Source organism: Phaenicophaeus curvirostris, chromosome 3, assembly GCF_032191515.1.
Source record: "Phaenicophaeus curvirostris isolate KB17595 chromosome 3, BPBGC_Pcur_1.0, whole genome shotgun sequence".
Taxonomy (NCBI): Eukaryota; Metazoa; Chordata; class Aves; order Cuculiformes; family Cuculidae; genus Phaenicophaeus; species Phaenicophaeus curvirostris.
Genome location: NC_091394.1, coordinates 97,931,000 through 98,075,178, shown reverse-complemented (window position 1 = coordinate 98,075,178; position 144,179 = coordinate 97,931,000).

Below are 144,179 nucleotides of genomic sequence, written 5' to 3'. Positions count from 1 at the left end.
AAGTTGGACCTCATATGAGCTTGGGTCCCCTTTTCCACCTCAGCTCTCTTACTTGCTCTTGGTGCTTTTGGCTGTAGGATGAAGGCAGAAGTGATGGGCAGAAGCAAGAAGGTGCCATTTAGGCTTGCTGCCTGCCTGTCTTTTGTGCCTCCTCTTGTTCTTTATCACTTTCATCCTCTATCCCTTCCTCCCTCAAGTTTCTCACAGACCTTCCAGCTGCATTTCCCTGCTGGTGGGCAGCCCTGGCTGGATTAGGTCAGGGGACTGCAGAGACAACAAGAAGGATGGGAAACCATGCCAATTTGTCCCGCTTGTCCCCGTCTCCCTATCTGTCATCCCCAGTCCAGATCCGCTTCCCCTCCTTAAACAAGATCTCAACTGACCGTAAGGCTTCTGTCACTCTGGCTACCAAAATCAAACCCCTTCCCTCATCAAATCCCTAATCAGCCGGAACGGCACTGTAAGCCGTGCTAAATTGACTGCTCTTCGCTCCTTCTGCTGACCGCTGCCCTTCAACGAGACGGCCCCATCTCTGACTCCGAGGGCAACATCACGACTAATTATATTTCCCCTGCCTTTCCAAATCCTCTCAGGCACCCAGACAAGCACAGGTATTGAGGAGGGCAGGAGGATTAGCGGAGAACCCAGTCACGTATTGCAGCGGGAAACATCTTGCAGCTGTGCGCGCTTGCAATGCTTGGGGGGGATGTTTGTGGGGGTAGGCATGGGAGGGCTGCTTGTGGGGACCATGCGGCAGGCAAGGGTCCTGGTGGAGGTGGTGGTATGGTGAGAATGGCAATGCACACTCACAGCCCAGAAGACCAAGCATATCCTGGGCTGTGTCAAAAGCATCGTGGACAGAAGGTTGAGGGAGGTTATTCTGACCCTCTACTATGCTCTTGTGAGACCCCACCTGGAGTATTGTGTCCTCTTCTGGAATCCCCACATAAGAAGGATATGGAACTGTTGGAATGGGTCCAGAAATGTGATATGACTAGAGGAAATGGCCTCAAGTTTCCTCACTGAAAGGGTTCTCAGGCACTGGAAGAGGCTGTCTGGGGAGGTGGTTAAGTCACTATCTTTGGAGGTGTAGAAGAGGTTCTCAGGGGTGGTTTAGTAGTGACAGGTATGGTTGAACTTGATGATCTCAAGGGTCTTTTCCAACAAAATGATTCTACGATTCTGTTGGGGGAGGACAGGAAAAGTTTTGTACTCTGGTGGCACTCACATCTTATCCTTCAGTTTGTTTTCCAGGAGAAAAGAAATATTCTTATGTATCCACATCCAGGCACTGAAAACATACTTGCAAATAATTTTGCGTTAATTGTCCTAGGAATCTGAGAACATATCCAGAGGAGGTATTGAGATATCTTACAAAGGTACAACCATGAGCAGTGGTTTAGAAATGCTGTAAAGTTCTTGCCTCCCTAGAGAACCGACTTGCTGGAGTGTCATCTGCTGCTGGGTCAGACTGACCAAGTGAAGCCAGAGCTTCTGGGTCCATGGGAAGACATGGGAGGATGGGCAAAAATCACAGGCTGGAGATGGTACAATATTCAGATTTATACTGATGTCCTCAGCCTGTTCCAGTGCTCCACCACTCTCTGGGTGAAGAAACTTTTCTTAATACCCAAACTAACCCTCCCCTAGCACATCTTTCTGGCATTCCTTCGGGTCCTATCATTAGTCACCAGAGAGAAGAGATGAGCGCCTACTCCTCCTCTTGTGAGGAACCTGTAAACTGTGATGAGGTCTCCCCTCAATCTCCTCTCCTCTAGGCTGAACAGATCAACTGATTTTAGCTCCTCCTTGGACGGCTTGCCCTCTAAATCCTTCACCAAATTTGTGGCCTTCTTTTGTGGCAATGCCCAGCTTAGCTAGCCATGAAAACCTACCTCAAAAGCACCTGGAGTCAGGATGAGAGGAAGGTTGTGATTTATTCCGTTCCCCCCATTCCACGGGTTTTTCCCTGAAACCATAGAATCATTGAATGCTTTGGATTGGAAGGGACCTTAAAGATCATCCAGTTCCATCACTGGATCAGGTTGCTTAAAGACCCATCCAACCTAGGCTTGACCACCTCAACAGATGGGACAGGCATGATTTCTCTATGCAACCTGGGCCAGTGCCTCACCACCCTCATCATGATTTTATTCCTAATATCTATTCTAAATCTTCCCCCTCCTCTGATTTAAAGCCATTCCTCCTTGTCCTACTGCCCCAGGCCCTTGTAAAAAGTCCCTCCTGATTTTTCCTGGAGCTCCTTTCAGCTACTAGAAGGCACTCTAAGGTCTCCCTGGAGCATTCTCTTCTCCAGGATGAACAACCTCAACTCTCTCAGCCTGTCCTCACAGCAGAGGGGCTCCAGTCCTCAGATCATCTTCATAGCCTTCCTTTGGACCTGTTCCAACTGTTTCATAACTTCTTGTGTTGGGGATTCCAGAACTAGACACAGGACTCCAGGTGAGGTCTCACAAGAGCAGAGTAGAGGGGTAGAATCAACCTGCTGGCCACAAACCCATGCTCTTGCCAGGAATATCTCAGTGTCAAAACTTGGGGCTGCTCTTTCTTTCTGGAGATGTGAATGGATTATTGAGTCAGAGAATGTAATTAATTTGATTATGCATAAATAAACTTGGGCTTTGGAAGTGGAATTAGCATGGGATGTTTTAATCAAAGGAAAAGATGAATAGGCAGTCAGATAATGCCCAGACTCTGGTCACAATAACCACAATTTATAGCTTGTGTTGCCACATAGTCAATTTGGGTTTAATTTCATTCCATTGCTCAAGCACTCATTTATGGCAGCTCTCTACGATGTAAGGTTGGTGATGAGAGATGCCTCTTTCTTTCCTGTTTAGGAGTTGAAAGTTATGCTTGCCTGAGGTATTAAAGATCACAGTCTTTTTCCTGCTGCCTTTGCGTGACTGTTTATAGTGCTCAGAGGTGACCTTCTCCCCTGCTTCTTACAGCATCTCCTAGGACCAGGGTGTTGCTCCTTCTGGTGAGGCACTGGACCAGGTTTCCCAGAGAAGACATGGATGCCCTATCCCTGGAGGTGTTCAAGACCAGGCCACGTGGGGCCTTGCGCAACATGATTGAGTGGAAGTTGTCCCTGCCCATGGATGGGGAGTTAGAACTGGATGATCTTTGAGGTCCCTTCCAACCCAAATCATTCTATGATTTAAGATCTGAGGAGCACAAAGCACAGGCTTAAAGATCACCCATTTTCACACCCTCCCTGCCCCGCCATAGGATGGGACACCTCCCACTGAATCAGGCTGCTCAAAGCCCCATCCAACCTGGCCTTGAACGCTTCCGGAGAGGGAGCATCCACAGCTTCCTTGGGAAACCTGTGTCAGTGCCTCACCACCCTCATCATGAAGAATTTCTTCCTAATATCTCATTTAAATCTTCCCCCTTCCAATTTAAAGCCATTCCCCCTCATCCTATCATTCTATGCCCTTGGAAAAAGTCCCTCTCTAGCTTTCCTGTAGCCCCTTCAGGTACTGGAAGGCCACTCTAAGGTCTTCCCAGAGCCTTCTCTTCTCCAGGCTGAACAATCTCTCAGCCTGTCCCCATAGCAGAGGTGCTCCAACCCTCTTGTCATCTTTGTAGCTCTCCCTCTAGGTCTCAGGGACACCTGTATGCACACACACAGTGACCCACAAAGTCAAATTTGCTTCTATATCTTCTCTGGGAGCTTGACATAACAGAGCAACTCACTTACAGATGTTTAAGAGAGGAGGGTTTCTTCTTTTCCTTTCCCTTCTGACCTTTCCTGCACTGGTGCCCAGCTCCCTGGAGAAGAAGACGATTCAGGCTCCTGCATTTATTAGTTGTTCTGATAGTGACTGGATATTTGCAGTAATAATAACAATAATAATAAGACACCTCTTCCTTTCACTATGTGGAACAAAAATAGCAAGTTCCAACCCATAAAATTTTATGAACAACAATAAACCAAAAATGTTGTCCTCTCTATTGAGCTGTTTAAGAGACTGCTATGGGATTTGTCATTCATGCACTCCACTATGGGGAAATAAATTATGTGAAACAAGTGTAAGACTCGAGCTCACACACACATGCATACATACCTGCACAGGAAGGAAAAGGAAGAGGGTAATACATGGTAGATTAAACAACTCTGGCTTGTGCATCTGTTTATTTTACAGTGAATAAAGGATCATTGTCAAAAAACAACACTACGCTGAACCTACTTGGCTGCTCCCCATCCTTCACCTGTGGACCACTTACTCATGATGTTGACCCTACAAGCACTACGTCCTTGCTCACATTAATTCTGATCAAGGACTTCAGCAAGGGTCTCCAGGAGCAGAAGGGGATGCTGTAAACACCATGCTGGTCAGGTGTGATCTTTGCCTTCACTAACTGAAATTTTCTGACAAAATATCACATCATTAGAGAAAAAAAGCCCCAAACCTTTCTTGACAAGCCCTGCTCATAACTTTCTAATAGTTTTAACCTTCTGCTCTGAAATTTCCAGCTCTGCTCCTAGCCTGATAGAAATGCTCCATAGAGCAAAGAAAAAAATATATTTTCAATACAATAACAAAAATCAAATATTAACTTTGTGACATTCAACAAAGCCAAGTGCAAGGTCCTGCACCTGGTTTGGGGCAATCCTAAGCGCATATACAAGCTGGGCAGAGAATGGATTTGGGGCAGCTGTGGGGAGGATTTGGGGGTGCTGGTGGATGAGTAGCTCATCATGAGCCTGCAACGTGTGCTCACAGCTTAGTAAGCCGACTGTATCCTAGGGTGCATCCAAACAAGTGTGACCAGCACGGTGAGGGAGAGGATTTCCCCCTCTACTCTGTTCCAGTGAGACCTCACCTGAAGTCCTGCATTCAGTTCTGGAGTCCTCAGCACAGGAAGGATGACATGGCTCTGCTGGAGCGAGTCCAGAAGAGGTCACGGAGATGATTCAAGGGCTGGAACCCCTCCCATATGAAGACAGACTGGGAGAGTTGGGATTGTACTGTGTGGAGAAGAGAAGGCTCTGGGGAGTCCTTATAGAGTGCCTCCAGTACTGAGAGGATGCATCAGAAAGCCTGGGAAGAGGCTCTTTGTTAGGAATTGCAGGGATAGGATGAAGTGGAATGGTTTTAAGCTGAAAGAGGCGAGATTTAAATTAGATATTAGGAAGAAATTCTTTCCTATGAGTGTGCACAAGTTTCCCAGGGAATTTGTGGATGCCTCATTCCTGGAGGTGTTGAAGGGTAGGCTGGATAGGGCTTTGAGCAATCTTATCCAGTGGGAGGTGTCCCTTCCCATGACAGGGGGTTTGGAATTAGATGGTCTTTAGTGTCCCTTCCAACCCAAACCATTCTACGATTCCAGTTTCCATCTGTTTCTCAAATTCATGTGGACATTTTCTCTGGGAGGCTGTAGAATAATACTGGATATTGGAAGCTCTTGTTCTGGGACATCAAAACAATAGATAAGCATTATAGGGGAAGACTTAAATCAATAAGCTTCGAGCCTGGAAATGTAGGATATTCATTGGATATGCATACAGCCAGCACACGTTTTTTTTCCTTTGCGATGTTTTGCATATGAGAAGCAATTCTTTCATCTGGATTATTCCCTCATGGAAACTAAGGGCTGTCAGATTTGCTGCCAGGATGAGGGCTAGGCTCCCTAAAGTGCCTGTATGGCTAGTGCCTCATTTCTGAGGGCTTAAAGGACGTCTGTGCTGAGATCTGTGACATTAGGGGAACACCCCACATTTTTCATGGGGATTTGGAGACTGTTTAGGAAGTGCTTCCTCCCAACATGCTTGAGATAGAGTGAACCAGAGCTCCTTTCCATGAGCACCCTCGTATCTTCCGGAAGAAAAACAGTCATTTCATCTCCATCCCTATCCCTTGGGTTTTACAAAGAGTAGCAAACCACCCCGAAGATCTGACCATTAAAGAGAATATTGACATGAAGGCACTTGAAAATTTCTGAACTGTCTGAATTTCACTATTTCTGAAACTCAAAACTCTTGCAATTAACTTTGTCTTCAAAAATGTGCTTTGCTTTGCAGCTGTTGTCCATCAAGATGTCAAGTCCTCCAGTCAAGGAGGTTGTAGCGAAGTGAGTGTTGTTCTCTTCTCCCAAGTAAGCAATAGGACAAGAGGAAATCATCTCAAGTTGCACCAGGAAAGGTTTGGGTCGTGTGTTAGGAAAAATGTATTCACTGTAAAGCTTGTCAAGAATTAGAACAGGCTGCCCAGGGAAGTGGTGGAATCTCCATTCCTGGAGGTTTTGAAAAAGTGTGTAGATGTGGTGCTTAGGGACATGGTTTAGTGGTGGACTTGGTAGTGTTAGGTTTACAGTTGCATTTGATGATCTTAAAGGTCTTTTCCATCCTAAATGACTCTATAATTCTATGCTGTGATCACCAGTGAAACGGGCAGGATGAGTCCACTTGACAGGTTATGTGAAGAAAGACACTGGCAGATCATTGATGATGGATTCATAGCGGAAACTTATGCTGCTGCTTCCAGATCCCACCCTCAGACCTGTACCTCTCATCCCTGCCTGTATCATAGAATCATAGAATGGTTTGATTTGGAATGCACCTTAAATATCATCCATTTCCAGCCCCCCTGCCATGGGCAGGGACACCTCCTGCTCGGTCAGGCTGCTCAAGGCCCCATCAAACCTATCCTTGAAGATTCCTAGGGAGGGGACACCCACATCTTCTCTGGATGACCTGTGCCACTGTCTCACCACTCTTATTGTGAAGAATTTCTTTATCCCGGACACTGATTCCCAGAGATAATTAATAAATCCCACATCCCTTAAGAATGGGGACAGGACTCAGGAGCCCTGAATGACTTGACCCTGCTTCAAATGACCATTTTATTATTTGCTGCTTTTCCCCAGATCTGCAATGGGAATCCCCAGATTTTGCACCCTCCACCAGGACCAGCTGCTAAAGGATGTGGTAGGGGGATGAACTTGCACCCCATGTCCCATCACTGCTCACAGCCCTCAAGCCAGAGTAATTCCATTTGCCCTGTGCTAAACTCTTTTCCAACTAATCTGAGCTGCTGGCAGATTTTGTGTGTCTAATGGGCTGTGGACAGCACGGGTAGTTAACCATTCACAAACTGCCTGGTGATACCAATCGCATTATCATAGCCGTTCAGAGATTAAGTCTCCAATTAAAAAGAGACAGGGCAGTGACCAACCATGAGCAGCTTGGGTTCCTGAAGAGCCAATTTAGGGACTGATTGAAACTGTAATGGGGTGGGAGCAAGTCAGGAGCTGAAGGGTCCCTGGGAGGTAGCACATGTTCCTAAAATTAGGGTGGTGGTGTCCCCCCAAGGCTGCTTTATCTTTCTGGACAAAGGGAAGGAAGAAAAATTGTTTCAAACATATTTGTTTTGCCTATATCAGATCCTTGCAGAACCAGGATGGCTCTTAATATCATACAATCATAGACTGGTTTAGGTTGGAAGGTACCTTAAAGAACATCCACTTCCAACTCCCCTGCCATGGGCAGGGACACCTCCCACAGGATCTGGTTGCTCAAAACCCCATCCAACCTGGCCTTGAACATCTCCAGGAATGGGGCATCTGTGGCACCTCTGGGCAACCTGGTCCAGTGCCTCACCACCCTCACAGGAAAGAATGTCTTTCTAATATCTGATCTAAATCTCCCCTCTTTCAGCTCCTACTAGGAGAAAGGGAGAGGGAGGGGGAAAAGGAATGAAAGCAGAGGGGAGAGCCCTGAAAAGCAGGTACTGATGCTGCTTGAATGAGAGAGGTTGTTTTTCAAGAGCAATCCAAGATCCTGGAGCAGCAGGTCATGCCCAACACATCTTACCCCTTCTACAGTTGGAGGGGCTGACAATTATGGTTGTTCAATCTGGAGAAGAGAAGGCTCTAGGGAGTCCTTAAAGCAGCCTTCTAGTACTAAAAGTGGGCTACAGGAAAGCTGGGGAGGGGCATTTTATTGGGAAATGAAGGGATAGGATGAGGGGGAATGACTTTAAACTGAAAGAGGGGAGATTTATATGGGATAGTAGGAAGAAATGTTTTTCTTTGAGGGTAGTGAGGCACTGGCACAGGTTGCCCAGAGAAGTCATGGATTCTCCATCCCTGGAGGTGTTCAAGACCAGGCTGGATGAGACTTCGAGTACTGTGATCCAGTGGAAGATGTCCCTGCCCATGCAGAGCGGTTGGAAATGGATGATCTTTAAGGTCTCTTCCAACCTAAACCATCCTATGATTCTATGATTCTTCACTGGCTTTGTAGAAGGGTATGTAAATCATGTGTGGACTCTTCTCCTTGTCTTTATATCTGTCACAAGTGCAACCTCTCACACTATGTCTCCTCTCCTCCTTCATCTTCGTTCCTTGCCCATAACACTCATGTTCAACCTTGCCAGGTGCCAATCTTCTCCGCGTTGTTCCAGTTTGCGCCTTTCTCTCTAACCTCTCTTCTCAACTTTCCTCTCAGTGTTATCGAGCACTTCTAGAATCCGCATTTCTACCGGTGTGTGGGCTCCTTTCTGAGGGCAGAATATCACCCTGGGAACATGATCCTGGTCGATAACTATTGACTGATAAACCAACAATGCATTTCAGTGCTAGCCTGTCGATCAGCAGGATTGATTTATCTGCCCCTTTTTTTCCAAAGGTTCAACTCCTGTGACAGGTCCCTGATTTACAGTCAGGGATGGGAGGGACAAGACAGCCAGGCTGCTACTCTCCATCACTCATGGATTCAGCTGCTGATGCTCTTTGCTTTTCAGAGAGGGATGGCAGCGGTGTTTGTGGCTGGAGTGAATCCACAGGAGGGGATGGGCTCAGAGGTGTATATCCTACATCTGATGTGATTAAGTGCTTAGGGATATGGTTTAGTAGTGGACAGATAGATTTGGGCTTGATTGTCTCAGAGGTCTTTTCCAACCTAGTGATTCTATGATTCCATGATTCTACGATTCTATGATCAAGGTCTTCAGTTAGGTCTCTGGTAGCCCCTTGTTATTTTTCATCTTCTGGCCTGTGATGAGGGCTGGAGCTTCCAAACAAGTTACATCTCCAGAGAACTACTCACCCATCTTGATGGTTGCCTTGTGTTTTCATCATTTCCACCATCCCTGGAGGGTGAAGAATGGATGCTATTCCTGGTGGTGGGAGCTACCCTTCTCTCTCTCCAGTGGTGGACGTGAGGACAGATATGTCACAGCCCTCTAGGTCTGACAGGGTAGGAAACCCCTTGCTCTCTTCCCTAACCCAGGGCGGGACCAATCCTCATAAGAATGTCAGATCTTGGAAGATACCTATAAGGACAAGTTGTCTGTTTCTTAGAACCCCCTTGGAGAATTGTTGTCATCTCTAGTTCTGTCACAGAAGATGCTTCACATTCCTCTCCTGCATGGCCATCATCTCTAGGTTTTTTGGTTGTAAATCTCTTTTACAGGGGCTTGTGCCTCCAAAAGCACACCTACTTTGTGCCATGAAACTTCTCCCTTCCTACTACAAAACACTTTTTGACCTGACTATGATATCGTCTAGTGGGAGGTGTCCCTGCCCATGGCTAGGGATTGGAACTAGATGATCTTTAACGTCCCTTCCAATCCAGACCATGCTATGATTCTATCATTCTATGATCTTCACCCTTTGAAGCCAGATGATGAAAGTATCTCCTCAGGCAGTCGTTTTGGCACACACAGAAAGACCTGCAGCTTTTAGACCTGAATTTCAGGTCTGAACAGATTCAAATACCCAGTGTTGTTTTTCTCTGACCAATTCTCTTCTCAGTGTTAATTGTCTGGGCTTGAGATTACAAAGCCAGGAATGGTATCCATTTCATAGAATCATAGAGTAAAATGGTTTGGGTTGGAAGGGCCATTAAAGGTCATCCAGTTCCAACCTCACTGCCATGGGCAGGGATGCCTCCAACTGGACCAGGTTGCTCAAAGCCCCATCCAACCTGGTTTTGAACACCTCCTGGGATGGGGCGTCCCTGGCTTTGCTGCCTTGGAGGATTGGGTGTTTGGGATTCAATATGCAATTGTCTTTCTAGAATATGCCTCTTTGCACTTCTCAGTCTGACAACCACACGTGTTACCAACCTTCTCTTCAAGCAACTTTCCTCAATTTAGGATGCAATGTAGCACAGACAGATCAGGTAATTTACAGCAGGAACACACCCAGGAGAAGACACCTGCATTCCCTCTTTCCGTCATCTGCACTATCCAGGTCTGTCAAAGCTCCCGAATGATCCCACCACAGATTTGATCCCTTCACGCTCTGTCTCACAAGATCCATGTATTTCACCTCCCCCTCCAGTCAGGCAGCACCAATACTGGTTTTGTGAAACCATTTGGTTCAGAAGGAAATAAACGCAACCTCACAGTCTTGATAGTAAAAAGGAATTCAAATAAGCGTATTCCTGTGTTTTGATACAGAGATACTCAGACTCATATTCCCATTCACACAGCATACAAGCTGGTCAGACTGCCTGACAAGGGAATGCAATCCTATCTTAGGAACTGCTCCAGGATTTTCTGTGAGCAGGTGATGCTTCAATGTTAAATATCCACAATGCTGTGTAAGTGAATTGCAGGTCTTTCAGAGTTGCATAGGATTAACTTTGAACTAAATCCCTGAAAAAACACATGGCTGATGACATTTCAGTTGATCCCTGTTCTTCAGGCAGGGCACGCTAAGGTTGCTTCTTCCATGTTCCATGCTTGGTTGGTCACGGCAGTGGTTGAGCAGCTGGGGAGATTTCTGTTAAGCATCATCTTTATCAAGAATGATTTCCCTTTTGAGCCTTACCACCTTTCTTCCTTCCTTCCCTTAGAAACATCTCTTTAAATTGCTACAGCCCAGAAGTATTCATATTGCCTGTCCAGAACACTGACCTTTTCCTTTTCTTCTGGTCTTGTGTAACAACAAAAGGCACAATAATTCCTGATGCAGGTTCATGTGGAGTAACTTGACCATCAGATAGAGTTGAAAAGGTTCAGGTGCACATTAGAAAATCATGAAAGTGACTGAATTATTCCGTTCATAATATCATGGTATCATAAAATAGTTTGGGTTGGAAGAGACCTTAAATCCCATTCAGATCCAACCTTCCTACAATGCGCAGGGGCACCTCCTGCTAGATCATGTTGCTCAAAGCCACATCTAACCTAGCCTTGACCAGTTCCAGGGAGGGGGAATCATAAAGTGATCCTGATCCTCTGACTCATCAGTTGGTGTATTGTAATTAGAATCACAGAATCATAGAATGGTTTGAGCTGGAGGGACCTTAAAGATCATACAGTTCCAAACCCTCAGCCATGGGCAGGGGCACCTCCCACTGGACCAGGCTGCTCAAGGCCTCATCCAACCTGTCCTTGAACACCTCCAGGGATGGGGCATCCATGACTTCCCTGGGCAACCTGTTCCAGTTCCTCACCACCCTAATTGTGAAGAATTTCCTCCTTATGTGTAGTCTAAATCTTCCTCCTCTCCATTTATAGTCGTCATAGTTAATGTGATCATGACCTGCATCTGAGAAGTCCCTCGCCCAGAGCTATTCAGGGCAGAATGGACCTGTTATGCAAACTGGTGAGATTGCTTGGTTGATGCCCCAGGATCTGTAGTATCCACCTTCTAGAAAGCATTCAAGTATGTTTTGAAGATACGTAGGTGATCTATTCTTCCACTGCTTTAGGATATAAGTTCTGATTGTTAACTACCCCATCAAGAAAGTGAATCTTCCTTTTACTCTATTTGAACATATGAAGGAGCTATGTATATGCATATATTGTTTAAAATACATGGAAAGCATTACTTATTTATTCATTTAAACAATTCCTTCTGCCCAGAGAAGTTACGGATGCCCCATCCCTGGAAGTGTTCAAGGCCAGGTTGAATGAGGCTTTGAGCAACCTGATCCAGTGGGAGATGTCCCTGCCCATGGCAGGGGGTTGGAACTGGATGGGCTTTAAGGTCATTTCCAATCTACACCATTCTATGATTCTATGATTTAAGCATTCAACCTTTGGGGACTGTTTTCAGTTTTTTATGTTCCTTCCTCATCTTTACCCACAGATTGAACATGACAAGTTTTATTTCTTTTCTCGCTTGGATTCTGTGTAGGAACCAGTGACCTTACAATTTATATGAGCAATAAATCCCAAATGCACCTAATTGACTTTGAAATCTCTTTTTTTTTCCTGGTCAGCTACGTTTGCCAGGTTCTTTGAAATTAAACTTAAGGGTTGTTCTGTTCTATTGCACTAGATAAAGCTCTGGTATGGACAGCTGTGTTTCATCATTTGCCATGGGAATCATAGGATTACAGAATGGTTTGGGCTGGGAGAGACCTTAAAAATCATCCAGTTCAAACCCCCCTGACATGGGCAGGGACACCTTCCACAGGATCCGGTTGCTCAAAGCTTCATCCAACATGACCTAAAGTACCTCCAGGGAAGGGGCAGCCGTGGTTTCTCTGCACAACCTGTGCCAGTGCCACACCACGCTCACAGGGAAGAATTTCTTCGTAATATTTCACCTAAATCTCCCATCTTTCAGCTTAAAACCATCCCCTTTCATCCTATCCCTACATTCCCTGATAAAGAGCCCCTCCCCATCTTTTCTATAGGCCCTGTTTCAGTACCGGAAGCCTACTAGACGGTCTCCCTGTAACCTTCTCTTCTCCAGGGTGAACAATCCCAACTCTCTTAGCCTGTCATTGTATGGGAAGTGTTCAAGTGCTCTGGTCATCTTTGTGATCCTCCTCTGGACTTGTTCCGACAGACATATGTCTTTCCTGTTTTGAGGATAGATAACAGTGCAGTCACACTCTAGCCATTCTTTTGCCCCAGGCTTTGCTAATTTTCTCTTGTTTCCTACTGACTTGGCCAACAATTTCAGCCCAAGATTTAAAAATACATTGAATTTAGAATTGCTATTAGTCTGATCATAACTGTATGACACTAAATCCTGTGCATGGGCTATGAAAAGACTTTTCCTGGATTACTGAGAGTTATTGCACTTCTGTATTGGAATTATCTTTGATTTTGGTGTTCTGGTACAGATGGCTTTTCAGAAGCTTTTGGTCAGGCTTTGCATGTAGAGCATAGTAGATTTATAATGTGGTGTGGGAGAAATAGAAAACTGGACTGTAAATTCTGGATATGATGAACACCAAAGGCATGCCCAAACCAAGGAGTTCCAGTACAGAGTGAGGACTTATATTTTTCTTCGGGATGTAATGGCAGAATGAGGAAACTGTGTGTTTGGAGAGGGTGGAGAGGGAAAGGGAGGAAAAAGTAGTAGAGATGGGAGTCTGGGAATTGATAGCTAACATTTCAAGGGCTGTAATTCAACTTTCTTGTGTGGACTGCAACTTGGCTGTTGCAGTCCAGTCAGTTGGGTTGGTAGGTAAAGCTTATCTGGAGAATTCCCCTTCTTCAGAGTCAGCCACAAGAGCAGCTCTTCTAGGAATCATTTTTCCCTCTCCTTCAGGAGATTTTGTGTCATGTGGAGCTGTGAGGTATAGTAAAAAAGTAGTAAGTAGTCAAGATGAAGGTGACTGATCATTCTTTCAGCCATTGGCAGAGACCCTTCACTTCAGCTGAAGAGGCAACTCGTTACTCTGGCCGTTGTTACAGTTCCATCTTCTCATCCTCCATGCCTTTATTAGCCATTTCAACCTGAAAATGTCATGGAGTCTCACTGGACAAGAACAATATGGAGCCCTTAAAGACCTAGAAATGAAGATAAGGGTGAAGCTGAAGTCTTCTACAGCTGAAACATGGTGGTCTTCTCATGGTAAACCATCCATTGGGATTCTCAAAACTATACCTATTTTTGCTCAGGTATCTGCTGGATAAATGTCACAGAAGATCTGGAGATGCCCCAAACCTTGCAAGAGACCTTCAAGAAAAGCTTCACCTAGGTCCTTTTGTCTCTAGTCTGTTTTCAGTGAGGGAGTGTGAAGCAGAGGGCAAGAAGACATGTCTCTCTGACAAGTTTTATTTAAGGACATGTCATACTGTGACCATGTAAGCCCTTCGTGCTCATCACTCCAGACTTTGCTTTTTAAGGAGGGAGCAGCGGCTCATTCATTGCTGCTGAGCTTGCCCAACACAATAGTTACATGATGGAGAATTGGGAAACTTAACCCAAAGGCCAACTATTAGCTTTTGTGTTTATCATCTTATCTTGCTGGGGAGGGCAGCTCTCAGGCCTGAATCTTTTCTCATTGTCCATGTCTTCCGAAGTCCCTCTTTTCAACAGGGACTCAATGCTGGCCAACAGCAGATACCCTCTAGGACTGATAACATTTCCAAGGCCAACAGGGTCATTTTAATCCCACAGAAAATTGTTGGTATTGCTAGGGCAGAAGTTGCTGCCCTGTCCCGTTTCCATCCTGGTTGGGAATGGAAGATAACCCAGTTTTAAATGAACTTCCTGCCATAGAGCAGAAGTGATGAATGAAGTCCCTGGACTAATGTTGTATTGTTTCCTCCCTCCCCTCTTTCTCTTCAAAGTTAAAAAAAAATAAGAAAGAGGGATGAGAGTCTGTCAAGTTGTTTGATCTAACATCCACACGCCATGTTCACCTTGACAGATGGCAGGAGAGATGATTGCTTAGCGCTGCATGTTTGACATCTCACAGAAATAGCAAGAAATAGCAAGGCTGGCGTGGTAGGCCTGTAGCCATTGGCAGCTGCTATGGTACCTGCACTGGGAGAGGGAGGTGGAGGCTTCATTTCACACCTCCCAATGCAAAAAAATGCTTTTGAGGAGCAGCTCTTGGTACATCTGCTTACCCCTGCCACCCCCTCTTCCTCGCCCCCGTTGGCTCGTGGTAGTGGTTGACGGGTTGTGTGTTGTTGCTTGCCTTGTCACCAGCTTGTGTGACAGGTGAGGTGACGCAGAGTCTGCAGAGTTGTAAAAGAGGTTGCTCCGGGGCTTTCCCACACTGGGGAGGTGAGCTCGCTCCAGCGCGGGGGGGTGTGGAGGAGCTAGGTGGGAAAGCAGACAAACATCTGTTCACTTCTCCACTTTGCAAAGAACAGGAAGGCGTATGAGGAGGAGATGTCTGGAGATGGGTGTATCTGTGGCCTGTAAACTGGGCAAGGTAGTACTGTCCAGGCTTCCAAGGGTCAAGGTTCACCCAAGCCGAGGATGACCTCTCCATCTCCTCTACAAGTGTGGAATGAAGAATGACCCAAGAACTTCCTTTACTCAGGAAGTTTGGGCATCCTAGTGCTGCAATTGTATGTGCTTCTGCAAGAATTGAGCTTTCACGTGACGACATCTAGGCACATGTCCTGCCCTTTCTCAGAGCTGTGACTGCTTGTGCAAAGTCTCTTGCCCCGAGACTCTGGTAGTAAAGCTCCTGCTAGATTCCTGGCCCTGCTTAATTTGGTGCTGTGGTGGGTGAACTGCCATGTATGCTGGAAAGCACATATGAAAGAAAGTCAGAAATGTGGGAGAAAAGTGAAGATGGCTCAGACAGCACCATCAGGCCATGGGCTACTCTCCCCACCACACAAAACTTCCTCACCTCACCTGTTGCTGCAAGAAAAGCTCAAGGAAAATGTCAGATCCAGAGTCATAAGCTACAAGGGTCTGTGCTGCAATCACGTCTGACTCTGTAAGGGAGTTTATACCTGAAATGTTTATGGAAGTTGGAGAGTAAGGAACTTAACTGCTATCATCATGGTCTCTCCTGATAGCTACAGCCATGAAGTTTCTGACTTCTTAAAGGCCACAGCTGCAACAGTTATGAAAAAACAAATGTTTTGGACTGAGAACTATGGAAAAAGCTCATATCAAAGACGTCAAGTGAGAGCTCCCCATCTCCAAACCAAATCAGTCCCAAGCAAGAGATCTTCAGCTTGAGTACCTCAACTGGGGAGCAAGCATTCAAAAATCTGGAGATTGTTTCTCTGACTCATTGTAGCTGTTGCCTAAATCATTCCATTTTGTAGGTTAAAATAATGCTTAGAATTGCAGGAAGAAGTGACTGGAAACATGACAATAAGCAAGAGAAGAAAGCAAGGCAGTGTGATGCTGGATGAAACAGTGATAAAGCATTGGGTGGCCATGGTGTTCAATCAGCCAGAGAATGAAAATAGTCTTCAAATGTCAGCTTTGATAAACTGCTTGGGAATTATCCATTTCTCAGGGGCTTCATAGAACTGGATAAAGGTGGTGTCTACTGACACCTAAGGTATCCAATAGAAAGATGGTGCCTACCGATATTTGAGGTATCCAATAGCATGTAACTTGTTTGCATGGTATTAGGAAATTTCACAAAGGATCTGTAGGACATCTTGGGCCCTTTCAGACTGGCAGCTGGAAGTCAACCAGGGTACCTTAATGTACTTGTGTGGAACACTGGAGTGAGTTGCTGGAAATAAAAGGCACGGATGCTCAGCAGATTGTATGGGCACAATGAGAACCTTTTCTCTTGTAATGTGGCTCCGGGCTAGGAGATTTAAATCAATCCACTGTGGTTGAAACGGTTGCAGTCTGATGGCTGGATGTGAAAACTGTTAGGGCTCACCTAAGCAGTCACCAATATGCCATGACTTAATTGTCCCCGGTGATGGCAATTTCTGTGTAATGACTCTGTCATTAGCGCTTCCTGAGACAGGAACTGGGCATGTGACAGGACTGCATGGCTGGTAATTCAATACTTCTTAATAACATGTGAAGAAGAGGAGAACAGCCTTGAAGAGAAGGACTTGGAGGTGTTTGTGGATGAGGAGGTCAACATCACCCAGCAATTTGCATTTGTAGTTCAGAAAGCCAACAGTATACTGATCTGTGTGGAAAGGAGTGTGACCAGCAGGTCAACAGAGGGGTTTCTGCCCCTCTACTCTGCTCTGGTGAGACCTCACCTTGAGCCCTGTCATAGAATCATAGAATAACCAGGTTGGAAGAGACCCACTGGATCATCGAGTCCAACTGTGTTCAGTTCTTGAGCCCTCAGCACAGGAAGGACATGGATCTGTTAGCATGAGTCCAGAGGAGGCCACAAAGATGATCAGAGGGATGGATCACCTCATATACAAGAACAGGCTGAGATAGTTGTGCTTGTTCAGCCTGGAGAAGAGAAGGCTCTGGGGAGAGCTTAGAGCAGCTTCCAGTACAGAAAGGGGCTCCAGGAAAGCTGAGGAGGTGGTCTTGATCAGGGAGTGCAGGGATAGGATGAGAAGAGACGGTTTTAAGCTGAAAGAAGAGAGATTTAGATGAGACATTAGGAAGAAATTCTTCCCTGTGAGAGTGGTGAGGCACTGACCCAGGTTGTCCAGGGAAGTCGTGGCTGCCCTGTCCCTAGAGGTGTTGAAGGCCAAGTTGGATGAGGCTTTGAGCAACCTGATCTAGTGGGAGGTGCTCCTGCCCGTGACAGGGGTTTGGGACTGGCTGATCTTTAAGATCTTCTTTGAAGACCTATGAAAAGAGTGATTTGCAAAGTGCGTTATGTTGCCTCTTTGTCTGGATGCGACATCTGGAAAATTCCCTTTAAGGTATCTGCTTCTGTCTGTGATCCAGTTATTGCAGAGCCCTTTTCTACACCATGCCTTCTGAACAGTTCGCACTTTCAAAAGCCTTTAGTTTAGTGAAAATCGCTGTGACACGAAGGCCCCCAAAAGCAGTCCTGACTAGCTAACACCTGGGAGAACATCATGGAGAGGGCAGATGGGAGAAAGACAGCGCTGGAGGGAGGTGGTGTCTTTCACAGCTGGTAGGCTGCGTGCTCTGTCTCTCCAAATGTGAGCCTGGCTGCCACTAATGTTTGTCCTGGTGCTTGGTGGCACTGCTGGCCAATGTCTGCTTGGAGACTACTCTGCAAAGGAGCTGAGGTCACTGAGCAGCACATGACTCCCAGAGCAGCTGTCAATGTTATTTTGTTTGGCAGCCTCTTCTTCTCACAGCCGGAAAAAATGAAACCTAACCCCTCAATGCACACTTTGTTTCAGAATAAGCTGCTGGAATTGGTGGTTTCTGGGTCCAGCGTGGGATATAAGCTCCTGTCCATCAGGATGATGGGGCTTGGTGACAGCTTGCCTCTCTCACTTGCACAGGTTGGCAAGGGCTAGAATACTGTTAGCCAAGCACTTTGCTACCTGTGTGTGAGAGGAAGGATGCTCCCGTGACTGAGATCCTAGGTATGGTCACCAGAGGTCTAGAGCAGATGCAAAGTAATGCAGAAGACTTAATCACCATGGCTTTCTGGAAGGGACCTACCTTTTCCTTTCTGTACAGACTTTTTTTTTCACAGAAAAAAAAGAGTTTGTGAAAAGCCAGCAAAATAAGGTCTGGCCATCAGCAATCCATGGTCAGTTAACTAATAAACTGCTCAATGACCTTGTGTACCTCATTGTAAATAATATTCTTCTGTAGCTCTCCATTCCAGAATCTAGACCATGGTTGGAGGACTTTGCTTTTCTCATGCTTTGTGATCACACTGTGTGTCACAACTCCATTCCTAGATACAATAGTGTTGCGATATAGAAAAGCTTGACACATATGGCAAGAATCTGCTTCTCTCTTCCTATATGGTGATCCTAGAAAGCTTCCTAGTCTCAGGTTCCTCGGTGCCCAAGAAGGAAAGTAACGCTCTTTCTGAGTTTGCCACTTGCATAATCAGCATAAGTCATAGAATCAAAGAATGATCTGTGTTTGAAGGGACCTCCAGTTCTAACAGTCCTGCCATGGGTGGGGACACTTCCCACTGGATCAGTTTGCTCAAAGCCCCATCCAACTTGAGCTTGAACACCTCCAGGGACGTGGCATCCATGACTTTTCTGTACAACCCGTGCGTGTGCCCCTCCACCCTCACAGGGAAGAGTTTCTTTCTGATATCTCACCTAAATCTCCCCTCTTTCAGCTTAAAACCTTCCCCCCTCATCCTATCCCTGCACTCCCTGATCAAAAGCCCCTCCCCAGGTTTCCTGGAGCTCCCTTTCAGTACTGGAAGCTGCTCTAAGATCTCCCCGGAACCTTCTTTTCTCCAGGTTGACTGCAACTCTCTCAGCCTGTTCTTGTATATAAGGTGTTTCATCCTTCTGATCATCTTAGTTGTCTCTTCTGGACTCGATGTAACAACTCCGTATCCTTTCTGTGCTGAGGTGCCCAGAACAGAAAACCATACTTCTGGTGATCAATCTGTAGATAATGCTTTTGGGTTCCTCTGACATCAGTAATTTTTTTCTCTAGTCTTTAAATGAAATATCACTTGGTTAATACTATTGATTCTTTGAACATGGGGCAATAGGATAACAAAGTATTGACCAGCAAGCACCAGATTTCCCAGATATTGTGGTGGCTTTCTCCAAAAGGAGCTTTTGTGTGGGATAGATGTGTATGAGAAATTTCACAGTTTATCCAACTGTTTCTCCTCTTGTCCACCAGTGCCTGGAGCAGGTCCTCTGACAGCATTCATTTCTGCATACTAATTTTCTGCCTTCAGTGTTTCAGAGGTTTCATCTAAATGATTTTAATTTATCCACTAGTATTGCAATTTATTGAAACCTTTCTTTTACCTCTCCCATGGTGGTCAGGACCAGAGATTTAAAAGCTGAGATGTGATCTGCATGGGACTTGTCAAACACTTATTCAGGAAGCATTGGAAAGCTCCAAGTGCATTTGTCGGACTAAAAGGAATATTGGTCCCAGGAGAGTTCTTATTACTCAGCCCGAGGTGGTAAATTTTGCAGTTCAGTAAACCATTGATTTCCCCTGCACAACTTCCCTGCACTCTTTGTAGCAGGAACTTGACTTCTTTAGTGTTATGTCTTGATTTCCTGCAGCTGCACTGTAGTGACAGCCTCTCCTCTCCTCTCCTCTCCTCTCCTCTCCTCTCCTCTCCTCTCCTCTCCTCTCCTCTCCTCTCCTCTCCTCTCCTCTCCTCTCCTCTCCTCTCCTCTCCTCTCCTCTCCTCTCCTCTCCTCTCCTCTCCTCTCCTCTCCTCTCCTCTCCTCTCCTCTCCTCTCCTCTCCTCTCCTCTCCTCTCCTCTCCTCTCCTCTCCTCTCCTCTCCTCTCCTCTCCTCTCCTCTCCTCTCCTCTCCTCTCCTCTCCTCTCCTCTCCTCTCCTCTCCTCTCCTCTCCTCTCCTCTCCTCTCCTCTCCTCTCCTCTCCTCTCCTCTCCTCTCCTCTCCTCTCCTCTCCTCTCCTCTCCTCTCCTCTCCTCTCCTCTCCTCTCCTCTCCTCTCCTCTCCTCTCCTCTCCATAATTATGGATGCTCTGAGCTCTGGGGAAGGAGTTGGAGGCATATGGATGGCAGCATCTTGTGCTTTCTCTGTTCTTCTCCCCATAGCCCTCATTTCTTGTTCATGCTTAGTTAAAGCCTCACACCATGTGTGTTTGGACAGCTGCTCTCTGCATGGCTCAGCCATTCACCCCAATGGCCCAAGGAATTCCTGGGAAATTACTGGAATCTCTAACTCTCTTTTTTTATTTTATTTTTTTTTTGCTGAACATCAGTCTCAAGTAACTTTTGTGTCCAATCTGATATTCCCACTGAAGAAATCTGTACAGCCTGCAACACACCTGGGTCCTGCTGTACATGGGAATGGTTGCTTGTACCATCCCTGGGTTTGGTCCACCCTCTGCTAATGAATTAATGTGAGAGGACACTAAGTTAAAACCTTCAGACTGTTCTGTGCATGGAGAGTGATGGATGAGATCCAGCTTCTTCCACATTCCGGAATGAAGAGAGTCTTCTATAGATTCATAGACTGGTTTGAGTTGGAAGGGGCCTTAAAGATCACCCAGTTCCAACCCCCGTGCCATGAACAGGAACACCTTCCACTGGGTCAGGTTGCTCAAAGACTCATCCAAACTGTCCTTGAACACCTCCAGGGTTGGGGCATCCACCACTTCCCCTCACCAGCCTCACAGGACAACATTTCTTCCTCAAATCTCATCTCAATCTCCCCTCTTGCAGATTAAAACCATTACTCCTTGTCCTATCCCTGCACTCCCAGATAAAAAGCCCCTCCCCAGCTTTCCCATAGTCCCCTTTCAGTACTGTAAGGCTGCTCTAAAGTCTCCCCACAGCCTTTTCTTCTCTAGGCTGAACAATCCCAACTCTCTCAGCCTGTCCTCATATGCGAAGTGTTCTAACTCTCTGATTATCTTTGTGGCCTCCTCTGGGCTTGCTCTAACAGATCCATGTTTTTCCTGTGTTGAGGACTCCAGAACTGAATGCAGGTCTCCAGGCTGGGTCTCATGAAAGCAGAGCAGATAGGGAGAATCCCCTCCCTCACCCTGCTGATCACACTTCTTTTAATACAACCCAGGACACGGTTGGCTTTCTTGGCTGCAAGCACACATTGCCGTCTCATGTTGAGCTTCTTATCCACCAGCACCTCCAAGTCCTTCTCTTCAGGTCTGGTCTCAATCAAATATCACATTAAACACAACCTCAGACCTCTCTTCAGCTGAGAGGGCACTGCAGCTTCACCAGACGTCTTGGGTATGACACGGATAGATACCCTGTTGAACAACACAACTCCAACTTCTCTTCAAGGAACACATCTATCTCTACACTCACTGCATGCAGAGTATATAGAGTGGTTATGAATTTAAGTGTCTGCACCATAGACATCTACACCTACAGGATTCATCTCTGCTTGTGGCCCTCTCTATTGCCAGCCATTGTTTTCTTCTATGTCTCACTTCATTTAACAGGCTCTTTCCATTTCTCCCTGTCTCTGTACCTTCCTTCCCTTGATGGGTGAGGTTTATTCACTTAGTCAGGAGATCTTAGCTCAGATCTTTTCCTGATTTCGGCCAAGATCTGATTGCATCTTCACCTTGAAAGAAATAGCTGTGTGTGATACGTTAGACCAACATTCACTCAGCCCAAGACTATTGCAGACCTCGCAGGATATTGAGATGTTCTTCATGACTGAAAGGTTTGGGTTGGAAGGGACCTTAAAGATCATGAATTTCTAATCCATCCGGTGACTTCTTTTGGGACAACAGGATAGAGCTTGACCTTAGCCTGGTGGGATCTGCTAAGCGAGTTGCAAAATATTCAGCCCAGAGAAGAGAAGGCTCAGGGAAGATCTTATAGTAGATTTCCAGTACTTAAAAGGGGATTACAGAAAAGCTAGAGAGGACTCTTTGTCAGTGTGTGCAGGGATAGGACATGGGGGAATGGTTTTAAGCTGAAAGAAGGCAAATTTATCTTAGGAAGATATTTGTTACTGGGAGGGTGGTGAGGCCCTGGCCCAGGCTGTCCAGAGAATTCTTGGCTGTCCCATCCCTGAAGGTGTTGAAGGCTGGGTTGGATGAGGCTTTGAACAACTTGATCCAGTGGAAGGTATCCCTGCCTATGACAGGGGGGTTGGGACTGGATGGTATTTAAGGGTCCTACAACCCAACACAAGCCATTCCATGACTCTATGATTCAAACCAGAGTCATGGAATGATTTAGCATCAATGAGAGTGTTGGCCTCCTGAGTTCAACCCCTTGCTAAAAGCAAGGTCAGCCTTAAAGTTATATGAGGCTACTCAGGATCTTGTCTAGCTGAGGATGGAGATTTCACAGCCTTGGCGGCCCTCTTCCACCACCCTTTGGTGGAAATTTTCCCTTTCTGCAGCCTGTGATTGCCTCACAGAATCATAGAATGGTTTGAGTCAGAAATGACCTCAAAGCTCATCCAGTTCCAACCACTTGCCATGGGCAGGGACGCCTTCCACTAGATGAGGTTGCCCATAGCCTCATCTAGCCTGGCCTTAAACCCCTCCAGGGACTAGGCATCCATGACTTCTCTGTGCAATCTATGCCAGTGCCTCACCACCCTTACAGTAAAAAATGCTTCCAAATACCTCATGTATATCTCCGCTTTTTCAGCTTAAGTCTCCACTTGTCTTTTTGCTGTGCACCTCTGAGAAGAATCTGACTTCATCTTCTTAATGAATATCTGTTGTGTAGTGAAGGCTCAGCTAGGTTCTCTTTTCACCTTCCTGTTTCCAGCTGAGCCAACTGAGTATGTTCAGGTTCTCCCTGTACAACACTCGAACACAACTTGGTGTCCCCTGTTGAACTTGCTCTAGTTTGGCAGCCTGTGGCTTGTACCAGCTCCCTGAAGCTGAACACACAACTTCAGTTCTCCTAAGTGCCACACCGAGGGGATTAATCACTTGCCTTGTCCTGCTGTGTATGGCTTCTTAGCTCCTTGAATGAAGAGCCATAGAAACAGATGGGCAAGGGAAGTTCTTATTGTGGGGATGACCCTAAGGTATGTTTGGAGCCACTGGGGAGGGAACAGTACTTGTCATACTCATCCAGTCATTTAAGGGCTGGTAAGAATCATAGAATCATAGAATAACCAGGTTGGAAGAGACCCACCGGATCATCGAGTCCAACCATTCCTATCAAACACTAAACCATGCCCCTTAGCACCTTGTCCACCCGTGCCTTCAACACCTCCTGGGAAGGTGACTCAACCACTGCGGTCTCTTGTCTGTTGTGCTGCTAGGTGATGCTTGTCTCTTCCATAAGCCTCATCCTCAAAAGGAGAGGAGGGAGGTATTTTTAAATCACATTTACTAACTTGAGGGAAATCCTGAGTTCAGGGCAGATAGCAATTCAACACCTTTAGTGTTGTGATGGGAAAGTCTAGAGGTAAGATGTAAGTTAACACAACCTGCATTTCTGTTTGTATTTTGGGTTTGTTATTTTTTTTTTTTACATAATCACAGATTCAGTTATGTTGGAAAAGATGATTGAGATCATCAAGTCAAAACATAAATCTGGTACTGTCAAGTCCACCACTAAACCATGTCCCTAAGTGCCACCTTTGCAAGTCTTCAATATGACTCAACCACTTCCCTGAGTAGCCTCTTCCATTGCTCGACAGCACTTTTGGTGAAGTCATATTTCCTAGTATCTAGTTTAAGTCTCCCCTGGCACAACTTGAGGCCATTTCTTCTCCTACTATCTCTTGCTACCTGGGAGATGAAAAAAACAACAACCTCTCTACAAACTCCTTTCAAGGAGCTGTAAAGAGCAATAAGGCTTCCCCTCAGCCTCTTTTTCTCCAGACTAAACAACCCCAGCTCCCTCGCCCACTCCTCACAATCCCTGTGCTCTAGACCCAGCACCAGCTCTGTTGCCCTTCTCTGAATGTGCTCCAGCCCCTCAATGTATTCCTTGTATTGAAGGGCCCAAAACTGAACCTAGGATTCGAGGTGCAGCCTTACCAGCAACAAGTACAGGGGGACAATCCCACCCTACTCCTGGCCACATCGTTTCTGATCCAAGCCAGGATGTTATTGGCGTTCTTGCCCCGCTGGGCCACTTCTAGCTGATATTCAGCTGTTGTTGACTAACATTCCCAGATCCTTTTCTGCTGGCAGCATTCCAGCCATTCATGTGTCTTGGCAAATTCATGATCACAGTATCATCACCTCTATTATAAGGACTGGACCCTGAAGTTCTAAGGCTGGAGCTGGAAGGATGGAAAAAAGATGGATAGTTGTTTCAGGCAGCCTAAAGTGCATATTTTCCTGTGCATCTCTTTAACTTATTTGTGGGAGTCTTCCACTCAGAGGATAACACATGTGGCTACAGTCAACATGGCACAGGCCAGTGCCACAAAATATGATGCACAGATCTAGGGGTACAACTGCAAAGGAAAAGGAATAGTGTGGATCCTGCTGCCCCCTCCTGAAGCACGTGCACAGGGTCATCTGCAATGTCAAGGTCCGTAGGAAAAATACTGTCACCTGATGGTGATGCCTGGAGAGAGCAGGGATGGTGGCTGTGATGCAGGTAAGCCTTGACTGGGACCTTGGGCAACCCAGGACTGTGCACCTTGCTGGAGAAACTCTTTGAGATGTGTTAGATTCTGTTTCTGTCTCTCCCCTGCTCTGACTCCTGCACTGCAGCCCTGTTTGAAAGTCACAAAATGATAGAATCCCTAGGCTGGAAAAGACCTTTGAGATCATCAAATCCAACCACACCTGTCTACTACTAAATCATATCCCTAAGTGCTTCATCTACCTGTCTTTTAAAAACCTCCAGGGAGTAGCTAGAGGTCCACATAACTGAGGCACAGCAGCTTTTAAACTGAGGGAGGACAAAAGAGCTTATAACTGAGGGGTAACTGTTTTAAGCTGAAAGAGAGGAGATTTAGATGAGATATTATGAAGAAACTCTTCACTGTAAGGGTGGCTAGGCAATACGCTATGCTCGGGGCTTAGACTTGAGGAAGGTAGATGATGAGAGTCTACAACAACCTGTTCCCACATCTGAGATCCTCACAGCTGACTTTGGAGGAGATTTCTTGGCCTTCCTGCTGTTGCCATGCTGCCCCCAGGTCACTTGCTCTCTGAATTCATTGGTGCAGGTGAAGCTGGGCCAGCTCCAGGATGGGGAGAAGAGTGCTCTGCACATAGACCCTCATTGTCTGCAGCATCATGGGTGACCTCTTCTTCTTTTCCATCATCCTTTTGACTGTACTCATTGGTCTGTCTCCATGCAGATGCCCACTCACTCTTCCACCAAAGTGATTGAGTCCCCTTTGGCTCAGCACTGTCCTTCCACCTCACGTGGAACCCCAACAAGCTTCTAGAGCCATGTACAAGGGCTCCAGTTCCCACAGCCTTTTCTCTTTAATCTTTCTGCCTTCTTTCCATCTTGGATCTGTTGCCAATTAAAAGTGAGCCATTTGATCATGTCATAACCCCGATGCCATCAGGCAGACCCATTTGAGCACAGAAAGGGAGAGAGAAGAGAGAGAAATTAATAATAATAATAATAATAATAATAATAATAATAATGTTGGAGAGGAAAGGAAAAGAACAAAAAGACAGCCTTTCCTTCCCTCTCTCCTCTCACAAGGTAAAGAATCAAAAAGTCATTTGATGCATAATTGATTGCTTTGGAGTGACTCGTAAATTGGTAAGGAGCCTTGATTCTCTGGGTAATAAGCACATGGAAAACACAGAAGCGTTTTGACCGCAGGGTTGTGTAGCAGGGGGGGTCTGGGGAGGAGAGAAAAATAAACACAAAAAGTGCGTAGCAGCAACAAACTGAGCCTGTGTGAGCCGAAAATATTTTAATGAGCATCAACAACAAGGGGTTTCAAGAAGCACGAGCTCAGGACAAAACAATAAATTAGCAAACAAAGAAAGGAAACAAAACAAAAAAGGGGCTTTTTAGTCTTTTTTTTTGTTTTTTCCCCCGACAAGAAAAGCAACAAGAAAAGCACAAAAGTGCTGAGCTGGCGGGGCTGGGGCTGCAGGTCTCTTTCCCTCTTACTGCTTCTCTGGAGTATGTGGATGGGCAGGAGAGAGATGCTGTCTTGAAGGTTTGCTATGGTGTATCCCCTCACTATGCCTGCTCCATCCCAGGTGATCCCACCACTGGTGGCCACTGACTTCCAAAATGGGTTAACAGGAGCTTTGGCTCATTGCAAATGTCTCTGTGACCCATTAACAAGCAGGGGTGTTAGGGCACTTGGATTTGGTAACCCTGCTGATTTACCTCCAGAAAAGGAGTGTGGAGAGGGGCTGGACTCCCTCTGATCTCCTGACCTGCTCTTTTTTGGAGAGGGAGTTTTACTGGCTTAAAGATGCTGGACTTAATTAGCAGTGGGTGGAATCCACAGTCACACTGCATCTTCAGCCCCCAGAGCTTCCAGGCAGCAACACTGACTGTGTAACAAGCCGTGGCATCCCACTTTCCTCCCTTAATGTTTCAATGTCCTACAGCTTCGAGCAGAATTAGAAGGTCCTCAGATTCTGAATCCCTTACCTTGGCTCAGAAGGTGGGAACTGATGACAGCAGCACCATGGTCCAATTTGGATTAAAGAGTCTATGATGGGCTGTCTGGCCCTTGGAGCTATGCACACTTTATAACAGCCTTCCAGTACTTAAAGTAGGCCTACAAGAAAGGTAGGGAGGGGCTCTTGATCAGGGAGTGCAGGATGATGGGTAACAGTTTTAAGTTGAAAGAGTGGAGATTTAGATTAGGTATTCAGAAGAAATTCTTTACTTTGAGGGTGGTGAGGCACTGGCACACGGTTGCCCAGAGAAGCTGTGGATTCCACATTCCTGGAGATGTTGAAGGCCAGGTTGGATGGAGCCTGGAGCAATCTGATTCAGCAGGAGGTGTCCCTGCCCATGGCAGGGAGGTTGGAACTGGATGATTTTTTAAGGTCCCTTCCAACCCAAACCATTTTATGATTCTATGATTCTGGGGACCCTGCTCATTCTGAAAGGACGTTGTAGAGAGGAGGGTGCTGGCCTCTTCTTCCAAGTGACAGGGGACAGGACAAGAGGGAATGGCCTCAAGCTCCGCCAGGGGAGGTTTAGGCTAGACGTTAAGAAAAAATTCTTTACAGAAAGGGTCATTGGGCACTGGAACAGGCTGCCCAGGGAGGTGGTTGAGTCACCTTCCCTGGAGGTGTTTAAGGCACGGGTGGATGAGGTGCTGAGGGATATGCTTTAGTGTTTGATAGGAACGGTTGGACTCGATGATCCGGTGGGTCTCTTCCAACCTGGTGATTCTGTGATTCTCACATGATCGCAGAATCATAGAATCACTTGGTTGGAAAAGACCTTTGAGATCATCAAGTCCAACTGTACCTATCCACTACTAAGCCACATCCCTAAGCACTTCAACACCTCCAGGGATGGGGACTCTAGCATTACCCTGAGCAGCCTCTGCCAGTGCCTGAGAACCCTTTCAGTGAAGGAATTTTTCCTGATGTCCAATCTGAACCTGCCTTAGTGCAATCTCAGGATTTTCCCTCTTGTCCTACCACCTGCCATTTGGGAGAGGAGACCAACACCCACCTTGCTACAGCCTCTTTTCAGGGACTTGTACAGAGTGATAAGGTCTCACTCCAGCCTCCTTTTCTCTAGGCTAAAAAACCTCAATACCCTCAGCCGCTCCTCATAAGACTTTTTCTCTAGCCTCTTCATGGCTCCCTGTGTGTGCTTTTGCCATGCAATTTGGGGCCAGATGTTGTCATCCTGAGATATCCAGAGGAGCATCAAACCATGGGGCCCTCAAAGGGTACTTTTGCATGACTGGTGCACACTGACACCTCAAATTGCCTGTTGGTTTGCAACCTCCTTCCCTTCCCCTTCCTTGGGCTGCAGATACACGCAAGCTCTGTTTTCCCCAAGATGTGACTCATTTTATGCCTCCATGCACCAAGGAGTTTGCAATCCTTTAGGGGAAAAGCCTGTTTCCCAACATGCATGGAGAGGACTGGTCTCCCTGCAGGAATTGGTGGGGTGAATCCATCTCTGATGTGTAGATAAGTGCCTTTTCCTGCTTCCTTGCAGTCTTTCATGTTGGCAGGCAGTTGCTAAATACCATTAGACCAGCTGGAGGTTGGCTTTCAGCCTCTGTGCAGAGCTCTGACAGTGTGGGGAGGGGACTGCCCCATGGATTTAGGAGCTTGCTTGATGTCTGTGCCCAACACAATGCACCCTCAGGGGTGTTCATTACCTGGAGCCAACCACCACATCTTTGCTGTGATGAAGGATGCCTCATGCTTGGGCAGCTCAGAAGGCCTTTCAGGTGGCAAATGCCTATGTGGTAGACATTCATCCCTGATCTTTTCTTGTGAAATCCATCAGATGAGGTGAAGCAGATCCTCTGAGCCAAGCAGAGAAGTTGAGTGCTCCCGGTGGAAAATTCAGATGGGCTTGCAGAAGTCTGGCTGAGTTTAACGGGGGTGACGTGATGGGGCAGGAGAAATAGCTTCTGAAGAGACTGCTATTACAGGCTCATAGTGCAGGAGACAACATCCCTTCTGTATCAATTTTTTGGCTGCTATTATTAGCTATTATCTCATAATAATAGAAGAACTAATAAAGACACTACAATTTTGTCTTTTTGAACTCTTAGGTCTTTCTTGTTTGATTTTGGGACCATATTACTCTCATCTTCCCACCCCTCCCATTCCATGCCTTCCCCTCTCCATCCCATTCCTTCCCATTCCACCATGGGAACTACTCCATTGCAAGGGATGATGTGGATCCTCAACAGCTCTTGCAGCAGCTGCTGCAAGCTGAGTAAGAACTCTTGTAGGAGCACATGTGCTCGTGGAAGCCTACCATCCCCAGGATAAATAATAATTTTTCATACTCTATGGAACTCCTTAGTAACAAGTCGTGGGATGAGAGGAAATGGCTTCTGGTTGTGCCAGTGGAGGTTTGGATATGATATTAGGAAAAAAATCTTTACTGGAAAACCAGTGAAATATTGAAAGAGGCTGGCCAGGGAAGTGGCGAAGTCCTCATCCCTGGAGGGGTTCCAAAAAATATGTATATGTGGTGCTTTGGGACATGGTTTAGTAGGCATGTTGGTGTTGTGTTGATGGTTGGACTTGATGATCTTAGAGGTCTTTTCCAACCTTAATGATTCTATGAGTCTATGATTCTGTTCAATGAAAGGTAAAAAGTGTCAAAACCTCCAGCCTCCAGCAGCTCAACTTCCAGCTCAGAGGCTGCACCCATCCAAGGATGCAACATAGAGTCCCCAAAATAATTTTTTGGATGTCCTCGTTGAAACAAACCTGGTGAGACCAGGTGATTGTCATTGACCAGAGCTGTGGTGCCTGATAAGCTCCCAGGAAGGAAATACTTGCCGACAGCCTCTGACCTCTTGGTCTTGATTCTCCAGGCAGACCTGTTAAACACCTTTGTCACAGAGCAGCCTGGTCCAGCGGGAGGTGTCCCTGCCTATGGCAGCGGGGGTTGGAACTGGACGGGCTTTAAGGTCCATTCCAATCAAAACCATTCTATGATTCTAATTCAGGATTCAGAACCGTTCCAGGCATTATGGATTTATGAGTAACACAGGTTTAATGCTGTGCTGCAACTTTTCCCTCACCTCCTTGAGTTCTAACTCTGTAGGGATCCATGGTGTCTGTGTTCACTTTGTTCCTACCTCTTTCCCAAGGAATTAATATCCCCTCTGGTCTGCAAGTACAGCAGCCTTTTCCTCTCAGACTGTCCAGCTGATCAACATAAATCCATTGAGCTTAATGCAATTTTTCACCAACCTGACAGTTCCTTCCTCTGCTGGAGATCTGAAGAAGGGCTCATGTGCTGACAATCCACCTCTTTTCTGTGCTGAAGGTCTGATAAAAGTGTTATCTCTCTCACCATACCTTGCCAGTCTGGGTATGCCTGGCTATTAAATTCTGCTGCAGTGCACTTATAAGTCTTAGGAACTTCCAGCCCTTGGGGCCCCAGTGCTCCGTGGACTTCCTTGATTCTTCTCATTGGATTTTACTTCTCCTTGTTGCTGAGGGGATTTTCATGTTACTTTTAGGCATGTGTGTTATTATCATAGAATCATATAATGGTTTGGGTTGGAAGGGACCTCAAAGATCACCTAGTTCCAACCCTCCTACCATGGACAGGAACACCTCCTGCTAGATCAGATTTCTCAAAGCCTCATTCAGCCTAGCCTTGGACACTTCCAGGAATGGGGCATCCACAACTCCTCTGGGCAACCTCTTCCAGTGCCTCACCAGCCTAACTAGAAAAGGTTTCTCATCTAAATCTGCCCTCTTTCAATTTAATCTGCTCCCCGTCATCCTTTCTCTGCACTCCCTGATAAAGAGCCCCTCCCCAGCTTTCCTGTAGGCCCCCTTTCAGTACTGGAAGATTTCTATAAGGTCTCACCAGAGCCTTCTCTTCTAAAGGCTGAACGGCCCCAACTCTCTCAGCCTTTCCTCATAGCAGAGGTCCTCCAGCCCTTGGATCATCTTTGTAGCCTCCTCTGGAGTCACTCTAACACATCCATGTCCTTCCTGTGCTGAGGAGTCTAGAACTGGTCACAATGCCCCAGGTGAGGTCTCATGAGAGAGGAGTAAAGGAACAGAATCCTCTCCTTCATCCTGCCAGTCCCGTTTCTTTTGATGCATTCCAGGATGCAGATAAATGGATACTTGCTTCTCTGGATCTCTGTGTTTGTGTAGATACTCAGACATCTGTGTGCATTTGCTTGTTGGGGCTGTAACTGCGTGTGCAGGAACATGAGTACCTACTTAGGCATGTGCTGGCTTGACTATGGTGGTGGACATGCCTGACATCTGGATGTCAGGCATGTGTTGACAAACCATAGAATCATAGAATAACTAGGTTGGAAGAGACCCACTGGATCATCGAGTCCAACCGTTCCTATCAAACACTAAACCATGCCCCTTAGCACCGCGTCCACCCGTGCCTTAAACACCTCCTGGGAAGGTGAATCAACCACCTCCCTGGGCAGCCTGTTCCAGTGCCCAATGACCCTTTCTGTGAAAAATATTTTCCTAATGTCCAGCCTAAACCTCCCCTGGCGGAGCTTGAGGCCTGGTTGCTTCTACTCACTCTCCTTTGGCCCCATGTATTTGCCAACATGGTTGTGTTGTAAGTGGGCACCCATACGTCACTCCAAGGAACAATGGAGACCTTTCCAGTCCTGTATATTGTCTCATTTCTCTTTGAGGATTTGATTGCCTTTGCGGCAAATCTTTGTCATCACCCACATGAATGCTGGATGAACGCCAGTCATGGGAGACCACACAACCACTTTGCTGCTGATTGTCCAAAAAAATCAAAGACTCATAGAATCATTAAAGCTGGAAAGGACCCCTAAGATCATCAAGTCCAACTGTCAGCCCAATGCCGCCGTGCTTCTAATCCCACAGCCTGAAGTGCCACATGTACCTCCAGAGATCCACTCCTTGCAGCAAGGATGAGGAAATGTGGTGGGACCGTGACTCTATGCCATCCAGTGCCACCCAGGGGACAGGTTTTGAGGCCTCCTTTCACAGGTGGTAATATAACCGCTCTTGCCTACTCTAACCTTAAGACCATGCTGCCTCCCCATGTTTGGGTAATGCCTGGTGAAAGGAGGGCCACAAAAATGCTCAGAGGCTTGGAGCACCTCCCCTGTGAGGACAGGCTGAGAGAGTTGGGCTTGTTCAGCTTGAAGAAGAGGAGGCCCTGAGGAAACCTTAGAGCAGCCTTCCCATAGTGAAAGGGGGCTACGGAAAGCTGGGATGGGGCTCTTTTCAGGGAATGCAGGGATAGGATGAGAGGGAATGGTTTCAATCTGAGATAAGATATTGGGAAGAAATATTTATTGTGGGGGTGGTGAGACACTGGCCCTGGTTGCCCAGAGAAGTCATAGCTACCCCTTTCCTGGAGGTGCTCAAGGTCAGATTGGATGAGGCTTTGAGCAACCTGATGCAGTGGGAGGTGTTCCTGTCCCTGGCAGAGGGGTTGGAACCAGATGATCTTTAAGGTCGCTTCCAACCTAAACCATTCTTGGATCATATGATCCAAGGGGCCTGCCACCACCCCCACTACAAACCTACCCAGGGTGGCTGGGATAAGCTGGTTTAGCCAACACCATGCCTAGCACACAGGTGATGCGCCACCATCTTTCAGGACAGAGGGCCAACCCTACCCTGGGCTGCATCAAAAGGATCATCGCCAGCAGGACATGGGAGAAGATTCTGCCACTCTGCTCTGCTCTTATGAGAATTGAATGATCTTTAAGGTCCCTTCCAACCCAAACCATTCCATAATTCTATGATCTCCAGCCCTGGAAGCTCTTCCCCAGGATATCAACCTGGTCTGATGCCTGCACTCCTCCACCCCACACTCCTCCCTGGTGCCAGCATGTGGCCCCTCCACACCGCTGCTGGATGCCGCGCCGCCTCAAGAGCTCGTTAATATTCTGACAGCTCCAATCTCACTCTCTAAATGAAGGCCGATCTTAAAGAGGTGTTTATAATTGGGCCCCGGCTCCGCTGCACGTGGCCTTGTCAAGTCATGGCACAGCTGCACCTCAGCGTTGCACCTCAGAGAGGAAGAAAAATTGGGGAAAGAAATGGAGGAAGGTAAAAGGAAGGGAGGAAGGAAGGGACCCCTAACCCCCCTTTGAAAGGGAAGCAAAGAGAAGAGACCTGTCAATAGGATCAAGCTGGCTGTGGCCGTGAAAACCTGGCAGCTCTGCGCACAGAGATGATGGGGAGGGGAAGCAGTGGGAAACCACGGGTGGATCCGTTGAGATGAAGGCGAAATGACAGCCCCTGAGGCTGGCAGGGTTTGAAAGGAGAACACACAGGAGCCAAAACCTGCAGAGAGACACTTGCAACTTTTCACTTATTCCCTTTGACAAGACAATGGAGTTTTCTTTCCTTCTCCCCCTGGCCCCCCCTCCCCTTGTTTTTTAAAGTGGGTCCCACAGGGAGAAGCAGAGAGTTCTCAGAGGATGAAACAACTGGCTTGATGGAGAGGAGGGGGAGAGGAAAGAGGAGGGAAAGAGAGAGGATTGGAGCTTCTTTCTGCATGGGACTCTGTTTTACTGAGGAGGAAGGAGTGAGCAGAGAGGGTCATTGCCCTCCCCTCACCACAGGATCATAGAATGGGTTGGGTTGGAAGGGATGTTAAAGCCCATCCAGTTCCAACCCCCCTACCATGGGTAGGGACACCTCCCACTCGATCAGGTTGCTGTTTTCTCCCTGCCCAAAATCATTTCTTTCTTTAACCTCAGCTGTTTATACAGCTGAACAGCTTTGAGGTTGGGCCATTGACCCCTTCACCAACAAAGTGTTAAAGTTGATGCTTAAGGTCTTCCCAGGACCCAGAGCCTTCCAACCTTTTCTTTGCATGAAAGCCCTGCAGTTAAAAAAAAGATTCATGCCCCAACACAAGGGAGAGCAAGCCCTGGTGTTTATCTAGATGCAAAGCCCTCATCGAGCATCACAGGAGCTTTGGGGGACAAGGAGGACCTTGTGCCCTCAGAAAAGTGCTACAGGGAGGGACACTACAAAATCTCTGCAGTGATCCAGTCCCATCTCAACAACCTCTAGAAACTTGCAGAGAGGACTCCAATGCCTGAAACATGGAATCATAGAACGGTTTAGGTTGGAAAAGACTTTAACAATCACCCAGTTCCAAATCCCCTGCATGGGCTGGGACATCTCCAGCTGGATCAGGTTGCTCAAAGTCGCATCCAGCCGGGCCCTGAACCCTTCCTGCAAGGGGGCATCCACAACTTCTCCAGGCAACCTGCGCCAGTGCCTCACCACCCTCATCATGAAGAGTTCCTTCCTAATATCTAGTCTAAGTCTCCCCACTTCCAATTCTAAATCCTTGTCCTATCACTCCAGGCCCTCAGAAAAAGTCCCTCCTCAGCTTTCTTCAGGTACTGGAAGGCCTCTAGAAGGTCTCTGTGGAGTCTTGTCTTCTCCAGGCTGGAGAAGCTCTCTTCTGAGAGAGCTCTCTTGGCCTGTCCTCATAGCAGAGGAGCTCCAGTCCTCAAATCATCTTTGTTGCCCTCCTCTGGATCATTCCAACAGTTCCATATCCTTCTTCTGTTAAGGATTCCAGAACTGGACACAGGACTCGAGGTGGGGTCTCACAGCAGAGTAGAGGGACCAAATCTCCTCCCTCGCCCGGCTGGCCGTGCACAGGGCTGCCCAGAAGCAACCTTCCCTTCCTGCACCCCACCAGAATGGTAGCACAAGGGCAGACCACAGACTAGGGGGAGGGGGACACCAAGGTGAGATGCAGTCATATTGCTGAGTCTGTGGCAATGGGGAGTTTTCTTGATTCCTCTGTGGTGGGGTGGGAGCAAGGATGGTGGTGGTGGAGACACGTGAGAAGAGCAGAGGGACAACATCCGAAAGAGCTCCTTCACTTTGCATGTGTGACTAGACAAGAGGAAGGACAGTCAATGGCAGATTGGGAAGATTTGTCTGAGCAAGGTCCACTTTAGGATGAGGTGAACTACCCTTCTCTCCTTGAAAACTGTGTTCAGTTCTGGGCCCCTCACCACAAGAAGGATGTTGAGGCTCTGGAGCGAGTCCAGAGAAGAGCAATAAAGCTGGTGAAGGGGCTGGAGAACAGGCCTTATGAGGAACGGCTGAGAGAGCTGGGGTTGTTTAGCCTGGAGAAGAGGAGGCTGAGGGGAGACCTCATTGCTCTCTATAACTACCTGAAAGGAGGTTGTAGAGAGAAGGGTGATGGCCTCTTCTCCCAAGTGACAGGGGACAGGACAAGAGGGAATGGCCTCAAGCTCCACCAGGGGAGATTTAGGCTGGACATTAGGAAAAAATTTTTCACAGAAAGGGTCATTGGGCACTGGAACAGGCTGCCCAGGCAGGTGGTTGATTCACCTTCCCTGGAGGTGTTTAAGGCACAGGTGGGCAAGGTGCTAAGGGTCATGGTTTAGTGTTTGATAGGAATGGTTGGACTCGATGATCCGGTGGGTCTCTTCCAACCTGGTTGTTCTATGATTCTATGACCCCTAACTTCACATTTTGGCCTAGTGATGAGGCCAAAGGGGACCCCAGTATGCCTGGCTTGAATGAAGATACTACAGAAGCAACACTCACATGATGGGCGTGACATAAATCCCATGAAAAAAGTTTGGTCTTTCTGGTGGCTTCAGAAGGGACATGTCCTCTGCCCTAAGGTGTCCCCAAGTGCTGCTTTCCCAGTGTTCTGTGATCTGATCTGCTCTATACTCCTTTCTCATTACTCAGTGCAGAAAGACTAAATGATTGAAACAAAATGAAGGGACTGACCCTATAACTGGGAGCTGTAAACTGTTTTCTCTGCATTATCGCCATTCCTACAGTGTTGCCCAGCCATTCAGGAAAACATTCAGCTTGCACCATGCCATCAGCTTGTGCTCACCAGCACATAGCTCCAAATCCCACCACTGTTCTCGCTTTGACTTAATCCTCAAACCCCTTGTTTCTTGTTCCTTACAGGTGTCCATCCTGCTTCTAAACCTCCTCTTCTGTTCACAGAATCACAGAATCACAGAATAACCAGGTTGGAAGAGACCCACCGGATCATCGAGTCCAACCGTTCCTATCAAACACTAAACCATATCCCTTAGCACCTCGTCCACCCGTGCCTTAAACACCTCCAGGGAAGGTGAATCAACCACCTGCCTGGGCAGCCTGTTCCAGTGCCCAATGACCCTTTCTGTAAAGAATTTTTTCCTAATGTCCAGCCTAAACCTCCCCTGGCGGAGCTTGAGACCATTCCCTCTTGTCCTGTCCCCTGTCACTTGGGAGAAAGGCCAGCACCCTCCTCTCTACAACCACTTGGTTGGAGAAGACCTTTGAGATCATCAAGCCAAAATGTACCTGTCCAATGCTAAATCATATACCTAAGCACTTCATCTCCCTGTCTTTTAAATATCTGCAGGGATAGTGACACCACCACCTCCCTGGGCAGCCTGTTCCTCCAGTACCCCATCTCATCACTGTGTGCTTGTGGTCTTGTTTTACAGCCACGCATCTCTTCTCATGACTTTCCATAAAAATCTCCTCCATCTATCATCCCAAGTGAGATGTAGCACCAACAGGAATGGAGAGGAGAATGGAGGGAGGATGTTCTCCTTGGATAGATGACATACCAGTCATCATCCTGGCCTCCACAGCAGCTGGGAGGCTACCCTTGGGTCTTGTCTTTATCTGTAGAGCATCTCAGCTGTCCCAACATCGGAGGCCATCAGCCGTGTCAGCTTGCATGTTGTGCATGATGTTGCCATGACACGTCTTGCCAGACGCTGACACAAAGAAAGGCAAGCATGCAATCCCACAGGACAAGCAAGCTGCTCATCGGAAGAGACAGGCAGCATAGTCAGGCTGGCCGGAGGGTGCTTCTCCCAGGGAAGGGAGTCACAGCAACGCAGGCTGCTAGGAAGAGATGGGCTGGTGGCTCCCACAAGGAAGCCACAAAGTGGGGGTGCATGACAATCACAGGGCTGTAGCACCTCACATACGAGGACAGGCTGAGAGAGTTGGGGTTGGTCAGCCTGGGGAAGAGGAGGCTCTGGGGATACTGTAGAGCAGCTTCCAGTACTGAAAGGGGCTCCAGGAAAGCTGGGGAGGAACTCTTTATCAGGGAGTGCAGGGACAGGGTGAGGGGGAATGGCTTTAAACTGAAAGAGGGGAGATTTAGATGAGATATTAGAGAGAAATTATTTTCTGTGAGGGTGGGGAGGCACTGCAAGAAGTTGCCCAGAGAAGTCACGGGTGCCCCATCCCTGGAGGTGTTGAGGGCCAGGTTGGATGGCAGTTGTAGCAACCTGACGCAGTGGGAGATGTCCCTGCCCATGGCAGGGCTGTTTCAACTGGGTGACCCTAAGGTCCTTTCCAATCCAGACCATTCTATGATTAGATGAATCCCACCTCCCAGATGCCCAGATACTCCTGCTACCTCCTTGGGTGAGCCTGTGGGAGCCCCATATGGGAGTCCAGCAGTGAGCAGGATCGCATGGGAAGCATTCTCCACCCTACCTTACACCTTCAAGCACTGAAATAGGCTGCTAAAGTGTTTAAGTCCCCACCCCTGGACATATTTAAAAGACAGGTAGATGAAGTGCTTAGGGATCTGTTTTAGTAGTGGACAGATACAGTTGGACTTGATAATCTCAAAAGTTTTTTCCAACCTAGGGATTCTATGATTCATTTTGTCTCTCTTCTCTTTCAGATTCCCTCCCTCCCTCTTTGTCTTTGCTTTCTCTCCACCCCCACCCCCTTTGCCCCCATTTTGGCTCTTTTCTTTCTCCCTCTTTTTTCTTCCCTCCTCCCACTTTTATCTGTCCCTCTTGCACACCAATACACACACACCAACTCACACACATCCCCGTGCCAGCAAGCCTGGGAGCAGCAGATGCTTTGGAGCGGCTTTCGGCTCCGCATTACCATAGGCAGTGGGTTAATGGGAGTCGACTGAAGAACTTTTTGTGTTATTTTTCCCTGTGTGAATACCTGGCCCCCAGCGCCACCACGGAAGATTGGAAATTCTCCTGCCATGGACCTTTACATGGCACATTTTAGGATCCCCGCTGTGTTTTCTTTCCAATAAGAAGAAAGACCTGTCAGCATTAAGCAAATCAGCCGTACGTCTCACCTCCCTGAGCTGTGTCACACATGAATATCTGAGGGCTTTTTTTTCTCCCCCCACCTTCTCTTTCCTTTCTCTCCTCTCCTTTCCCATTCCTGTCCTCTTGCTTTTTAACGAAGAAAAGTTTAATGTGCTCACAAAGGAGAGAGAGAAATATCCATAAAACTCCAATTTAAACCCCTTTAACCCATTCCTCTGCTTTCCCTTTCAACCTAGTAGCAAAGCCTTTTTTCTTCCTAATAGGAAGAAGGTTTGAATTTCTCAAGCAGCCGGAGGGGGAGAGAGAGGAGGAGGAGAGTGGAGGCGAAGGAAGAGTTTCTGCATGAGCACGGCTGGTATAAGCAGGGTTTGTGGAAGTTTAAGGAAATGGAAAAGCACAGATGAAGCAGACATAGACACAGGAGCTGTCAAGAGAAGGGCAGGGATTTTATTCCATTGCATTGCATTGTCTTGCCTGCCCAAGCTGCAGATTCTCAGCGCCCCGGTGCCCCTAAACAGGGAGATGTGTGCCAAATGCAATAAATAAACCCACAAAATATTAAACATTAGGGACCTTTGACGTCCCCTGTATTTTCGGAACAAATCTGGGACCAAATTTGGACCTTCCATAGAGAAATCATACAATCATGGAATGACCTGAGTTGGGAGGGACCCACAAGGTTCATCAACTCCAACTTCTGTCCCTGCATAAGAGAACCCCGACATTCACACCGTCTGTCTGAGGGTATTAGCCAAATGCTTCTTAAATATTGTCAGGTTTGGCACCATGACTGCTTCCCTAGGGGGCTGTTCCAGTGTTCCATCACCCTCTGGGTGAAGAACTGTTTCCTAATAACCAACCTAAGCATCCCCCAGCACATCTTCTTGCCATTCCCTCAGATGGCAAGATGTGAAGCTGCTCCAGCTCAGGAGTGGGTGATACCTGACACCCAAAAGGGTCCCTGACAAGGACACTTTGTTGAAAGTGATGCAGATCAGTTATAGGTTCACAAGAGCTATAGGCTTCAGGAGATAATGTTCCTGTCCTGCTGTGAGCTTGGGGCTCTGTGTCTACACAGGCACAGAGGAGTGATTGAGTGCCCCACAACTGTATAGAAAGGGATGATCCAGGAGACACAATGTGGGAAAAGGTAGCTGAGCACAGAGATTTTTACAAGAGCATGTAGTGATAGGACTAGGGGGAATGGCTATAAATTGGAGTGGGTCAGATTTAGACTAGACATAAGGAGGAATTTCTTCACAATGAGGGTGGTGAGACACTGGAACAGGTTGCCCAGGGAAGATATGGATGCCCCATCCCCGGAGGTGTTCAAGGCTAGATTGGATGGGGCCTTGGGCAGCCTGATCTAGTGGGAGGTGTCCCTGCCCATTGCAGTGGGGTTAGAATTAGAAGATCTTTAAGGTCCCTTTCCACCCAAACCATTCTATGATTCTGTACTAAAGGAATGCAAATCCAAGTGTGCAAACAGACTCCAGCCAGGTCAGGACTGGTGATATCCACATGCAAATACACCCAAGGACACCCATACTCCATCTGGGCTTCCATTGGCAAGAGGCAGTGTGGATGCACGTATTCAAACACTTGCCTTCTGGGGTAGGAAAAGCAAATGAGCTCCGCATCTTTTCATTTTGCAAAGGATTTCCCAAGCCAAAAAGCTGCTGGGAACATATTGGTGAGGAAGAATCATAGGATAATTGAGGTTGCAAAAGACCTCAAAGACCATCAAGTCCATACCAACATGTCTACTAACCCACATCCCAAAGTGCCATATCTACGCATTTTTTGAGCACCTCCAGAGGTGGAGACTCCACCACTTCCCTGGGAAGCCTCTTCCAATGCTTTACCACTATTACTGTAAAAAAATTTTTCCTAATATCCAATCCAAATCTCCTCTGGTACCACTTGAGGCCATTTCCTCTTGTCCTATCTCTTGTTCCTTGGGAGAAGAAATAGGAAGGAGGGGAAGAGGAAGAAGGAACCAAGCTCTATGTGACTGGGCCTCCCCATGCAAAGTAACTGCAACATCTAATGAGAAAACTAACCCCACCACAGACTGTATGGCACCTCATACCTGTGCGAGGCTTTGTGCTGAGAGCTGAAGAAACATCTGATCAGGCCTGAAAATGAGGAGAATCCACATGAGTCAACACCAGGGAATTTTCCCTTCCAGACTGCAGGATTGCCCTCTTGAGTTATTTATCTTCCTTTCTTGTTAATGCTTAATTGATCCACGGCTCTAACTGACTAAGCTTGAGGTGAGCCATGCAGAAAGAGCCAGAGAAAGAGTCAGGATCCAAGGAAATGTTCTTTTTAGCTATGCTGTGGGGAGCTTTGCTGGGGATATGGGATGCAGGCACACATGTGGGACAGCCAAGGTGGTTTCTAGGGGCTGGGGATTTTCATCCACCAATATAACAAGAGCTCTTATGCTTTCATACACTTGGATCTGTGCTGGTGATTCACTATGACCCGCCCCAAGCCAGACCTGTTCTCCAGCTCTCAGATCAATCCATCCTCAATCAGCTCTGCTTCCTCATACTCTCTATGGCTCCTGGGGGTTCTCCAGCCCCCAAAAATGAGCCCAGCTCTGGTGTAGGACCTTCTTCCTGGTGCTGACCTGGTGTCCTCCCTGTGCCTTCCTTCTCTGCCAAGAAGAGGATAATGGCAACTAGAAAGAAGATGACCCTCCCTGCTTGGCTGCTTAAAACGTGGGAAAGAGGAAAAGCATCTACTGAGCAGTTAGAAGGGTTCATCTTGAATTCTTGATTTTTGATTTTTTAATCCATTCTGACTGGGTGTCTTGATTTTTCAGATTAGAAAAAGGTGATTCCATGGAATTTGTCACCGAGAAATGATCATTAGTCTTTTTCTCCTGTAGCAACAGACAATGGTTCCTAAGTGTGAGATGTTTATTTAGAAGAATAGCTTCATAGAATCGCAGAACCATAGAATGGTTTAGCTTGGAACCGACCCTAAAGATCACACAGATTCAACCCCTCTGCCACGGATAGGGGCACATTCCACCAGATCAGGTTACCCAAAGCTTCATCCAGCCTGGCCTTTGACACCTCCAGAAAAGGGGCAGCCATGACTTCTCTGGGCAACCTGTGCCAGTGCCTCACCATCCTAACAATCAAAAATGCCTTTCTAATATCTCATATAAATCTCCCCTCTTTCAGCTCAAAACCATTCCTCCTCATCCTACCCCTGATAATGAGCCCCCCAGCATTTCAGTAGCCCCCCTGAAGGTTGCTATGAGACCTTCCCAGAGCCTTTCCTTCATCTTTGTGGCCTCTTCTGGACTCCCTTAAAAAGATGCATGTCCTTTCTGTGCTTAGGACTGAACAATCAAATGCTGGGTTCCAAGTGAGGTTTCACAAGAGCAGAGTAGGGGGGCAGAATTACTTCCCTCGACTTTCTAGTTACCCTTCTTTTGATGCATTCACCAACACCCCTAAACCCTTCTCTTAGGGGCTACAGGGGTATTGTCAATATATATTCGCCTCATTAAATCTCTTACAGTCCTCAACAGCATGGTAATACCTAATGATCTATTGGGAATGGCCTTTTAGCCCATGATGATTACAGAACCATCCTTGTGACTCATTTGGGAGGCAGCTAATTGGACTGGTCATTGGATGCCCAGGGACTGCACTAATAATTTAACAGCAATCGGATTCCAGGACCTGACCATGTGCCCTACCACCGCCTGATTTCTAATACAGTCATAGCCTCAGTGACATAGGAATATCGGTGAAATTGCTTTCTAATGGGGGAGCCTTGGGTATGCCCAGGATCTTGCATGAAGTCATAAGGTTCAAAAAGGCCAAGTGCAAGGTCCTACAACTGGGACAGGGCAATCTGTGGTTTCTATACAGGATGGGGAATGATGTGATTTAGAGCAGCCCTGAGGAGAAGAATTTGGGGTTGCTGATTGATGAGAAGCTCGACATGAGCCGGTGATGTGCACTCACAGCCCAGAAGGCCAAACGTGTCCTGGGCTGCATCAAAAGCAGCATGGTCAGCAGGATGAGGGAGGAATCCTGCTGTAGAGGATTCTGCCCCTCTACTCCACTTTTGTGAGACCCCAGCTGGAGGTGTCCAGTTCTGGAATCCTCAACACAAGAATGATATAGAATGGTTGGAACAGGTCCAGAGGAGGGCTACGAAGATGATCCGAGGACTGAAGAACCTCCCATACGAGCACAATCTGAGAGAGAAGGCTCCAAGGAGACCTTAGAGTGACCTTCCAGTACCCGAAGGGGCTCCAGAAAGCTAGGGGAAGAACTTTCTACCAGAGCATGTAGTGATAGGACAAAGGGGAATGGCCTTAAATTGGAGGGGGGAAGATTTGGATTAGACATTAGGAAGAAATTCTTCCTGATGAAGGTAGGGAGGCACTGGCACAGTTTGCCTGGGGTAGTTGAAGCTGCCCCCTCCCTGGAGATGTTCAAGGCCAGGTTGGATGGGACCTTGTGCAGACTGATCTACTGGGAGGTGTCCCTGCTTATGGCAGGGGCCCTGGGACTGGATGATCTTTAAGGTTTCTTCCAACCCAAACCATTCTATGATAAGTCAAGTGAGTGAGTTGTGCAGTCAGTCACAACCCTCCAAATGGCTCTAGCTTCATCATGCAATCACAGCTTCCCACTGTGCCCTTCCTGACTCCTGGTGACTTGCTGCCTCTTGGTTCTGGTTCATCCACGCTCCAGCTCATGCCGGCTGCCTACAGCTCTCAGCACACCCATCTGGCCCTGGCAGCCCGCTGACTTCATCCCTATGTTGCCTGGGACATGTGCCAGGGCATGGGAATAACCCATCTCACCTTCCCCAGGGTGCACTTCTGTGAATGCAACCAAATTGCTGAGTTGAACAGAACCCTACTGGGCTATCAACCTTTTACCTTGCAACCCCAAATTTGGTGAAATGAAGTGAAACAGTGTGAAAGCTGGGCTGTCGTTGAGTCATGCCAGAGCTGCCTGCATCCCGTGATGCAGGGAGCTAGGGTTCAGGGGCTGAACCAACACACAATGTCTGAAGCGAGTGAATGTATAGTGCGATAGAGATGACTTTAATGGTTTAGGAACACGATGCTGCCTTCAAATGCAACAGGTCCTGATGGATGCCTTGATGAACCCTGCAGCAAAACAAAATTCTCTAAACCAACAGACAAGCTTATTTATTATTAATAGTATTGCACACTTCATTCATCAGCTCTTTACCAGTGAACAGCATAGCTCTGCAGCCACTTAGGGTGGGAAAGAGCATGCTGGCTCCCTTGAGGAAGGAGCAGAGGGTTCAGGATAGAGTGGGGATGGGCCAGCTGTCTGGAAGCCCTAGATTTACACCCCGGACACAGAGACACCATGCTGCATGGTTCACATCCCATCCAAGAGGGTGCTGCCTTTTTCTTGCTGGTCACAGGGTGGAGAACAAAGCACTTAAAGAGCCAAAACCCAGAGAAGAGAGGAGCTTGGAAGTGCATTGCTTTGTGACACTCCGTGGTTGCCATCTGAGTCTACTTTCCTTGCACACAAGGGTGGCAAGAAGGTCTGGTTTGGGGTTAGCTACCAAGAATATCTTTATTAAAGAGATAAAGGCCTAACAGAGTGGAAATACAGCCTCAATACCTACAAATCAAAGAGGGTGCAAGGGTGGAGGGAATGAACCAAACCACCCGGGTACTCCTGAGAGCATCTCCCAAATAGCTTGGTCCCCACAGGGGGAGCAGGGAGGGTGAGGTGCAGAGAGGTGAGGGGTCAAGTGAAGGAGGTGAGTGGAGCACTTCTGAGTGCTCCCAGGAAAGGGCTTTAATGCATCTCAAAGTGGAAGGTTTCACGTCTGATTCTTGTCACGGGTGGCAGGGCTAATCATCTGGATGCCATTTGCAGGGGGAAAGAAGTGCCCTGGCAGCGGGCAAGCCACTTTGCTCAGAGGGGCTGCTGGCCTTAAGAGGCTTTTATTGTTGCAGTTCGTCGGCTTGGCAGAGAGGTGTGCTGTCATTAGAGTGACACTAAAAGTATCCAAAGATTAGCAGTGACGGACTGACTGACCTGTCCCTGTCAAGTACGGAGCAGATGAAGGAGAGGTATGGGAAGAAAAGAAGATGGAGAAATAGCCTTCCTCCCTGAAAAGGATTATTTGGGGCAGGGAATGAAAACCAGGCAGTGCTGGTATCTAACTGGACCTAGATACTTTCCAATTATCACGTCCAATCAGTTCTTATATCCTCAAAGGAGATTTGTAAACTATTGTCCTTGGTCCAGTGGAGGTGTCCCTGCCTGTGGCAGGGGGGTTGGAAGATGATCTTTAAGGTCTCTTCCCATTCTACGATAAGTCAGGGAAAAAAAAAAAGTGGCACAAGAGATAGTTGCTGTTTTCCCTGCCTTCAGCAGGGCTGAATGAAGAACGCTTCCAGCATTGAAGATGTTGCCAATCTATCTCTTCGCCAGGGTTTTGCAAGGGGACACGAGGAAAGGCATGGATTTGAAGTGACATTGGTGTCTCCGAGTCCCATCAGTAGAGAATTCCCCTCCTGATCCAGAGTCCCAGTCCATGGAAGGAGGGTTGGAACTAGATGATTTTTAAGGTCCTTATCAACCCAAACCACTCTATGATTCTATGATTTCTCAGCTATAAAACTCTGAATTTCGTAGAATCATAGAATGGTTTGGGTTGGAAAGGACATTAAAGATCATGCAGTTCCAACTCCCCTGCCATGGACAAGGACACCTCCCACTGGATCAGGTTGCGCAATGCCCCATCCATCCTGGCCCATCTCCAGGAATGGGGCAGCCATGACTTCCCTGGGCGACCCATTCCAGTTCCTCACCACCCTCATTGTGAAGAATTTCTTCCTAATGTGTACTCTATACCTTTCAGCTCCAATTTAAACCAATAAGGGGTTTCTGCTGTTGTTCGTCTCTGGAGAGAGCCAGAAGTGCCTCCTTCAGTGACAAGAAGAGTCGCACTAAAGGAAAACAACCAGTTTGGAAAAAATCCTGTCTCTTCCTCCCACCATTTCACAGAAACCTGGTGTCCTGATTTTGAAACAGGACTAGCCCTCATCGCAGGTCTAGTTCATGATCCCTACCTTGGGAGGAGCCCATTCTGCACTCCAGCTGCACATGCAGTGGGAAAGCTCAGGAAAAAGGGCTTTTAAGATTTCTTATTGCTGTGTTTAAACCCTCCCATGTTTCTGCACTCCACCTGTCAGGAAGCCCCATCAAAGACTCCTCCTTGGATGCTCACTTTTGACCTTAGCCAGTGCTGACCTGAGCACGATGCTCAATTTGCTGCTGCTGGTGATGCTCCTGGAGCTATCCCACTGCCAGCCTATCTGCTCCCCGTGGTTACCTCTCCTCATTGCTCCTTTCACCATGGGCATTTCCCAGATACAGCTCCATTATTCCACTGCCGAGTTGAATTTCTCCTTTTAATTCTTCTTCTCACAGAAAATGTAGCTAATATATTTTCCTTTCCTTCTCCCCTCCTCCTCCTAAGCCCCACTCCTGACTGCTTCCAAAGAGAGGCTTCGAGACCAATTTCAAGGTGGATTCAGCGCTGGGAGATTGGGGAATTTAACATCAAGAAGTTGTTTGAGGCTGCGGAGCGGTCTGTGCTCCCTCCTGAGCTGGAGTCATCCAACAAAGCCCTCAGAAATGCAGCTCCAGCTAATCAAGTCTGTAGAGAGCCAGAAGGACTCCTGGGGGTGGTTTCTATTTCTCTTTAAAACACAGCTCTCCAGAAAAGACAAGGCTGCTCATGGGACAGGATACAAGGGAATGACTGTAGAGGATATGGGACATGACAGTCCCCATGCTGGTTCTACTGCTGGAGTCCCTGGTCAAATTGCTTCCCATCCTTGAACCCCAGTTCAGTTCAATGACACTGGAAATGGTGAACTCTTCCGTAGAGACCAGTAGGAACTTAGTGCAAATGACCTGGAGGAACAACATGTTGTCATTAAGGACTGGCTGGCAAACAGAGAAAATGGAAAAGTTGATGGAGATCAATGGAACCTCACAGGCTCCGTCCTCTGTTCAGGGAATCTATACAGGCTGGGTGGATGGGCTAAGACCAACAGGGTGAGGTTTAACAAGTTCAAGCCCCTAGTCCTGCACTTGGGACACAACAACCCCGTGCAATGCTCCAGGCTTGGAGAAGAGAGGCTGGACAGTTGCCTGGTGGAGAAGGACCTGGGGGTGTTGGTCAACAGCCAGCTGAATATGAGTCAGTAGTGGCCCAGGTGGCCAGGAAGGCCAATGGCCTGTTGGCCTGTATCAGAAACAGTGTGGCCAGCAGGTGCAGGGAAGTGATTGTGCCCCTGTACTCAGCAGTGGTGAGGCCACGCCTTGAATCCTGAATTCAGTTTTGGGCAGCTCATTCCAAAAAAGACATTGAGGTCTTGGAGTGCATCCAGAGAATAGCCATGAAGCTGGTGAAGGTGCTGAAGCACAAGTCTTATGAGGAGTGGCTGAAGAAACTGCGGTTGCTTAGGCTGGAGAAGAGGAGGCTGAGGGGAGACCTTGTCACAGTCCACAACTGCCTGAAAGGAGGTTGTAGTGAGGTGGGTGTTGGTCTCTTCTCACCCTTGCTGGGTGGCCTCCAAAGGAATGACAGAGCAAAGCCCTGGTATAATCTAATCCCTCCATTTGCTGGGATCCCACTTCCCTGGCCAAGCTTCAGGGCTTGTCATAGAATCATAGAATGGTTTGGGTTGGAAGGAACTTTAAGATGGTTTGGGCTAGGACCTAAGGATGGTCCCTAATAGTTTGGGACCTTAGAGACGATCTAATTCCAACTCCTCTGCCATGGGCAGGGACACCTCCCAGTACATCAGGCTGCTCAAAGACCCGTCCAACCTGGCCTTGAACAATTCCAGGGAAGGGGCAACCACAACTTTCCTGGGCAACCTGTGCCAGTGCCTCACCACCCTCATCAGGAAGAATTTCTTCCTAGTGTCTAGTCTAAATCTTCCCCCTTCCAATTTAAAGCCACTTCCCCTCATCCTATCACCCCACACCCTTGTAAAAAGTCTCTCTCCAGCTTTGCTGCAGCCCCTTCAGGTACTGGAAGGCTGCTCTAAGATCTCCCCAGAGCCTTCTCTTCTCCAGGTTGAACAACCCCAACTCTCTCAGCCTGTCCTCATACCAGAGATGCTCCAGTCAGCCGATCATCTTTGCAGCCTTCCACTGGAACTGTTCCAACAGTTCCATATCACCTCCTGTCTTCTTGACACTGTCAAGATGAATGAAGCTTGCAGCTCCATCCACATGGCTCATCCAATTATGGATGGACAAACACCCACCACAGGAACATGAATTATAGGGTGTTGAATTTGCTGCTGTGCCAAAGCTCCTTTCTGGTCAGGGTTTCATCAGTATTTCACAGCTCGTGAAATATAAAGCAGTTCTCTCTGTGTCATGGGGAGGAGAGCTGTGATGTGTTGCTGACTGGGGTGGACTGCAGAACTGTGTCTGGTTGTGTGCTTTCAAGGGAATCTTCTTGGGAGCTGAGCCTTAGTCCCTGCTATGGGATGTTGTGGAGCATCTTTTCCATGCAGTGAATCCCAGACTGGTGCATGAGCTTGAGGCAGAAGAGAAAGGCTGCAATGCTGCAGGTCCATGAAGTCCAGACCAGGCAGTGAGTAGTAAGACTCAGTGGTGATTAAGATTTGGGTGACCAGTGCAATTCTAGAGGAGTTGGTGGGAAGATCCTCTGGAGTCTGTAGTCTGTATTTTGCTGTGTTTGGGACGAGAGTGACTGATGGATCATGTCTAGACTGGCATCAGTTCTCAACCTGTAGCACTATGGTTGCTAAGCCACATATTTCCCAGGCACTGTTCAGCTGGCTTCCAATCAGTTCTCAGAGTGGTGTCACTCCAACATCAGCACTGAGCTTTACACACATCCTTGTTCACTTTCACAATATTACTGTCATCCCAGCCCCACTCAGGCTCCCTCTAGACAAAGGCTTTGCCATTTCTTGTGCCAGCCTCCACTCTTAATTAACTGTTACCTACAGATGTCCACACATCTTTTAAATCCCTCCAGGGTTGGTGACTCCAGCACTTGCCTGGGCAGCCTCTCCAATGCTTAACAACCCTTTCAGGAAAGGAATTTTTCCTGACATCCAATCTGAACCTCCCCTGGCACACCTTCAGGCCATTTCCTCTCATCCTGTAACTTATTACTTGGGAGAAGAGATCAAATCCCACCTTGCCACAACCTACTTTCTTGGAGTTGTAGAGACTGATGAGGTCTTGTGGAGGATACAATTCCATCCAGGTCACTGGTGAAGATATTGAGTAGTTATCAGCTGCATTGTCAGCCCCAGTGGTACTTCACCACTGTCATACTGGAAAACCATAAGCTTGTTCCTCATCACTAGCAGTAGGAGAGCTCTACTTGGATTCACGGAGTCCAGCAAAGTCCAGATTTTTGCCATTCCCTAGACACGCTCCAGGACCTCAACGTCCTTCTTAAAATGAGGGGCCCCAAACTGAACACAGGATTCAAGGTGCAGCCTCACCAGTGCAGAGTATGGGGGCACAATCACTTCCCTGCTCCTGTTGGTCACACTGTTTCTGATCCAAGCCAAGAAGCTGTTGGCTTTCTTGGCCACCTGGTCCATCACTGACTCATGTTCAGCTGCTGTCAACCCACAGGTCCTTCGCTGCCAGGCAGCTTTCCAGACACTCTTTCCCAAGCATGGAGTGCTGCATAGGGTTGTTGTGTGCAGGACTCAGCACTTGGCCTTCTTGAACCTCATCCTGTTGGTCATAGCTCATCAATCTAGCCTATCCAGATCCCTTCGTAGAGCTTCTCTATGTAGCAGATCAACACTTCCTCCCAGCTTAGTGTCATCTGTGAACATACTAAGAGTGGCACCAATCCCTTCATCCAGGTAATTGATAACAATATTGAACAGAACTGGACCTAATCTTACACCTTTTCTTAAATTATCTCATCTCATCTCATACACTTGGATAGTAGGCCAAACAGTTTGGGATAGTAGGGCAAATCTGCTTTCTTCCATCCTCTTGTGTATTCCTGCCTTTTCAGTGAATGGGAAGAGGAATCTGAACTCTCAAACACTGACATTTCAGAAACAGTGCTTAAGGAAGATTAAAACTCGCATTCCCCACATCTGGGGAATCTGCAGAACCGGTGAACATAGGAACAGCGTAATCCCTCCTGGGATCAGGCAGGTTTACTATCTCAAAGCCAGAAGTGAATCGTGTTTATGTCAATGTTTGATGCTGTGATAATAAATAAACCAAACCCAGACTTTCTAGTTTACCTGTAAACCTCTGAAGACTTTTCCTTTACAAGTGCTGCTCTGCATTCTGTGTTCCCTAGAAATGTTCAGACTTTGCCCAAACAGCATTTTTTCTGATGCTCCATGAAAAATATTAGCTCAGCTCTTCTGGCAAACATGAGCTCCGAGGAAGTTGAAGGCGAGGGATTCACCTTGCCCTGGGCTGCTGAAAACTGCTTTGCTCTACAGCTCTTGGAGATGAGGAAGAGATCAGCGTAGTGTGAGGCCAGCAACGGTCATGGGGGATGTGCAAAGACAGTGATATCTGGGACGCATGTAGTTATGGACAGGAGTCTCCCTCCAATGCTCTGACCACAGCATTTTTCACTTTAATTCTGTGCTGGAGAGATTTAGGGGATGGAGAGGAGGAAGGAGAGACATTTATCAGCAGGTGTTTGAAAGGATGCACCACCAAGACCGCTGGCCAGAGGCCAGGGTGTATTGCTACACCATCCTGGAGCATCTAACCTATTGGACTCCCTGCTTGCACAAGCTGATCCCTCACGCCTTAAGAGAAAGGCACCAATGCTGCTACAGCTTTTTGAAAGGGTGATACCACTGGCAGAGAGAAAACTCACCTTGACTTCGGGCTTCTTCAAGAGCCACCCCATTCCAAGCAGCTACCCTGTCCAATAAATCTTTCCTGTAAGTGATGATGAGCCTATCTAGGAAGTCTTGTCTGTCTTGGCCACAAGACATGGGCTACACATGTTGCTGGTGGAAGGTCCTTTTCTGCCACAATTGTTGCAGTTTCCTCCTCTCTAGCATGCCCCAGAGTCCCTCCAAAGCAGCCGATAAAGGCAGCTTAGGGGTTCTCAAGATTTGTGGGTGAAAGAAAAGGGAGTTCATGAAAACAATCCCATGCAGCACTTCAGACCTGGGGAAGAGTGGTTGGAAAGCTGCCTGAGGAAGAAGAACCTGGGGGTGTTGGTTGCCAGCAGCTGAACATGAGATAGCAGTGGCCCAGGTGGCCAAGAAGGCCAACAGCATCCTGGCTTGGCTTAGAAATGGTGTGGCCAGCAGGACCAGGGAAGTGATTGTGCCCCTGTACTTGACATTGGTGAGGCTGCGCCTTGAGTCTTGTGTTCAGTTTTGGGACCCACACTCCAAGAAGGACATTGAGGTCCTGGAGGGTGTCCAAAGAAGAGCAACGGAGCTGGTAAAGGGGCTGGAAAACAAGTCTTACTAGGAGCAGCTGAGGGAACTGGGATTGTTTAGGCTGGAGGGGAGGCTGAGGGGAAACCGTATCACTGTATACAACTGCCTGAAAGGAGGTTTTAGAGAGGTGGAGATTGGTCTCTTCTCTCAAGTGACAGGCGATAAGATAAGAAGGAATGGCCTCAAGATGCGCCAGGGGGTGTTCAGATTGGACATTAGGAAAAATTTCTTCACCAAACGGGTTCTCAGGCACTGGCAGAGGCTGCCCAAGGAGGTGGTTGCGTCCTCATCCCTGGGGGTGTTTAAAAGATGGGGAGATAAAGTGCTTAGGAATATGATTTAATAGTGGACAGGTACAGTTGGACTTGATGATCTCAAAGGTCTTTTTCAACCAAGTGATTCTACGACTCTATTGAACCCAGAGGAAAGGATAAGGAAGCTTTTCATGGGCCCTAACCCAGAGCTGCCATGATCTGCTGATTCGCAGGATGCTCCCCAGCCTGATGGTTTCTTCCAGGCAGTGATGGAAGAGTTCGCACCTCTGTCCCTACCTTCCTGTAACAGCTTTGCAACTGGTAGCAGTGGTCAGGAGGGCTGCCAGAGGGTTGGCAAGGATCTGGAGGGGGGCTGCTTGTAGAGGAAAAGGAGGCAAGCAGGGGGATATTCCTGTGTGAAGGGCTTCGTAGTATGTCAATTAATGGAGCCGGGTGATTCAGCCACTGCAGAGGAAGCGTTGAGGGATCCTTTACGCCCTGCTGCTGCTGGCAGGAGCGTCCTGGAGGCTCCACAGCACATAAGTAACTACAATGGGTGATTGCTTAATAATTAAAGATATGTAGTGCTTGGATTGCCTCCCAGAGCAGGACCAGAATGGGGAGAGCAAGGCACAGCAGGAGGAAAACTTCCCGTCTTACAGGAAATCTTCCTCTGCTGAACATCTCTGCAGTCCCCGCGCCTGTCGGGGGACTTAGCTGGAATCAATTCCCCTCTGCTTGCTGGCAGAGGAAGCTGCAGGCTGCCGTTGGGATCCTGTCACTGATTAACTAAGTGACCTTGGTGTGCTTCTTCCCTTCCCGGCATGCCTCTGTTTCCCCTCTCAGAGTCAGGATGTTGTCTGGAGGTATAGGGGTATCTCATGGGAGAGGTTAGACCCAGCTGGGCAGCCTGGGGAGAAGGCAGGGCTGCTTGGAGTGCAATCCTGGAGGCAGTGGCTTTGTCTTTGAGATAGTAAATGTGCTTATTTCCAGTAGGTTCTGCTCTTCTCACATTCACAGATTCTGCAGATTTGGAAATACAAGTTTTAACCGTCCTTAAACCATTTGGAGTTTGGTCCAGCCTAGGAGGAAACAATATTAGCACCCTGGAAAAAGCAGCTGATGGCAACGCCAGGCTGCAAGATGGGCAAGTGGAGCTGGATATCGCATCCTGCTCCCCATGGAGAGGACAACACCGATGTGACACCCCCAAGCCCGCAGGACAGCAAGGAGCCCAGCGGCATGGGCTGCCGCTCCCTGACAGCTCCACTTTATTTACAGACCTGATTACAGGCGACACATGAGCGGATTTATTAACTCTGCTCTCCCGCTACTCCGAGCCTTGTAGATAAATGGCAGAGCCCGGGGCCAACACTAAAACTCAGTTAACATTAAAGTGAAGGATCTGCTGGTGCTTCTGCTGGGGAGCCGGGGGCGAAGGGGAGCGGATGCGCTTTTCTTTGCAGAGCAGTCAGATGCGTGTCGGTCGAGCGGGAGATTTTTTCCTCCTCTCCGGAAGGGATGTCACACACAGGGAGAGCAGGACAGGGATGCTGACTCAGCACCCACTGCCCTGCCGACTGGTGAGATTGGGAGACTACTCCTGAGGCACTGCATTTCCCATGCCCACAGGGATGTGGGGCAGGTGAAGGCTTTGCTGCATGGTGTGGGGCTTTGCTGAGTCTGCTTTACCCCCCAGGCACTGATTCTGGTCCAGGCAAAATGGTGTCAGCTAAATGTGTGTTAAAATCTCCTTTTATCATGCTGATTCTGTACAAATCATGATAATTGACCCTGGAATGAGGAATGTCACAGTGGTATCAAATGGTGCAAGAGGAGATAGGGACCCCCTTAAAGCCTATCCCTCATCCCCATGTTGCAATTGAGATTACCCTGTCTGTAATGAGCTATATTTTTAATTTGCTAGGGTCAAAATACTTATTTCCTCCTGATATCAGGATGGTTGGAGGGACTGGGGAGCTGAGGGACAGCTTGCATCAGGATCAACCGGCCTTGACCCAGCTTTCCTGTTCCTATGAATCTCCTTTTCCTTCTTCTGGATCTCCTAAATCTTATGTCTCTACCTTGTGCCTGGATCTAACTCCATGTTCCCCAGACTTCTCGATTTTTCATAAGGTTTTCCCCCTGAAGTTAAGCCTTTGGAGAGGGAAGAATTGTTCTGGGATCATGCTGCTCCTGAGAAGACCTGTCATGTCACTGCAACGTTCAGACAAAGTTCAGTTCATCTGAAACCATGGAGCTATGGAGCACTCTCAAGGCCCAGCCAAAGCCTCCTCCTTTCTATAAGTTCATGCTTAACTGAGAAGTCAAAGAAATTCTAGTTTAGACATCACTTGATTTGATGAGAAAGGTGTCTTTCTGCTTCAGCTTGGGATGATTTGAATGCAAGGCTTTGCTTGGACACACACAAAAAAAATCGGAGTATCTAAGAGGTAGGAATTCATATTAGTGAGGCTCTCAAGGACTCAGAATGAAACGTAGAATCATAGAATGGTTGGGGTCAGAAGGGCCCTTAAGATCATCCAGTTCCAGCCTCCTGCCATAGGCAGGGACACCTCCCACTGAATCAGGCTACTCAAAGTCCCATCTAACACCTCCAGGGATGGGTCATCCACTACTTCTCTGGACCACCTGGGCCAGGGCCTCACCCCCCTCAGAGTGAAGAATTTCTTCTGAACATGTAATATAAATATCTGCTCTTTCAGCTAAAAGACCCGGATAACCCAGCCAGGATTGTAAGGATGGTTGGATAGTCTCTGTGTAGGGAGAAGGAGAAAAGAGAAGATGCTTGGGATGAAAGCACAACAGGGACTGAATCGTGCTGGCAGGGCCAGCTGACTCCCATACCTCAGTGGCTCTTGCAGTATGGTGCCCAGCAAGGGATGCAGGTCCTACAAGATTGTAGAATCATAGATGAAGGGACCTCAAAGTCCATCCAGTTCCAGCCCACCTGCCATAAGCAGGGCCACCTTCCACTAGATCAGATTGCTCAAAGTCTCATCCAGCCTGGTCTTGAGCACCTTCAGAGATGGGGCATCCACGACTTCTCCATGCAATGCAGTGGGTCAGGAGCACTGTCAAGCATCTTTGGTGGTGTGGGAGATGAATGTGAAGAGATTCCTCCTTGAGCATCTCTGGTATGGGCTAAGTGCCGCCAGTGCTTGTGCACAGAGACCATACTGCAGCTTAGTGACTCTGGACCACTATGCTCTGGTGACTTTTCTCCATCACATTGCAATCTAGAAACTCAGAAAACCTGTCTCTCTGAAGCCATGAAACAAATCAAAGCAAACTTGAGTGATGCAGGTGACTCTACTGATGCCTTGAAAGTGAGCACCAAAGATGCTGGCAAATCACTTCTTTTTTCCATGCCTCAATTTCCCCAGAAGCAAAGCAGAACTAGTTTCTCCTTTCCCAATGCAGGGGAGGTGGGAGTTGCTTGGGCTTTGCGTTTTCCACCAGGAATAGGTTTTCTGAGTGCTCAGCACTTCTGCAAAGCCACTCCTTACCACTCATAAAGTGCTGTGAGAGGAAGGCTGTGCTGGATACCTGAGCCGTGTGGAAGCAGGTACTGCAGACAGCATTCTCAATGGATGGGCTGATACTGCAGACGGCTTGGGGCAGCAGGGAGAGGATCGATAATGCAGATATGGAGAGAGCTGGCCCAGCACGAATAAGCCCAGCTTTGTAAATGAACACTGAGCTCTCAGGGCTTCGTGGTAAAGGCTGTTATCTCCAGACACTCTGGCTGGCTGAGTCCTTTCACAATACAGAGACGTGCAGACCAGGATATGAGTCAGCTAACAGGGCTCTTTCCCTGATCACTGACCCAATGCTGGCCTGACACCGCTTTGCAATGTTGGCCGACAGCTGCCTGATGTGTTGGTTTGCACCTCCTCCAAGGGCAAGGACTGACTGGGGAGTTAGTCCTCATCCATCCTACCCGATTTCTCCTGTATCCCAGCCTGAGATGCCGTAACAGCAGCCACCTATATGTTCCCCAGACAGACCTTCTGTCTTTAGCCATAGAATTATATAATCATTAGGTTGGAAAAGACCTTTGAGATCATCAAGCCCAGCCACACCTGTTCACTAGTAAACCATATCCCGAAGCACTTTATCTCCCCATCTTTTAAACATCTCCAGGGATGGGGACTCAACCACTTCCCGGGGCAGCCTCTGCCAGTGCCTGAGAACCTTTTCAGTGAAGTAGTTTTTCCTGATGTCCAATCTGAACCTGACCTGGTGCAGCTTGAGGCCATTCCCTCTTGTTCTATCACTTTGGAGAAGAGACCAGCATCCACCTCAATACAACCTCCTTGCAGGGAGTTGTAAACAATGATGAGATCCCCTCTTCTCTAGGCTAAATAACTCCAGTTCCCTCAGCTGCTTCTTGTAAGAATTGTTCTCCAGCCCCTTCACCAGCTTTGATGCTCTTCTCTGGACACGTTCCAGTCCCTCAATGTCTTTCTTGTAATGAGGAGCCCAAAATGGGATTCGATGTGAGGCCTCACCAGTGTTGAGCACAGGGACACAATCACTTCCCTGGTCCTGCTGGCCACACTTTTTCTGATACAGGCCAAGATGCCACTGGCCTTCTTTGCCACCTGGACCTCTGCTGGCTTATGTTCAGCTGCTGTCAACCAACACCACATCTGCAGGTCCTTCTCTGCCAGGCAGCTTTCCAGCCACTCTTCCCCAAGCCTGGAGCACTGCACAGGATCTCCTTGCTGCAGGGTGTTAAAAGTTTGCATGGTTAATGGGGACATTCATAGAAGAAAAATCCATCCCTTGCCGTAAAAGAGAGAAGACCTCTAGTTCAAGAGGTCCCTGCGCTCAAATTGTTGGCAGCAGGGAGAGTACTCCAGGAATGTAACTGCTTGTTCAACCTGCCTTGCATTTCTCCAGGCATCAGTTGTGAGCTTGAGGATCTCAAAGGTCTTTTCCAACCTAGTGATTCTATGATTCTGATTCTATGACTGCAGAAAGCAGTGGCTGGTGGTAAGTGTGACATGGCAGGAGGCATCTTTGCTATTTCTGGGCTGCACAGACCCAAGCAAATCAGTTCTCCTGTGCACGAAGAGGAAAGATGTGTGAAATATGAGCAGTCGATGCACAGCAGTGATCCACACACACTGTTCGCAAACTAGGAACTCTTAAACTTAATTACTTCTGCCCTGAAGGATGGTGTTTGGGGCTATCCACAACATACTTGTTAATAAAAAAATCTGGGCCAGAGGATCTCTTTGGCACATTAATACAGCCCTTCTCCCCTCCCAAGACCCTGCTCCTCCTTTCACACCCCTTCCCATCTCATTTCCTCATGAGCCACAGAAATCTGTCTGCCTGATAGATGGCTCCTGACAAGCTGAGCAGCTAAAGATCACATGTCAATAGGGCTATAATTAGGAGAATTGAGCCCTGTCAGGGCCGGACGGATATTTATCTGAAATCAATGGCCAATAGGGTGGAAGGAATGAAGATGTGGGAGTGTTTGCTTTGGAGATGCCACAGCTTTTTACACCCTGTCTGTACAGGGATCCTGCCGGGCCGGGCTTTCCTGCTGCCTGAAAGGGGGGAGGATTATAGCATTAGCCATGGAGATATGCCCTGGCCTCTGTGCACGGCACCCAATGACCCCTTACTGGATGTGCATGCACCCCCCAAGTGGGGATGGTGATAGGAAAAAAGCGAGATTAGAGGGCTGGTTGCAGACAAAGGCTATGATTCAGCCCTTTGCTCTTTCTCTCAGTGAGAAAGAGTACATTAGCAACCCCGGGCACCAGGGCCCGGGTCTCCGATGCACACAGGGGATGCAGGACTGGAGAGGTAGCAGCTGGGGGGGACAAGGATGTTGCCACCTCTCATCCCCAGCTAAGATGGAGCTGGGGTCTTACCTAAATGCTCAAACATAAAACCTGGTCTAAATCTCCTGAATCTACAATGCCTGCCACATAAACATCTCTGCCAGAGAATGTTTTGCAAATACTAGGCTGTGATTTATCATCAATGATATAGACAGTGAGATCAAGGGCACCCTCAGCCAGTTTGAAGACGACAACAAGCTTAGTGGGGCAGTTGTCACACCAGAAGTATGAGTTGTCATCCAGAGGGATCTGGACAAGCTGGAAAATTGGGCCTGTGTGAACCTCATAAGGTACAACAAGGCCAGATTCCCAGTCTTACACCTGAATCAGGACAATCTGCAGTTTCAATACAGCGTGGGGAATGAAGTGATTGAGAGCAGTCCTGAGGATAAGGACTTGGGGTGCTGGCTGAGGAGAAGTTTAACATGAGCCAGCAATACGCGCTCACAGCCCAGAAAGCCAACCATGTCCTGGGCTGTATTAAAAAATGTGTGGCCAGCAGGCAATGGAGGTGCTTCTTCCCCTCTACTCTGCTCTCATGAGACTCCACCTGGATTTCTGTGTCCAATTCTGGAATCCCCAGGAGAAGAAAAATATGAAACTGCTGGAATGGGTCCAGAGGAAGGCAACAAAGATGACTGAAGGGCTGGAGCACCTCTGCTCTAGGGCAGGCTGAGAGAGTTGGGTTGTTCAACCTGGAGAAGAGAAGATGCTGCTGAGACCTTAGGGCAGCTTCCAGTACCTGAAGGGTCTACAGGAAAGCCCGAGAGAGACTTCTTCCAAGGGCATGGAGTGATAGGATGAGGGGGAAGGGGGAAGGTTGAGATGGGACTTTAGGAAGAAATTCTTCACAGTGAAGGTGGTGAGGCACTGGCATGAATTGCCCAGGGAAGCTGAGGATGCCCCTCCCTGGAGATGTCCAAGGCCAGGTTGGATGGGGCTAAGAGCAACCTGATCCAGTGGGAGGCATCCCTGCCCATAGCATGGGGTTGGAACTGGAGTCCCTTCCAAGCCAAACCATTCTATGATTCCATGATTTAGGCTTTGTCTTCTTCTCTGCATGTTGCTAGAGGCTGTCGAGATGGGGCAGGATCACTGCAGAGATTTTGTAGTGTCCCTCCTTGCAACTGTAGCACTTTTCTGAGGGCACATGGGCCTCCTTATCCACAAAAGCTCCTGTGATGCTCGATGAAGTGTTTGCATCTAGGTAAACACTAGGGCTTGCTCTCTCTTTGACTGGGGCATGAGTCCTTTTTTTTAACGGCAAGGCTTTCATGCAAAGAAAATCTTGGAAGGCTCTGGGTTCTGGGAAGCCCTTAAGCATCCACTTTAACCCTTTGTTAGTGCAGGGGTCAATGACCCAACCTCAAAGCTGTTCAGCTATATAAACAGCTGAGGTTAAAGAAAGAAATGCTTTTGGGCACCAGGCAGGATGGCGTCGGGAGTCACATAAACCAAGGGAAGGCAGCAGGGAAGAAACAGCTCCTCCCCTGCCTGGGAAGCGATGCTGTGACTGGGGTACCACAACCCTGTACCCAGTGAGGAAGTTCAGCCACAGGAGTGAAAGAAGCTAAAGGGAATCTTTGCAATTCCAGTCTCATTCAGCTTTTTATTCCCTATTATCTGCTTGAGCATACAGAGGGTCTGCAGAGGGATCAGGACAGGCTGGACTGGCGGGCTGAGACCAACAGGATAAGGTTCAACAAGGCCAAGGGCCCAGTCCTACATTTGGGATACAAAAACCCAGGTGCTCCAGGCTTGGGAAGAAACAGCTGGAACGTTGCCTGGTCTAGAAAGACCTGGGAGTGTTGGTTGACAGTGGCAGAACTTGAGCCAGCAGTGGCCCAGTTGGCCAAGAAGGCCAGTAGCGTCTTGGCTTGGCTCAGACATGGTGTGTCCAGCAGGACCAGGGAAGTGATTCTGCCCTGTATTCAGCACTGGTGAGGCCACACCTTGAATCCTGGGTTGAGTTTTGGGCCCTTCACTCCCAGAAAGACATAGAAGGGCTGAAGCACGTCCAGAGAAGGGAAACAAAGCTGGTGAAGGGGCAGGAAAACAAGGGTTACGAGGAGTGGCTGAGGGAACTGGGGTTGTTCAGCCTAGAGAAGAGGAGACCTTATCACTGTCTACAACTCCCTGAAAAGAGGTTTTAGTGAGGTGGGTGTTGGTCTCCTCTCCCAAGTGACAGGCAATAGGATGAGAGGGAATGGCTTCAAGCTCTGCCAGGGCAGGTTCAGATTGGATATTAGGAAAAACGTCTTGACTGAAATGGTTCTCAGGCACTGGCAGAGGCTGCCTGGGGAGATGGTTGAGCCCCCATCCCTGGTGGTGTCAAAAGACAGGGAGATGAAGTGCTTAGGGATATGATTTAGTACAGCTGGGCTTGATGACCTCAAAGGTCTTTTCCAACCAAGTGATTCTATGATTGACTGAGGACTTAGTAGGGGTTAACCCTACTCTCCAGCTGTGCAAGGATCTCACCCTCAGGATCTAACAGGATGATGGGCTGCTGGCAGCAAGCAGCACATGCTGGCTGGGCTGAGAACACACAGCTTTCCTATTCTACAAAGTCTGCTCCTATTCACCCAGCATGCAAAATCAAAGCTCTTAAAAATTGCCAGGGATTAGTAGTTAGAATTAGTGAAATCATCGATTCCCGTTGGGGCATTAGGAATCAAAAAGGCTCTCCCAGCTTGCTTTTCTCATGACAACATCCTCGTGCTCAGTGCATGGCCCAAATCCCCACTGCTGCCCATTTGTTACATTCTAGTGTATCCACAAGTCCCCACAGACCTTCTCTGGATTTTTTTTTTATTTCTGAAAGCTCCACAGACTTGTAGGAAGAAAACAAGGAAGGAGGAAGGACCCAGAGCCCTCACCATGGCTCAGACATTGGCAGTGGATGCCACGTAGCCTGGTATACTCCTAATTTATTGCTTCTGTAATTGGGGTTAATTAGTGGTGACCAAATTTATCTTCTTGCCTCTCATTAATCCCAAACACAAAAGAACCCTATTTGTAATCAATTGCTGTTTAATTACAGCACAATAGTTGCCTCCTGAGATCGAAATCCCTGCTGGATTGAGGTCTTGACAGTGAGGATGGAAGCGGAGAGATGCAGCTTAGAGGAGCTGGAGGATGAGGATGCCAGCTGGGATGGCATCGTGTACCGAAGGGGCTTGTGAGGTTCATGAAGAGCTGTTAGATGTCTCCAAGGGCCTGTGAGGCTCATGCAGAGCAGTGTGAGGTCTCCTTACCCTGACTGAAGGATCATGCAGTGAGTTTTAACTGTGGAGACAGAGTTGGGGTTTTAAGTAGCTCTTCATGCAATGGAAAGGCATCTCAGTCCATTATCTCAGGATAATGGAGATGCTGGACAGTCCTGGGATGCCTTTTCAGGTGGGACAGCTGTTCATGGTTATTAAACAGGATGGCTCAAATGCAGCACCTGCTCCCAAGATCTTGCTTCTCTGGTGAACCAGAGCATAGGGGACATCCTGCTCAAGAGTTATGTCCTCCAACAGCAACTCCCACTGTTGGGTTATAGAGCTCAGAGTATGTAAAGCACCTTATCACAATCACAGCCAAAGTAGTAAAACTGCCTGGGACCTCCGAAGGGCACTGCTGGAACCCCGAAGGAAAATGTCTCTTTTCCTAAGTTTAGATTGGCTATTAGGAAACATTTCTTCACTGAAGGGGTTATCAAGCACTGGAAGAGGTTGTCCAGGGAAGTGGTGGAGTCCCCATATCTGGAGGCATTGAAAAGATGTATAGATGTGGTACTTAAGGACATGGGTTAGTGGCAGCTTGGCAGTGTTAGGTTTATGGTTGGACTTGATGATCTTCAAGGTCTTTTCCAACCCAAATGATTCTATGATTTGAAGAGAAAACATGTTCCCTGTGACATCTTGCTTTGGAGAAACTTTTGAGTGGACATCTGGCCCACTCACAAGCTGAAGGCAATGGAAATGGATACTCTGTCCACCAGAAGGACAAGGAAGCAAGGTCCCAACACTGTCCAGGGCTTTGTTGTTCAGGCTGAAGGTGTCTGAGGTGACTGGATGATAACCCCCAAGGACATGAAAAGTGAGGGGGCGGGGGAGAGGTGGAAATGAACTGTGTGAAAGATGTTATTTCTGCAGGCAAGCTCCGATTCCCCATCCTGGACCCAAGCCCTTTCTGGGGACAGGCTGACTCGCCGACTTTGGTGAACTGAGAGCCCCAGATTGCTTTTTGCTAGGAGATACATTTCCCTGGCAGTGGTACCTGTCCTGCCCTCTCATTTACCCAGATAAATGTACGCTTGGTTAATGCTGTGAGTATTAAATAAACTCCCCGCCTAGCCTGCTTACCTCTCCCTCCCTGCTCTTTAGGTGTCATCAATCTGCAGTGTTATTGAGCCCGGTTTTGGAGTTAGTGGCGTGTTGAAAATGCTCCAGTCTTCCCTTTATCACTTTCAGATCAGCTCATCGGATGGGAATCCATCAGGGAAACTAATGGGAGAAGCTTTGCTGATATATGGCTCTGAGTTACTGGATCAATCGGGCTCTCACCTCCCCTTCAATGCGGGGGCTGTGTGGGTCCAGAGATGGTGTTACTCAACTCCCATCTCTTAAAACACCAGATTAATCAATGCTTCCCATTCCAGCAAGGATTTTGTCCAGGTGTGTGCTGGAGATGCCGTGGATGTGATAAAATATTAACTGTGTCAGAAACAAGGTCAAAAACTCAATTCCCCTTGGGATCTCAGCCCCTGACTGAAGCCACTTGCCAATACTTATTTATTTCATTCAGTATTTGGGTGGATTTAGGGGTTAGGCAGCAGCCAGAAGCTGGATGTTGTGATTTAAAACTATCATGTACTGAAATGCCGCCACCACTAGAATCATGGAATCACTAGGTTGGAAAAGACCTTTGAGATCCTCCAGCCCAACCGTACCGATCCACAACTAAATCATATCCCTAAACTTTATCTCCCCATCTTTTAAACATCTCCAGGGATGGGGACTCAACCACTTCCCGGGGCAGCCTCTGCCAGTGCCTGAGAACCTTTTCAGTGAAGAAGGTTTTCCTGATGTCCAATCTGAACCTGACCTGGTGCAGCTTGAGGCCATTCCCTCTTGTTCTATCACTTTGGAGCAGAGACCAGCACCTACCTCAATACAACTTCCTTTCAGAGAGTTGTAGACAGTGAGAAGGTCTCCCTTCAGCCTCCACTAAGGTGGAGCGTGGGTTCTGAGATGGTACATCCACCACTGGTGCCAGGAGTCAAGACAGGGAGCTGACTTAGAGTTGTTTTTCCACCTGGGCATCATCAACCACCCTTTTGCCAATCCATGTGCAGATGCATAGGGAAGAGCACCACCTACAGAGCCTCCTTCACCTCTTTCTTCCCTTCTCTTTAACCTATTTCAGTTCTGTTTGTGTTCTAGGATAACTTTCTCTTCACTCTGTGAAAAGCAGAAGCACATTTAACTCTAAGCATCCCTCCTGATCTCTTCAGACATTTCTGCTTGCATCATTTTTCTTGCTAAGCTGATTGTGTTAATGAGACTTACCTTCCTTGGGATCTTTGTGCTTCCTGCTTTCATGAACTAACAGCTCCTCTGGCCTGATGCCTCCCCAGATACAGATGGGCTTTCTCTTGGAGTAAGCGTGTGTATGGGCAGGCAGAGGAATTGGAATTACTGAGATAAGTTTGATTTAAAATCTAAATCAAAGCTAAATATCAGAGAGCTTGATTCATGAACCACAAACAGATTCAGCCATGCATCCTTAAGACCTTCCAGTACTTAAAGGGGGCCTTTAGAAAAGCTGGGAAGAGACTCTTTATCAGGGAGTGCAGGTATAGGATGAGCGGGAATGGTTTTAAACTGAAAGAGGATAGGTTTAGATAAGATATTAGGAAGAAATTGTTGAGTGTGTGGGTAATGAGGCACAGATTGCCCAGAGACATTGTAGATGCCCCATCTCTTGAGGTGTTTGAGCAACCTGATCCAGTAGGAGGTGTCCCTGCACGTGGCAGGGGATTGGAACTGGGTGGGCTTTGAGGTCCCTTGCAACCCAAGTCATTCTATGAAATTTTTAGGAATAAGGGTACAGTCCAACTTCTATAACATTCTCCCAAATCCGTTCATTTGCAACCAAAGCAAAATGAGATTAAACATCAACTGGTCTTTTATTTTTTCTTTCTGTTTTGCTTGTTTGTTTGAACTATGAAAGTGCGTTTGTCAGTGTTTCTCCCAAAGGATGACACAGGCTATTTTGGAGTGATTTACAGACCAGGGGTTCTCAATCATCGAGTTACTTCCTCTGCCTCTAGCTAAATTCTCCATAGTCTCAACATAGTGGATATTACTAGCAAGAAGACCTAGTAGAAGCAAGGAGAGACAGTTCCTTGCCATTCCACAACCTTTCCTATTTCCTTCTTCTTGTCTGGGCTTGAACTGAGAGGTGCCAGGTCTTTGCACTGAGAGAAACCCAATAGCATCCATGTGGGTCGAATCTGGGTGTCAAAGACTGGTTGCACCCTCAGAAACCAGGTCCTAACACAGCTCATGCATAGGTGTGTCATCTCCCATGAGTGACCCTGTGCCAGCTGAGGGTCAGATCCCTGCTGTGCCTCTCATACCCTGTGAGCGTCTCTTGTGAAAGAAGAGAGAGAGTCCGACTACCTCTGAACCTACCCTCAATGACAGGAAAATGAGGACCCACTGAAAAGAGACCATGACGTGGCTCAGCAGTGCCAGAAAGACAGAGAGGACCATGCAAGAGCAGATAAGGGAAGGTAGATCTGGACATGGGTTCTCCACAGAGCAGGTCTGAGGGATGCTGATAACCCACCAGCCTTGTGTGCACCCACAACAGTGTACAGCACTGCAAACTGGGCAGTGAACTAAAGAAAAGGGGAAAATGTAGCTGAGGAGCTGAGGCTGGAGGAGCCTGGCTTTAGAAGCACCTCTTGGGCCTTTGACAAGAAGCTGGTGGCCTGCTAACCAGCTACCTTATGTGGGACCTTGGGATTCTGTAGTAAACCTCCTCAAAAGCCAAGAAAATACGGCCTCTGAGGAAGGGTTGGGAAGACATGAGATTGTTTTGTCCAGAGACTGAAGGGAGATGGGATAACAGCCTGCAATTATGTAAAAGGCTTCTGCAAGAAGGGGAGGGACACATGTTTCCCTGTGGATAGGACAAGTAATAAGGAGCTTAAAAGCCAGCAAAGAAGATTTAGAGCTGTGAGGATAGAGAAGGGCTGGGATTAATTGCTGGGAGGGGGGGAAGGGTGGTATCACCAGTGCTGGAGGTTTGGAGGACAAATGTGTCAAGAAGGGCTTAAAGAGAAGGGATCTTGCCACAGGGCAGGGGACAGAGAAGATAAATGTCCACCTGACAGTCTTTTCCAGCATTCTGGCTGACCCAAAAGGCAATGCAAGTGAGTGCTGGAATGTCTACAGTGGTTTGATATGTTGATAGTACCAGGGCTTCTCCCCCATGATGCTCATGCTTATTCCTTGAGGTGAGCTGCATCGTCTACAACATCATGTAGAGCTGCCTCTCTCTGCACTTTCCTGGCCATCATTTTTCTCAGGTCCAGAGGAGGGGCTCAGTTTGAGGGAGGAGGTTCTGCCACTCCACTCACCTCTGGTGAAACCTCACCTAGAATACCACGTCCAGATCTGGAGCTCTCAGCACAAGAAGGATGTGGAACTGTTGGAACGGGTCCAGAGCAGGCCATCGAGATGATCCAAGTTCTGGAGCCCTCTGCTATAAGGACAGGCTGGGGGAGTTGGGGTTGTTCAGCCTGGAGAAGAGAAGACTCCAGGGAGAACTTAGAGCAGCCTCCTAGTACTTAAAGTTGGGTCTATAGGAAAGCTGGGCAGGGGTTCTTACCAGGGAGTGCAGGGATAGGATGAAAGGGAACAGTTTTAAGCTGAAAGAAGGTAGTTTAGATAGGATATTACAAAGAAATTATTGACTGTGACAGTGGTGAGGCACTGGCCCAGGTTACCCAAAGAAGTCATAGCTGCCCCATCCCTGGAGGTGTTCAAGTCCAGGCTGGATGAGGTTTTGAGCAACTTGATCCAGTGAAAGGTGTCCCTGCCTATGACAGTGGGGCTGGAACTGGATGGACTTTAAGGTCCCTTCCAACCTAAAGCTTTCCTTGATTCTATTCTATGATTCTATGACCCAAGGCGATCTGGCAGTGTGCACTTGTGAGTGCTGCATCTCAGCACCTCTCCCCACCTTGCCTGAGTTTCCACCTTGGAAGCTGGAGGTGGCTTTTGGGTGGAAAGCACCCAGCCAAGCAGTGGTGATCTGATCACCCCATGGAAGCAAATGTGCTGACCGGGCACAAGTCAGAAATAAAACAGAAAAACTTGAGAAAGCTCTTGCTTCCAGTAATTCCCAGGGAGAGGTGTCAGCCATGATTTCTGGAAGCCACATGCAGCAGAAAGCAAGGGATTGCTGGCAGCGCTAATGAAGTTACTGCCATCCGGCGATTAGGTTAGGAGATCCTCCGGGACTGGCCTGTGAGGTGATGGACTGAAAGCAGAACGGGAACTAAATTGCATTTCATTTCAATTTGGCCATAAATTTGATGATTTCGTCAGATAAGGAGCAAAGGGGGAAAGAAGGCGGAGGGAGAAGAGGAGAGGGAGGGCTCTCTGCCTTCACCATGGCCAGGGCAGGGGGGGAGCAGGGGAGAGTGCACGACACAAGAAATTACATCGTTCTAGTTTGTACCATTGTAGATTATTAATCAGAAGTGTCAAAGGCTTTATGGATAGAAGGTATATCACCTGCTTTCTATAGACTATTTGCTGAAGTAATAAGGGCTGGGAATATAGGTTATCGAACTGTCCTGGGATTTATGGGAGAGGATGCAGTAGGTGAAGAGAGGAGATGGGCCATTGTTTCCACCTCCATAGGATACTCCATTTGGCATCAGTGGTTTGTGCCACCTGAGTCACCTGCAGAAAGTGTGTAAGTGAACGTGTCAGCAGGGATGCATCCCCCAGCAGATCGAGGGAGGTGATTCTTCCCCTCTACTCTGCTCTCATGGGACCTTACCTGGAGTCCTGCGCCCAGTTCTGGAATCCCCAACATAAGAAAAATATGGAACCATTGGAATAGGTCCAGAGGAGGCCATGAACACGTTCCAAGGTCTGAAGCACCTCTGCTAAGAGGACAGGCTGGGAGAGTTGGGGTTGTTCAGCCTGGAGAAGAGAAGGCTCCAGGGAGATCTTATAGCAGCCTTCCAGTACCTGAAGTCACTCCAGGAAAGCTGTGGAAGGACTTTTTACAAGGACATGTAGTGAGTGATAGGATGGAGGGAAATGGCTTTAAATTATAAGAGGGAAGATTTAGATGAGACATCAGGAAGCAATTCTTCATGATGGAACAAGTTGCCCAGAGAAGTTGTGTATGCCCCATCCCTGGAAGTGTTGAAGGCCAGGCTGGATGGGATCTTGAGCAGCCTGGCCCAGTGGGAGATGTCCCTGCTCATGGCGGGGGGAGTGGAACTGGATGATCTCTAAGGCCCCTTCCAACTCAAACCGTTCTACGATTCTATGAAGTCTTGGTAAAACATATTATTTTTAGGCCAAAATCACGACCTTTCCTGTTATCTTTGCTATTTCCTTCTGACAAAGTGACTTTTTAGCTGGATGTGTTGAGGCTTCTATCCCAAACTGGTGACATCCTTGCACGACTCACTAAGGTTTCAGTCACTCTGTTTGCTGTGGCAGTGCCTTGCAAGTGGAGAGCTTTTCATCACAGCTGGATGAAGGAGCAGAGCTTGTTTAGGGATAAGACCAGACCCGTATTTGTGGGATATCTGACTATGGCATAACTTGTGGTAAAATCATGGTATGGTGTGCAAATGGGTTTATTTAGCCTGGAGAAGAGAATACTCCAGGGAGATCTTATAGCAGCCTTCCAGTACTTAAATGGGGCCTACAGCAAAGATGGGGAGGGCTCTTTATCAGGGATAGGACAAGGGGTAATGGTTTTAAGCTGAATGATGAGAGATTTACATAAGATATAAAGAAGAATTTGTTGCCAGACTGGATGAGTCTTTGAGCAACATGATCAGTGGGAGGTGTCCTTGCCTACAGCAACTGAGTTGGAACTGGATGGTCTTTAATGTCCCTTCTAACCCAAACCATTTTATGATTCTGTAAATATCTCACTAGTCCCAGGCTGTCCCTGGACACTCCTAGTCTTTTGCCTCCTACTCCCATTTCATTCCCAGGGTCACCAGGAGGTGTTAATCATCCAGATCTCTTGGCCTGGCACATGGAAGGTGGAAGCTTTCCACATGACAATGAAAGTAATCCATGCAGTCAAGGTGGCATGAGATTATTTCCAGGAACCTGAAGCCCTCTACAAGTTCTTTGGTGGTTGAACCATATTTTGGCTACTCCTCTTCAAAGAGCAGCTGCTAAAGCAGAGAGGAGAGGAACCTTTAGTGTACCTGCAACATGTTCAAAGTGAGAGGTGACAAGTGTTAAGAAAATAATGACCTAGAGGTACAAGAAAAAAAATATGCAGAAATCTATTTCACATGCACAATAATTTACTTTTAGATGTGCAGTAAAGATTTTATTTGCACAATAATTTACTTTTACATGTGCAATGATGTTTTTACACATGTAATGATTCATTTTTATGTGTAAAATCTGACCAATTAAAAGCCCAGGTGCTAAACACACCTCTGACCAATCCTGAATGCTTTTGTTTTGGCATACAACTTCACTCATGTCTAACATTGACATCCTGTAATATCATTGGTTATTTTGCAGTTGGTTCTGACTGAGTCAAGTGCAATGTAGCTGATTCTTTTTGGTTCATTCTGCACGAAGTATGAGCAGACCCAACGGCAGTTGGAAGGGGATTCAAGGGCCAGATGGCTTGGTTTATAGAATCATAGAATGGTTTGGGTTGAAAGAGACCTTAAAGATCATCTAGTTCCTCCCACACCCCTACCATGGACAAGGGCAACTTCAACTGGATTAGCTTGCCGAAAACCTTATCCAGCCATGCCTTGAACACCTCCAGGGATGGGGCATCTCCTACTCCCCTGGGTAACATGTTCCAGTGCCACACCACCCTCACAGTAAGGAATTTCTTCCTAACGTCTAATCTAAGTCTCCCTTCTTTCAACTTAAAACCATTGCCTGTCTTTTTATCCCTGCACCTCCTCATAAAGAGACCCTCCCCAGCTTTCCTGGAGCCGCTTTCAGTACTGGAAGCTGCTCTAAGGTCTCTCTGGATCCTTCTCTCCTACAGGCTGAACAAGACCAACTCATTCAGCCTGCCCTCTTATGGGATGCAACCCAGCCCTCTTATGGGATGCACCCCAGCCCTCTTATGGGATGCACCCCAGCCCTCAGATCATCTTTGTGGCCTCCTCTGGATTTGCTCCAACAGATCCATGTCTTTCCTGTGCTGAGGACTCCAGAACTGAATGCAGTACTTCAGGTGAGGTCTCACGAGGGCAGAACTGAGGGGCAGGATCTCCTCCCTTGACTTGCTGGTCACGCTCCTTTGAATGCAACCCAGGATATGGTTGGCTTTCTGGGCTGGGAGCGCACGTTGCTGGCTCACTTGCCATAGATAATTCCAGGATGATCTGAAGAAATAAAGGGACCGAAGAAGTAAAGAAATGCCTCCCAATCTGCTGGTACCTGCCAGCTTAAAAGCACCAGCTCAGGCCAGAGGGTCACCTCCAAGCACAGCCGCCCTGGTCATGCAAAGTCTTTGCCACGTTAGTGGCGACTCAGTTACTTTGAGTGTGAATCTCAAATTACTGCAAGCCTGGCAGATTCAAGGGGAGAAGCAATGGAAGGGACTAGAAATATAAATAACAGTCACCAGTTTAGGGGAAAAAAAAAAGCGTTGCCAATCTTTTTTTTCTTTTTTTGGACTGTCTGGGAGAGGACGGAAGGAAAAGTAGAGGATAGATGGGGAACTGCAACAAACCATTATAAACTGAAACAATCTTCCTCTGAGAAAACGCAAGGCTGAAAAAGAAACTGGTTTAGAGTTCGTAAATGTTTAGTGGAAGCTTGATGTGGCAGTATGTGGAAAAATATCCATTCATCCAAAATTTCTGTTTTCGTAAGAAAAAAATGTTTCTATGGACAGTTTTTTGAAGATATTGAGTATATTTTTCCACCAGCTTTAACCACCAGCATGAATAAATCTCTAGTATTTTGAGCAAGTAAAGAGCAAAACAACATCATCTATTTGCAACCCATGGACAACTCGGACGGAAGTTATCTGGAAAAGTTATGGATCAATGTACTAACATACTGAACAGGAGCTGTGCTTGTTAGTGGTATCCTAGGAGACCTTGTAGTGGCCTTCCAGTACCTGAAGGGGGCATACAAGAAAGCTGGGGTAAGAATTTTTCCAAGAGCATGGAGTGATAGGACAAGAGGAAATGGATTTAAATTGGAAGCTGGGAAGATTTAGACTAGACATTAGGAAGAAAATCTTCACGGTGAGTATGGTGAGACACTGGAACAAGTTGCCCAGGGAACTTGTGGTTGCCCCCTTCCTAGAATTGTTCAAGGCCAGGTTGGATGGAACCTTGAACAGCCTATGTAGTGGGAGGTGTCCCTGCCCATGGCAGGTGGTTGGAACTAGATGACCTTTGAGGTCTTTTCCGACCCAAACCATTCTATAATATTATGATCCTCACCTTGCTGACACTTCCCACCACAAAGTGGGCTGACCAGCACCATCACCACTTACTTGCAATGCATGTGTGAGAAGGAAAAGTTTGCTGAAGCATTTCACCTGTGTGTCCTGGAGTTGTCAGACTGCCAGTGTTCAGATAACCTTGGGACCCTCCAAAAATAATAAGTGGCAATTGCAAACCTCAGATCTGGTTGGAATTGAGGTGTACAACTCTGTTCTCCTGGCATTCAAAGGGATGCTGGCTAGCCAGAACAATGTCTGCAGCTGTTTTTTGGGTGACAGTGGCCATCCTTCTTTACATCTATCATGTTCAAACAAAATTAGCTCTGAACAGTTCATCTATTATTTTCCAAGGGTCAAGTTCATGGAAAAATAAAATCTCCTAAAGGACAATTCAGCTGGTAGAAAAAAAAAAAGAAATGGAATAGAAAACTGTGAAGGATGACAGGGGATTGTTTAAAAAAATCAAACAACAAAGTGCCCCCAAAGCAATAATACCCCCACCAAGACAGACATTGGTGTGAAAAATTGGCTTGACTTAGAGTCAAAGTAGCAAGAGACACATCAAATGAGAGGAAAAAAAGTAAAGGACATTGAATTTGCAGTAGAAATGTGGAAAATCAGTAAGATGAGCAAAAAGACATAAGACGTCTCTGGCCAGTAGAGCTGAGGACAGCAAAGAGTTTAAATACTTTGGGAACAGAAGGAGCTATAATAACCACAGTATTGATTCCTCCTTGGAAGGGAAATGTGCAAAGCAGGCATTTTCAATAGATATTTGTTTTGTATTTGGGGAGAAGAGCAGATTTGTATCTGATTAAAGTGAAGGGACAGTTTACAAGCCAGCATTAACTGTGGAACATACAAAATAGCGCCTCTTAAAAACACTCCACTTTCTGAAAGCAGCCTTAACTATGTCCAAGGGTTTTGTAGGAAGTGGTCAAAGAGAATTACTGTTGGTTTTCAAGATGTCTTGGAGAGCTGGGCAATCCAGGGGGCTGGAAGAAAACTAATGTTTATGCCAGTATGTTAGAATGGTATAAACAGGATGACTGGGATAATTATTGCCTGCCATTGATTCTAGGCAAAATGAAGGAACACCTCACAAGGACTCGATTAATAAAGAATTACAGGAACATGATGCTAATCAGCAGGGGGTTATGGGAAATCGGTCTTGTCAAATTAAGTAGCTTTTATAAACGCAGTTACAAGAGTGAGGATAATTAACTACTTGAGGAACTTGCAGAAGGTTGTGGTTGGCTCTCTTGGGTAGATGTTCTTATCAAGAAGTTTTGTTTAAAAAAAGTGATTTGTGCCATGTGCAGAATAATGGAAGTTTTGTCCATTCCCGGAGGGACTGAGGTCAAAACACTTTAACCACAGCCACCATAGCTGCAGAGAACATTCATTCAGGACAGTAATACCCAGGTAGTATTCATTCAATTTGTGATATCCAAGACCTTTTAAAAGTTGGCGCTTTTTCACACTCAGACTTACGGAGTATTGTGTCCAGTTCTGAAACCTGCAACATAAGAAGGAACTGTTGGAACAAGTCCAGAGGAGGGCTATGAAGATGATCTGAGGGCTAGAGCACCTCTGCTATGAGGACAGGCTGAGAGAGTTGGGGTTGTTCAGCCTGGAGAAGACAAGGCTCTGAGGAGACCTTACAGAGGCATTCCAGTACCTGAAGAGGGCTACAGGAAAGCTGGAGAGGGACTTTTTTCAAGGGCATGGAGTGACAGAACATGGAGGAATTGCTTCAAATTGGAGCAGGGAAGATTTAGACTAAACATTAAGAAGAAATTCTATTCTATGCCCCACCCCTGGAGGTGGTCAAGGCCAGGTTGAATGAGACTTTGAGCAACCTGATCCAGTGGGAAATGTCCCTGCCTATGGCAGACGATTGGAACTGTATGATCTCTGAAGTCTCTAAGAAATAAATAAACAAAAAGAGTTTGTTACTTTGGGCACTAACTGAAGTGATTTGCTCTGCAGTTTGGGGCCATGTCCCCTCAGGCCATTCAAAATGGAAAGGGCTCCTCTCCACTGACTGCAGGATGAACACATTTCATACCAAGCTTTCTGAATTTTCATCTAGGACCTTTGTATTTTTTACTGTGGTGCAGATGTGGCTGCTGACCATGCTGTCTGGTTACTTTAGAATTGTCTATGACCACTGGACCACATCCTATGGGCTAAGACCGAAGGGGCAATCAGTAGGGTCAAGCTGTGCCGCTGATTTCTTATCGACCTGTTTGATACGCTCTCACATTTCCATGTATCTTCCCCTCCTGCACTCCATAAAATGTAACATGAAATGTCTCTCCTCAATTGAGATGCTCTGTTTTATTTGGGCTGAGAAATCCACTTAAACCTTTTTAATTTGTCTTGTTTGGATATGGGTATAATTTTGGTTGTGTTTTATGGGCGCCCGGTTCATTTTACTTCCTGTAAATCGTCCCTTTAGTTACTAGGGCTTCTGGGAAGTTGTAAATTCTCACTCCTATCTTCTCCATAGAGTTTACGTTGTTTTACAGTTTCATTAATAGGTTCTCTCCCAGCTAGGTTGATGAAAGTTATTGACCTAATCATAACCTATTAATTATGACAGTAAATTCAACTCTTGGAAATGTTTTACTGAGCAAATGTTACTTGGAATATCTGTGGGTTAAACTAGAGATCCAAGAACTTTAAATCTACATTTCACTGCCCCAGTCACAGAGCCACGAGTCCTCCTTGTGAGGAGCTTGTGCAGTAGGCTTGGGTCATAGGGTAACACATGCTGAATGCCCTCTACCTCTGCTCTCCCCTAGGCTGATAAACAGAGCACTGGGGAAAAGCCTGTTGGATGCTGGACTGCAGGTGATATGGAAAACTGCTGCGATGTCTAACGAATATGAAAAATAATGTAGTAATGGAGGATTTCAGGAGTTCTTGTTTAGGAAGAACTGAGGTTCCCTAAATATTTGCTCTACACTTGCGGCCCTGGCATAGGTTGCCCAGAGAAGTTGTGGCTGCCCCATTCCTGGAGGTGTTGAAGGCCAGGTTGGATGGGGCTTTGAGCAACCTGATAGAGTGGGAGGTGTCCCTTCCCATGGCAGGGGGCTTGGAAGTGAATGATCCTTAAGGTCCCTTCCAACCCAAACCATTGTATGATTCTATAATTATAAGATTCAGGAATTCTTATTCAGGGAGAACTGAAGTTTCCTAAATATTTGCTCTACACGTTTGGGTCTACCATGACAACCGGGGTGCATTCAAGCTTCTACTTGTGGCTGCTAGAAAGGGAAAAAAATAATCAACAAGCAATATTCTGACTTCTTGCCCAGTCTCCCAGCCCACCAGAGGTCAGGGATTTTCCCAGTGTCTTCCGCAGGTGCTTTCAGCACCCAGGAGAGATTTTCTATTGGACAAATGCAGCTTTGGAAGACAAGATATGGTTTAAAGCTGGACAGCTATCAATGAAAGGCAGGGGAGAAAGTTTCCTCTTCCCCACGTCTCTTCCCTCCAGAAACAGGTTCTGCCACATCGACCCAGCTGCAAGTTCCCCATTAGGAAACATTCTTTCTAGCACAGCTGCTGATCGAGCAGCTCCCTTCTGCATCCTCAAACCTCTTGGGAAAGGCACTTTGCTTATGAGGCAGAGAGAGTGAGGTCTCCCAGGAATTCAAGTGCTTGCATCAGCCTTTCTGAGTAGCCATCCGTGGTAGGAACCACAATATGTCTCAGCTGGATTTTGGGGCCCAGGTTAAACAAGCATTAGGTATTCACAGATATGCAAATATGTATTATATGGAAGGATGCACATAGGTATCTGTTTATGCAGATACTTCCAGGTATATCTACCTATATGGACCTACGTGTGTCCACGAGTGCACTCACATGTTCAGAGTTCACAGTCTGAACCCACCCTTGAAGACAATGAAAATTCTAACAGAGCTCTTTCCTGCTGTCTAAATCCCTAAATTCGTTGATGATGACCCCATTGCCATGATGCAGATAAAAAAGCTGCAAGAAATGGCCTCAAAGGGAGGAGGAGGAGGGGAGTAAAGAGACAGCTACTGTCTGGAATCTCATAGCAAACCCACAGCAGCACTGGGATGCTCAAAGGAAAACTTGACTGGTTTTAAGCTCCTGCTGTTGTGGAAGATGTTGCCTTCTGCAGTCAGTCCTGATGCACTCAGTAGAAGATCAAAAAGAGGGAGATAAGAAAGAAAAGATGAGAAAGGCCACATGCAGAGGAAGGTGGTGGGGTGGAAATAGGAAGTTCTTCTCCAGGGCTGTTTAAAAAGAAGCCGTGCATGTAAGCATGGAGAAGACATGACTGTTACCCCCCTTGGCAGAGTGGTGTTCTAACTGCCTGCTACATTTAGGACTTTTCAGAATAATTAAACAGGAAAGAGGAAAGTAACTTCTGCAAAGGAGTCAAACTTTTGCTGCAAGGGGAGTCTCCACTGTTTCCTTCACTGCATCCATTAGATCTGCAGGAACCTACCCTGTGAAGTGATTTGCAGAGATGAAAACAGAGCAGCCTTTCAGTACTTAAAGAGGGCTGGGGATGGGATCTTTGTCAGGGAGTGCAGGGACAGGACAAGGGGGAATGGTTTTAAGCTGAAAGATGGGAGATTTAAATGAGATGTTAGGAAGAAATTCTTCCCTGTGAGGGTGGGGAGGCACTGACACAGGTTGCCCATGGAACTGTTGGCTGCCACATCCCTGGAAGTGTTCAAGGACGGGTTGGATGAGGCTTTGGGCAACCTGATCCAATGGGAGGTGTCCCTGCCCATGGCAGGGAGTTGGAACAGGATGGGCTTAAAATCCCTTCCAACCCAGACCATTCTACGGTTCTATGAAAACTAAAGTGGTGGCAATGAGGGTCTGTTAGGAGTGGGACATGTTGCTGATGATTTAAGCTCCTCCTTTGATTTGGAACACAGAATCTCATTTAGGTACTTTAAACTTAGCCTTCACAGGCTATAAATCTGGAAGGCATCCTGGTGATCCTCTACTTTCACTGCAAGGATTTTATTCTTAATATTTTCTTTTCAATTTTAAACAGTTCTTAAAGTTTTCCTGAGGGCTGCCAGAGCAGTTCAGCCCCTCTCACTTATTGCTGCAATCTGATTTTCATACCTGCTCTGTCGCCCTTGTTCTCAGTGATTCTGCAATACAAGAATCAGATTCCGCTCCACCTTTTCAATCGCTCTTAGAATTTCAACTCTTCTTTTGCATGGAAGGCTCCCCAAAATCATAGAATCATTAAAGCTGGAAAAGATCTCTAAGATCATCAAGTCCAGCCACTGACACACCACCACTGTGGCTACTAAACCTTGTCCTAAAGTACCACATCTACACATTTTTTGAACACCTCCAGGGATGGTGACTCCACTACACTGCTCTGGGCAGCCTCTTCCAGTGCTTCATCAGTCTTTCAGTAAAGAAATTTGTCCTAACATCCAATCTAGACCTCTCCTGGCACAACTTGAGGACATTTCCTCTCATTCTATCACTTGTTACTTGGGACAATCACAGAATCTTAGAATAGTTTGGGTTGGAAGGGACCTTGAAGATCATTTAACTCCCCCCCTCTTGCCATGTGCCGGGACACCTCCCACTAGAGCACACTGCTTAAGGCCCCATCCAACCTGGCCTCGAACGCTTACAAGGAGGGGACATCAGAAGAGACCAACACCCATCTCGCTACAATCTCCTTTTAATAGATAGCATACATTTTCAGCTGTAAATGCTGAATTATTTGGTCTTTGTTGGAATTGTCTTCTGTTTCACACACCATAACCCTGTACTAGTCTCCAATCATGCTCCTGTGAATTTAAGATCTGTTTCCATTATTGCAGTTTGAAGAACTGAACTTGCACACTTCTCGACTTTGATATATCACAACCACATTGCAATTTGCATACAAAGCACAAGGCACTTGAATCAACCTGTAGACACCTTCTTTACTTAAAGCCATATTTTTCAGCATGTTCACCGTGGTAGGTCTCAGGGAGTAAGACCTTGTCAGGCATGATAACGAATGCTAATGGGAATTTTCACTAAAAACTTTGGGTAGGATTCATCTCACTGAACAGAGGAGTCAAGAGCAAAGCGATCCACCTGTATATCCAGGCTCCTCTTATGCAGTCAGTCAATATTACCAGTGGAATTTGGATGTATTTTTCCAACCTGATGTAGGTGTTCTTTTTTGAGAGGAGGGAACCCCTTCCTATGCCTCACCGACCTTATTGATCAATTTTCCAGTGGCATTTCATCTTGTCTTCCCAGTGTTTGTAATTTTCTGTGGAGGTGTGAAAGCCTCACATGTTGCCAACATGTTCCATGGCCTTCAGAGGTTTTGCGGAGATGTGAAGCAGCATGAAGTTTATGAGATACCCCATGAGTGGAATCTCATATGATAAAAATGCAAATAATCATAGAATCATGGAAAAGTTTGGGTTGGAAGGGATCTTAAAGATCATCCAGTTCCAGCTCCCCTGCCACAGGTAAAGACAATTTCCATCGAATCAGGTTGCTCAAAACATCATCCAGCCTGGCCTTGATCACCTCCAGTGATGGGGCAGCCCTGACTTCACTGGGCAATCTGGGCCAATGCCTCACCACCCTCATTGAGAAGAACTTCTTTGTAATGTCTAGTCTAAATCTACACCCCTCCAACTTAAATCCATCTTACCTCATCCTATCTTAGGGGTCTTTTCTAACTTTAATGATTCTATGATTCTATGTTTTGCTTAGAGCTGCTACGATTAAGAGATGAGGAGTCTTCCTCCTCGTACAGGACCTTAAGTTTGGAGGAGAGGATTGGCCATCCTGGCCTGCAGGAATGGCTCACCAGGAAGATCAGACTTCCTCATCCTCCCTCCTCCCAGACTCATCTCCTAAGCAAGCATGAGCTTTGCTGCAGAGTGTGCTACCAGCTGCCATGAGCTACTCGTTTACAGTGGGATGAAGAAAAGCATCAGAGGTCTGGTCACCCTCCAAGCTGGTGAGAAACCTGAGGTTTTGGGGAAATCTCTCTTGGTTCTGTAATTAAAGATAACCCCCACCCTGACTCCTAATTCCCTCCTGAACAATACTCATTACCCTCTCATTGATTAAAATATACACTTAATTAAAAAAAAAAACAAACAAAATGATTCATAAACTCAAATAGATGAATTTCTGTTAAGAAGTTTTGCAGATGTTGCAATTCTTTTCCGAGCTTCCTCATTCTTTTCACAGTTGATACCAATAAATGAATCATGAAAATAAATCATGGAATCATAGAATCATAGAATGGTTAGAGTTGGAAGGGACCTCAAAGCTCATCCAGTTCCTCTCTGCTCCAGGGGCAGCTTCTACTGGATCAGTTTGCTCAAGCCTCATCGACCCTGGCCTTGGAACACCTCCAGGAATGAGGCAGGCACAGCTTCTCTGGGCAACCTATGCTACTGCCTCACCACTCTCACGGCGGAGGATTTATTCCTAAGCTCTCATCTAAATTTCCCCTCTTTCATCTTAAAAATCATTCCCCCCCTTGTCCTATCTCTGCACTCTCTGATAAAGAGCTCCTCCCCATCTTTCCAGTAGGCCCCCTTCAAGTACTGGAAGGCTGCCTTAAGGTCTTCCTGTAGCCTTCTGGTCTCCAGGCTGAACAATATCAAGTCTCTCACACTTCTGGAAATCTCACAGTAATAAGGGTAGGATTTTATCTGAGGGCATCACAGATGCCACCAAGTATTTTAGAATTATCATTGCTAGGGATGGAGAGAGGAAAAAGCAAATTCTTTGGAAAAATATCTGGTCTTCAGGAACATGCTGTCAGCCTGTAGAGTCCATAGCTGGAAAGGAAGAGAGGAAAGGGACAAGGTGAGAGTGAGGGAATAGTTCCAGGCTGATGAGACTGGGCAGTAAGAGCGATGCTGAAGACACTGGTTTCTGCCCTATTTTCTCTACCTACTCTGAGACCTGTGTAACTCATTGCACATAGATCACCAAAAGGTACCTACGTAGCACTGGGATGAAGAGAACTTTTGGTGTATCTATGGGTGAGTGTGTCTCCAGTGCCTATGATTGCTAGAGGTCATTCTCCTGACCCTTTAGGATGGCATCTTTCCAGCAAGCTCCATCCATGCCAGGAGGTCCAAGTGGGCAGTGAGAAGGAAGTGAATCTCCCGTCCTCCTCATCCCACTCCCTGAAAGGGGCTGTGGATATGGCTGGAGGTCACAGCTGATCTCAGCACTGATGCTGTGGGGACACTTCCCTGCATCATTCCCCTACCTGTGCTCCCTCTGTCCTCCTGCTGCTGGCTGTCCCTGCGAGACACGCTCCCTTCCGGAAGCGGGACACGTCGGCACAGCCAAGAGCCAGAGCTGTCAAGAGATGAAATCAGAGCCGCCCCAGCTTGGGTTGCAGGGACTGCTTTAGTTCTGATTAATTATTCAGGGTTCCCCTGGGAGCAGGAAGATGACATCATATCCCACCCCATTCCCATTGCCACCCTGCCTTTTCCTTCCCTCTTTCTTGTCATTTCTCTGCACCTGAATCTTCATGTAGCAAAAGAGTTGGGGACATCTCAGCACTACATTGCATAACCCTCTAAGACCACATCTGCCAGAAACAGACTTTCCTGCCTTCTTTAGGAGCGGTTTGGTCCCCACCAGCCACACAGAGAAGGAGAAGGAAAACAGGGCATAATTTTCTGTCTCCAACACTTTCCCAGACCATCCAGAAAGCCAGTTATGAGGGAGACCTTGGGGTGCTGAGCCTACACAGCACAATGTGGATGTCTGAACGTATCCACCAAAAGAGGGATGCTAGAAGGGCTCCTTGCTCTATCACATAGGTTAGAAATCATTTTGACAGGATCCAGAGAGATCTACATGTGTGTCAACACCTTCTGAATACCTTGCCTGGGTTGTGCAAGAAAGAGCAAGGAGTGAACAATAGCCTTACTTGGGAGACAGCCAAAGACCACTTGTATGTGACTTCTTGAACCTTTCTTGCACTTTTTAAGACAACAGATCATTCTAAGACAATGAAGTATTCCATGTTTGCTGCCCATGTTCCATTTTTATCTGCAAAGTGCTCTTTTCACATGATACCAGGCTCTGTGGGGCTCTGGGACCAACCTGGATAAATTCAATACCATCTTAACTACCTAGCACCTCTTCCAACCATGGCCAGGAAGAGTATTAGGTACCTTGTAGCTCACTTAGATATTCCTCATAGCTGGGTCCATTCTGAGAGATGGATCTGGAGGATGGGTTTGAGCCAACTTCACCATGTGAACACATGTAGCTGGTTGCACTCACCCCACAGTCCCAGTTGCACAGATGGGGTGAAGGGGAGATCAACTGCTCTGAAGTGTGCAGTCCTGTGTCTTTAGCAGGTGTCTGAGGAGCTGATCTGGATTGCGAAAGAGTTTAGAGCTGCCTGTAAATAGACTTCCATCCCTCCCTTTCCCGAAGTCCATCCTCTTCAGCTTTCCTCAGGATTAAAGGACTTTTGCTAGACCTTTATCAGGGAGTGACAGGACAAGGGGGAATGTTTTTAAGCCGAAAGAGGGGAGATTTAAATGAGATATTAGGAAGAAATTTTTTACTGTGAGGGTGATGAGGCACTGGCACAGGTTGCCCAGAGAAGTCATGGATACCCCATGCCTGGAGGTGTTGAAGGCCAGGTTAGATGCGGGTTGTAGCAACCTGATCCAGTGGGAAGTGTCCCTGTCCATGGCAAGGGGATTGGAACTGTACAATTTTTAAGATCCCTTCCAACTCAAACCATTCTATGATTCTGCATTTCTCTGATCTCTGCAATGAAGTGCCTTTACCCTTTCTTTCACTAAAGACCAGAGAAACATACTTGCATCCTCCAAATGACCAGATCAGCCCAAATCTCCTCTTCTTCTGTGCTTTTTTCCCTGCCTGAGTGCCTCCTGGTTTAGCCTGTGGCTGCATAACACCAGAATCAGGCCACGTGTGGGTCATTTTTGTGCACTGTTTAATTTCCCCATAGGTCTCTTTTTCCACCTGGTCAGTGGTTTTCAAGTTTTGCGATAAAGAAGCTCTGGCTGAGCTGCCTGATTTATCCATCTCCTAATCTTGACTTTATTTCATGGTCACAATTCTAACTGCTAATGTTACGTTACTAGTTTAACTGTCTGATTTATCCACGCTCACCTCACACATTTCTTCATGGTATGGGTTTTAAATGTTAATTTTAATAATAAAAGTTTTATGCCCCTGGTGTTTTCTGCGTGCGCTGTGCTAACACTGGGACATTATTTCATAGGACGAGGGTTTTAAAAGCTAATGTCATAATGCTAGTTTAATTGTCAAATTTATTCGTGGTAAGGCTGCTTCTGGAGCCATGCATGGGTAGGAGGAAATCATTGGCTGGTGTTTTGTGGGAAGACCAGGTTCCTGCACATGGTTTGAGATGGAGAAGTGTTTTTTTAAAACTAAGGGCATATCCAAGGCTTCAAAAAGAAAACCATGATGCGTCTAAGGGTGACCTGCTGCCGTAAGATGTCAGAGTGTAGCTCTGCTGGTGCAGGTCTTGCTCTCCCTGGGTCTCTCTTGATTGCTTCCCCACTTCTCCCAGGAGAGGATGGTTCCAGGGATCTGAGCGACACCCTATGGGTGTCACCCAGGTTTAAAAAGTGATCTCTGCAGGCAGGAATGTCAAAAAGCATGTGTGGGATTCCAGGGGAAGCACATGCCTGCGGCGTTGCATTTGCTCACTGCAGGAGTGTGGTACCAGTGAGGATGGCCTCCATACCAGGAGGGCAGGGTCAGGGTCCTCCAGGGACAGCAGATGCTGCATGACTGAGCTGGGCTGGGGATGTGGGTGGGCAGCCTGCCCAGCAGGAGGTATGCAAAACACTTCGGAAATGAAGGGTCTTTCCCAGCATCAGGTTTATGGGGTGGAAGAAGGGTCTGGCCAGCGTGGTCAGGATCGTGGCAAAGGAAGGACCAGCACAGGCAGGCAGCAACTGGGAGGGTCTGGTCTCCCTGCAGCACAGATGGGAGTAAAGGAACAAATTCTGCACCACCCAACTATCAGAAGGGAAACCTGGGGGCAGCAGGTCAAGTAGAAAGTCCAATGACTGTTGAACTAAACATTGTTCTCTGTCCTTTTGGACCCATACCCTGGATTCAGTGTGCTCCAGGTAAACTGGTCAGGGATATATGTGGGGTTTGAGGTACAGCTGGGACTGGGGTCTAGGGCCAGTACTGTTGATGTGGCCTGGTGGCTCCAGTGTACATTCACGCATGGTGGCTTGAGGCAGCGATCTCCCGAATCACTGCTGCAGATGATCAGATTACTCTGACATGAACTGGAGAGCTGCTGATGGAGAGAACAAGGATCCTAAACCTGCGCTGCCAGCAAAAAGTCATCCTGATATGTTTGAGAGATGGACCCAGAGGCAAGGAGAATTTATGTTTCACCATTTCATTCCAGTATTTAAAGGGGGCCTATAAGACAGCTGGGGAGGGGCTCTTTACCAGGGTATGCAGGGACAGAACGAGGAGGAATGGTTTCAAGTTGAAAGAAGAGAGATTTAGATGAGATATTATTATTAGTATTAGAGAGCGGTGAGGCACTAGCACAGGTTGCCCAGATAAGTCATGGCTGCCCCGTCCCTGGAGGTGTTGAAGGCCAGGTTGGATGGGGCTTTGAGCAACCAGATCCAGCGGAAGCTGTTCCTGGCCACGGCAGAAGGGATGGAACTGGATGGGCTTTAAGGTTCCTTCCCACCCGAACCATTCCATGATTCTATGACAATTCTATAACATACGCACAAAATAACAAGACGGAGCCCTTTGCCTTCCTGTGACCTCCACGTATCTGCTGTCAACATCAGAAACAAGCAGCTTTGCTTTGGATCCTATTTCTTTTTTTCATTGCTTTACCTTTGATGAAGAAATTCTCCCACTATTGGAGAGGAAAGTAAGTGAAAATTCAATTGAATAAACAGTGTGGGCACTTCTTTCTTAGTATCTATTGTAAAGAGCAGCCTGCCGAGGTAAAAAGGAAGAGCCAAACCAGTGGTAGCAAATGTTCAATTGAATAAATACCAATAACACTCATTTCCATCCTTCATTTCGGCTCATCTGGCTTATGGTGCAGAGATAGTGAAAATTCAATTGAATTCTAATAACAATGGGTCCCATTACCAAAAATACAACCAAAAGGTGAGAAAGGGACCCTGACTTAAAATCAATGGCAGAAAAGATAGGCGACATCATCAAAATTATATTAGCCTTAATAGTCAATCAATTAATTGAATCTCCCAGTTATTAAAAAAAATAAAAGCATTTGGAGGTGGCTTTATCCCTTCCTGATGAAGTTTTCCAGCAGGATCTGAAAGCTTTTTGTCCCACCCCTGCCTGCAGCTCTCCCCCAGCTCCCACCTTCACCGCCCACCATTAGGGGCCGTTTATCGAAGTGACAGTTGCCTTTATATCGAAAGGATGGGGAATAACGGTGAGGTGGCGGCAGAGTGCTGAGGCCACTGGAAATGAAATGTTGCATAGATATGAATTTTGATAGCTAGTCAATACCCTCTGTCCGTTTCAATTAAAAAAGAGCAGCGTACACCGAGGGCAGATGGGCAACATTTCAGAGCCCATAAAATCAAACTGGGGAATAGAGGAAAGGTCCAGCCGGACTTCAATCTCCTATCTCTTTCTTTCAGCCAGTTCTTACAGAATGTATTTCACCAGGGTGGTTTCTTTTAACACTTCGATTTCTGGTTCGTTCCTTCTCGGTTTGGGATGATCTTATCCACCGATAACCTGTTGCATGAGGGTTTCTGGGTAGAGGTGTGCAGATGGACCTCTCACAGTCTCTGTGCCCTCCAGCCTGATGCCAACATGTTAATTAAGGGACAAGCAATGTGGTTGCCTTAGTTGGCGTACTGTACTAGTCTGAGTACAGAGCTAAATCATCTCTTTGCCAGGAGCTGGTTTAGAATCACAGAATAATTTCATCTGCAAGTGACCTTTAAGATCATTGACTCCAACCCTAAACATAACACTGTGAAGTCTACCACTAAGCTGTGTTTATAAGTGCCATATCTACATGTCTTTTAAATACCTCCAGGGATGGGGACTCAACCATTTCCCTTGGCAGCCTCTTCCAATGCTTGACAACCCCTTCAGTAAAAAAATTTTTCCTAATATCCAGTCTAAACCTCCCCTGGCACAACCTGAGACCATTTCCTCTTGTCCTGTTGCTTGTTACTTGGGAGAAGTAACCTCGCAACAACCTCCTTTCAGGGAGTTGTAGAAAATGATGAGGTCTACCGTAAGTCCCCTTTTCTCCAGACTAAACAACCCCAGTTCCCTCAGCCACTCTCATAACCACTGCGGTCCAGGCCCTTCCCCATCTCCATTCCCCTTCTCTGGACGTGCACCAGCAACTCAATGTCTTTCTTGTAGTAAGGGACCCAAAACTGAACACAGGATTTGAGTTGTGGCCTCACCAGTGCTGAGTACAGGGGGATGATTCCTTTCCTGCTTCTGCTGGCCACACCATTTCTGATCAAAACCAGGATGCTGTTGGCTGCTTGGGCCACTGCAGGCTTGCATTCAACTACTGTCAAGCAACACCCCAAGGTCCTTTTGTGCCAGGCAGTTTTCCAGCCATAAATCCCCAAGCACTGCATGGGTTTGTTGTGACTCAGGTGTGGGACCCACACACTTGGCCTTGGCCCATGGATCCAGCCTTTCCAGATCCCTCCTTAGACCCTTCCTGACCTCCTGCACAGCTTGGTGTTGACTCCAAACTTACTGAAAGTGCACCCATGGGTTATCCTTGGATATCCTCTCTCTGTGCCCTGCACCGCTTCAGCTTGTTGTACTCAAACTGGGAAGCACACCCCTGTTCACCCCTGTCTGAGCCTCCCATCAAAGGGTTGACTTAAACCAAGGTGGAGGCATCTTTATCCTACCCTGCCGATTCCCATCGAAGGGTTTAACCCTTGGTTACCCCCCTCTCCCCCTCCCATTTCAAGCTGTCAGTGAAATGCCAGCGATAGATCAGGTGCAGGAAATAAGTGGCCAGAGGTCATCTGACTGTGACGGATGCCGCTTTCTCCCTCCCAGCCCTCTGTACCCACCCTCTCCTTGGGCTGCTCCTCACCTCCTCCTCCCCTAGGAGAAACCCTATCTGCCCTCCTCAGTGTCAGCTGAAAGTGAGGATCTGCTTTCAGCCCCATGCCACCACCGCTGCTCTGTTACCGACAGCGGCGCACGCTAAGTGGCTCTGTCGCCCTGACAAAATCCTCATCAGTATTGCTGGCTCCAGGGAGCTTTGCCCAGGAACTGTGGAGATGCACCTGGATAATTATTGAAGGGGATTAACTCTTTGGGATCCTCCCTACTAGGTCCTGCTCCCAGAGCGAGGGGGCAGGGGTTTTGGCAGGGACATGTGGTGAACAAGCTGGAGGGGTGATTGAAATAGGACGGGTATGTTCAGAATCAGAATGTTCCAGCCTGGGGGACTCAAAAGAGATGGGAGGACACCCCAAAATCAAGGACAGAGATGGAAGAAGGCTTCATGGAGTAAGAATCACAACAAGAAAATGCAATTGAACTTTGGCAGAAGACACTCAAGATAGCGGGGTGAATGGATTTTGTCTTGTCTGGCACAAGAGGACAATTACTTTATCTCCAGCTGCTGAAAGAAAGACTGTGAAGCTGTGAAATGCTTCATTCATGGATTCCTGAGGGGAGTTTTTCTTTCTTTAGACTAGAACATGCATTGCATGGCTTCATCCGAAGAAGCCAGTTATCCCAGTATTGCAAGTGGTTGACCTAGGAATCCCAAAGCAGAATTTAAATTCATCTTCTTGCAGATGAGGCAGGAGCCTTAGTCACAATCCACTGCAATAGATAATGCAAACTGGACAAATGAGTCTTTAGGAAGTCATAAAAGAACTCACCTATATGGCTGCAAGGGAGTTCCCTTCAGATAATACGTCTCTTGCCACCCCTTGCCATGCACATTGTCACTAACACCCAGGTCCGCCAGTCTTTCTAAACCAATTTCCTCACACTGAGGAGCAAACCAAAAGGCCTGTGTATGTGTCTGGATTGCCTTTTCATGACATGATTAGCCCAACGTTTTTAATTCAGTTGTATGGACCTCAATCTCCATATCCATCCAATCATGGGGAAAGAGTAAAGAGCTTGTCACTCACGACTTGTAAGTGAAAAACCGGACAGCTGTCAAGATCTATTGAAGAGCCTTCTTGCTGTCATATCAGATGTTCAGAGGATTTTCAGTGGCTTTCAGGCTTAGTGGTCCAAACTCAGCCGAGACCCAGGTAAGTGTTAGAATTAACATATATGGAATCACAGAATAATCAAGGTTGGATAAGACTTATGAGATCTTCCTATAAGAATGTCCCTTTGTGTTCATTGCAGCTATCAAAATATGACATATGCATATCGCAGTCCCTGAGAAGGCAGGTTGGTGGTGAGTGGGGTGCAGAGCAACTGGAACTTGGAGAGGTTTTCATTCTGGATTAAAATTCTAACACTTCCAGTTTGAGGGAGAAAGCGAAGACATTGGCTCCTGGGAAGGTGATGCTGCCATCCTTGGCATATAGAAGGGCTAGTCATTTGTGTCCCGATAATTTAGGTGTTCCAGAAGTCACGTCTGAGTTTATCCACCAAACCTAGGTGCCTGATCCTTCTGCTGTCTATTTTGGAGATGGTCTGGCTTCTAGCAACTAAGTTTCCAGCTGGAGAGCAGAGTGAAACCAGGGTGCAAAGCAGAGGTGGACTGACACGTGCTAGGGTTCATCTTGAAAATGAGATGGAGCAAGGCAATGGGTGCGTGACCAGGCTTGGGAGCTTGAAGCATTCCAGGTCATAGAACGGTTTGGGCTGGAAGGGACATTGAAGATCATCCAGTTCCAAAACCTCCAAAACCCCTGCCATGGGCAGGGACAGCTCCCACTGGATCAGGTTGCTCAAAGCCTCATCCAACTTGGCCTTGAACATCTCCAGGGATGGGGCAGCCAAAACTTCCCTTGGCAACCTGTGCCAGGGCCTCACCACCCTCACTCCCTTCTTTCAGCTTAAAACCATTCCTCCTTGTCCTATCCCTGCATTCCCCGGTAAAGAGCCCCTCCCCAGCTTTCATATAGCCCCTGTCAGTACTGGGAAGTTCTTCCCAGGACTTCTCGAGGCTGAACAACTCCAACTCTCTCAGCCTGTGCTGATGTGGGAGGTGCTCTGGTCTTCACATCATCTTTCTGTCTTTCCTCCGGACTTCTGTGTTGAGGACTCCAGAGCTGGATGCAGGGTTCCAGGTGGGGTCTTACAAGACTGGAGGAGTAAAGTACCCTCCCTAAGCCTGCTGGTCACACTTCTGATGCAGCCCAGGATACAGCTGGTTTTCTGGGTTGTGAGAACACATTGCTGGCTTGTGTTGTGTTGAGCTTTTCATCCACCAGAACCCCATAGTCCTTCTCTTCATCGCTTTTCTTTGCCCAGCATATATTCGTGCTCGTAATTGTCCTGGCCCAGGTGCAATTCCGTATCCATTGAGTGGTCCATCCATTAGAAATAACTGAGGATCCCAGATGCCATCTGGAAGATGAAAAGCAACCCCAAAGCAGCAAGAAAGTGTAGAAACCTGCAGTTCCACTGAGTACAGTGTGTAGATTTTGCATGGAGGACTTAGGAGCTGATACCTCCTGTTTTGTTTGAGGGACTGCAATTAGAAGAAGGACCACATGGATATTTCTAGACATTTCTAGCGAGACTGTGATGCAGTTGCAGGGGAAAGAAAGTTCAGACTGAACAAGATGACTGCAGTGCTCATTCTGCAGCCTTTCACAACCCAAATACTCCAAGGATGGGAGGAAAACCACTTTTGTAAAGATCTGCCTTGGCTTTTGGCCTGGAAATGAGGAAGAGCATTAACTGTAATGTGTTGGAGGCGGGGACAAGCACAAGGAATTTTGTTAAGTAGTTAATGGATGCAGAATTCGGTCAGCCCTGTGGCACAGACTCTTGCTAACTCGGGGATTTTAGCAACCCTGTGGGATGCAGGCTTGGATAGAAGTGCTCTGAAAGCAGACACCCTCTGGCCGTGCACTGGGATGGCTGTAGGGGAAATTTGCGTGCTGGAGGGATATTAACTCCAAGGCAGAGTCCCGTTACTGGGAAACCTGCCCTGCTTGTGGCAGCACGGTGGCTGTTAGCATCCCTTGTTCCATGATCCTGGAGCATCCTTGGCTGGCATCCCTCTTTCATTAGTCTGAGCGAGTTAACGGGATCACAGCCCCTGTTAACAAGAAAGTAATTCCTTGATTTCCGACTCTATGGCAATTGGCGTCACTAGGTGAGTGATGTGGTTTAAAGAAAACCCTCTTTGTGGCCAAGATCTTTATGAATATCCCTGTCCAGCTTTGCCTTCCCTCCTTATCTTGTTCTGCCCTGAGATTTCCAGCATGGAGCAGCTGGGGAATAAAATGTGAACCTTTCTGGTTTGGTCTCCCAGGCTTTACTGGAGGCTAAGTGAGGTTAATAACTGAACACGCCGGGAGGCATTGAGGAAAGAGACAAGGGAAAAAGCTCCGTCCCTGATCTGATAGTGATAAACGATTGGAGATAGGATATCTGATTTCTTCTCTCTGGTGGTCTCTACAGTAACAGCTTCCAGGCAAGCGTGCCAGCCATTCATTAAAGGAAAACGGCAAAGATTATCGCTAATATCTTGAAGATTAGTTAGATAAATGTATGCTGCAGACGAATATGCAGAGGACCAGGTCTTATGGCTACTGCAAAATGCTCCGGCTGCATTGACTGAGCTGAATTTGCATCCAGTGCCGTGCAGAGTGCTCATAAAGCTGATCCGTGGCGTTTGGATGTGTTTGTAAACACACAGCATGCATGCACTTAATGCACAACCACGGCCTCCTTTTGCGGTTAGAAGCACCGAAAATTGTATGAGGAGAGCAGCCTGAAAGCGCAAGTCATTTGCTAAATGATCCCCAGCAAACTCTGAGCGTGATTTAAGAACGATAAAAATGACTTTATGAGGTGGTAAGTCAGCCAGGATGGAGCTGGTGCTTGTTAATGAAAGTCCTCACCTGGATCAGTTCTAGATAGTTGAAAAGCATTGGGATACTTCCAAAAACACAGAGGAGGAGAGAGAGAGATTTTCCCATAATTAATTACAAATACAAATCCTCTTCATAATTTTTAGACCTGAAAATTGCATTTTTTTCAGACATTAAGTACAAAAATCCTGCTCTAAAGTAGCCCTTCTTGAGGTTTCCAGAGGATCCATCCCAGCTAAAGATCACTGTTGTGAATGTGAACAGGAAGCTTTGCTGCAGAGAAGCTTTCTGACAGAAAGGGATACCCAGCACTCAGTGTCAGATGTTGTTTTGTTTCCTTTTTAAAAACCAGCAAGCAGAAACACTCATGGTGCTAAGTCTAAATGAGGCAAAAACTGTTGTTTCATATTGACGCAAGTGTCAGCTCTTGTTTCTCTTCTTTTAAACTTGAAAGCCAAAGTCACATTTTAAGTCAAAATAGAGGAGAAATGCAAGGGATGCTGGAAGGGAACCAGTGTTTGGAACCACTATTTTGCTGTGCAAGGAGAAACCGGAGGGAAAAGCTCCAGCCTTCTCTCCATCCTTTGGCTTGGTTTGCTGTGGGAAAGGAGTGAGCACAGCCACCTTGTCCTGGCACAGGCTGGACTCACCCCAGGACTGGCTGGATTTAGGATGCATTGTCCTCTGCTGAGCCAAACAAGGTATTTTGTGCCCTCTGCACCTCTCTCGTCACAGAGGGATGTCCCTAAGAGTACAGGACAGAGCTGTTGTAGTTGTGACCTGGGCTAGAGCTCCTAAGTGATGGAAAGCTCCTGGATTTTTATTTCCTCAATCCAGAATCACAGAATGGGTTGGGTTGGTAGGGACCTCAGGGATCACCCAGTTCCAGCTACCCATCCAAGGACAGGGTCACTTTCGACTGAATCAGGTTGCTTTTTAATAATAGTGGCCTTGCTTTTTTATTAGCATTTTAAGAGGTCTCTTCTTCCTGATTTTTTTGGCCCCTCTCCATCTGGTGGAGCACCGCTGAGCAGAAAAAGGTTAGAAATCCCTGGTCTAGGAGGAGCAGCAAAAGGGATGCAGGAACCTAAGGATGACCCCCACATCCATGTGGTTGCTGACGCTAGGGCTGTGGCTCTGCTGTCATTTAATGCTTCTGAGTGATGAATTGTGCTAGTGAAGCATCTTAAGAAGCCAGGAGGAACCATGAGGGCCAGAATTTTGTGCCTGGCCAACTCTGTCCCTTCACCAATACCCTCAAAAACTCTAAAATACATCAGAGGATCATGGAATGGTTTAAGTTGGAAGGGACCCTAAAGCTCATTCAGTTCCAACCCCCCTGCAATGGGCAAAGACACACTCCCCCCTGGATTCAGCTGCTCAAGGCCCCATCCAAGTTGTCCTTAATCACTTCTAGGGAGGGGGGCATCCACAACTTCCTTGGGCAACGTATGCCAGTGTCTCACTACCCCCATCATGAAGAATTGCAACCCATTGCTTGATTTCTATCAAATCCACTAAGGAGGTGGATGTGGCTTTTCTGCAAGGTTTGCAAAAAAGGGCTTTCTGGGGGCAAAGGAAGGAGCAGAATCCAAGAACCTTTGATGGCCCAGAGCTCTTGGAGACATTGCAGCTGCAGAAAGGGTCTGGTGGCCTCCAGGGTACCAAAACTGCTCCTGTACTGGTATAAAATCCATGTGCTGCCAGCACAGCTATAAAAGCAAAAAAACCACATTTCCACAGCAGGAATTTTCACTGGAGCAGGAAGGGTTGAATCTGATGGGAAGGTATGAGAGAGAAAAAAGAAAAAAAACCCAAAAAACACCAGGAAGATTTACATGAAATACAGCAGTTTTTAACCTCTTCTCTCCCACCATGTCTTCTCCGTGCTCCCGAAGTTTCCTTCCACCCCGTTGTGGCAGCCCTCCCTTCCCTGTGCAATAAATAGAGATGGCTGGATAACAAAGAGCAGGCTTTTTTTTTTTTTTCTCTTTATTTGCCACCTCTGCATTCAGCTGGAGGTGGGATGCTCTGTGTGTGTGTGTGTGTGTGTGTGTGTGTGTGTGATGAAATTCAGGCCAAGCAAGGCAGTGTACAGAATTCAGCCGCCCTCAGCAGTAAATACTAGCGGGAGCAGCAGGATTGAAAGAGCTGGCGGAGATGAGAAAAGAAAGGATGTGCGTAATTGCACACTCGAAATGCCACCTTCAATTGTGGCTGCAGAGAAGCCAGCCTGTTCCCTGCCGCAGCCCCAGAGAGCACTGCCAGGGCACTGCCCATTCCCCAGCACCATCCTTCATAGCCAGCAGGAAAGTATTTTACAAGATATGATGTCAAATATTAGGATTTCAGTCCATTCATTCACTTATTCCCTAGTATCTGTTTTTCTGGTGAATCGGGCAATCTCATCAGATCATGAACTGTAACAGTTCTTAGCAGACTCTTTTACTGGATGCATGCACACTTGCACCCTTCAGAAAGCAAATAATTGCCTTGTACAAAGATTTTGTGCAGCACAATGGCTGCAGTTTCCTCTGTTGCTTTTCTTTTCCAATCACAAATTTGGACACAGACTTACGAGCACACACTGCATCTACAAAATAAAGGATGGGAGGTAAACTGAGGCAGATTTAGGAGCATCCAGGGCATCTTTGCAGCCAGCCCTAGCCAGGAGCATCACCTTCTGTGCCAGCCTGGTGGATTTTGGCTCAGCTGTAGTTTTGGCTTGGCTGTGCACAACCTTTGTGTCCCTGGAGAGCAGTCATGACTTAATCTCTCACCCTGTCCTTGCTGTGGAGTCATTTTTTTCCTCAATTTTAGTTTTGGGAGCTCTTCTTTGATTTTTAGGACAGGCTTTCGTGATGCTGCTATTCCTCAGATGGAGCCCAAGCTCTTGACTGGCTCTTATTTCTCCACTGCCCTGAATTCATCGCAGGTACCTCCCCCACAAAGTGAAAACCTGGGCAAATCTTACAGCCCGTAGAGATGCAGCTTATACCTATGTAAGTATTATTTGAAGCTGTGCCTTTGCGATAATGCCACAAAATGCTGGTCAACACTTTTTTTGATAGTGGAATTTTCTTCCGGAAAACATCTTCTTGTCAAAAAAAAATCGTCTTGGGATCAAGCTGATTGCAGCAATGTTTTTTTATATTAAAAATATTGAAATGAGTTGTTTCAACTGTCTCACTTTGCTTTCAAAGCGACAAACTATTTTGTAATGCCGAGGGAAAACATTCTGCTTCAGCTCTGCTGAGGTATCCAGGTTTCTTCAAGTGTTTATAGTTAAACCTTGGATTTAACAATATATTGGATTATAAAGTTGAGATTTCTGCCATGTTTCATTGCTAGTACATTGCTAGTACATAGGAACATTTTTATTTAACTGAACTAAACCAATGTAACCTCAGAACAAAACATTTCCAGGTTGATTTTGTTCTGAGGATAAATTTCAAATTCTTATATGTATTTTTGGCTTCAGAAAGCAACCCCATTTCCAGATGTCAGGATTTTCAGGCAGAATAAAATGTCATTTTCCAGCAAAATGATGTGTTGCACACTTAGGCAACTGCTCCAAAAATAATTCCAGGTTCCCATGTGGGTTTTGCTCAGACTTCTCTTAACAGAATATATTTTTTAAGACTTTTTTTTCGCATGTGAGAGGAGTCCACATGCAAATGTGAGTAATGATTGACACAGGGGTTGATTGGGTAGAAGGAGAGATTTAGATTAGACACTAGTAACATTTTTTTCACTGTGAGGGAGGTGAGGCACTGGCACGGGTTGCCCAGAGAGGTTCTGGCTGCCCCATCCCTGGAGGTTTTCAGAGCCAGGCTGGATGAGGCACCCAGTAGGTACAAAAAAAAGGGCTTCAGGTGCCAGCTGGTTTGAAGTCCTTCTGCTTTGCAAAAAGAAGTCAAACCTTTAACATTTCTTCAGAAGGTTCATCAGTGCTTTTCTGCCTAATGCTGTTTATATCCCAGGAGTTTTCCGTGTCCATGCTGGTTATCACTGCTTGTGCTAAATAACAATGTTGGCACCACAGTCAGAAAACAGCTCAGCACTTGGTAAGAGCTGAGTTAACCCTCAGTAAGAAAATAGTGTCTGCTCCCAGGATCCTGCCACCTAAATGAAGAGATGGAGCTTAAAGAGGGGGGGCACCAGGAGATGACATGGGATGTGTGTATCTCTCTGTGCTGTTACCATCACCACTGCCCTTGCTCGAGCGAGTCCTCTAAAGCTGAAACAGCTGAGGCAATAGAAAAGAAGAGGCAGACCCTACCTCAATGCTCAATAATCGATTTGCACTGTAATTATTTATCTCCTTGGCAGAACAAACCGAAAGTCCCTTCCCAAGAGGGCGATGCTTTTGTAGCCACATTAACATCCCCACAACTCTGGGTGGGAGTGAAGCTCGGTGGGTTCAATGAAGAGAACACCACACACCAAATCATGATATTATTTGAGGGCTGGCAGAAAGTGAACCAAAAATCCTTTGGAAAGGGCTGGCTGCAGTCAAATTCCAGAATATAGAATGATTTAAGGGGAAAAAAAAAGTGTGAATTCATTCTTATGGTAGCTCTTAACATTATTATTTCTGTGCAGGATGTGGACCAGGTCTTTTTCTGTCTTCTTTCCTTAAGAAAAAGGGAGAGACACAGACTTATAAAAGATTTTCCTTCACCTATGATGCACAGGATTTATTTTACATTTTCATGTGCTTGTTTATTAAAGAGTGTATGGATATGCCTGCAAAAAGAAAATCAGACTTTCTCTGCAAGAATTGTGTATCCTTATTATAGGTCTATTACATCTACTTATATTGTCTTCCTGTGACAGCACAGAGTTTAAAGGAAAGCCTTTTTCTGGCGGGCTGGCAGTGAAGTCCCCGTTTCTATGAACAGTTAGGCACAAGTGTGGCTTTGATCGAATCATGAAGTGAGGTAGTACCATTTTACAGTCACTTCTCATTCAATTTTCCCCAGCCACAAAATATCACATCATTTAAAAAGGCAAGAGAGAGGCTGGAGCCTTGGGTATCTGCATCAGACACACACATGCCTATTTATACCTCCCGGTCCGGTAAGAGGCACCCAGCTAGGCTGGTGTAAAATCAGGAACGAATCCATCAATGTCAGCACTTTCCCATCGCTACAAAGGCAATCCAGCCAAGCTTAAGCCCAGCCCCCTCTCTCATGCTCCATCTGGATGCGCCCCTCAAAGGATACAAGGGAGCCAGAATTTTAAATCACCATTTATATGATGTCAAGTCTCTTTATTGCACTCTCTGGCTCCAAAGTGGTCCCATCTTGTATAAACCTGACATTATCCCTTTAAGATTCCAACTCCCTAATAAGTTTTTATTCAAAGACGGAGCCCGGGCGTGCAACTGGAGCTTTTACCCAAGTGTCCGCAGCCTCGTCTTTTCTCTCCAGCCCTTCGTCCCTGTTGATGTGCTGATCAATTACTCATCAAATCTTAATGTGTGCTTTAACTCAACTGTGGCATCTTAATCAGAGCGTTGACTGCCGAGTGTCAGCCCCATCGACTTGGGGGAGCTGGGACAAATGAGCCCATCGACTGCCTGGTTGGAAAGAGCATTTCTGCAAGCTTGACCTGCCGTCTAGTGGCTGCAAGGGAAGAAGACAAATTAAGACATATGCGCGGGGTGGAATGGTTGGCAACGCCTCTTTGCAAGGTTGGGGACATGGTGGGTGAGTGAGGACTGAGTGTGGGCTGTGGGGTGGGATCCTTACACTCTTGGTCCTCTTTAGGAGCAGGTGTTAGGGTGAGGAGGCTTCCCATGAAGTTGCTTTCAAAGGGGCTTGTAAAGCCTCTTTGCAAGGCTGGAGAGGTGGTGGGTGAGTGAGGACTGAGTGTGGGTTGTGGGGTAGGTCCTCAGCCTCTTGGTCCCCCTTAGGAGCAGGTCTTAGAGTAAAGAGGCTTTCGGTGAGGATGGTATCACTGGGAGCATCAGTAGATGTGGTGCTGGGTGGGACAGTGTGGAGAGAGTGTGGGGGTCTGTGCCCCTTGGGCAGGTCTGCACACACGTGTGGGGCTGGATCAGCTGAGCATAGGGTGAGTGCTGGAGGGTGTGGGGGTGCACAGGGTAGAAAAGCAGATTATTTGACATCAGAGTGTCTGTGTGCATGTATGTTGTGTGTATTCGGGGTGGGGGGAGGTTGGAATTAGATGATCTTTAAGATCTTTTCCATCTCAAACCATTCCATGTGCACGCATGCATGGCTGTGTGGTGTCTCCTCATGGGCTGCTGAGAAGCAATTTCTGTTTGTGTATATCCACTTGAGCATCTTAATGCATTGTGTTTGCATGTGTGAAAGCTCTCATGTCTTCAACCACAAAGACAGGTCTCTGGGATCCTAGGAGAGGAGGGACCCCAGGAAAGGCACTGGCTGAGACTGGGGACACAAGGCAAGGCTTGATATATTTCCAGCTCGGAAAGCCAACTGTATCCCGGGCTGCATCAAAAGAAGTGGGACCAGAAGGGTGAGGGAGGACATTCCGCTCCTCTACTTTGCTTTTGTGAGACCTTGCTTGGAGTGTTGCATACAAGTCTGGAGTCCTCAGCACAGGAAACATGTGGATCTGATAGAGCAAGTCCAGAGGTGGCCATGAAAATGATACAAGGGCTGGAGCACTTCCCATTTCAGGACAGGCTGAGAGAGTTGGGGATGTTCATCCTAGGGAAGAGAAGGCTCCAGGGAGACGTTCTAGCAGCCTTCCAGTACAGGCCTACAGGAAAGCTGGGGAGAAGCTCTTAGTCGGAGAGTGCAGAGGTAGGATGAAGGGGAATGGTTTTCAGCTGGAAGAGGGGATTTAGGTGAGATGTTAGAAAGAAATTCTTTTCTGTGAGGGTTAGGAGGCACTGGCATAGGTTGTCTGGAGAAGCTGTGGCTGAGCCTTCCCCAGAGGTGTTCAAGGCCAGGTGGATGAGGCCATGAGCAACCTGATGCAGTAGGAGGTGTCCCTGCCCATGGCAGGGGGATTGGAGCTGGGTGGACTTCAAGGTCCCTTCTAATCCAAACCATTGTAGGATTCTACGATATATAGGACAGCCTACACACTGTGCCTTGGGACCTCATCCCTGAGGTGAAATCCCGTGGCAGTCCACAGCAAAGCATCCACCCTGCTTTGGGCTGATTTCAATCATTCCTTGCAAGCCTTTTCTAGTGTTTTTTAGATTTTTTTTTCTCAATAGCATCCATTTGAAAAGCTGCTTAAAGGAACAACAAAGAAATAGCTGACACAGACCTGAGCCAGTGAGAGAGAGCAGGTCAGGATTGCTGCACTGCTCTGGAGTCTCAATGATGTTTGCATCCAAGCTTGTATCTTGTTTTAAAAATCTCTTCGCCTTCCAGACACCTCTGCTACAATCCTGGAAGAGACCCAGGGCACACTTTTGGGAGGGGTGGGACTATCAGGTAGCAGATCCAGCACTTCCAAAGGAGCTGAAAGCATACCCCATAGCCAGGGGAAGTGGTGGATTGTGTTGGCTCTCTGCCTGACCCTCCCCAGTCAGATACAGAATTAGCTGAGGGCAAAAATACTTTGAAGTCAGGTACTTCAGTTAAGTGCCGACAAGCAGGAGGGATGTGTCCGGGATTCTGGGGTATGTAATGATTGGAGGAAGAATTTATTTATTTATTTATTTATTTAAGGCTAGAATGATCCCTGTGGGATGCTCTAGAGATCACAAGGGCTTTGCAGCTCCTGTTCCACTCTAGAAGTTTTTCGGAGGTTTGGACAGCACTGCATGCACATTGTTATCTCCTGCCTAGAGCCATGCTAGCCCTGCAGGTGGTTTATATAGTTGTGGCTCATATAGTTGTACCTGGCCCTTGGCCCATGCCAGTGGTGTAGTGTCTGTGTATCTCAGGAAGAACATCCACGGCTGGTAAGTGGCAGTCTTGCTCCTTAAACTTAATTCTTCATTTGTTTTCCAACTCAGTTGAAGAGCCTGGCGAGGATTAAAGTGTCCACAGTGCTCAGTGCTGTGCAAACAGTCCCTGCTCCAAATCACCCCTTTGCCTTCCCCAGCATCCAGGAGAGACTGGAGGGCTAATCTTAATAGTAATACAACTTTTCCACCCACCTGCCTCCTCCATGGTCACAAGGCACCCTTAAGAAGATAAAGCAACACATTAGTCACTGGTTTAAACTGTCCCATGAAATCTTTCCTCGTGCCACTGAAAAGATGACAGCATTTCGCTTGCAAGGATACAGGTTCAACAAGGCCAAGTGCAAGGTCCTACACGTGGGTTGGGGCAATGTGCGATTTCAATACAGGCTGGGGGATGATGTGATTGAGAACAGCCCTGAAGAGAAAGACTTGGGGTGCTGGTTGATGAGAAACTTGACGTGAGCTGGCAACATGTACTTGCAGCCCAGAAAGCCAACCATGTCCTGGGCAGCACCCAAAGCAGAGTAGCCAGCAGGATGAGGGAGAGCATTCTCCCTGCTCTGCTCCGCTCTCGTGATACGCCACCTGGAGTCCTGTATCCAGTTCAAGAATCCCTAGCATGAGAAGGATGTGGAACTGTTGGAATGGGTCCAGAGGAAGCCATGAAGAGGGTCCGAGGGCTGGAGCTCCTCTGTTCTGAGGACATGCTGAGGGAGTTGAGGTTGTTCAGCCTGGAGAAGAATGGGTGCTGAGGAGACCTTCTAGCAGCATTCCTGTACTTAAAGGGGGCCTATGGGAAAGCTGAGGACAGACTTTTTAGCAAGGTCTGTAGTGATGGGACAAGGAGTTATGGTTTCAAACTGAGTGAGGGGAGATTTAGACTGGATACAAGGAAGACATTTTTCACAATGAGGGTGGGCAGGCACCGCCACAGGTTGTACAGGGAAGTAGTGGAGGCCCCATTCCCGGAAACATTCAAGGTCAGGTTGGATGAGGCTCTGAGTAACCTGATCTGGTTGAAGATGTCCCTCCTCACTGCAGGGTGATTGGACTGGATGACCTATAAAGGTCCCTTCCAACCCCAAACATTATATGATTCTATGGCTTATGAGAGCAGAATAAAGAGTCCATCCTGGACAGAGTCCACTTTCCAACAGTGGCCTTAAGCAGTCTCTTTCAATGCGAAAACTAACAAAAGAACAAATGTGTGATACATCTTCTAGCAGCTGGTATCCAGCTGTTCCTAGTTCACGGGATTTCCTGAGCCTGTTGTCAACTTGTGCATTTAGTAACAGTCAGCAGATCCCTCACCCAAGAATATATGTATGGAGCCTGCTCTTGAAACCCTCAATGGACTCTGCAGTATCCACTGGCAAGCAGTCCCACATGTTGATAAGCCAGTGTATGAGAAGTATCTTGTTAAAGCATCAGCTCCTACATTGTGTCCTAGAGTCCTGTGTTCAGTTCTGGAACCCCCAAAATAAGAAGGATATGGAATTGCTGGAACAGGTCCGGAGGAGCCCACAGAGATGATCTGAGGGCTGGAGCACCTCTGCTCTGAGGACAGGCTGAGAGAGTCGAGGCTGTTCAGCCAGGGGAAGAGGAGGCTCAGGGTAGACCTTAGAGCAGCCTTCCTGTACTGAAAGGGGTTCCAGGAAAGCTGAGGAGGGACTTTTTCCAAGGGCATGGAGTGATGGGATGAGGGAGAATGGCTTGAAACTGGAAGGGGGAAGATTTAGAGCGGACATTAGGAAGAAAAATCTTCATACTGAGGGTGGTGAGGCACTGGCATATGTTGCCCAGGGAAGTCATGGATGCCCCACCCTGACAGTGTTCAAGGCCAGGTTGTATGGGGCTATGAGCAACCTCATCCAGTGGGAGGTGTCCCTGCCCATGGCAAAGGGATGGAACTGGATAATCCTTAAGGTCACTTCCAACCCAAACCATTCTATGATTTATTTCTTCTTGGAAGATACTGTGATTTTTTTTTAGGTTGATTTGTGATTTGAAGGACTCTTTCACTGATTTGGGGGCCATCGGTTGGGTTGTCAAGACTGCAGAAGGTTGCATGTTGATGCTTTATCTTCATCTTAAACTGCCAGCATTTACAGACACATCAAACTGGCTAAAAGCACATGATGTCAATTTGGGGTTTAAGTGAGCAGGATGAGAAGGAGACGTCAGTCAATGTAGTGTCATCTTGAGGAAATGTAAAGAACAGCCCTCAATCCTCCACATTTGAGATGATTATTATTGAATGGGGTCTGCCACATTGTCAATGAGTCTTTCCAGTCTCTTGAGGTATCCCTAGGGCACTGGGGCAGGGACTTGGTATTAGAAGCTTTCCAGCCCACATTGCGGGATATACATAAACTTGGTGAAACAGAAACAGGTGAGGTGCCTGCTTGGGACTGTGGAACACTGGCTAAACATTGTCAGACCTGTCTCCCAGGCCATCTTGGCAGACCAGTTCCCTTCTCTATCGAATGGCCATAATCACCCCAGACTCTTTCTTAAGAAGAAATTCACGGTAGTCTTTCCCTTCATATTGCAATGCATAAGCCAGAATCAACTCCAGGCTCTAGCTGGAACATTCCATGCAGTAGAGGAGTAGCTAAGATCCAGCCTCTGTGAACCAGATGATGATAGTGCTTGGAGCAGGAAAAAACACAGCAGGATTTTTTTTTCCTGATGTGTGGAAAAAAACATAGTCTTAATGACCAAAATGGTGAAGAATCTGGAGAACAAGTCTTATCAGAGATGGCTCAGAGAGTTGCGGTTGTTGAGCCAGGAGAAGAAGAGGCTGAGGGGAGACCTTATAATTCTCTACAACTACCTGAAAGGAGGTTGTAGAGAGGTGCGTGCTGGTCTCTTCTCCCAAGTGCTAAGAATGAGAGGAAATGGCCTCAAATTGTGGCAGGGGAGGCTTAGATTGGATAGCCAAAAAAATTTCTTCATCAAGAATGGTAAAACATTGGAAGAGGCTGCTCAGGGAAGTGGTGGAGTCTTCATCCCTGCAGGTGTTTGAAAAGCATGTAGATGTGGCACTTGGGGACATGGTTTAATTGACACGGTGGTGTAAGTCTGGTCGTTGGACTGGATGGTCTTAAAGGTCTTCTCCCATCTTAGGGGTTCTATGTTTCTGTAAACATAACATGTGGATTTGGGGAGAAAATCTTCAATTGTTCCAGAGATGTCATTGTGCATAAAGAAGCTCTGAGACTCCACTTCCTGGCTGAGCTCAATGTCTGAAGATGAGACATCAAGAAAAAAGTTGGAGAAGAATATCCAGAGTTCAGGAAGATGTCTCCCTTGAGAAAGGACTTCATTCCTCCTGGGTGGATGGAAATGGGGTTCTCCTGGGATGGACAAAGAGGTGGAGATGGAGATGCATCCAAAAAAAAAAAAAAAGGGACAAAACTGGGGAAACGGCAGAAACATCTGATGAACAATCCAAGCAGAGCAGAGATGCAGCAATTTCTCTTCTGAAGAATCTGTCCGTGTTCAAAATGCAAGGGGAAGACAAAGAGCAAGAGAAGAGCAAGAGAAGCCACTTCATACAACAGTGATCTGTCCCTTGACAGCACCACCTCTCTCCGATTCCCTGATAAATGGACTCCTCAGATTTTGCCTGACTTGAGATGTGCAGGCAGATGAATGCCTCCGAATCCCAGCCAAACAGCTCATCTTCTCTTGCTATAGATCTGGAGGCTTCTGGCATTTGTGAAGGATGAGTGCACTCAGCAGGGTCCCAGGCTGGCCAGTGTGGAGGGGAGGCACTCAGAATGGCCCCATGGGGAAGCAGCAGTGGATTTGGAAAGACTCCAAGTAGTCAACATGAAAAGCCTCTCCCCATAGGAACTGGCCTGCACTCTTCAACCATCCTCACCCAAGAAGACCTCCCTGCTTACAACCTATGGGAAGAGTCAAGGAAATGCCGGTAAAACGCTGATTGTCTTTGTAAGGATCTGTGTAGCTGAGCTATCCATACCTCTATAAGTGATGAGGTCCAAACACTTATGGGTTTTCAGTAAGCTTTTTATGTTCTCCCCTTGTGTCCATGCTCAGAGGCCTGGTCTGGATGGTTGGACTTTATCAATAATCTTAGAGCTCTTTTCCAGCCTCAATGATTCTATGATCCTATGGTCCTGGCCCAGGAGGAGCAGTGAAAGGTTCTAGTCATGGTTGTGAAAGGGAGATGCAATGTACTTCATGGGGATGAGTTTCTATCTCAAGTGGCCTTATGTTCTTGGATACAGTACAGATGAGAATATAAAATGCTTCAAGGAAGACACTACAAAGCTCTTGCCTTTTGTATAACATGTTGACAGGCTGAGAGAGTTGGGGGTGCTCAACCTAAAGAAGAGAAGGCTCCAGGGAGACACTTTAGTAGCCTTCCAGTACTTAAAAGGGGCTCCAGGAAAGCTGTGGGGGTGTGTAGGGGGGTGTTTTTTATCAGGGAGTGCAGGGAAAGGGTGAAGTGGAAAAATTTTAAGCTTAAAGAGGGGAGATTTAGAAGAGATGTTAGGAAGAAAGGACTTTTCACAAGGGCCTATAGTGAAAGGATGAAGGGGAATGGCTTTGAATTGGAGGAGGGGGTGAAGATTTAGACTGGACATTAGGAAGAAATTCTTCACAATGAGGATGGTGAGGCACTGCCACTGGCTGCCCAGAGAAGTCATGAACGCTCCATCCCTGGAGGTGTTCAAAGCCAGGTTGGATGGGGCTTTGAGCAACCTGATCCAGTGGGAGGTGTCCCAGTCCATGGCAGAGGGCTGAAACTGGATGATCTTTAAGGTCTTCTATGCAAAGCATTCTATGATATTGCCTGCTTGTTCTTCTAGCCTGTCTTGTTACATTGGCATTAGATCTCTGTCCCAAAGCTTAGCTTAAGAAAGATTGGCCTAAAGCTCTTGGCCAACCTGAGCTTAAATAAATTGTCCAGTGTCAAAGAAAGGGTTCGCAACAGAGCAGGAAAGAGACCCCAGGTGCCTTTTGCAGACCAAGTTCCTACTCAGGCTTCTATCCCTCTGTGTTACTCAAGGAACAGTGGGTAAGGAGCATTTCGCTGCAAAATCAGACAGGAAACACCAGCTTTGCACAGGTATAAATAGTTACACATAGAGCAGTGGGAAATTGAGACACTGAGGGAAGCGTGGAGACAGGCTGTCATTCTGCAGAGAGTTCAAAAGCACCTTTTTCCTGTAAAAAAACATGCATAAGTGCATAAGTTTCTGCTCTCCTGCTTTTAAAAGAAAAAATCAGTTTTATTCCTTCTGGTGTTTTCACACATACTGAAAAGTCCCTTGGGGTAACAGTACAAGTCCATTGGGTCTGGACAAACATAGTGCTGGAAGTTACAGAGGTGTGATAAATTATCAGACCTTGTATGTTAAGACATTAGCTGAGTTAGTAAGTCTACAAGCTTTGTCTCGTAGCTTCCCCCAGCATCCATCAAGCTCACCATGTGGACTGATGGCATTTTGGACAGTTCCCCTTCTTTGCTTTGCCCATCAGTGATATCAGATTCTCCCTCTTAACATTGCTTATTATAGAATGGTTTGAGTTGGAAGGGACCTTAAAGCCCATCCAGTTCCACCCCTCCTGCAACAGACAGGGACAGCTCCCGCTGGACTAGGCTGCTCAAGGCCCCATCCAACCTGGCCTTGAACGTCTCCAGGAATGGGACACCCACAGCTTCCCCAGGCAACCTGTGCAAGGGCCTCACCACCCTCATCATGAAGAACTTCTTCCTAAAGTCTAGTCTAAATCTTCCCCTTTCCAACTTAATGTCATTCTTGCTCATCCCTGTCACTACATGCCTTCGTAAAAAGTCCCTTTCCATCTTTCTTGTAGGACCCCTTCAGGTATTGAAAGGTCACTATAAGATCTCCTCAGAGCCTTGTCTTCTCCAGGCTGAACAGCCCCAACTTTCTTAGCCTGTCCTCAGAGCAGAGGGCCTCCAGCCCTCGGATCATCTTTGCAGCCCATCTCTGGCTCTGTTCCAATGGTTCCATCTCCTTCTAATGTTGAGGACTCCAGAACTGATCATCCAGTTCCAACCCCCTGCCATGGGCAGGGACACCTTCCACTAGATAAAGTTGCTCATAGCTTCATCCAACCTAGTCTTGGTTCTGCTTGTCCTCTTTTCTTTCAGATGTTTCATTACACTGAACGGGCCAGATGGGTGTTCTGGGTGAGGATTCAACAGCATCAAAACTCACGAGATATTGGTTGTTCCCAAGTTCATCTCCTTGCGGGTAGAACATGCATTTTGACAGCAGATACCCTAGGAACACACAGCCACTCACATGCCCACACGAATGCACACTCAGAGCTTCAGACTGCTGCAATTAAGAGGACAGCTTTTAATTGGCAATTACAATTCCATTAAGCTGGGTCTGGCAGATCATTTGCTCTGTCAGGAAAGCCCTGAGGCAGAGAAGATTAGTGGCTGGCAGGATCCAGGCTCTTGCACTGGAGCTGTGGAGGAAAAGATAGGTAACAGCTGTGCCTTCTCAGACAGGAAAGGTGGGAAGGAGATTTACACTTGCTTGAAACCACCTTGTCTTTCCTACCCCTGTGGGCTACATCCTACCAGTTCCCTCAGGAGGAAAGCTCAGCAGCACCAGGGATTCGCGAGGCTGTGATCAAATCAGGATCCATGAAACAGAATAAACTTCAGCCCTGAGAGTGCCTGTAAAACAAAGCCTGGACCTTGTGGCTGGAAGGGTAAAAGCATATGTGGCTAGTTCCAAGGGAAGTCCATTGGTTGAAGGTTTATGAGGTGTGGATGTAACATCTGGGCGCTGCTGTACCATGGGCATCTTCACACCATGAAGAATTAATTGAAGGAGGTTGTTCAGGAACTACTCAAGTTCTGTTCCTGGCTTTTCAGAAGATCAGGTGTATGGTGCTTAACCTCTCTCTACAGCCACCTACACTGTTGGAAATTTCACCCTCAGGTTTTCTGAGCACTCTGGGGTTCCAGTGTTTTCCTAAACCAGGGTTTGCCCACCCACCCCTAGTTTTCAGGACCTTGAAACTCATCCTGCAATGAGTACTCTGCTCATGGATCCACATTCTCCTGGCTCTCCCTCACCAACTGGCCCAGCATGCTAGAAACACATTGAGTGTGTCACTGGCATGAACCAACTCATGTGTCAAGTATGATAGTTTCTGTGTAATTTGAATGGTTGACTTGGAATCTTGTTCAAAAACTTCCATGATTTCTCTTTACTGAGAAATATTCTTATCCTTTTTACCTATGTACTGTCAAGATTTCCTTGGTTAAGGGTTTTTTTTCCTACTGATTGTCTGAAAAAACTCAGCTGAGATAAATTTATAACAGGCCAGATAAATCCTGCCTGTGCTACCATCACTAGAGGTTGGGAGAATTCAGAGGACAATCCCAATCTGACTGCACCCTTCCAGGCAAAGCCCTGATTTAAAGGAAGGGTTGGAAAGTCGAACAATACTTAAAGCTGGGGTTTAGGGTTTTCAGAACAAAGGCCATCTTGATGTGGTTACTTAAGAGGGCTCATGGCATGGCCAGAAGGAGGGAGCAGTTTCAGCCCTAGCAGAAGTCATTGCCTATTTGTAAGAGGGAGATAGGAACTTGTTTGTGTTTGTCTGCAAGCTGGCTGTCCCCAGTCCCTGTAAGCTCTGAATTTTGAGGTCAACTTTGATCAGGTTTGACAGAAAAAGAAGGCTGATAAATAATTAATTCCCTGAAAAATCTGTAGAAACGCATAACTGGGGAAGAGTCCACAGTGCCTCCATGGAAGTAAAGGCTGCATGGACTCCACACAAAGTGGAGATGGAAAGGAGAAGGCTGGAAAGCAGAGGGAGATCCATGGGGACATGAATCTTTCAGACTCCCAGCAAGAGACCAGAGAAAACGCTGGCCATACTGTTGGGTGACCATCTATCAATGAGTGACGCACTCTACAAAGGCAGCTTGGTCCTGGAGCTTCTGGGCGCAGCTTGCTATGCAGCAGTGCTTTGGCAGATTGGGGATCCATTGAGTGCATCAGCTATTTGTTTTCTTTCTCTCTGCTCTCAGCAGTCTGTCTCCATCCTGCCTCTCACCACATCCACAGTCAAAAGACCAGTTCCCATCTCTGATCAACACAAGAATGCAGATGCTATTGCTCCCGTAGCAGATTTTCATGCAGACATGTTTATGATTTCCCTGACTTGGAAGTAACTTCCCATGAACTTCTGCAAAGTGAGCTCTTCAATTTCTTTTCAGTCCCAGCATAAAATTCTCCTTTAATGTGGTCCTTCTGATTACTTTTGAGATAGATGCTTCCTATGCACTTACCTTCTATGTTATTTCTTAGGCTGAGGGGAGACCTAATCGCTCTCTAGAACTCCCTGAAAGATTGTTGTGAGGTGGGTGTTGTTCTCTTCTCCCAACAAGCAATAGGATGAGAGGAAACGGCCTCAAGTCGTGCCAGGTGAGGTTTGGTTTGGTTTGGATATCAGGAAAACTTTCCTCACTAAAGGGTTCTCTTCTGGAAGTAGGAAGTTGTTGAAGCCCAAAGAAGTAGTTGAGTTGCTGTCTCTGGAGGTGTTTAAAGGTCAGGCAGATGAGGTTCTCAGAGATGTGGTCTAGTAGCAGACAGGTATGGTTGGACTCAATGATCTCAAATGTCTGTTCCAAACAAATGATCCTATGATTCTATACTCTTCACTCCTATTTTATTTCTTAGGCTGAGGGCTGACCTTTTTGTTCCTTACAATTACCTAAAAGGAGGTTATGGTGAGGCGGGTGTTGGTCTCTTCAATAAACTAAAAACGGGTAGGATGAGAGGAAACAGCCTCAAATTGCACCAGGGGAGAAGTGGATTGGGTACTGGGAAACATTTCTTTATTTTAAGAGTGGTGAAACATTGGAAGAGGCTGCCCAGGGAAGTGGTGGAGTCACCAATACCGGAGGTATTAACAAAACATGTAGATGTGATGTTTCAGGGCATGATTTAGTAGGCATGGTGGCATTGTGTTGATGGTTGGACTTGATGATCTTAGAGGTCTTTTCCAACCTTAATGATTCTATGATTCTTTGAACTCCTCCATACTTGCAGTGCAAGGTCCTGGATCTACTATCTTCCATTTCTTATTTGTTCTCAACATGGGTATCCCTCTGTGATGGGGTATACACACGCTTATATAAAAATAAATAGTGTAAGGAATGATTTTCAGATCTGCTGGCAGATCTGAATCTACAGATGGATGAGAAGGAGAGCTGTTGAGCAAGCATTCCATTTTAATTCCTCATTCGATAGTTCTGGGTGTCTCTCATGCTTCCTCACCTCTCAGACACACAATTGTTCCCCACCCTCTGACAATATAAGAATATGCAGATACTATTGACTTCTGCAATGGTTGGTTTCAAGATTTATTGACCTGAGAAGGGAATATTGACCTGAGATGAAACTAAGGTCAATGTGTGGATCTCAAGGGAGCATAAATTTCAAAATTGACCCACCAGACAGTAGTCAATAAATGAATAGTTAATATAAACATTGTCTTACAAAAATTAATTCTCGGTGACATGGGTTCACATGCAATTTTTATTGTGAAATATGGAAGACAATATTGGTTGCCATGCCTGAAGAATGTGAGTCAGTGTCTGATTATGGAGAGTAATGAAACTGCTGGGAATGGGGGGAAAGGAATTGGATGTGATTATAATTTAATCTTCAGTCAGTAATGGAGCAGCATCTTGTTAGCTGGAGTGGGGTTATGAAGATAACTCTTGAACGTGGTAGGCAGGTTAATGTTTAAGCCTCGGGGAGAAAGATTACAGAAGGTGGTAGCTCACAGAATCATAGAATCATTTGGTTGGAAAAGAGCTTTGAGATCATTGAGTCCAGTCATACCTGTCCACTACTAAACCATGGCTTGTATCAGAAACAGCGTGGCCAGCAGGACCAGGGAAGTGATTCTGCCCCTGTACTTAGCACTGGTTAGGCTGCACCTTGAATCCTGTGTTCAGTTTTGGGCCCCTCACTACAGGAGAGACATTGAGGTCCTGGAGCGTGTCCAGAGAAGGGCAACGAAGCTGGTGAAAGGGCTGGAGAACAAGTCTTATGAGGAGCGGCTGAGGGAGCTTTGTTTGTTTAGCCTGGAGAAGAGGATGTTGAGGGGAGACCTTATCATTATCTACAATTCCCTGAAAGGAGGTTATAGAGAGGTGGGTGTTGGTCTCTTATCCCAAGTGATAGGCGATAGGACAAGAGGGAATGGCCTTAAGCTGCATCAGGGGAAGCTTAGATTGGACATTGAGAAGAATTTCTTCACAGAAAGGGTTATCAAGCACTGGAATAGGCTGCTCAAGGAGGTGTTTTGAGTCACCCTCTCTGGAGGTCTTTGAAAGGCAGATAAATGAGGTGCTTGGGGATATGATTTAGTAGTGGACAGGTACAGTTTGTGTTGATGATCTCAAAGGTCTTTTCTGACCTAATGGTTCTATGATATCTCTGAGCACCTCATCTACCTGTCTTTTAAATACCTCCAGGGATGGTGACTCAACTGGTTCCCTGAGTAGTCCATTCCAGTACCTGATGACCCTTTCAGTGAAGATATTTTTCATAATTTCTGATCTGAACCTGCCCTGGAAGAACTTGATTTTCCGCTGGCCCTATCACTTCTTACTTGGGACAAGTGATGTGACTTTGGTTCTCTGTGTGTGGGCTCTTCATAGGTCTCAACAAAGCTAAGAGGGAAACCTTTCCTCTTTTCAGTGGACTGAAGCTGAGATCCACATTTGTAGTCCTCTGCTTTTAAACTCTTACAGTCTTCAGTCAAGGTAGTCAATGAGGAAAAAATGTGTTTCAGGTCTCATCTTGTTGGATATCATCTTGTTATCACCATGATGTGTGGGGACATGTGGAGTGGAAATGTCAGGACCTCTTTTCATGCCATGACTTTTCAAATTCCATGGAGAGTGGCTTGGCAACCACATCTGCCAATTCCCGCAGGACTCTGGGATGCATCTCATCAGGTCCTATGTTCAGGTTCCTCAGGTGTTCACGAACCTGATCCTCCTCTACAGTGGGAGGGGATTTATCTCCCTGGTCACCATCTTGCTGTCCCATGATGCAGGAGGGGTGAGGAGAGCAGTTATTGGTGAAGACTGAGGCAAAAAAGTTGTTAAGTACTTCAGCCTTCTCTTCGTCTGTTGATAGGAGATCACCATTTCCAACCACCAGTGGGGGTATGTTCTCTTTGACCTTCCTCTTTTGACTGACATACCTGTAGAAGCCCTTCTTGTTGGTCTTTACTTCTCTTGCCAAGCTGTGCCCTTGCCTTCCTGACTTCATCCCTACACAACCGAGTAGCGTCCCTATACACATCCCAGGTTACCTATCCCTGCTTCCACTGCCTGTGCAGTTCCCTCTTCTTTTTCAGTTTAACCATCAGGTCTTGACTCAGCTACGCCGATCTCTTCCCTTCCCTGCCTGATTTTCTGCATAACGGGACTGAGAGCTCTTGCGGTTTATGGAAAGCATCCTTGAATATTTTCCAGCTCTGTTCCACTCCCTTGTCTCGGAGGACCACATCCCAGGGGATCCTACTGAGTAATTCCTTGAAGAGCTGGACGTCTGCTTTCCTGAAATTTAGTGTCCTGACTATACTCCTTACCTGTCCCATATCCCTCTGGACCCTGAACTCCACCAGTGCATGAGCACTGCAGCCCAGGCTGCCTCCAGTCCTAATATCACTGATGAGTTTGCTTAACATCCCATGTTTTAATGGATTCCCATATGTGATTTCTGTGTGAGCATTTGCAACTGTTCTGTGTTGCTTCTGGGTGGAAGCGTGGATCTGCTGGAGGGTAGGGAGGCTCTCCAAAGGGATCTGAACAGGCTGGATCGCTGGGCTGAGACCAATGACATGAGGTTTAACAAGGCCAAGTGCCGGGTCCTGCACTTGGGGCACAACAACCCTGTGCAGTGCTACAGACTAGGGAAAGTCTGGCTGGAAAGCTGCCTGGAGGAGAAAGACCTGGGGGTGTTTGTTGACAGCCAACTGAACATAAGCCAGCAGAGTGCCCAGGTGGCCAAGAAGGCCAATGGCATCTTGGCTTGTATCAGAAACGGTGTGACCAGCAGGTCCAGGGAGGTTATTCTTCCTCTGTCCTTGGCACTGGTGAGACCGCTCCTCGAAAGGAAGTTGTTGACCGCTTCCTGAAAGGAAGTTGTAGAGAGGAGAGTGCTGGCCTCTTCTCCCCAGTGACAGGGGACAGGGCAAGAGGGAATGGCCTCAAGCTCCACCAGGGGAGATTCAGGATGGACATTAGGAAAAAATTCTTCACAGAAAGGGTCATTGGGCACTGGAACAGGCTGCCCAGGGAGGTGGTTGAGTCACCTTCCCTGGAGGTGTTTAAGGCATGGGTGGATGAGGTGCTGAGGGGCATGGTTTAGTGACTGATATGAATGGTTGAACTTGATAATCCGATGGGTCTTTTCCAACCTGGTAATTCTATGAAATGACTGGCACATTTTGGAAGTGTTTAAAATCATCTGTAGGAGGAGAACCACAGACTTTATTTCTTTATCTTCTTACACTTCACCACAGCATGGTTTCATACCTCTGTCTGTGAGCTCACAGTTCTTCAGCCCAAGCAATAGAGAACAAAATGCTCTTTCTGTCTGGAAACTCATTACCTATGTAAAAAGAAATATTTGAGTTATTGAGTGTTGATAGACAGATTTGGTCAGAAAGGACAACTTTCAGTGCATTTGAAAGAGACATGAAAATTTGGACTACCTTAGTTTTCTTATGATTTTCTTTCTTTGGCTTTCTTTAGGGTTAATATCATATTGCCATTGTTTATAGCCTGGTACAGTCTACCACCAACAGATTTGTTATATGTTTGTGCTGAGGCTGTATTTGTCTCAGATCAAAAGTTAGACTAGGAGGAATAAGCAGTAAGGTGTAGAAACCAACAGAGATCGGAACCTAGGGCAATTGCTGTGAAGATTAGCACTAGTGGAAGAGAAAGCAATCGTGACACTGACCTGCTCTGGTCCTAAGGATGAGTTTCATCCAACCTGACTAGACACCTACAGTGTAGATATTTCGGGTGCTTTGCTCAAAACTAGTTAAATTAATTCCTTTTTTATAGTTAATGGAGAGAAAATTAACACTTTGATGTAGTGGCTTATCCCACTTGAAGGGTCGAAAAAATTATACCTCAGATGCGCCTGTTTCTGAACCACCAAAAGCCATTGTGGTTTACAAAACCACAAGGTCATTTTTCACAGCAGAGAAAGTTGAGTTAGTCAGAGAACACTGCCATTTGGATCCAAGTCTCACTGTCATCAGAGGTGTCTCTCCATGGCCAGATTTTAGACCAGAGAGCAACCAAAACTATAATAATCCTAGCATCTTCTAATCTCTCCTTCACCCACTGTGGAGTGGTCCTGGTAATGTCTCTGCATCCCACTCCACACTTGGCCACCCACTGAATCACTATTTCATATGGACATCTCTGGAGACTCTCACTGCAAAATGATGTCAGGTCTGTGGCCATCCAGTCTTGTTCCAGTTTGCAGTGCACCGCCAAATTGAACTCATCTATCTTGGCTTTAAATCACTGTCAAGATTGAACTTCTTTCAAATGTTTAAACCACTCCAAGGATTTGAATTGCAGAGCATATTTAAGAGTAACTTAAATTATTTAAGCCCTTAATGTTTGGGGTATTTTTAAGATGCATTTTGGAGCTGTCAAGCGAACAATCTTAAATGACAGATTGATGAATTCATTGTCCCTTACAACATCTCTGGGAGGGGAGAGGAATATGGCTCCCAGTGAAACCAGCTTTGCTAGCAGAGGTATGATTTGCTTTCTGCCCCTCAGACTTTTGGGTCATTAGCTTCCTTCTGGTGGATGCACAAGCAACATAGTAGGGTCTAACTCAACCCTCTGATGGTGAGGTTTGACATGGGGTAGGGCTTATCATCTGGTGACAGGGACTTTCCTTCATAAATCAGGTCTTATTTCTGGCAGAGAATGCCTGTTCCACCAAGAAAACAGCTTTTCTCCATCACTGTAAAAAAAAAGTTCAGATCTACACATGAACACCATCACCTCAGAACCTCGTCTTGGCCTTCATGTATTGTTCCTCTTGTGTGAAAGAAACCAGTTACGTATTAGAAGGTTTGGTGCAAACAGTTTGAAGAAGGAGATGTGTGATGAGTTTTGTGGGGTCTGTAGATCTAAAAATTGGTCCTCTGGGTTTCAATTTAATTGATTATTGCCTTTAGCCTCTTCTTCAGAGTCTCACAATCCAGGCTGGACACTTCATCCCATGACTGGATTATAAAGTGGTGAGAACGTTCCACATTCTTCTTTGCGTGGATGGAAAGTAGGAGAGAGAAGGTCCCTGGAACCACAGTGGTACTAATAAATTGAGGAGTACTTGAGAGTGTTTCCAGCACTGGGACCCAACTGTTAAACTGCTCAGTTGTTAGAACAGCCTTGGAAATACTAATGACCTAGGATAATTAGCCCTTTTTTAAAATGTTTCCTGGAATCAGGAATCATTATCAGCCACCAGACGTTATCACCATGCAGTTGTGGACATCTTATTTCAAGGGTAAGGCATCTTAATAGTATGGCTGTAGGTTGTTCAGTGCTGGCTATCCTCAGGGGCAGAGGACAGTCCAGGCACATTTAATGCATAAAAGTAGTCTTAAAGTCTAGGCAAAGCCCCTGTTTGTTTGGTTTTTTTGCCAATCTCAGCTCCCAGTCAAGAAGCCACTTCACGAGCAGAGCCGCCTTCCGCAGCCTTCTGGAAATAACTAACAGCAAAAAGATCAAAAATCCCGGAGGGATGGCGGAGCTTCAATGTTAATGTATATGGAAAGTTGTGCTCATTTCTGGGCTGCTTCTTACCAGACAGATATTGTCAAATGGCAGGGAGTTCGTATAAGAACAACCGACAAATGACTGAGGGCTGGAAGGATTGATTTACAAGGGCAAGATGAAAAGAGCTGAATCAGTACAGCAGTGATCAAGACGTGATGTGACATCTCCCTAAGTATCTGAAGGGCATAAACACGGAGAAGCAGAGCCTTTGTGGGAAATGTCTTGTGTCTGCTTAACAGCCCACTTCATTGATATGTAGCACGGTACTTACTGTCTATTAAAGAAGTGCCACTTGATCATTACCAGTGTATTTATGGAGGGTCTAATGGCTTTAATAAAGTGCAAATTGCAAAGGTAAAGAGTGGAAGAACCAAAGCCATGTCCCTCACAGGTGAAAGAAAGACAGCACTGATTTTTATTTTTTTTTTTTTTTCACAGATCTGTGCTCTGGTAGGAAGTCATATATCTGCAAACCAGTTAGTTAAGAAAATCAAGGAGAAGCTGTCTAGTAGGTTGTATGTTCTACAGTGGAGTTCTTCATTCTTCTAGTTATCCTTGAATGCCAAATGTTACCATTTCTACTCCACATTCTTGATATAGAATGTTCTTGCCCACAGAACTTGCTAGGTTTCAGCTGAGACCATTTTCCCTTCTAGCTGGGGAGTCACAAGGGTGGTGTTAGACTTTCCTAATTTTAGGTGCTCATTAATCCATTAACATGTCCTTGGTTTGGGTTTTCAGTGGGTGTCAGGGTGTGAGTTGTCTCATCCTAGAGCAGATGCCTGCTTGGGTCAGAGGAATATTTCACTGAGTATCCTAGGAGTTCAGACAACAAGCTTGCATGTGGACACTTGTGTCTCTTAAAATTAGGAAAGGCTAACTCCACCCTTGCCTGGTGATCCACACATGAGAAGAAGAGATTTTCTCCAGCAAAAGAAATCCCTCTTCTATCTGGATCACATGGCTTTTACTGTTGAAAGCCTTGATTCAAATCTCTCTTTAGTACATGCTCCCTGTCTTCCCCTGGTAAGAACAGCAATGGGAGCTAACGCTGGCTGCTGTGAGAAGGGGTGGGTTGGGGCTGTGCCATCTGACATGTCCATGGATTGTGCTGGGTCCTTTAATAGCATGCAGAGGGTGCTAATTCCCTCTGGAGGTGAATCTCATCTCTCTATTTTTCCTCCTCTATCCTTAGCTCGCCCCTGGGCTTTAAAGAGAAGCCACCTGGCTGTGCTCCTCTCTTGCACCTGCTTTCCTCTGGATTACATATCGGCCAGAGCCGAGACACAAGTAACTTAAGAATGTTCCCTAATGGAGTCTGTGCTGCCCTTATCTCCTCACGACAGAGGCAGGCGAGTGTGTGAAATGTAACCCCCCACTTGCCGCCAGCATGGGCAGACCCTTCATGCCTCCATGGAACTGGGCTGGTGTCGGGCAGCCAGACGGAGACTGCTGACAGACACGAGAGCCAAGGGCATTCCGATTTGGAGCTATCTCCAGCTTTTAAAGAACTAGGAACCGACAGCATCTCCCTTAGGCTCATATCACAGGGACATGAAGGCTCCTGTTACTTCTGCTGTGAGCCATGTTTCAACCCATGAGCTCTCCTAGAGGACACCCAGCTTGTTGAGTTAATTCATTGCTCTTGCAGGGCCAGCTGCATGCAAACTGAGAGAACTTGTAGGCTTGGGAACTCATGGAACTCTGATCTACTTTGTAAGAAAGCCTAGAGAATATTCTCCCCTGCAGAATAGTGTATATAACATAAATTGGCTTGTCCAACCTCCCATGTGTCAAGACACTTTGGAGCAAAAGTCTCTTCACTTAGTTCTGAGACAATGAGATTAAAGTCCTGAAATGAGGCAAAGGGTCCAGGGACTTGAGTTTTCTGCTATTATACTCATTATGTGCACTTAGTCATATCATAGATATTAACTATACCTCATTTTTTTGATGTTGTGGGGAATGATCCTGTGAATACTGGATTACACCTATTCCCACAGGACTCCTGAAGATCAGTTCATTGTTCAGCCATGGCTTTCAAAAAAACCTGTAGACCTACTCACTCAAAAGCTGGTTTCAAGCTCACTGACAGCAATCAAAAGGTCTCAGAGACTGAAGTGAGTGTTGAATCAATCCTTCGGAAAGGCAATTTGGCTTTCCTCAAGACTATAACTAAAAAGCAGATGAACAACTCTCTCATGATTTCCCTGCTCCTCAGCTCCCTGCAACCAAGCACACATGAGATTACTTCTTGTTTAAATTCCCACAATGAATCCATAAGATTCTGGACTCTGCAGATGCAGATAGAGGTTCTGAAAATCTACATAGAAGAACGGGAGGTCTATTTCCAGCCTGGCAGTTCACAGTCAACTTTTGGGCTGTTTTCTCAGCCACGGGGCTGGACACCTAAATTAAACATGGGCAGTTGAAGTGGGAGCTGCCTTTCTCTGAATAAAACACTGCTATCTTTGGTGCTACCAGACTCTTTTCTTGCCTTGGTTTGGCTTAGAGACTGCCAGCTTGAGGTTTAGGGAGCTGAGATGTCATAGACTCATATGGTTTGAGTTGGAAGGGACCTTAAGGATCACCTAGTTCCTACCCTCCTGCCATGGACAGGGTCACCTTCCACTGGATCAGGCTGCTCAAGATTCCGTCCAACCCGGCCTTGAACATTCACACCCTCCTTGGACAACCTGTTACAGTCCTCTCCTGAGCCCTTGTACAATGTAATGCTCTGATCCATTTGAATCCAGGTCCTGGCCATGGGCGATTGGAGAGGTGAGACCCTCCCGAGAGGTCTGGGGAGTGGAGCCTGCAGGCAGCGCTCAGCACCATGGACAGAGGCAGGGACAGACATCGAGTTGGGGTAAAGCCTAACCTGGAGGTGAGACTGACAGCCAAGACCCCAGACTTCTTCTCTGTGGCAAAGAGTGCTGTCAGGAAGCATTTGAACCTTGAAATACAGCCAGAGTGGGCAATCACCCTCCCTTCCTCACCAAAAGCACCTTTCACCTCGAATCTTGTGTTCAGTTTTGGGGCCCTCACTACAAGAAGGACATTGAAGTACTGGAGTGTGTCCAGAGACTACCGAGAAAGCTGGTTGAAGGGCCTGGAGAACAAATCTTATGAGGAGTGGCTGAAGGTACTGAGAAGAGGAGCCTAGAGAAGAGGAGGCTGACGGGAGACATTACTGCTCCCTACAACTCTCTGAAAGGAGGTTATAGAGAGATGGATGCTGGTTTCTTCTCCCAGGAGAGAGGTGATAGGATGAGAGAGAATGGCCTCACATTGCAGATGGGAAGGTTCAGATTGGACTTTAGGAAAAATTTCTTCACCAAAAGGGTTACCAAGCACTGGATCAGGCTACCCAGGGAGGTGGTTGAGTCACCATCCCTGATGGTATTTAAAAGACTAGTAGATGAAGTTCTTAGGAACATGGTTTAGTAGTGGACAGGCACGGCTGAAGTCGATGATCTTAAAGGTCTTTTCCAATCTAGGGATTCTGTGATTCTATGAACAGTTTCCTCTGGGATATTGAAGGAGTAAATAAGTGGAAAGCCTATGTGATCACTAAGAGGTAAGGCTGGGAGTAGAGTGCTGATGTGGAAGATTCAACACAGAGCAGCTCCTATGTTTAAGGGAAAGAATGAGGCTTTATGCTTAAACCTCACTGTGATTGTGCCTATCCATCCTTCCTGCCTCCATTCCTCCATCTCTGTAGATCAGCTAATGTTCTTCTTGGACTCATCCCACTACTCTCCTGCCTGTCTAATGCAGTACAGAACCATACATGTTTTCGGCTAATCCTGGTCTAAACCATTTCTGCTCACTCCTCAAGCTCACTAAATGGGACTGCAAAAAGAGACCTTGCTGCCTTGCTGAGGCCTGTGTCTTCTTCTACCATTGCTGTTCACCACAGGAAGGACATGGATCTGTTGGAGTGACTCCAGAGGAGTTCACAAAGATGATCCAAGGACTGGAGCACTTCCCACACCAGGACAAGCTGAGAAAGTTTGGGTTGTTCAGCCTGGAGAAGAGAAGGCTCCAAGAGACGTTCTAGCAGCCTTCCAGTACAGAAAGGGCCTGCAGGAAATATAGGGAGGGTTTTTTCATAAGGGAGTTTAATGAGGGGTAATGGTTTTCAGCTGAAAAAGGTGAGATTACCATGAGATATTGGGAAGAAATTGTTTACTGTGAGGGTGGTGAGGCACTGACCCAAGTTGCCCAGAGAAGTCGTGACTACCCCATCCCTGGAGGTGTTCAAGGCCAGGTTGGATGAGGCTTTGAGCAAATTGATCCAGTCGAAAGCATCCTTGCCCACGGCTGGGTGTTGAAACTGGATGGGCTTTAAGGTCCCTTCTAACCCAAACCATTCCAAGATTCTATGATTCTATGATTTTCCCCTCATCTTAGCTCAGCTTTATAATCAACCAAAAAATCACTTTTCCCTCCTTTCTTCCTCCTGTCACCCTCATCCTCTCTTTTTCCCATGCTTTCTGTATAGCAGCTGAGGGTGAAGAGCATGAGAGATGCTGAGGAAGAGCAGGAGAAGGCAGAAATGCTCAATTTCTCTGCACACCAAACCTCCTTGGAATCGCATTGCTGACCTCAATACCAGATTTCTCCCGTTAATTTTGCCTCAAGCAGGGTGGCTGCAGCCCCTGTTCATGTGAGGCAAAGTTGCATCGCCAGCACCTGTCAAACACCAGCCTAGCACTGGTATATAATTTAATGGTCACTATGGGAAGAAAGGTACAGGCTTCCCCCCACCCCCTTTTTCCTTTAACGGAACATTATCTAAACAAACGCACTCCAAAACTGCTGAAGCGCAGGCAAATAATGACACGGGAGCAGGAGCCAGGCATTAAAAATTCATGCCGGCGAATATTAAAACTTTTTACTTCATCATGTCAAGGCACCAGGCAAATGCAAACAAATGAGACCCACTGAGCGCTGCCTGCATGGGCCAAGACAGAGATGAGCCACTCACACTGCTGGGGAGAGACCTGCATTGCAGTCCCTGTCTCTCCTGAGATGTCAGGCTCAGAGGGGGACGGGGGAGCCGACAGGGTAGTTAATTGCTTGGTGTCTCTAAATGAGCTCTGCAAACTGACAACTCTGAAGAAGGCAGCTCGCTGCATGAGCTGTGGGGTGGGTATGTGGTGGCCGGGATCAGCTCCATCCTTTCCCACCTGCTGTGCTGTCAAGGCTTCTTATATGGGGGAACATCTGGTGGGGGGGCCTCCAACCCCTTTGTTTATTTGGTCCTGTCTTTACTAATTAAGACACCAGCCCCTGTCTGGTGCTTGCTAGGCTGTTGACAACAGGCTTGTTCACCAGGAGTTGGGTTGTGATGATACCCAGCAAACTGAAATCACAGGGCTCTCCCTGCCACCCTGGAGGAGATGACTCCATAGGCTGGTGAGGCTGATGTTGGTAGGCAAGGTGGGCCACCATGGGAATGGTTTGAATCCCCTCCTGGAAGGGATTATGTTAAAGAGGAAGAGGTTTCCCTGGAGGATGAACACAATCAACCACTCCTAAAAGCGGGCCTGAGGATCTAAGCAATCAGGAACCTGCTGCAGATAGAACAGACTTGTTTCATTGAATCATAGAATCATAGAATCGTAGAATGGTTAGTGTTGGAAGGGATCTTAAAGATCTTTGAGTTCCAATCCCCCTGCCATGGGCAGGGACTCCTCCCACTGGATCATGCTGCTCAAGGCCCTGTCCAACATGGCCTTGAACACTTCCAGAGGTGGGGCATCCAGAACTTCACTGGGCAACCTGTGCTAGTGCCTCGCCACCCTCATCGCGAAGAATTTCTTCCTAATGCCTAGTCTAAATCTTTCCCCCTACAATTCAAAGCCATTCTCCTCATCCAATTATTCCAGACCCTTGGAAAAAGACCCTCTCCAGCTTCCCTGTAGACCCTTCATGTACTGGAAGGCTGCTATAACGTCTCCCTGGAGCCTTTTCTTCTCCAGGCTGAACAACGTTAACTCTCTCAGCCTGTCCTCATAGCAGAGGTGCTCCAGCCCTCAGATCAGTGCAGATGCCACACCAGAAGGACGGGATGTAATCCAGAGGGACCTGGACAAGCTGGAGAAGTGGACCTGTGAGAACCTTATGAGGTTCAACAAGGCCAAGTGCAAGGTCCTACACCTGAGTTGGGGCAATCCTCAATTTCAGTACATGATGGGGCATGATGTGATTGAGAGCAGCCCTGCAGAGAAGGACTTGGGGGTGCTGGTTGATGAGAAGCTCAACATGAGCTGGCAATGTGCACTCGCAGCCCAGAAGACCAACTGTGTCCTGGGCTGCATCAAAAGAAGCGTGGCCAGCAGGTCAAAGGAAGTGACTCTACCCCTCTATTCCTCTCTTGTGAGACCCCACCTGGAGTGCTGTGTCCAGTTCTGGAATCCTCAACATAAGAAGGACATAGAACTGTTGGAAAGGGTCCAGAGGAAGGCTACAAAGATGATCCAAGGGCTGGAGCACCTTTCGTATGAGGACAGACTGAAAGAGTTGTGGTTGTTCAGCCTGGAGAAGAGAAGGCTCTGAGGAGATCTTATAGCAACTTTCCAGTACCTGAAGGGGGCTACAAGAAAGCAGGGGAGGGACTGTTTACAAACGCTTGTAGTGATAGGACTAGGGACAATGGGTATAAATGGGAGGAGGCAGATTTAGGTTAGACATAAGGAAGAATTTCTTCACCATGAGAGTGGTGAGGCACTGGAATGGATTGCCCAGGGAAGCTGTGGATGCCCCATCCCTGGAGGTGTGCAAGTCCAGGTTGGATGGGGCCTTGGGCAGCCTGATCTAGTGGGATGTCCCTGCCCATGTCAGGGGAGTTGAAACAAGATGATCTTTAAGGTCCCTTCCAACCCTAACTGTTCTATGATTCTATGATCAACTTCGTGACCTTTTCAGGACTTGTTCCAACAGTTCCATATCCTTCCTATGTTGAGGATTCCAGAACCGAACACAGGACTCCCTATGGGGTCTCACAAGAGCGGAGTAGAGGGGGGACATTCCCCTCCTTTGTCCTGTTTCCCACACTTCGGATGCATCCCAGGACATGGTTGGCCTTCTGGGCTGTGAGTGTGCATTTTTGGCTCGTGTTGGACTTCTTATCAATGAGCACCCAAATTCCTTCTCTGCAGGGCTGGTCTCAGTCACACTGTTCCCCAGCCGTTATTGAAACCATCGACTGTTGGACCACTGTCCTCTGCTATTTTTGGCCCAGGTTGCTTCAGCAGAGCTGAAGATCTGTGCCTGGGTCCCCTGGGGAGATGGTGGAAGGACGTTCCAATTCCAATCTTCTGTCCTACTCCTGCATCATTTAGACAGGGGCAGTGTAACATGAATGCAAACTTGCTCAAGCCGTGGAGTAATTTCACTGACTTCTTTTTCTAGGCAAGGAATGAATCAGGCTGAGTAAAGTTGGTGTAAAGAGCTCTTCAATTAATCTGTTCCAACACCATCTATCACTAATTAGGTAATTTCCCCTTTCATGCTGCACACACTTTTAATGCACCCTGTTTACTTAATGACTCCTGTGATCCCCTTAAAACAATTACTGGTAATAAGCAACTGATGAAGAAAAGGATTAGACCAGTAATCTCTTGCTGTATGATGCTTTATTGGAAGTGCACTGAGCATCACATTTTGATTTTTAATAGATAACTTCTCTGAGTAATTGATTAATCATAAACTCACAGACTGCAAGAGCCAGTGATAATTTTATGGCATCTAAAAAAAGGAAAGGATCTAGATGATGTAATAACTAGCAATCTAGAGGCAAATAAAGGAGGGGAATGTTTGATTAAACATTCAATATATTTTTATCACTTTAGATGTTATGGAGCTGCTTTCACTGGTTTATCATGTGGGAAGAACATCATAATAACAGTCAAGATAGGTATGCACGGAGCCAGATGCACCCTTCGGTGAGCAGGGTGAAAGGCTGACAAGATGGTGAGAGAAGAGATTGTAAGGATCATTTTAAATAGCTCTGCCTCTGGAACCTAGATAAGCTGTGAAAAATGGAGCCTACAGCAGGATGAAGAACAACGAAGCTGGTGAAGGGGCTGGAGGACAGGCCTTATGAGGAACAGCTGAGAGAGCTGGGGGTGTTTAGTCTGGAGAAGAGGAAGCTGAGGGGAGACCTCATTGCTCTCTACAACTCCCTGAAAGGAGGTTGTAGAGAGGAGAGTGCTGACCTCTTCTCCCAAGTGACAGGGGACAGGACAAGAGGAAATGGCCTCAAGCTCCGACAGGGGAGATTTAGGCTGGACATTAGGAAAAAAATTTTCACAGAAAGGGTCATTGGGCACTGGAACAGGCTGCCCAGGGAGGTGGTTGATTCACCTTCCCTGAAGGTGTTTAAGGCACGGGTGGACGAGGTGCTAAGGGGCATGGTTTAGTGATTGATAGGAATGGTTGGACTCGATGATCCGGTGGGTCTCTTCTAACCTGGTTATTCTATGATTCTATGATAAAAAGAAGAAAGGTCTAGGGTAAAGCAGGAGTTACTCCTTGAAAATCCAATAGTGGTCACTAAGGTTGTAACACAGCTTGTGCTTCCTGTCAGTGGTGGGAAGAGCTTTGCGGTGTGCCTAGTCCTCCTCTTCAGTGAGCACTGCACCATGCAGTCTCCCCTGATTCCTAGGAAGATTTTTCTGGGCTCTGTGGCCTGCCTGGCAGCTCCCTGCTGCTCCCTGCAGTCTCTTCATCTTCTAGCGGGAGCAGTGGGCTCCCAGCTATGTGCTGTGGCTCTTCTCCTCTGGGCAGGCTCAGCAGATCCCAACAGCAGCTCCCTCAAAAGATCCCACCTCAACTCCTCTTTTACAGAAATATAATGTAAACAGGGTACAGACAAGTACCAGAGAAAGTGCTCACTCCATCTTCTCATGCCATTGAAGTTGAGTAGTTTCAAGGTGACAGAAGTCATTAGTTCAGGGAAGAATTGGGGAAGGCCTCACTTGGTTGTGTACGCAGCTAGGCATGAATATGACTGGCACAGTGTAATTTATGTACTGGTAGGTGGAATTTGGCTCTTTTTGTATCATACTTTACAGAATCATAGACTGGTTTGGGTTAGAAGGCATCTTCGAGCTCATGAAGTTCCAACCACCCTGCTATGGGCACGGACACCTCCCACTGGATCAGGCTGCTCAAAGCCTCATCCAACATGGCCTTGAACATCTCCAGTGATGGAGCAGCCACCACTTCTCTGGGCAACCTGGGCCACTGCCTCATCATCTTCACAGGAAAGAATTTCTTCCTAATATCTAATTTAAATCTGCCCTCTTTCACCTTAAGACACTTGCCCTTCCCCTGACCCCTGCACTCCTTGATAAAGAGCCCCTCCCCAGCTCTCCTGGAGTACTGGAAGGCTTCTGTAAGATCTCCTTGAAGCCTTTTCTTCTCCAGGCTGAACAACCCCCAGTCTCTCAGCCTGTCCTCACAGGGGAAGTGCTCCACCGTTCTGTTCATCTTTATGGCCTCCTCTGGACCTGCTCTAACCACTCCTAGTCTTTACTGTGCTGAGGACTGCAGAACTGAACACAGGGCTCCAGGTGGGGTCTCATGTGAGTGGAGTAGAGGGGGAAGAATCCCCTCCCTCACTTTGCTGGTTACACTTCTTTTGATGCAGCCCAGGATACTGCTGGTGTTCTGGGCTGCAAGTGCACATTAACTTCTTCCAAAAACTTGCTTGGAGGCTGCTCAGTTCATGGAAAGGCGCTTCAGAAATGTGCTTGAGGGCTGGTCATACAACAGGTCCCAGGTTTTGCAACATCGCCTCCCCATCCTTGCACCGAGGCTGACATGTGCTGTAGGCACCACCCGCTTTGCTTCAGCCTTGGGAGCCTAATTCAGCCCTACACAAAATCCAAGAGTCTGTAAAAAACCTACGTGCTGGCTCTGAGGGCTACAGGTAGGAAAACAACCTGAGGCAGAAGAAGAAGAGTTAATGACTGGGGTGCAGGCAAATAGAAGAAGGGGCTTGGATTACAACACAAATAATAGATAAATCACGCAGCATGAGACAGTTTCTTCACTGCCAGTTTATTTATCATTGTTTTCTCTGGGCACTGACAGCCTGAGGAAGATGGGGTGGGCAAACTACATCATCTGGCTTGATGGATGAGGCGTGGAGAGGGAAGAAGCCTTTGCCAGGCCTTGGAGAGGAGGGAGGTGAGAGGCAGCCTGGAGAGATGTGTGATGATGTAGTGGGGAGGGCACTGTGCTTGGCATTGGATGGTCCTTCTCCTCCTCAGTCTTGACCACCTCCTCAGAGAAGGAAGCATCTGGTAAAGCAGGCAGAAAACCAAGACTAGGTATCAGGTACTTGTCATTTCTGGAGATCTCTTCCAGACACAGGTCTGTGATTGGAGCATCCGCAGAGCCAGGACCAGCATCCTCACTCCCTGCTGCCTGGGAGCTGGGATTTACTTCTAACATTGCTGAACCCTATATCACTTTAACCAATAAAATATCTTTCTATTATGTTTTCTGATGTTCCCAGCAAAAAAAATGTATGGTTTTCAGTCTTCTGGGTGCTGTATAATCTGGGGGAAACAGAGCCCAGATCCCTAAAATTCTTTCATTCCCCTGTGCTTTTTTGTGGATATTTCTTCTATTCAAGCTTTTCCAGAGCAGATGCTCAGCTGCCATTTGAAATCAGAAATGCTTGTGTACCCACAGTCTCCCAACATGCTCTTTTGCTTCTGAGCTGCTTGGTTCACCTAAAAACCTTACAGGTCCAAATTCTATGTACCAAGTGCAGGGATGGGGCACTGACCTAATATGAAGGGCTTAAAACTGGTCCTGTTCTCTAGCTGGAGCACTCACCCAGAAATCCAGACATGGGAGCAGAGGCTGAAGGAAGGGAGAAGGGAAAAGAAAAGGTATGTGGCTATAGCTGCAAGGATCCTTGCTACTTAACTGTAGACCAGGAGAAAGGCTTGGGATGCATATAGGTCTGTCTGCATGAGGTCATGGGGATTTCACCCATCATCTACTGATGCCTTGAGTGTGGAGTTAACACTGATATAACAAACCCCCAAGACTGTGGCTGCTACTTGAGCACAACTCTGACTTGGTCAGTGGTATTGTTAGCTTTCTTCTCTGTCAGGCATTTATATTTTCTTCTTTGACCCTTCTCCTCAATGCTTGAGTTGAGTGCTGGCTGGTTTAGCTGGCCGCCTTCCAGAAGCCCCTCATCAAGGATGAACATCCTGAGCAGGAGGCATTTAATGGCTTCTCATTGCTGTGTCAAACAAAACAAGAAGTCAATGTAGCTCTGTTGGCCATCCTCCATGGATAGAAATGTTTAAAACTTGCCTGTCTTGGTTGTAGCTGATGCTCAGAACTCTAAAACTGTTTGGGATGTCTATTAAGAAAGAAGAGGCTGTGTTTTATCTCTCTGTGCCCATAATTATCTGTCTAAGCCTTTCCAGGACAAATATGTCCAAGCTGCTTTCCTCAAGCCATTGTGCTCTGGATGCAGTTCTCTACTGGAGGATTTCCCTTGAGGGGAACATACAGGATCATAAATTGCTTTAGTTTGGAAGAGACATTAAAGGTTACCCAGTTCTAACTCGCCTTCTATGGGCAGGGACACCTTCCACTGTATCAGGTTGCTCAAAGCCCCATCCAACCTGGCCTTGAACACCTCCAGGGATGGGGCAGCCACCACTTACCTGGGCAACCTGTGCCATTGCCTCACCACAGTCACAGGAAAAAAATCCTTCCTAATATCCCATCTACGCCTCCCTTTTTTTGGCTTAAAACCATTCCCCTTTGTCCTATTCCTGCACTCCTTGGTAAAGAGCCCTCCCCAGCTTTCCTGTAGGCTGTTTCCACTCTTGGAACCCACAAAACCAAACTAATTCCTGTAAGGGACAAGGGGAAGGGACAGAGTAGGGGTTGTAGCAGTCTTATTGTCAAGCTTCCATGCTCCTTAACAGCTGTGGGGGACTCATTTACTTAGAGAAATTCCCTTCCCCCATAGCAGCACTTTCCCCGTGTGGCCCCCTGTTATGCATCGCTCAGCTGTGTTCGCCTTTCTCCATCACTGAGAACCAAGCAAATCAATGCAGTCCTTTGGTGGAATTAAAAATAAAGGAGAAGTTACTTTTAATGTCCCATTAAACCCCAAGGCAACACTGTCTGGTTTCCTCCCTTTTTTCTGTGTTTTTTTTTTTTTTCTTTTTGGTCGGCTGCGAGGAAGCTTTCAGAGTGAAGAGGGATTTCAATAATTACCTTCCGATTCTGCCCTCGATACGGTACCCTATCCCCAAAGCGCAGGCCCTGCACGCCTGCCCTTCATCTGAAACTCCAAGGGAAGCAGTTTAACATGAAGCCACATTGATATTCAAATAGATTATCATGCAGGCAAATGGAGGTAGCATTCTAGCCAGCAGCGTGTGAAAGAGCAACTAATGGATTAGTATTTATAGTCAAGTCTAATCCACATTTTAGGATACTGCATCTGGAAGGGACATATGACGAACTCCTATTTTTCCAGCCCCCTCCTCCTCCATCCTCACCTAACCCACCCCATGTCTCTTTCTTCTCCCTCCTCCTCTCCGGACAGGATACAGCAGCCTCCTGGCACCGCTGAGCTTGGCAAAATTGATGACAGGACTTTAGGATCCATTAGAAAAACAAATTCTTAAACAGTGTCTTCTAAAATCAATCACTTTTACCTTTAGTAGGATTTATCGCTAGCCTGCCTGTCCCTTATTGCAAAGATTCATGTCTCCCAAGAAGAAAAAATGACCGAGTGGCTAAATTCAAGACTGGAAGCACTGGCCTCTCATCTTCTCCCCACAGAGGTGATTTTAGGTGCATGCAAGAGGAGCATCTGGGCTTGTGAGGGGTAGTGGTGGAGGCAGTAGATCTGGTTTTGTGGGGCCTCATGGTGATGAGGCACATCTCTCACCAAGGATCTCCAGTCCAGAGCTGGTGACCAGCAGTGCTCAGAAATGAAGAGAGAGACACTGCTAGCTGATGACAAGCTTGACATGACCCGGCAATGTGTGCTCACAGCCCAGAAATCTAGCCATATGCTGGGCTCGTCCTAAGAATTGTGGCCAGCAGGGCAAGTGAGGGGATTCTCCCCCTTTGCTCCTCTCTTGTGAGACCCCACTTGGAGTCCTGTATCCAGTTCTGGAATCTCCAACATAAGAAGGACATGGAACAGGTATAGAGGAGGCCATGAAGATGATCTGAGGGGTGGAGCACCTCTGCTATAAGGACAAGTTGAAAGAGTTGAGATTGTTCAGCCTGGAGAAGAGAAGGCTCTGGGGAGAACTTAGAGCAGCTTTCCAGTACCTGAAGGGGCCACAGGAATGCTGGGGAGGTACTTTTTCCAAGGATCTGGAGTGATAGGGTGAGGCGGAATAGCTTTAAATTAGAGGGGGGGAGATTTAGATTAGGCATTTACTGTGAGGCTGTGGTTGGACGCTGGCACAGGTTGCCCAGGGAAGCTGTGAATGCTCCTTCCCTGGAAGTGTTCAAGGTCAGGTTGGAGGGGGCTTTGAGCAACCTGATCCTGTGGGAGGTTTTCCTGCCCATGATGGGGGGTTGGGACTGGGTGATCTTTATGGTCCCTTCCAACCCAAACCACTCTGTGTCTATGATTCTATGAAATCCATTGGGAAGAAAAACAACAACTAGAGTAGGGAGGGTCTCAGCAGCAAGGAGGGGCTTCATGGCACTGGGTGTTGTGTATAGGTATAGGTGCACATAGCAGAAAACTTTCCAAACACAGGGACAGGCACAGGAGAGAGGAATAAACTCCCCAGGGATAGACTTCAGCAGCACAGCAAACAGCCCAAGGTGGCTGTAAATATTCAGGACCAGGTTGGATGGGGCCTTGGGCAGCCTGATCCAGTGGGAGGTGTCCCTGCCCATGGCAGGGGGGTTGTAACTGGATGATCTTCAAGGTCCTTTCCAACCCAAACTATTCTATGATTCTATGATTTCAGGCTGCAACTGAAGCACTGATCATGTCTTGTATCCTATGTGTGGGTACATTTCTTTAGGCTTTGGCTTTTATTTCATAGAATAATAGAATTGTTTGGTTGGAAAAGATCTTTGAGATTACTGAGTCTAGCTACACTGGTGCACTACTAAACCATGTCTCCAAGCACCGTGTTTTAAATACCTCCTGGTATGGTGACTCAACCACCTCTCTAGGCAGTCTCTTCCAGTGTCTGATAATCCATTCAATGAAGAATTTTTTCCTGATATCCAATCTGAACCTCCCCTGGAACAACTTGAAGCTATTTCCTTTCATCCTAAAGACTGATGTGAGCTGTACTTCCAGTGTCATGTCTGGAGGTTGGCTAGAAGAAAGGGAATTGTGGCCACCCAGCACCAAGGCAACAAATCAGCAGAAAAAAACCCCCAACTTATGAGACCTCCTTCCAGCTAAATATTGCACAAGGTTTGAGATTTCACATCCCTGGAGAGGGTGAGAGTCGTGCTGGAGATCATGACTTTTCTCCATGAACTGTTTTGTTTAGTGATCAGAGAGGTATGGACAATGCCTCCCTCCAGGGACCTCCTCTATGAAATATGGAAAGTTTACCAGAAGTGTGACTATTGCAAATTTTCATAGAATCATATAATGGTTTGGGTTGGAAGGGACCTCAAAGATCATCCAGTTCCAACCCCCCTGCCATGGGAAGAGGCACCTTCCACTAGATCAGGTTGCTCAAAGCCTCATCCAACCTGGTCTTCAAGACCTCCAGGGATGGGGCATCCACGACTTCTCTGGGCAACCTGGGCCAGTTCCTCCCCACCCTCACAGAGAAGAATTCCTTCCTCATCTAAATCTCCCCTCTTTCAGCTTAACACTTTTACCCTTCATCCTATCACTGCATTCCCTGATAAGTTTTAAGGGGCCAAGTGGGTTCCAAGGATCCCTGGATTTCATTTTGCATTGAACCCATAGGTAAAAGAAATAATACAGAAGACTCTGAGGCGTTGTTTTTTTTTTTTTTCCCAGATGAGCACTACCTCCAGGCATTTAAACTAAGCATAGGAAAGAAGCAAATCCAATCCTTGTATTTAACCTCATGATGCTTCTCAGGGTCTTTTCTTCTCTGCTTTCTCTTGTCCAGTCCAGCCCAGGCAGGCTGAGCTTGTTGGGTGACTTGAAATCCGAGGAGGGAGAAGAGAGAATAGCAAGGCAAGAGGTGAGTCAAAACCTACTCAGCCTTGGGACTCTGAGCATCCTCCCCCTCATAGCTTCAGGGATGGGAGGGGATGATGCCAGAACATTAGTAAATTCAGAAAGAAGCTCATAATTCCTATCGATTCTCAACCAGCCAGTGCGAGGTGTATAAAAATGCTTGTTCTATCATTTAGAAAAATGGCAATGTTATGATAGAACTGATTGATTTTCCTCTTTAGGAATATTCATAAACACTGGTTCCAAGAACTGATAAATCTCCTTTCCCCTGTGCAGAGTAAATCACTTCCAGTGCTTCCCAGAGTGCTGGGGGCAAGGGAGGTTGTTATTTCTAATTCCTTTCAAAGGAGCTGTAGATGGAGAGAGGCTGGGGGTACAGGGGCTTGGTGGCCAGGTCACCCACCACCCATCAATGCCAGAACTTCTATCTAGGATGACTTCAAAAGCCTGCCTCTCGCATTACTCCCCTGGATGGAGAGGGCTGGGGAAGGAGGATCAAGAGCTTCCTTCTTGGCCTCTGGCTGGGACATACCTCTTGCTCACACTTAATTAGCTGCATGCATTTCTGTTTTGGTTGCAGTTTCCAGTTCGCCCCCCTGCCCTTGGGCAATGATATGCAAGTTTGAACTCTAGCTGTGATGTAAATTCTCCTTCTTCAAGGAGCCTGCCTGATGAGCATGCCATCTCTTTCCGGCTTTTGTTCCTCCAGGCACAAGACACTTGAGCCATTTGCCTGCCGGAAAACCAGGGTGGGGGGTTCTTTATCAGGGAGTGTAGGGATAGGAAAAGGGGGAATGGTTTTAAGCTGAAAGAGGGGAGATTTAGATGAGATATTAGGAAGAAATTCTTGCCTGTGAGGGTGGGGAGGTACTGGCTCAGGTTGCTCAGAGAAGTCTTGGATGCCTCATCCCTGGAGGTGTTCAAGATCAGGTTGGATGAGTCTTTGAGCAACGTGGTGCAATGGAAAGTGTCCCTGGCCATGGCAGGGGGGTTGGAACTGGATGATCTTTAAAGTCCCTTCCAACCCAAACCATTCTAAGATTCTATGTTTCTCAGAGACAGAACCACTGCCTTCATGTCTCATTTGAGCCACTTTGGTAATCCCTCCATCCTCAAAAAGGGCAGATGATAATGTGCCTCTCCAGGTGGGACTCCTTGAGCCCATCCAGCAGACCATGAGCACAACTGGACTCCACCTCCCACTCCATGCTCAGATTTATGGTGGGATGCTCTTCCACTTCATGGATCTGTAGACCACCTGCAGGCAGCTGCCCCCATCCAAGACCCAGCATGGAGCTTCTGGGGTGGAAAAGATGTGGTGGAGTCATACTGCAGGTGCAGCCCTAGCTGAGCGTCCTCCTCTCTTAAGGGAGTTACATCAAGGTCAGGTTGGATGGGGTTCTGAGCAACCAGATCTAGTTGATATCCCTGCTCATTGCAAAGGGGGTGGACTAAATGACCTTCATGGTCCCTTCCAATCCAAATCATTCTATGGTTCTGTGAGTGTTATCTGGGAGCTGAACAAGAAGAATCAATCCCAATACAACTCTGCAAGTGCCTGGTCCTGCTAGACAAAGTTTGGTGGGCTAATAAAATGCTTCCGACTGTGTTAGCCTGCTGTAGTTTAGGGAGAGCTTGTCCATCCTCTTCCTTGCGCTTCTGGTGGCATTGACCTGGCAGTGGATCTCTTACCTGCTGATGTTTACAGGCTGCTTCTGGCTCATGTGTCTCTGGATGTGACGGTTGTGCACAGAGGCAGCTCTTTCAGACTGGCAGGAGACCACGTGCCAACACAAATCACCATGTTTGTGCTGCTTATCAATTTTCTGGTCAAGCACCTGAGTCATAAGCCACAAAACAATGCTCATTGCATGCCATGGAGGTAACCCCAGAGGAGATGTTTATCACTGAAAGAAGAAAAAAACAGTGTGGAAATTAAAAATCCTTGCATCTCTTTCATCAAAGTGAGTATTTGGGGAGATAATTGCTTTTATGGGGCTACTTCATATGATTAGAAAATCACAGAATCATAATATAAAATGGATTGAACTGGAAGGGACCTCAAAGCCCATCCAATTCCAGCCCCCATGCCATGGCCAGGAACACTTTTCACTGCATCAGGTTGCTCAAAGCCCCATCCACCCTGGCCTTGAACACCTCCAGGCATCCACGAACACTCTGGGCAACCTGGACCAGGAACTCACCACCCTCATTGTAAAAAATTTCTTCCTAGCATCTCATCTCAATCTCCTCTTTTTCAGATTAAAACAATTCCCCCCTGTCCTATCCCTGCACTCCCTGATAAAGAGCCCCTACCCAGCTTTTCTGGTGCCCCTTTCAATACTGGAATCTACTGTAAGTTCTCTGCAGACTCTTCTCTTCTCCAGGCTGAACAAGCCTAACTCTTTCAGCCTGTGCTCCAGCCCTTGGATCATCTTCCTGGCCTCCTCTGGACTTGCTCTGACAGATCCATGCCCTTCCTGTGCTGAAGACTCCAGAGATGGACACAGAGTCCGTAGTGGGGTCTCACAAAAGCAGAGTAGAGGGAGTAGTAGTCTTGCTTATGAGCTTTACTTCATCTCGGCTGCAGCTGCATCACTACATCGCCTGTATAAATTGCTAGAACTGCAAAGGGAATAGAAGTAAATGCATTCTCACTTGTCCAGGTCACCACTAATATCTTGCCTAGAGGGTAATAGTGAAAATGTGGATTTTCAGCAGCAGGCAGGATATCTTGATTTCCAAAGAGGAGCTTTTTCTACTGAGATGCAGAGAAAAAAAAAATATATATATAAAGAAAATACATGTATGTCCCTGTAAAAAATATTGGCAATTTTTATTACCTTTTAGATTTTACTTCTGCTGTAATCTATTTTAATGAGGTCAGCCTGCCTGGCACCAGGTACCCAGTCTAAGTGGAGTAGTTTAATGTCAGGATCACGGAGGAGAGGAGCACCAAAGAGGGAGGTTTCTGGCCATCTGAGACACAGGGGCCTTATATCACGCAAACTTACGGTGTAAAAATTGACTCGCTTTGCACATTTTTAACTGTATTTGAAATCGACACAAAGTGTAATTATAAAAAGGGATATATCTGCTGGGATAGGTGGGGAATTTGATGAAGCCACTTTGATAGTGCTGGCTTTTCTGTAGAAAAAAATACGCTTATTAGCGCACAGTGAAGATTTATTAGATTACACGATTATTTATTAGAATATATATTGCAAAGAAGGGACTATGTTATCTATATATTTCTTGCATTACAGCTATAGATAGTCAATATTAATATTGCTGCAATTTAAGACTAGATTTTAGAAAGCCACTTTTACTCATGTTGTTCCTGTTCTTTAAGGAGTAGTTACATATATTTTAGTCACAGAACTATTAAGGTTGGAAAAAAACTGTAAGATCATCCAATCCAACCATCAACACAACACCCCCATGCTGTGTAAACGATGCCCCTAAGCACCACATGTTTTTTGAAACCCACCAGGGACGGTGACTCCAACACTGTCCTGGGCAACCTCTTCCAATGCTTCACCACTCCTTCAGTAAAGAAATTGTTCCTAATATCCAAACTAACCCTCCCCTGGTACAGCATGATTCCATTTCATCTCTTCCTGTTGCGTGTTGATTGGGAGAAGAGATCAACACCCACCTCACCACAACCTCCTTTCAGTGAGTTTTAGAGAACAATGAGATCACCTCTCAGCCTCCTCTATTCCAGACTAAACAATTTCACTTCCCTCAGCCTCTTCTCCTAAGATTTGTGATCCAGTCCTTTCACCAGTTTTGTTGCCCTCCTCTAGACATGCTCAATCACCTCAATATTTTTCTTGTACTGAGGGGCCCCAAACTGAACACAATATTCAAGATGCAGCCTCACCGGTGCTGAACATAGGGGCACGATCACTTCCTGACTCCTGCTGGCCACACCACTTCTGTGTTCCCATGTCCAGAAGGGAACATGAGAAAACTGTTCTTCTCCATCTGCAAAACTAAATCTACACCAAAAAGCTCTCTCCTGCTGGGGATAGGGCTTGGGACTGAGCCCAGATGATGTTCGCCATGAGTGGTGTAGAGTTCAACTTTCTTCCACCTCTATTCTGACCTTGTTCATGAAAAAGGATTCATCCCTACAGTGCCTGGAAGGATCCTGCACCCTCCCCATCATAATATTGCAAACAGAATGGTTTGCGTTGGAAGGGACCTTAAAGATCATCCAGTTCCAACCCCATTCCAATGGATGGGACACCTTCCATTGGATCAAATTGCTCAAAGCCCCATCCAACCTGGTCTTCAACGCTTCTAGGGAGGGGGGCAACCACAACTTCCCTGGCAGCCTGTGCCAGTGCCTCCCCATCCTCATAATAAAGAATTTATTCCTAATGTCTACTCTAAATCTTCCCCCTTCCAATTTAAATCCATTTCTCCTCATTCTATCACTCTATGCCCTTGGAAGAAGTCCCTCCCCAGCTTTCCTGTTGGCTCCCATCAGGTACTGGAAGGCTGCTATAAGGTCTCCTTGGAACCTTCTCTTTCTCCAGGCTGAAAAACCCCAACTCTCTCAACCTGGCCTCATAGTGGAGGTGCTCCAGCCCTTGGATCATCTCCATGGCCTCCTCTGGACCCGTTCCAACAGATCCATTTCATTCTTATGTTGTGGATTCCAGAACTGGACACAGGACTCCAGGTGGGGTCTCATGAAAGTGGAGTAGATGGGGACAATCACCTCCTTCGAGCTGCTGGCCACACTTATTTTGATGCAGGCCAGGATATGGCTGAACAGGCCATAAACTCAAAATGTAGATGGGTCAGGGTGACCCAGATAGCATATATTTGCCCGCATCCTGCCTTTCATAGTCAGCTGAAAGAGAACAGCTCCTTGGAGGGGTGTTTATGCTACTCCTTCCTCCCCTTCTGCACCCAGCTGTTGGCAATACAACTGCTTGGTGCAGGTTTGGCCCCACTGTCTTGAGCTTTGGGGTCCACCTGGGGATTTTCAAGCGCTCTGTGCTTTACTACATTGGACAGAAAAGAGGCTTTATTGCCATTTCTATATGATATTTGCTAATATATTGGACTGTTCCTCACTGCTGTATGCCTGCTTGGTGTTATGTGCCTTGGGGACATGTAGAAGGGAGAGAGATTAAGACATAAAATTTGATAGAGAGATTGATAGGCATCTATAGTGGAGATGGGCAAACCACTGGAGGGAGATTTGAGGATAGATAAATATGCTTGGGGGATAGATTTGGATGGATACTATCTGTCTCAGATAAAGATCAATATATCTATAGCTCCTTTACACCCATCGGTTTGCTATCGGTGGCTACCTGACTTATTTTATCTTTTCTGTTTTGCAGGCTGAAAGAAAAATTTCACCTCCATCTACACACACAAAAAGGAAAGTGAGAGCCTCAAATACCCAAGAGACAGATGCTACAGAAGTTCTAATCTATGCATTCACCTTCTCTCCTGCTTGTTCTGTTCCCCATCACTATTTGCTGCAAACCTGGTATTGACACCTGTGAAGTCTCGCTGGCAGAAAGGTGCTCAGACCCTGGGACACTGAGTTTGGGAAGATAGGATCCATCTATGCAGCAGTTTTTTATCCAGGACTTTTACCCTTGGTGACATCAAGTCTTGCTGTTACCGTACAGTCCAAGCAATAAACCCCTGGGAATTGTGCAACAAATTGCTTAACTTGCTGTTTTCACTCCATCTTCTCCCTCCCATTTCTTCCACCCCCAGCCCCCATAGCTGTGAGCCTCCCCCTGGGCTTGGCTACTTATTGCCAGTGGAATCGATTACAGAGCGAAACCCTTTGGGATGGTTTCCTCCCCCTTCCCTCTGCCCCCATCTCATGCCCTCTCTTCTTACTCTCATCACCTCTCCCAGCACTCACCAATTCCCCTCCCATCACCTCCCTCCCCACCTTCCTCAAGCTCCGTTGAGCCCAGTCAATTCATCACCCTGTCAGACCTGTGTGACAGCTCTTCATAAATGCACCACAATGAGCCGAAATAAGCAACGGAGCAGCCCTCAGCCCAACCAATTTAGCAAAGCAGGCAACATCTGAGAAACCGAGCCCCAGCGTGCAAGAGATTGAAATTGGGAAATTGGTTCTACTCCTCTTCAGCAATGCATTTTTATTTTTTTTAAAGCATACCTATATATTCTTTCCCTATATAGATACATATTTAAGGTAATTCTCTCCCACTTAAATCTCCGGTGCTTATTACACACGGACACCATGGCCCAGTTGCTCGCTCTCTCTCTCTTTCTCTCTCCCTCCTCAACAGTGGTAGATTATGAGAGGGTTTTATTGGTAAACTTGCTTAGTCTGCAGAAATGTGCTGGCTTCAGCAGATTGAGTCTATAAGCAGGGCAGGGCTCCTGGCTGCCACACAGTGCTCCCCACCAGCCATCTCGGCAGGTTGCTGGTCTCTCCTTCTGGATTCTTGCAGTCATGCAAAGCTACTTCTCCCAGCACTGCTGTGCCATGCAGGAACAGCTCACGTGGGGTGCAAGCACTTATTCCCACCTGGAGGGTAGAGGATGAAGATAATGCACATCCTCTAGCTGTCTACAGCGGAGGGACGGATATCTGACCTCACTCTGGGACCACTCTGTAGTCAAAGGGCAGCAACTCAGTGGAGATCATGTCATCCTGAAGCGTGACATCTGCATTGCTCAGATGAATGATGACTTGAGCCCCATTGACTTGATCACCATCAACCATAATGGGTTCAAAAATAACTGGCATGGATGGACATAGCCCCTTTGTAGGCACTTAAGGGAGATGAATCCCACATGCAGTTTGAACTGAGAGCTTTTCAGAGCAGAGCTGAACTTGTCAAAGTGTGTTTATGCAGAAGGGGGATCTTAGTATTGCCTTCAGGTAGTTCACTGGTGTTGAAGTTGAGGCCATAAGTGTCATGGTAGCTAAAGAGCTGGGGAGGGTCCTTTACCAGGGACTGCAGGGATAGGATAAGGGGGGTCAGTTATAAGCTGAAAGAGGGGAGATTTAGATGAGATCTTAGGAAGGAATTCTTTGGTGTGAGAGTGGTGAGCACTGGCATTGGTTGCCCAGAGAAATCATGGATGCCCCACTCCTGTGGAGGCATTCAAGGCCAGGCTGGATGAGGCTTTAAGCAACCTGGTACGGTGGAAAGTATCCCTGCCCATGGCAGTGGAGTTGGAACCAGATGGGCTTTAAGGTCCCTTCCAACGCAAACCATTCTATGGTTCTGGATCCAGGCTGGCAGATGTACCTTGTGCATGGCATGAACAGGGCACAGACATTCGTTCTGAGAAAGCAGAAAAATGAAGTGGCAAAGGCAAGCTTACAGCAATGTTCTGACTCCAGCCTTGGAGGCTCAAGATTAACCCGTCTGACACATTTCCCAAAGGCTACAGCTGCCTATGTGCTCTTCCAGTGGAGGGACCATGGGACATCATATGAATGTAGGAAACGATAGGATTGAAACAAAAGAGAAAAGCAGAGGTGGCACTTCAGGCAGCACACAGTTAAGCCATGGAAGTTTTTGTGGGATGTTGTGAGCATACACCCTCACAAGGGTTAAAAAACAGTAGAAAAATCTTGGATATATTAAGCTGGGAAAAATCTGTGAAAAGCTGTGAAATACGAGACTGCCTCTGGCTCAGGAGGTGCAAGCTGTACATTTTTGAAAGCTAGGATGGTATTCTGGGGTGTTTTCACAAGACCAATTTATGCTTATACTCTCTGTGAGGTCCTGCTGGGATATGAGCTAGTATGGCCTTTCCTATGGGATAACCTGAATCCCATGAGACACCTGAGGTTGTCATTGAATCATAGAACCACTAGGTTGAAAAAGACCCTTGAGAGCATCAAGCCCAACTGTACCTTTCCACTACTAAATCATATCCCTGAGCCCTTCCTCTACCTGTCTTTTAAATCCCTTCAGTGATGGGGACTTCACCACCTCCCTGTGCAGCCTCTGCCAGTGCCTGAGAACCCTTTTGGTGAAGAAATTTTTCCTAATGTCCAATCTGAAGCTGTTCTGGTGCAACTTGAGGCCATTCCCTGTCATCCTATCACCTATCACTTGGGAGAAGAGACCAACACCCACCTTTCTACAACTTCCTTTCAAGGAGTGGTAGACAGTGATAAGGTCTCACCTCATATTCCTCTCCTGTAGGCTAAACAACCCCAGTTCCCTGAGATGTGTAATTTGAGTTCACCTGAAAGGAGGCTGCTTTTACTCCTGCTTTCACCAGTTCTTTAACTGTGACCCCTGGCAATGCCACCACGTGTCAGATATGTCTAAATCTTCTCTCCAGCACTCAAAATAATTCCAAGTGGCCACTTCCCCCTTGCACCTCAAATACTGTGTTCAGTTCGGGGCCCCTCACTACCTGAAAGATGTTGAGGCACTAGAGTGTGTCCATAGGAAGACAAGGAAGCTGGTGAAGGGGCTGGAGAACAAGTCTTATGAGGAATGGCTGAGGGACCTGGGGTTGTTTAGCCTGGAGAAAAGGACGTTGAGGGGAGACTTTATCACTATCTACAGCTCTCTGAAAAGAGGTTATAGCAAGATGGCTGTTAGTGTCTTCTCCCAAGTAACAAGTGACAGGACAAGGGGAAATGGTCACAAGTTGCGTCAGGGAAGGTTCAGATTGGATATTAGGAAAACATACATCACTGAAAGGGTTCTCAGACACTGGAACAAGCTGTCCAGGGCAGTGGTTGAGTCACCATCCCTGGAGATATTTAATCAATGGGAAGATGAGGTGCTCAGAGGTATGTTTTAATAGTGGACAGGTACGATTGTACTTGATCTCAAAGATCTTTTCCAACTAAATGATTCTGTGATTTCCAGCCAGACAGGGGGCATGACACCATTGACCTGTGTTCAAAACAGGATTTAATATTCATAGAAAAGTCTCAATTATCCAGGTCTCCTCTAAAGTGCCCAGCACCAGCTAAAAATATAATCATTGACTTTGTAATCACTACATGGAGCTGCTCTCTCACCAGCCCTGAGCAGGGACTTGGATATCACTAGGTCTTGGCTGACATCTACACACAGATTACCCAACCATGCATCTGTCTGTGTGTGGCATGGGTGGTTTTCAAAGCATAAAATGACCTGAATTAGTTGCTACCAGAGCAGCGCCAAGCAAGGAAGTTCCTCACCAAAACTGCAGAATATACATTGTTCACCTCTTGCCATTTTATCCATTAGATTCTCAGCTTCCCTAAGAGCCCTACGGCCTCTCCCTGGTGATCATTCATCCCAGCCAATTGTTAAGAGGCAGATAATTAATTGTAGTGAGTCACTAAAAAAATGATCATTCTTTTCAGAAAATTATCATGATGTTCTGCAGAAATGTTAACGCTTGCAGCCATAAAATGAATGGTGAGCTACAGCACCAGCTGCCAGGAGAGCTGTGAGTTATAATCCCAGACTGAATGCAAAGGGCCAGAGCTTCCAGACATTTCTGAAAAGAGGAAATGCATATTCACTGGGTAGCAGTTTAGTTTTATGATTATTTCTTTCTGCCCCAAAGTCTATTAACGACTGAACCAGGGATAAGAATGGTTTTGCTGATAGCAGATTGGCATGATGATAGTCTTGGTATTTATTTTCCATCTGATTATTTGGGATTTTACTCCAAACAGTTGGAAAAGAGGTCTTGGAAAGTCATGGTTAGACTATCAGGGCTGCATTCCACTGCCTCCTGGGGCTTTCATGGAAAGTTTTGGGTTGGAAAGGACCTTAAAGATCATTCAGTTCCAACCCCCCTGCCATGGGCAGGGAAACTTCTCACAGGGTCAGGTTGCTCAAAGCCTCATCCAGCTTGGCTTTGAACACCTCCAGGGATGGAGCATCCACAGCTTCTCTGGGCAACCTCAGCCAAGACATCACAACCCTCAGGAAAACACGTCTTCCTTCCTTTCTTCATTTATGATTTGCTCCAAGTCTTCAATAAATGGTTCCTTGCATGTCCCTGAGACCAGGCTAACAGTCCTGTATTTGCCCAGTTTAGTGTATTCATAAACCAGCAGCTACATCTGCCAGTCTCCAATCAAAAGTTCCACTAGTTTCACAGTCCCGCTACTCAGTTAGTCTGTTCTTTATTTTGAGCAATTCCAGGGTTCCGTTTGGAGCACAGTCAATCCCAATATGCTTTAGGTTGAGTTTCATGTGATATACACTGGGTGCGTTTCTGGGAGTCGTATGTGTCCCTGCCTTAATGGAAGACATGACCTCAACTCCCAGGTGTATCTCTGTCCTTTCTTAGGCTGCCTGGAATCGGGACTCTGGGTCCTGGGTTGGAAATCGCTGAAAATATTGGTGGATCTGTATACAGACATCTAGACATGTTGTGGAGGAGACAGTCTTGGGACCTGCAGGTTGCCCCATCTGGAGAAGACCAATGTAAGTATGGAAGGTTCTTTTTAGTAGTTCTGCTATAGTTGGCTGTGACGGTGGATGTCACTATCTTTGAGCATTTCCGCCTGCTCTGCCAGCTCTGTCGTTGCTGCTCATCTTCAGTGCCACCTGCCTGCATTGAATGGAGGTTGATGGGTTGCAGACTCCTTCTTGTGTGACAGCCCTGGGCTTCCTGATGCATTTGTCCTTACCTCTTTGCTGGTGTGATTTTGCATGAGTTCTCTTTCCACAGGTGATACCTGTTGCTGTCACATCTCAAAGACTGATAATGATGAGGGGGAGAAAATACAAACCACAAACAAGCTGGGGTTCCCTGCAGCACATCCCCCAGAGGCCATCAAAGGAGAAATCAGTGACATGTTTGTGTCACCTCAATATGGCAGAGCACCTTCATGTCTCCCTTTCCTCCTCACAGACAGCTCATTAAAGCTGAAAGCATTGAAGAGTGATCAGCCATGGAGTCAGTAAGCTCTCAATCAGTCCTCTGAGTCTAACTTTGATCATCAGAAACCAAAGGTTTGACTGTGTGGAAGCTGTTTTCTGGTTGAAGTTCTGGTTACCTGGAAACATACCCTGTAATCCCTGGAAAACAGGGCTGGGATGGGCACTTAGGGTCATATAGTCATTCCTTCTTCTCAGGGTAGGAGTAGAAAGACCCATGTTCCTCTTGAGAGGTGTTTTGCCTGACCTGGTCTTGAACTCTTCCAGTGTTTGAGATCCCCCTCCTCCCCAGACATTGCTTCACCTTTTCCAGTTAGAGAGCTTTGCCTAATGTCTAGCCTATCTCTCCCTTCCTACATCATCTCCTAAACCTGCCCACTGGGGACACAGAGAGCAATTGATTCCCTCCCTCTTGCTGCTTTGTTTATTTGATTTAAAGCAGTCTTTCTTCTCTTAGTGAGAAACAGCCCTAATCACAGAACCATAGAATGGTTTGAGTTGGAAGGGGCCTTAAATATCTTCCAGTTCCAACCTCCTTGCCACGGGCAGTGATACCTTCCACTGGATCAGGTTGCTCAAAGTGACACACTCAACCTGGCCTTCAACACCCCCAGGGATGGGGGATCCACGGCTTACCTGGAGAACTTGTGCCAGGGCCTCACCGTCATCACTGTGAAAAACGTCTTCCTAATATTTAATCTAAATCTCCTCTCTTTCAGCTTAAACTCATCACTCATCCTATCACCACACTACCTGAAGATAGTGCCTTTCATTCTACCTTGGATCTGCTGCCCACAGATAGGTTGAAAAATAGCTGTGTGAAAAGCATGGAAAACAAAATCCTGCTTGACAACGGAGGAGGCGTCCACATCACTTGTAGGCTTCCCTGCAGGGAAGTGATCTGGCAGCCAGGAAACCCACCCCATTACTAGGAGGTGAAGTCACTGGAATACAGGCATGGAAGAGAAGGCCAAGAGATAGTCATCTGGAAACTGCATATTTCTTGAACCAAAAAAACAACCCGTATTTGGGAAACCAGCTGTAACCTGAGTCATCTCCTTATTCCATTTGTGGAGTAACACTAAGTGATGTAAATGCTGGTCCATAACAAATGGAAATCAATAAATACGTCAGGTCTTATATAGCAAAGGGATGGGAGAGATGCCTTCTAAAACCACACTGTGTCCTTCTCTACACCTGCCCATTTCATCTAGGTTCTTGAATAAGCAGCATTAGCATTATGAACAGCGAGAACTCTGCTGGATGCAAAGTCAGGAATCATTCTGACTCTAAAGTCAAATCTTTGCAGACCTACCAGATTTGCTCCCAAAAGCTCGCTGCGTTCAATTTATTGGAATATGAGGACAAGAACTGTTTGCAAACTATCTTTGCAGCTGCCTCACCTAGATATTGGTTGGGGAGCATATAAAAGAGTTGTTAATTTTCAGCAATTAACTCTCAGACCTGGTAATTCTAATTTTCTCCCCCTGCTGTTCTTAAACTTTCAGCTATTCAGCTAAGTACTTGCAGCCCAGAAAGCTCTGGATCCCTGGAGGTGTTCAAGGCTAGTCTGGATGAGGGTTTGAGCAACCTGATCCAGTGGGAGTTGTCCCTGCCCATGGCAGATGGAGTGGAACTCGATGATCTGGAAGGTCCCTTTCAACCCAAACCATTCTATGATTCTATGACTCTAAGAAAAGTACATTTATTAAAGACCGGTAGTGTCCTTCTCTCTTGAGATCTTCCTTGGATAACAAATTTTCCAGGAAAAGCGGAATGCAGCAGGTCTCATCTATCTGGATTCAGCAAAGCTTGTGATGTGGCACCTTGCAAATAATCACTAGTGAAGCTGGAGAAGATAAGGTTTTTTTATGAGAACTGTGAGATAGGTGAAGACAGTGAGAGAACAGTGGCTGAGTGGGGAAGTGAACTACTGGGGTTCCTTAAAGATCTCTTTAGAAGAACTTCTATTTCATAATTTCATGTATGATCTCATTTCAAAAAGGAGTCATCTACCAATGAAATATGACAAATGTAGGAGGTAAAACCTATGTCCAGGGAAGTGTTAGATGACTTTGAGAGACAGGAAAAGGAGAAATGGAATGGAATGGAATGGAATGGAATGGAATGGAATGGAATGGAATGGAATGGAATAGAATAGAATGTAGCCATGCAAAACACAAGATTATTCATACATGGACTTACAACAAGATTCTCTGTTATAACCTGGAGAAGAAAACAGGAAAAGGGAAAGCTGAAGTTTGTCACTGACTTGATGCTAGGAGATACCACTACTTGTGACCATGAGAAAAGGTGAATATGACTGTAAGGTACACCATGACAGGGAACCAGTCAAGAAAAAATGCTTTTTCTTGAGGTCAAACGTGCTTGGGACAAACATGAGGGAACAAAGAGACTGGTTTGGACTGAACACTGAAAGTAACAGAGGAATCATAGAATCATGGAATGGTTTGATTCAGAAGGGACACTACAGATCACCTAGTTCCAGCCCCCTGCCATGGGCAAGGGACACCTTCCACTGGATCAGGCTGCTCATAGCCTCTTCCAGCCTGGCACTGAACATCACCAGGGATGGGGTAGTCATGAATATGAACTTTACACAGAGATTGCAGAGAAGATAGACTCAGATTCTTCTTGGAGGTACACTTACAATAGAAGGAGAGGCAGCAGGTGGACATTGCAGCAGAGGAAATTTTAAGTTGATAGTAGGATTAAAAACTCCTCATGAGGGTGATCAGATATTAGACTGTATACTTCGAGAAGATAAGGGATCTTCATCCTTGGAAGTATCAAGACCTTAGCTGGAGTACGCCCTGAGCATTCAGCTCTAACTTTGAAATTGAATCTGCCTTCAACATTGATATGATTTAAGCAGAGTTTTGAACAGGAGGTTACCAGAAGTTCCTTTCAGCCTCCACTCTCTTTGGATTCTATGATCCCAACCCCCAAAAAGGCCTGAAAATGTAGTGTTACCTTTCGGCCAGCAGCTCAAGTGAGGTGATTCTCCCACTCTACTCTGCTCTTGTGAGACCTCACTTGAAGTAATGTTTCCAGTTCTGGAATCCTCAGCATAAGAAGGATATAGAACTGTTGGAACAGGTCCAGAGGAGGGCTATGAAGCTGATCAGAGGGCTGGAGCACCTCTGCTATGAGGGCAGGTTGACAGAGAGGGGATTGTTCAGCCTGGAGAAGAGAAGGCTCCAAGGAGACCTTATAGTGGCCTTCCAGTATCTGAAAGGAGCCTACAAGAAAGCTGGGGAGGGACGTTTTCCAAGGGCATGGGGTGATAGGATGAGGGAGGGTGGTTATAAATTGGAAGGGGGAAGATTTCGATCAGACATAAGGAAGAAATTCTCCCCAATGATGGTGGGGAGGACCTGGCAGAGTTTGCCCACAGAAGTCATGGCTGCCCCATACCTGGAGGTGTTCAAAACCAGGTTGAATGAGGATCTGAGCAACTTGATCCACTGGGAGATGTCCCTGTCCATGGCAAAGGGGCTGGATGGGATTTAATGTTCTTTCCAACCCAAACCATTGTGTAATTGTCATATATATGAAGATCTTGAGCACAAGGCCTTCTTGGGTATCCATCCTACCCCAGGGTAAAACACGTTCCCAAGACACCTGCCCACATCAACGCGTGGTTATGTTAATCAGTTTGCAGTTCCTCAGGATGCAATCACGTCTTATTAATTTTAAATTGCACAGGTCGTTATTACCCTTGTAATTGTCTTCTTAGTAAATACACTGATCCCCATGGACTTATTGAGGCTTATCTATTCCTAGGTGACTTGTGTGGATATTGATTATTTGCTTGTTAGTCTTCATTAAGTGTGGGTTTTAATAAACATCTAGAAGATAATATAGAAGCAAGCAGAAGATTTTCTTGGGAAACATTGCACATCTACTTCAGATGGGCCATCTGAATAAACAATCATGTTCAGTTGCAGTTCTTCAAGGAGGAAAAACTGAATATTGGATTTGTTTTCCTGATTTTTGTTGTGACCTGGGCTTATTTCTGCTTCGGAGTGAAACTGTTCACAGAGTGAAAACTCTGTGATATACCATGGAGACCCCCATCACTCTTACCCCTTCTTCCTTGCCGCTCTTCTTCTTAGGATCAGGGCAGTTCTACTGCACAACAGCCTGCCATAAATGCACTCCACATCCCTGGGAGAGAGCTTGCATTCGGGGTCCATTTACTTTGTGAAAGAAGCAAGATCTGTTCACAAGCCTTTGGAGATTCATGGGTTGTGCAAAACAGGTGACAGGACTAGGAATCCGTATGTACTCATGGATGAAGCCAGGCAGGATGTACATGGGCAGGCGCAGAAGTGTCTGCGCACTCTTATTGTGAACTAGGCAGGGAATGGTCACAGTGTTCTGCTTTAAGTGGAGTGATGACCTTTCATCAGAGCATTGCTGAGCAGGGACCGTGCTGGGTGTCCTACCTCTAAAAGACAAGGAGGGATTTCTGAATGTGGGTTTTCCACCACTTCCTTCCCAATGGTGTCGGGAAGCACTGACTTGCCTTGCTGTCCAGGAGTGTATTTAAAGACAGAATTATGAAGGAGTGGGGGAGAAAGAAAGATTTCCCTTTTTGGGGGCCAAATTAATGAAAAATCAATCCTGCCTCAAAAATCCATTAATGGTGATAATGCACTGGTTACGTAGCAGGAGCAAGAGCTGCAGTGAAATCCAATAGTGCTAGTTAAAGTGGTCCTCTCACACCTTCCTGTAGTCATAATAATTTGTGGGGGATCGTGCAGGGGGCAACAGATTCAGAAGAGCACAGCAGCCACTCTCCTCTTTCTAAGACGTCCTGGCTTCCTGCTGTGACCATGTATAAGCCTCCCATGACAGCTCCCTCTTTGCCCAGAGCACAACGCTGTGGTGCACGTGGGGAGGAGAGGCCATGGATGAGTCTGTGTAACACTGATGTGATTGATGTCCCTGAGCAGAACCAAATTAGCTGCAAAAATTCCCTCAGAGCAGAGGTTTCTAACTCTGTCCTTACTTGGTCCTTATTCTTCATCCTGGGTGTTTCCATGCAGAGACACCTTGATGCCAAGTTAGTGGTTACAAGATGGTGCAGAGAGGAGATCTTTACTTGGTTGGGTGAATCCTAGGACCATAGAACTGTTTAGGTTAGAAGGGACCTTAAAGATCATCCATAGGCAGGGAAACCTCCCACTGGATCAGGCTGCTCAAGGCCCCATCCAACCTTCATTTGAGCACTTCCAGGGATGGGACACCCACAACTTCCCTGGGCAACACGTTCCAGTGTCTCACCACCCTCATTTGAGAGTGAAGATCCCTTAGAGGTGTTTGTTTTGCATGGCTTTGCTACCCCAAGACCCATGGGTCACTAAAGCAAGGATGTGATTAATTTTCTAGAGGATGTGCAAGGTGTACTGGGTGTACAAGGATAGAGGCAAATCCATGCTGCCTTCAGTTTGAGGCACCCTGGAACCTGTCACAGGCTGGATGCAGCCTCTCTGAGTCCTAAGGTATCCCAGACACTCTCAGGGAAGCACATCCTGATCTACAGCTTCTTCTCTGCTGGGCTGACTTCTTTTTGGATGGAATAAACCTTGGATGAGGGCTGCCGTACTGGGGTAAATCATGAATTGTTGACCCTCAGCCATGCAGGGTCTTTAACCAGGATAGCTTAGGCTAAACACAGTGCTGATCCATGAGCTTTCACCCTTCTAGAGCACCTTCTAAAGGAACGACATGGATCACACTCACCAGCTGAGCTAAACCCATGGGGTCCCTGAGCAAGTCAGGGCAGATTAGTTGCTTAGGGATATGATCTAGTATAGAACAAGTACAGTTGGGCTTGGTGATCTCAAAGGTCTTTTCCATTCTAGTGATTCTATGATTTTAAGTCCCACTGTATCACAGGACTCTCCTACTTATGGGCATACCAGATTAAGACTTGGGGAGACAAGGCAGGCTCTGGAGCCCATTCTTTGATGACCATCAGCCCCCACAAACCAGCATGTGTATGTGTCCCCTCTTCATCCTCACTTCGTTACTAATGGACCTTTCTGATTCCACAAGGGATGAAAGCTTTCTGGCAGCTCCATCTGGACCCATGGAAGTTCCCCCTGTCCTCCCTCCTTCCCCCAGCCCAGTCTTCTCCCCCCACCCCCACCCCACCTCCCCAGATCCCTGAGATTTATGAGCCAGACTTGCATTATGAGGTGAGTGACTTATCGGTCTGTCAGGGGGAGCATTTTAAGACAGAATTATATGGGAGAGGGAAAAGATTTTTACCAAATTAATGAAAAATCAATCCAGCCTCAAAAATCCATTAATGGTCATAATGCACTGGTTACAGATAGAGAGATACCGCAGAATCCAATAGTGCCTGTTAAATACCTCTCCTGGAATGGAGCGTCGGGGATATAACTCATTCATTAGGCTGCCTATGTTTACTTTTTAAAGTGACACCAATCTCTGTCCCTGCAGTACTCCATGCAGCATTTATAAGGCACGTTCTCCCAATGCCCATCTCTGGGGCCAGCCTGGCTTCCGTGCTGGGGGAATTGATCATAGAATCATAGAATGGTTTGAGTTGGAAGGGACCCTAAATATCATCTAATTCCACCCCTCCTTGCCATGGGCAGAGCCACCTCCCACGAGATCAGGCTGTTCAAGGCCCCATCCAACCTGGCTTTAAACACTACCAGGGAGGGGGCATCCACAACTTCCCTGGGCAACCTGTGCCAGTTCCTCACTACCCTCACTGTGAAGAATTTCCTCCTTAAGTTTAGTCTAAATCTTCCCATTTCTAATTTAAAGCCATTTCCCCTTGTACAGGCCTTTGTAAAAAATCCTTCCCCAGCTTTCTTGTAGGCCCCTTCAGATACCAGAAGGTCACTGTAAGGTCTCCTTGGAGCCTTCTCCAGGCTAAACAACCCCAACTCTCTCAGCCTGTCCTCATATGGGAGGTGCTCCAGCCCTCTAATCATTTTTTTAGCCCTCCATTCCCTTTATTATCCTTCCTGCTGGGCTGTACTTGGTCGATTCCCTTCCTACAGCTGATGATTGCCATTTTTCCCCAAGCCCTTTCACTCCAAAGAGGTCTCTTGAGGTCTGATCTGCAACTGAGTGTGTCTCTTTTCCACTTTCCAGATGTTAGCTCAGTGCTTGACTCAATCTCTCCCCTCAGCCCTGCTGGCAGTGGCAGTACTGCCCATACTGGGGACTGGCCTTACTCCCAAGCCAACATTATCCAGCCTTGGATAGCGATGTTGACTCTTGGATGCACAGTTATCTCCTGCCTATGAACCGTTGGTGGTGCTCCTCAGTCTTTCAGCTCTCTGAGACATCTCAGCCAGATGAGCAATTTGACATCTGGTTTGAAGGATGGGTGTTGGCCATTTCGTCTCTTGAAGAGGATTCTATGTCCAGTCTGGTGCAACTTGAAGCCGTTTCCTTTTCTCCTATCATTTGTTACTTGGGAGAAGAGACCGACACCCACATCACTACAACCTCCTTTTAGGAAGTTGTAGACGATGATAAGGTCTCCAGACTGATAAAGTCATTTATGCTGGGCTGAGCAGGGATGGGATCTGGACCCAGTGTGTTTTGGTGTGATGCCTGGGTACAGTCAGATACACGTATCGGCTGTGCTAAATGTCATAATGCACTGGGGGTTTGTTTCCTTTAAATCTTTTAAAAAGCAATAAAAGGACTCAGAATACTCGAAACACCAAACATCTAGCAAAGTGACAGGCTGTCAAAGCTGCCTCACCAAGAAACCCTGGGCCCAGCAAATTTTAAGCAGGAAAATTTATTCCTGTGTCGCTCATCTCTCTGAGTGAAAAATGGCCAGGGCTCCTCTTTTGCATGAAGTCTTGAAACAACCATAGTGCTCAAACAAGCGGATCGGCCTGAAACAGGACCATTCA